The sequence below is a fragment of the Harpia harpyja genome, chromosome 5 (assembly GCF_026419915.1).
Source record: "Harpia harpyja isolate bHarHar1 chromosome 5, bHarHar1 primary haplotype, whole genome shotgun sequence".
Taxonomy (NCBI): domain Eukaryota; kingdom Metazoa; phylum Chordata; class Aves; order Accipitriformes; family Accipitridae; genus Harpia; species Harpia harpyja.
In genome coordinates, this window is record NC_068944.1 from 4764060 (window position 1) to 4872678 (window position 108619).

Here is a 108619-nt window from a genome sequence, read left to right on the forward strand (position 1 = left end):
TGCAGTCCTTCAGGCACAGACTGCTCCAGCACGGGCTTTACCACAGAGTCCCGGCCATCTTGGGGGGCATCTGCTCCCCTCCGTGGGCTGGGGGGGACAGCCTGCCATCTCACCACGGGCTGCGGGGGCATCCCCTCCTCCTTCCCTGACCCCCACACCTGCAGAGGGGTTCCTCTCACACCCCACTCCCCTCACTCACTGCAGGTTCCCCTTAAACCTGTTCCCCACAGGTGTTACCACTCTCACTGACGGGCTCAGCCTGGGCCAGGGGCGGGTCCCACCTGGAGCTGTGGAAGCTTCTAGAAGCTCCTCACAGGAGCCGGCCCTGCAGCCCCTCCCCTGCTACCAACACCCCACCACACAAACCCAAAACACTTGGCACCTACACAAAATTGGGGCAACACTCTTTTGGTTTAGGACTAAAAGCTTGGGTCCTTGCCCTAAAAGCATGTTTCTGATGGAGACCAGCAGGGAATAACTCTTTTCTTATAAAGCAGCCGAAACAAAGAGAGTTGCATCCAGCCCGTTTTTACCCAACTGTCAAGTGTTTGAACACCTGCCTGAGAGGGTTCAATACTCTTTTCTGCCTCCAGAGACTAAAACATTACTCTTTCCTCTCACTGCTTCCTCCATCCAGAGCTAGGAAGGCAGTTTCCTTTTTCAGCTGAAGCTGTTCTGTTGCACACCAAGTATTTAAATAGCAATTAAAACAGCGTTGAGCAGCAGCCTCGATATAAAAACAAGCTCGCTTACTTTGTATGAAGTTGCTACTAGAGCAGCAGCAAGGAATCGGTATCCTCTTCCACACTGGCTGCTCTCAGGAAGAAAAGCAAGCTGAACTTGCATCCCCGATGAACGTTTAAGCCACCAGGCTAATTTACAAGGGGAAAAAAAAATCCCGTATATAATGCTGAAATTGGCTGTGCTTTAGAATACAATAGCAGTTGCTTCTCTGTTGGGCCAACAGCCCAAATTCAGACATGCAGAGTAGGACTACTGAGAGTACGTGCACTTAACAGAAGCGGAGGAGCAACACCCAGTTACAGGTTTGGGAGAGCTCCAGTGCACATCTGTTCCTGAGCTGCTCAGCTCTGCCAAGCCGACGGGCCTCTAGCCTCATCCAAGGACAGATTTTAGGGAACACGGTAATAAAAACAGTAGTCCTGCAAAGTTCAGCTGCCTCGAGGATTAAAATGAACTCAATAGTTCAGCATAGCGATTGTGATATTGGGCATATAGATCCCAATTCCTTTTCCAGATCTGACCTTTAGCCTGCGCCTCCATTTTGTGTCTCTGCGTGACCGTACGCCGACACACAAATAGCAGCTTCTCCTGCTCGTCAGTATCTCATACTTGTTGGCAAACAAAAGCAAAGGAAAAGAGGAACGAAACCCAAAAGATAATCAACACCATCAGCGGTCAGAATGAGAGCCCCAAGCTTCAAGCATCTGACAGAGCCTGAGGAAACGCTACCGCAGCAGCGCTGCCAGAATTGTCAGCAGAGCCGCGGTTACTTTTCAGCCTTTCAGCAAGGAAAAGGCAGCCGCAAACGCAATCTGCAGTGGGCAACAAAGGATATTCAAAAACCCCACAGACCCCACGAGGGTGCCCCTTGTGCCAAAAGACAAATCCGGAGGAGACCCAGGAGGGGGATGTCCACATTTAATGGCTGTGTGGAGGAGGTGGCCGTCACCACGCTTGGGTTTGCCTCCGCTGATTTTAAAAAATAATTAAAAAAAAAAAAGGCAGTATTACACAAAGCTGGAAAGGCTTTAGTAAAAAAAAAAAATTTTGATTGGCTATTAGGAGAAATTTCTTTACTGAAACTGTTGTCAGGCATTGGAACAGGCTGCCCAGGGAAGTGGTGGAGCCGCCATCCCTGGAGGTGTTCAAAAAACGCGTAGATGTGGCACTTCAGGACACGGTGTAGTGGGCATGGTGGTGTTGGGTTGACGGTTAGACTCGACGATCTTAAAGGCCTTTTCCAACCTAAACGATTCTGTGATTCTATGAAAATAATCTGAAGTGAGAGCTCATTAACTAGCCAATTAGTTCAGGCAGTGCAAGCAGCCGGGGGAGCCGGGGAGCGGCCAACTCCTTCGCCCCCTGTAACAGGTCTACCCAAATCATCTTACCACAAATCCACATTATCCGCAGGAGAGGTAACATCCCAAAGTCTGTTTCGGATGAAACAGCCTTGGTGGTAGCAGCTACACATAGATGTAGCAGACGCATGATGTATCCTGTATATAGGTAGAGCACGTAGGAAAAGCGTGCTCCACACCAAAATCCCTGATCCCTTCTGCCACTGCGCCAATGGCTTCCTCCCTCTTCAACGCAAAGCGCATGGGGTGGGATTTTTCAAAATCACTTAGTACGCTGTTTTGACTCTGATGTTACTGAAGTACCCGATTAAACTCCCACCGTTTGTAGTGAAAGCACAGCTATATCAATACTGTTTATCCCACCTGGCATTTCCCACTACCTCATTTTATCTGTGAATAATAAACAATTACCAACAGTCTCCCACTTCTCAGTAGGCTGAGATCTGCTCTTGCCAAGTTACCCAAACATCCTCATCTGGAAAGAAGTAAAAGAAAAAGAACTGTCTGGCAGTAGGAATATCCATCTTTTTCCACAAAGGACTCCATGCATCAGCAAAAATGTTCCACTGTTTGTTTTTTTTTTTTATAAAATACTTGGATTATGAGGAAAAAAATGGTTTTAAAGATAAAAATTAGTCATGAGCAAACACTACATGAAAAGGGTCAGTCTCTTAACAAAAACAGCACCAATGCCTCAGTATCGCTTAACTCTGCCTGATGAAGAGGCTGCAGCCAGCAACAGTTTACCCAGTTCCTCTTCTGAACTGGATTTCATAGGGAGAAAAAAACCAAAGCCAACAAAAAAACAGGCAGTGCCAGTGGGACTTTCCTATACTTTTATCAACTTGGCAAAGCTACAAGGTCATTCTCGTGCACCCAAGAGCATTATGGATTAGATTGCTCCTTCACTGAAGAGCAATTAATACTTGGAGGATCGGTGGACACTACATGTCATTCCAGAAAATGTACTGACTCTGGAAGAAAACGAAGCAGCACCTAAGCAATCGAGAAAACTTGACAGAATTTTCCAGCACCACAAGCAACAAACATTACTGTTAAGAGAGATCAAGGCAAGGCATCTTTTTTTTAAAAACAAGACAAAAAAAGCAGAATGTTTTTTCACTCAACATCACAGATATCTATTTGAAAAACATAAAAGTCAACAAGCTAACGTCAAAGCAAAGCCACACAGAGCTGAAAAATTTATGTGGCTTCAGCATGACTCATGGACCCATTTCCAACTCCTAAACCCCTAGTAAAATCACTTTTTGCAACCACCATTTTTGTGTTATAATAAAAAGATAGATTAAAGGACAAAGATCAGTAGAATGCAATGAACTATCACGAAATTTCAGGTGCTGATCTCGCAGCTGCCAAGACAACAGGCCTTGCTTATCTTTGCAGACAGCTACAGATGCTTTAAGTACATGAGGAGGTTTAACTGAATGAAACTATCTCTATTTTAAGCATGCACGGAATTCTGTGACAAAGGGGTTGTTCTAGCCCCTATTTTCCATCCTACACAACAGAGGCCATAGGATTTTTTCATTCAGAAACTCAGTTGTCCTGGACAGTGTAATGAATGATTTTAAATCCTCGAGGATGATTAATACCTTCATCAGTGAGATTTTTCCATTGGTTAATTAGTCGTAAAACATGTGCCTTAAGTCTAGTCCAAATTTGTTTAGAATCAGCTTCCAGCCATCTGATATTTTTACCTTCTTGAAAGGAGGATCCTTTGATTTTTAAATTTGCTTTTCCTTAGAGTTTGATCAGTCCACCATCAATAACCCCTTTCTTGGCTAAACCCCAAAGACTGAGTTTCTTTAATCTCTCATTAGAAGGAAAATCTGCCAGGCCTGAATCACCCTTTTCTCTTGTTTCAGAACTTTTTCTACTGTCCAACATCCTTTCCAATGCATGAGCCTCAGGACTAGCCCAATTATTTTCTCAGTTCTCCTATTAAAGTCATAGACATATACCTGGTGCTATCTTTTTTACACATCCAAGGATCATATTTGTTTTAACCATCATCCAACGCCAAGAATTTTCATCCTGTCAGATGTCTAAGCTGAACCATAAATGCTCTAAGGAGGCATTGGCTTCCAAATTATAATCCGCATAACAGATACATAATTCTGAATGCATCACCTTACATTTGGCTCTATTAATGTATACGTTGTTACAATGAGACCAGTTTGACAGGTAACCAGGATTTCTCAGAAGGAATTTCTACCTGTCATTGCAAATACTGAGAGTTACTACATTTAACCTTCAAATAATTACAATTTTTCTTCCTATCTTGATATACATCAACAATATTGTGATAGACCAAGAACAGTTTCTCCACAGGAACCTACTGCAATTCTTTCTAGAACAAGTAGTCTCATTTATGCTTTCTACAGTCACTTGACTAGTTTATAATCCATCTATAGTTTTCGTGTGTGTTACCAATTTTTTAACCTTGATGCTATTTTGACATGGTGTTTGTCAGCTCTCACAGGAGTCTACCAGGTCAACAAAATTCTTCACGGTCAATCAAAATGGAAGTATTTCCTTAGGCAAGACTTGCCATGTGCATGACTGCCCAGAAGACAGGAATCCCCCTTTATGAAAGCATCATTTCGGTTTAACCAAAGAATTATTTTTCATATTTTATTTAATTTATATGAATATTCAGAGCACTTCTACTTTGAAAGGAGGACATAACTGTAGAAATAAGCTGCTGTATCTAGGAAGAAGTGAGTGTCTTTGCTTTGTAGCCATGGATATGGCGGATTTTTCCCAGCTGGGAGAACTTAACCTCAAAATCATTTTCTTCAAATATTTATTCCTGAGAGATAAAGAGAGTAATGACATTTGAAAGTGCACAGGCAAATCTGATGTTCTCGTACAGGTACTGAAAAATTTCCTTTTAGCTACTTAATAACTACCAGTGCACGGTAGTTCATTCTGACCAGAGAACTAAATCTATTGGAAGTTTTTGTCACCACAGGACATTCATTTGCTCTCTTAAGAGAGCAGAAGTGCTCTGAAGGCAAGCTTTTTAATGCTTGTAAACCAGTGGTGATGGCAAGCAGAGAGTTCAAATTAATTGCCATCTCCGTAGTTTTATTAGGAACACATAGCCATAAGGCTGACAATTTCTCAGATAAATATGGCTAGGAAAACATATAGGACTTCATCAATTTGGAATAATTGGCAATACTCCAAAGAGAAAATCAAATATATTTCATCCTTGAGACAAAAAAAATCTTTCGTTTAAGTCTCCACAAAGAAATTGGCTTTACAGTGTACAGGCAGCTTATGGTTTGTCAGGATGTACTGAAAAATGGGAGTAGACTAATCACTGCTAGAACGATTGCAATAGTATAGCAATGACAATCTAGCTACAATTATCTACTAACTGTATTTCATAAAGCAAAAAAATAACTTATTACATGTCAGTTACAGACCACTGAGAAGCATACAAGAAAGTATTTGACATTCCCAGTGTGTAAGCTTCTGAATTCCCCTGCCACTGTCTCAGTTCTTGAAAGTCTACAGCAAAACCAGCATTTGATAAAAGCCAATAGCCTTGCTCTTCACAGAACAGAATTTCTTTGAAAAATTCTGTAGATTATTAACTTAAAGAAAAAAAAAAATCTAAAGCATATCTGACATTGCTGCTTCCTGAGGGGGATATATACTGGTTATAGGCTTTACTCAGACATCTGAACAGGAAGCTGTGATTTTTTACCTGGTTGAACTGAAATGAGTAGAACTGAATGGTCTTGACCAAGAAAAAGTTCCGGAACACCTCAGGGAAAGATGACTTTTTTAGGACCTTTCTTTGACAGGGATCTAAGCAACTATTTCCTTTGATAAAAATCAGATCTAGATTCCCTTTCTGAATTGTACAGACTGTTTTTTTGAAACGCATCACATTTAAGCAAACTCTTATAACAGAAGCCCATACCACATAGTCCTCTTGGAGCATCGTACTGTTCTCACTGCAAGACCGATATCCTCATTGTCACAAAATACTGTAGCAAACTCCCAACCAGCGAACATAAAATAATGACGTTACCCTTTAATTATCAATCAATATTATTCAACTCTTTTGTCCTATTTTTGGAGATCCACAGACTTGTAACCTGTATGTGGACACTGTTTGGGAACTGCTATGCCTTGACACCCTCTGGACACGCGTTATCTTGACATCTAGCCTATAAAGCCTTCCTGTCATCAGTCCAATGCCAAAATCCCTGGGATGGTTCTGGCTGGCAGAGCTGCCATCTCCTAACTTTGCATCATTAATTTGCATTCTGAAGCCACTGAGGCTAGGTCTTTTCTTGAAAATCCCCCTAGTTAGATAAACCTACCTGGATAAAGTCTTCCTTAAATAGTAATTATAAACATATACGTCATTACAACTCATTGACTGTGGCATCTTAGAAAAGATTTATTATTTAAACTGTAATGGGTCAGTTGTTACCTCTGTTGGTAAAACAGAGGTAGAAGAGAATTACATGGAAATACGTCTTTTCCACGGTGCTGCTTGTTAATCTGGCGATCATGAACCTGTTTGTACCATTAGTTACTCATTAATTCCTAAATCTCTGTATCAAATGCTCTTAGCCTTTCAATCCACAATCCCAGACTGGGGGCAGCAAGTTTAACTCACCAGCATAAGGGTGAATGCCCCAAGAAACTGCTGAAGTTCAAACAAGCCAAATTTTCCAAAGTATGCCTTTTCTAAACAAGCCCAATTACATTCACAGCCCTGACAATGAAGAGAAATTTTTTACTTCTGAAAACAGAAACACAGACTAAGATGCAAAATTTGTAACCTAACCTCTCTCCAGGTCTTAGAGCGATCACAGTGTGTAGTCAGCAACAGCAGCACTTTAAAAAAGATGTGGTCAATAGGGTCATGCAAAGGTTTTAAATCAAACATTTTTCTCCCATTAAAAAAAAAAAAAAAAAAAAAAAGGCCTTAAGTCAGGCCAGCCAAGGTTATATGTGAGTTTCTCTAAAACTTCAGACAGCTTCAGCTGAAAGATACTTATCAACAAATTATGAAAGCACCAAAGGTTCTTAAAGTTTTATCACAATGGTCTTTTCTCTGCTGTTCATCTTAAGTAAACAAAAGCAGTTTTTTGCCCACGATAATTTTGGGTTTATTTTTTATTAATAAAAAAGATTAGATTCTGGTAAGAAAGGCAAAGTCAAAGCAAAGAGCCTGTTTTTGTTATCTAAGGCATAAGGATTTGATTCCACCTGTGAACCAAGAATGCAAGTCTGTGCATTGTTCTAGGTCTACAAGAAAAAAAAACAAACAAAAATCACAAACAAAACCCACCCCACACAGCTGTTGGTACACACTTGGACTCCAGCTTTCACCTGCACGCATTGCAAGTACCTTCAGTGTTTAAAACCAAGTTATACTGAAGGGAAGAGGAACTAGCTGAGGGAGTGGATGGAGATTTTTATAGCTATTACTACAACAACGGTGTAGAAACAGTGGAAGAGTCTAGTGTACTTCATTTTGGTTGTGAATTAACAGGGGACTGATGCAGTATTCCTGCCAGGCAGACCATTAGCTCTACTGCGTGTGGTCACGAACACAGTTTTGGATGGGGTGACAGCGAGGGCAGTGTCTCCGTTAGCAACTTTCAATAATTGTTGCTGCTTCCAGGCATTTCCAGATACACAGCCTGCTCTCGGTGCTACTCATGTGTATTCTCTGCTTCCTGCTGCGCTTTGTGACTGTGCTCCTATCCTACACACCTACGCTCAAGCTTATTCTAGTCTTAGCACTGGGGGACCTGGCAGAAATTAATATAAAAATAAGGAGCCTAAAAGACCAGTGAGGGACTTTGGGAAACAAATAAAAGTTATGTTATTCCTTTGCTTCATGGCTCCCATCCTCTCTTTTTCTCCGCTCTTCTGTGCCCCAAGGCAGCAGAAACCCGTGCAACACATTACAAAACAGGGCTCTGGAGGACCTAGAACAGCTGGGGCTTTGTTTGCTTGAGACAGATCATTTAAGCCCTACATGAAGCTATGCGCTCCACTACAGCCACCAAATCAGTAACCCTTATGGCAGGTTCTAAGTTTGAGAAATACACCCCTCTTCAGTCGAGCAGAGCCATGAATTAGCTGTTTCCTGCCATTACGCACCTGCAAAATGCATTTCTTGTGTCTTCCTTAAAGCAACTTGCAGCCACCAACTTGACCAAAATGCTTGCAAGCGTGCATGCTCAGAACTTCAGGGAACTGGATCCTCAAAGAAGTCGTCAGGGTCCACCACAGCACAAATAATGGCAGCATTAATACTGTAATTTTAAAGATTACCTCATATAAAGAAAAAAAAAAGGAACTACTTGCTATGATGTGAAACATGAACTTCCTTGTGAAAAGTCATCAGCATGGAGTAGTTTCTGATTTGGGACAGTAGAAGAAAGCTATTAATTGTTTGATACAAAGCTATGTGAAAGGATTTAAGCATCCTTCAGTCAAAGGTAAGAATAAACTTAATGTTTCATGTGGAAGCTCAATTCTTTTTACATTTGCTATGTTAGGATTACATTATGTATTTCAGCTGCAGCATGAAATTTTATATGGCAGCATGAGATACCATGTTGGTGTTTTTCTGAACTTTCATTCTTCATACTATTTTCTTTGTTATCATTCATTGTGTGTTTGGATTTATGTCAACTAGACATACTTGAATGTCTAAGGTATTTTTTTTCTTAAAATGCCAATTGCTATTTTTATGAGTAGTAAAGCCAAAAGACTGCAATTGCCTTGTGAACAAGGGACTTTAAAGTTCATGAGATTAAAAAAAAAAAAAAAATTAAAAAATCCTACCAACTATTACTTTTCAGTGCAGTTTAATTAAAAAGCAAAACTTAAGTGTATCACTACAGTCTTCTGAAGCAGTAAGAATAAAAACAGTTGAAAGGAATCTTTGGAAAATTTACCAGTGTTCGGTGAAAGTTTCGATCTGATTTTTCAAATGGAAGGCATTTGCTCTGTCTATTCACTGTCTAGGAAGATACTCCAACCTTACAAAGCAAACATCTTCACAGCTAATTGTCCAGACCTGAAGTTTCATAAAACTGTCTCTTACCATCATCAATCTACTCAAAATAAATGCACCTGAACTATATGCCTTGAGTGTACATACACATAAACATCCATGGAGAGTGCATTTTGATATAGGCAGACATGGCGTTGCATACAGCAGTCGTTTGCTTTGGCCTCACTAAACAGGGAGAGGAAATATTCAAAAATAGATTAGAAACCAACCTAAGAGAAAATTTTGTTCCAATTTATAAAACATAAAACAACAATTATTTCAGAATGGATGAAAAAATGCAATATATGGTAAAGGCTACTCTTCCAGCTCTAGTTCCCACCAGTCCCCAAAACCCGACAGATTTCTCTTCCAAGTAGCAACCACCTACTTGCCAGAGATATCTTCTCACATTTTAATTAAATGCTAAGAGCTGAAACCATCTGATGGAGGGGCTTTTACCACCCCTTCCCAAGCAATTTTTTTTAATGCTGAACAAATTGCAACAAGCAGAACTGAGGAGGGAATGGAGAAGGTGTAAGGCCTTCAGAGGCTTGCATGTATTCAGTACATGTCCTCCTCAAAAGCGACAGCGGCATTGTAACAAACACTGCAGCCCTGAGTAGGCAAAGCTCTGTTCTGAGGTTGAAAGACAGTCTTTTTTTTCTTTTTTAAAAAAAGGCCATCAGTATGTGAAAGAAATTAATCTCCAAGGCAATCTACTAGAATATAAATTACTGTACCAGAAGATCTTTGCTTAGATTAACAAGCCAATTGAATTCTCCAAAGAATAAATTTTTAGTTTGGAAGTGATGATGACTTCTTACAAAGAAACAATTATCTCTTTTAAATTAAATGTCTGGTCAAGCTCAAAATACATCAGTAACATATTTCTTTCAGCACATTTTTTGCCAACGTATCTGCCTGATAACTCATATTCTCTACCCTCCCACCCCCAAAATATTACTGAACAATATTGGACACATACCTCCTGAACTACTTTGAAGGAACAGTTGAGACTGAGCAATTAGGCTGCTTCACTGGTGCTACATCATTATAAAGCTTTATCTGCTATGAGTGCTGAACAGAACTACTTATTTTCACTTAATAAAAACAAACACTGTATCTGCACATTAAAACCACTAAAAAAAACCCAAATGAGAGCTAAGGAGCTCTCACAGAAGTGCATGTGCTTTGGGCTGCCCAATTACAGGCATGTGTCTTGGTTCCAACTTTAAAGGAATTCTGAGCATCTTGGAAGACTTGCCCCTATTTTCAAAAAAATCATTATGATGTTACTAGCATCAATTGCTAAAACCCCCCACCTTGTACGCACTAAACTAAACACGGTTTGATCCCTTCAGCGAACTAAAGAGCTATTAGCTAAAATTGACTGTGCTGTATGAATTACTTCAAGTCAATGAGTCTGGTCACAGAACAGTGAGAGGGATGGGAAGTGGAACATCAGCCATACCTCTTTTCAAAAGGTGTGAGCAGTCATGCAGGGAGGATTTGATCACTTTTGCTTTACAGTCAACAGAATGATCTAAAACTATGCTTAGACACTAAACTACCATTTCCATTTCAGAGGGTAAGCCATAATGGAAGTAACTTGAATCACCTACAGCTGCTGAACGTAAGCTTCTGTAGTGTCCGGACGCGCGGCTGTGTTACTGCAGGCAGCGTAGCCAGTTGCCAGGTGTCAGCTGAACCACAGTTACCGTCGAGGCACGTCCTTCCTTACCCTGTGGAAAATGTGAAACAAAAAGAGAGAAGTACGGCTTCTCTCAGTGAAATGAAGTTATGCTCAGGGACTGCAGATCCACTGTCGTTCGTCTCCAGCAAACCTGTTATTTCATCAGATTAACTTTGTGGCTCATTCCAAAGATTCCATCATCCAAATCAAACTCAGTTTTCTTTACATTAACAGCATTTTATTTCAAAATATATTAACCATTCTGTGTTTACAAAGGACTGCAGTGTGAATACAATATTAAGTTAAAAGCTTCTTAATCCTGCTACAAAAAAACTTTTTTATTAGGAAGAGGACTGGTGCATACAATCAAAATTATTTAGTTCAAATACCTCTGCAGTCTACATGAGTACTTCTCAATCTTAACTCACACATTTTGTTCTGCCACAGATGGACACAGGGGTTATATTTTCAATATTATACATGCAAAACCAGGTACTGTACCAAAACCAACTATGGTAACATTAGTTTAGAACATAGTTGCTTTCTGAAGATGTATCACATGTACATTTACAGACAACATTTGCATCAACAGACAATAGAAGTTATTGCTCCAAATCCCCACTGGTTCTGGGTAGGAATGCACGCTTTAGAACAACCCGCGCTCTGTAATGCAAAAGATCTGCTGTAAGGTTTGAGTAGCATCTAACCAGTCTTAGGACCTGATGTCAAAAGTTTCTTTGGATTTGGTTTGGTGAAATTTACTAAAGGGAAAAAGCTTTAAAACCGTCATGCTGAAAACTCTTCAGGTATATACACGGATGCTAGAGCACTCACTCTGCCTTCATTACCTTGCAAATGCATCCTGCTGCAAGCAAATACACCCTGGTTCTAACTCAAACCTAGCTTTGGTATCGCCACATAGTGCTATATTCAAAGAATAATCTCTAATTCAGTGCAACATGAATTATGTTTGTCCAAGTCCATCCATGTGCAGAGCACATCAAGGATGCATTTACTCACCAATTAGCAATTCCTTCCTGAATTGGACATACTATTTCAGTATGGACATTCAAAGCGTGCCCTTCGGGTCCTGGAATCGATCCCAAAAAGAGGATGAAGCAATACTCTCATGTACTAAACCAGATTCAAAACAAGATACCAGACAAAGCATGGAAGAGGTTAAGAGACTAGGGAACTGAAGACGTATTTCATGACCTGTTAATTTTGGCAGCTCTTTAGTAGATGTATGCAAATACTTCCAGGAACAATAATCTCTTAGCAATGTACTACTAGATGGAAGAACAGCTTTTCCCAACTTTTTATTACAACAAAACAGTTCTAGCCACCCTACCAGTATTTGCTCGGCTCCTCCCCAACCTTTATCAAGTAAACATTAATTCTAGAAAATGTTGCTTGTTTTCACTATATACAGGCACTATTTTGTTCTTAGGTATCTTAAAAAAAAAGATAGGACAAAATGTCAGTAAAAGTCTGAATAGGACAGACACTGCTCGTATTTATATAATGCTGCATATCAATACATATACATTTACAAACCCTGTGTAGAATCCCTGAATATGCTCATCACTTCTGGCATTGTTTCTGGTTTCGAAATACCAAGTTCATTTTCCACATTGCAATTTTTTTTTTTTTTTTAATTTCCATTTTTATCACTTAAAAGCAATTTTGGAGAATTTTACCATAAAGCATTAAGGTATTTTACTAAAAGTGACAGATAAACAGTATCAGGTTAAAGGTCAAGCCTCCCTAACGTTTGTTAAGAGTTTTAGGCAATTCCAGTTTTGTAGAAATAGAAATAAGAAAGGAATTGCCGAAGTATGCTTCACCACAAAGCATAAGAAATAATAAGAAACCCTTTGAAATACAAGCTGAGATAGAGTTTATAAAGATGATGCATCCATGGATTTAAGAGATGCCAGCTGTCACTCAATAAAGATTACTTAATTGGGAAATCAATTTTCTCTTGTAAAATTGCAAATTTCAAGGCAAACTACTGCATCCCTAGAAGAAGAATGCTACCTCCATTGTGAAACATAATGAATACTAACTCCAATCCCAACAGCTTTCAGCACCTTCTGAAGGAAGTTGTAGCTGTTTCCAGAGGTAGTATCCATAAAGTTGGCACTATCGGCAGTGATAAACTTAAGCCAATACAATATAAACACAATGTTTGAATAAAGGCAATGTGGGAGCATCTTCTACCACTGATGCAAAGCTATAGAGTCTCAGTAGAGCAATGGTATTTTCCCATCCTTAGTTTATCAGGTCCATAGGAAAGGCAGCACTCTGCAGTATTCTGTCACCAGTACTAGGGATTAGCAGCACAGCAATTCTGCTGCTGCTTTTACTGGGGAACAATTTTATCCAGTTTTGTATTTTCAGGCTTTCTGGAAAACGATGTTTAACACTGCAGCCATATACCTATTTCAGAAGTTACACCAATACCCACAATGTGTAATACTGGAGACAGCATCCAATCTTCCTTACACAATGCTTTTTTTCTTCTTTTGTTTAATTACAGAGATTATGGGTTTCCTAATCCAATAATCACTGACAAAATACACATAAGTATATCTTTCTCCCCAAAGTCTTGAAGAGAAGCCACACAGTCCTTGAAATCAGACAAGCCTAAATGTACACTAGATGAGCTGCGAATACATACCATTGAGCATGGAAATAATCTGACTGCTGTCTCCATTATTAGATACGTGGGTATCAACTTAATTTCTGAAAAATGTATATCATATGTATGACTATAATGTTAAACTTTAAAAAAAAAAAGCAATCTTTCAAAATAAGTCATTACTGCTCCCAACTGGTCACAGCATCTGTGTGCTGAAAGTCACCATATTGTAGTAAGGCTGGCAAAATGAATGTGTGCCAGATTCTTGCCCATTGCAGTTTGTTGCTTCATGTATTAAATTAAGCCAGTATTTACAGTGACCTGAAGCTAACACGCTGGGCTGTAAACTAGCACACGTTCACTTCTGCTAGCTCTGCTACAGCACAGTAATGCTCAGCTAAGGTACAGGAAGGGGAGGAATGGCTAACTTAGTTCAAGAAACAGTTACCACTAGCCCTTTGGCACTATACTTACTTAAAACAAGCTTGATTTGCTAGAAGAGAATGATAAAACCCAGCACAGTTGTATTTTACTATACCATGAGACCATATTGTTATGGTTTACTACAAGCATTCCTTTCTGAATTCCAAATTGTTTTTGTTCAAATTGAATACTAAATGTACTAAACACAAGTAAATACCTGCTCCTGGAATGATTGTTTACAGTAAAGCTAAAGGCCATCAACTTCTCGCATATAAGCATTATGAAAAAGATGGTCTCTTCCAAGAAAACTTAATGCCGCTAAAGAAACAGGCGTGTGAGGAATTTCCCCCCCCCCTTTTTTTTTTTTGAAACCCACAAGCCATCTAAAAGCTTATCCCACTTATCCCAGAGAGCTGCTGCTTGCTTATGCAGATGAGGCAATATAACCAGGAACTGGTACATTACAATGACCAGAAGGCAAAATGACCAGTTTGATTATTTTCACATTAATGTGAGAGTGATCTAAACTAAACTGCTCTTAAAGAGGCTGTCCCTTTTCAGAAAAGAAGATAGATTTTTAAATATGCAAGGACAAGTTCTTATATTTCTACTGGTAATCAGACACTAAAGATAAACCCTAAATAATCAAGGTACGCTTTTTCATAATGTGGTGTTTTGTTTTGTTTTTCTAAACATGGCAAAATGCAGTGAATATTTCATATTCTAAGAAGTTATTATTGGAGGTTTTGTTTCTTCTTTTCTTTTTGGCAGTATACTGTTACTGTACCACCACGGAACCATACAATTGGTTCCTCAGTCAGGCATGGCACATAGCATGAGCTCCTTAAACTACATTTACTAAGAAAGACTGTACCATGGAGGGTTCTTCATAGCAAGTCCTAGATGAATTTGAAACAGGAAGCATCAATATGAAGCCTCATTTCAAAGGAGGACAAACTAACAAGACTACATCAGATATGAATTCTCTCCACAAAACTATTTTTCTTCATGTTGGGAAAGGAACATTTCAAAATAGCAACAGATCTTCTCAGCTGATTTGACTGATTTGCCATTATTGAAGATAACTGTGTCTGAAATACCATTGTAATCTTCACAGCAGAGGTCTAAGGGGGTTGGGTAAAGGGAGAAGAGGAAAACTTAAAAACAAATAAAAGAATGCTTTAGAATGACTCTTTAAAATGACTTTGTTGAGTACCATAGGAATCTGAAAGATTGTCTCAGAAATAACTGGGATAGCAAATGTGGTCAACAGAAACACCTTGACCAGTGAGCAAAGAGGAGCAATGGAAAACTGGAAATACATTAAAGATGTGTACTTCTTGCTAGTAATCTTCTTCAAATGCTCTCTACAAGAAGCTATAATGAGAACACAACATTTCAGTGCAAAACTGTGAACTAAAAAAAAGTAATATAATAAAGAAGTTTCCCAAGTATCATGGTGGTCTCATTCAAGCTGGTTAGAATGTTTCAGGAATACTTGGGGACAGCCTCAGGTTCTTTGCTGTCCTCCACCCCAGCCAGCAACAATTATAAAGTGTTGCATTAAAGATTTGATGCGAGCCACAAAACCAAGGAAATAAAAGTACAGGACAGTTAATTCAAGCAATACATCCTTCTTATTCAGTTAGTTGGAATTGATGTGTAAGTCTTTCAGAATTTAAAATATTAAATGGGTTGTTTCTGTATTTCAATGAACTTGAGTCAAACCACTAAATTAAGCCTGAGTCTGTCCTCCAAACACATACCTGCGAGTTTGAAAGTGTAAAACCAGCATCCTTGAAACCCCTCATTTAAGCATAAAATTTCATCTGTAAAATTGCAGCAGCTAATTTTGAGAATCTGAGGAGTAGGCTATTTGTGTCTTAATAGGCAGCCTGTTTATTGCAAACCTATAGCAGGACTTTTTTGCTTAGTATCAGACTACCTTCCAATCACTTTCTATGGCAATGTATTTTTAGAAACAATATAAAAATACATGCAATACTGGGAAAATAAGAGCCTTCCACATCTATCAGCACTTCTGCAACTTGAGTAAAACAAACAAAAATCGATGTTACCGAGAGCTGTTTGTACACAAATCTTAGATATCCTTATCGCTAGATAAGAACAGATTTTTGTTGCAACAGTTGCATTACCGTCAACAATAAATGCAAGGCATGCCTGTATTTTGTATAACTCATTATCAAACTCTGAAATAAATTCAAGAGAAGTTACTAGAAACTGAAAGGTGGTTCTTTGGTTACGCACGTGCATCTGCTACTTTGTACCCAGGGCCTCACCGTATTTGTGGAAAAGCTGTTCAAGTATGAAATTTCTACCAAAAATCCCGCTTCCTATTTATAAAAAGGATCCATTTATAAAGATCCATTGTGTCAAAATATTTCAACAGTCAATACAAAAGGCCTTAAATGTCACCAAACTTGCAATTAAAGCAAAATTACATATGGAAGAAAAACACTAGAGGAGTTTGATGCTGTGACCTAGGCAACACACCATTTCAGGCATTTAAGAACTCTGTTTATTATTAAGATATATCTTAATTTATAAGATATATTTTATAATTTATTAAGATATTTCGCCAGAGGCTTACAGGGGAAAAAAACCCAAACTAAACCAAACCAAACCAAAATCCATGCTCTCTCCCCTTCCTCTTTGGAAATAACCTTAAATTTGTTTGAAAAGTTAATTGAACTCAGCCACAGCATTTGAAAACCAACACTGAACAACCCCCATTCAACTTCTTCCTATTACTGGAAGTAGACATGACAATCATACATTACCTCTGCCTGAAAACGCTTAAGGCCTTTGATTAAATTTAGTTGACAAGATGACTCCACTGGGATGGCGGGTAAACAGCAAAATACTATCACATTTCACTGCAAACGAGGGCAAGATTTAAACAAGTCCTCCTATTTCAATAGGAGGAAAACCCACATTTAACAAGTTGCATGTTTACTAATTTCAGGAAGATACTAGAAATACCAGTCTCCAACAACATTAAATTTCAGTGCATATAAGACAGTAATATTTAAGTGTTATTATGAGTTACAGATGATGGTCAAAGCCTCTAAAGAAATACTTTGAGGAGCAGCAAATGAGTATATTCTACTTTCATTTAACAACGAGTGGTTTACACCTTTTTTCCCACCAGATTAACTGAGAATAAATATTTTGGAATTAGCTTTCTTTAAAGTTACTACAATTTAATAACACAAATAACCCAATAAATAAAAGCCAAGTTAGTTATTTCAGCAGATAAGATAATGACTCCAGTGGATATAGCTGTCCTCTTCACTATTCTTTTTATGAAGACAGAAGGTCTTCAACAAGGCAGTTGAACTGTGTGTTAGTATGCAAAGCCATGGGAAGTAGACATTCTCTCTTGAAGAGGCAAAGTGCACAATAATGTAAGGCCAGCAGATGTTCGAGAAGTGGTTTCTCCTAAAGCCTAAGCTATGCTTCCCTGTGAGCTGCCCCTAGGCACAGCTGGAAGGGGACAGAAGGCCATGGCTGTTGTGAACTCAAGACAGAAGACAGATTCTCTCATGTTGAACAGGTGCGGCACAGCACCTTCATCACTCTGCAGCCATTTTCATCTCCTCAGGACTCTCTCTAGATGACCTGGGGGTGGGGTTGGGGGAGAGAAAAAAAAAGTAAGACTCCAATCTGTTGAGTGATTACAAATATCTAGTTTCCTACACGTTAAACAGGAAACAAACACGCATGCAGGTTTTCGTGCGTGCTGTGGGAAGCTCTATCTACAGCATAAACGGAAAGTTTTGAAACATAACATCTACAAGTCAGAGACTACAGACAGGTCCAATTAGTGGTTTTTCTCCTAAGTTACCCATATGAAGGATGACAACATTATTCATGTGAATGAAGCAAAGGATTATTTCTGACAAGCACAGAATCCTCTTTAAGATATATGTGTGATGAGCTAACCTATGTAATTCAACAAGACAGTAGAGACATTAAAGTGGCTACTGTCATTAATAACTTCACAATGATTTCCAACTCTAATTAAGTATTCAATTAGGAGTTTATTCATCCCATTCCTTAACCGTACAGTTTAAAGATACGTTTCTATATTCCACGTTCACTAACTTCAATAAAGAGATTAATCAAGATCACACTTTTAATGGAATAATGGCATATAATGTTACCTCATTTTTTAAATTCAGGTATGTTTATTTATATTTTGCAGTACTGTACAGTAACACACAACAATGCAATATTTGCAGGCAGGCCTCTTATTAAGGACAATGAACACTGACTATTAGGTATCCGTGAATAACAGTCCAGAAAAAAGGATGTTCAATCATCTCCAAGCACAACGGCAACATATAAATTATAGGATGCAAAGGTATTATCGGTGAATTTTCTAAAAGAGCCTTCTGTAAGAAGCTGAGAGACATTAAACAAACATTTCAAGTTTTCAAGTTCCAGTGAGTATTTTACTTTACCATAATTTTTATTTCTAGAATACTGGATAGTTGAATCCTCTCCAAAAACTTCAATACGCATGCAGGTGTGCATGCACACTCATATATAAACGTCATACACACATTCTCTATAACTATGCATACATACACTTATCCATGTAAAAACATTATGCATACATGTAAGACACTTACAACTTACCGGTAAATCTGTAATGGCCACGCTGCTTGCGATGGAGTGGGCACTGAATTTGTTGGGCTCACCAACATGGCACTATATATGTTGGAAGCAACCACAAGTATACAAAGTAGAATTGGTCCTATGATGGCTCCTTCCAGTCCCAGGTAATATGCTCCACCAGCTACCGCAAGCCCTGTCAGGTAAGGATGACCACCTCTGGAATTATGGCACAAGCAGAATAAAATAAAATTAAGAACAACAAACAACAATACTATCAATTATAAAATGTGAATTATTAATCATTAAGTTTTATTAAGCTTAGAAAATGACATAGCTAGCTATCGATACCCATATTTACACTATAAACTGCTGTTTGAATGACTGCACGTATTCTGCACTGTATTTGCACAACAGATGAAACAATGTATTGTAGCATATAACGCTGGTAATATCCACAATGGAGTAGCTACTTTCTAGACATCTGCTGAAGAATGTCTGAAGGACTTAATGGCAAAAACATTTCTGTTTTGAAAATGGAAAGATGATTGATTACAAAGACTGTTCATGCTTTATGGTCAAGAACTGTTAAATTTTAAGACAACTAGCAATATGTACTATGAGTGCCCCTGAGCAAAGACATTAATTTACACAATGATAGCAACTTGCATTGCATCTTTCAGAGAACAGTCAGCATATATTCTTTGAATAAATAGTCATGTCTTCTCATTTTGTTATAAAGCAACCCCTCAGACTGAGTGTTTGTTATCATTAGCTTTTAATGTTTTCAGATGAAAAACAAAACCAGTTTTTTATGAACATATTAATATTTCTGGAAAGTTGGGGCCAGTGGAGCTTTTGATAAGAGCTATTATGGCAGCAAGTAAGCCATGCCGTTTTTCTTTTCTGTGTTTCAGTTCAGGTGCACAACATGAATCCTATCAACAGCATTTACACAAAACCTGCTCATCATGCTTAATCTTTATAGCTAAAATAATGATGGTAATATGGAATTATATAAGAAAAGCTAGAGTTGAAACTGAGCACCCAATTTTGAGGAAGCTGCTCTAAATTCTGAGTGGAATGGAGTGAAAATACCAGCTAGTCAGTTTAGAGCTCCAACAGCTTCTGCCAGGTTTCTACTATGGTCCTGACTTCCACCCAACTCCCACATTGGCAGTCTTTGCCTTTATCACAACTGTGTGCAGAATGAGACCATGAAACATGACCTATTACATCATACACACCTCAGTCATGTCTTACCTAGATCACACTTAACCCACTGGTAGGGCCAGATTGTTTTTCTGAGGGGACAGATTTGACCTTAAAGTTTTATGTTTCTCCAACAGTAGACACATGATTCATTTCTAAACCTCTGAAAAGTTCAAATGGTTTTTTTCCAGCATCTGCATCAGTTTAAACGTTCTTCTGGCTAGTTTGCTAAATTAAACAACAGATCACCTGATGAAATAGGACTACAGTCTGCATTTAATGCATTTGGCTAACCCTGCATAACCTACTTATAGCTATTTCAAATAGATTTAATCTAATCTGCAAGACAGAATGATGCTTACTGTTCTATTTAATGGGAAGAATACAATTTTGCTCCACTGTCAGAAAATCTATTCCTGCCACATATATTTTCTGGACAATAAACAGAGCCTCCATCCCCTACAGTCAGAAAAATGTATTCTAATAAGTGGAAGACTTATTGGCTGGTTAAATAGCTACTAGCCTTGAATTTACCCATGATTTATTGCTGTAACAAAACAACAAAAACAAGTAATCTGATTATACTTCACCTGTTAACTTTAATTCATGCAAAATAATTAATGCCACAGTCCATGAAAATTATTATTAATATTGCGCATATTATCATTAGGTTCTCTCTGTTCAGTGTAATTATATTTGGTGAACAAAAATATTAATTTCTAACTTAACACAGAACTGAAACACTTAATGTCCTTATTCTACATTAACTCTACTATAATAAACATCAGCACAAATGAGGGACTAGTACCAGCATGTAACTAAGTCTGGACCGTGAAGTCCTCAATTTAAAGAGTTTACTAGGATTGTTTCTGATGATCAAGACTGAAGCAGTAACTAGAAGAGTGCAGCTTTTTATCTATATTGTACATGGTTGTGAACATGTCTTGCGCATATGAAACTTGACAGTTCACGTCTTTGCCAGCTCTGTTAAACAGCGCTGCTTTGTCTTCTAGTCTGAATTGCATAAAGGGATTCACTAGATATTTCAGCAGCAGAAAATGTCAGTGGACATTTCATTGCACTCAGATACAACTGCAAACGTTGACTTTGTCTTCATAGTCTGAGTTTGTTTCTCTATGTACAAACTCAAAGCTGAAACCAGGAGACATTTCAAGTCAAGAGAGGCAGCCAAACACCTAGCAAGATTTTTCAAGAAATCTCTGCCTGCCTCCCACAACACAGCATTGGCTACTGTCTCAGTAGAAGCCTATCTCCAGTTTTGCAGTTTCATCTGTCTCAACATATTTAAAGATCAATCCATAATCAATAGATTTTTACACTGGGGTACGGTGACACAACACAAAGGCTGGCTTCAAAAAAATCCTCAAATTCTCACAATCCATTCTGAAAAATTAAAGTATTTTTTTCAGGTCCCTAACTAGCTCATGGATTTCTTGTTTGTTCTGCAGCATCATCTGGCATTAGGTGATGTAAAGGAAAATGCGACACATCTTTAGTCAATGATTAGATAAATCACAAAGGTACTCTTAGAATTACTTTACCAACTGAAACAGTTGATTTTGCTGACTTTGAGAATGAGTTCAAGACCTCTGGAGCGACCAAGTTCACAGAAAAGAGGGCTGGGAAAGTAAAGGCACTTAGGCCAGTAAGACTTCTTACTATGAGGTGATACCACTACACCTGTTCCTGTGCTTGAAGATACTGTTCCGCATGCTTCCGAAAAGTAAGTTTAATTAAAGGCGTCAATGATCATTAAGGATTTTTACAATACTACCTTTAAAAAGTCTTTAATGTACTTACCCTGATATATCTGAATAAATTGCTGTATCTACAAAATAGGTTGGCAAGAGGTGAAAAACCAAGAGCAAAATGGCTTTGCATCCTTGTCCTTGCACAAGCCACAAATCTAGAACTGCAGGGATGGCTGCCCAGTATGTCCCCAGAAATGGCACTGCTCCAAGGATTGCTGCTAATGCTAGAGCACACAAAAGCAGAGGTGAGAAAAAGACCAGAGAAACATATTTCACAAACACATTTACAGTTAAATTCTGACACTTTTGCCACACCAGTAGTCCCACTTCTATCAACTCTTGTAAATAAGACACTGAAGAAGTGCCACATAAGGCTCTTGGTGTTTTATAGCTGTGCTTTAGGAAAAAAAGAAAATTACGCTATTCCCCATACAGAAAAGCTTCACCAACTGTCACTCATAAGGAGTTACTTCCAAAAGAGACCAATTCAGAAAAATTTAAAGTTATACCGATCATGCACATTTCAAACTTTTACATAACTACAAATTAGCCACTGTGTGCAAGAAAGTATACAAGCAAAAGTCTCATTGTAACTTACTGGATCTCCTGCAGTCAACCGTAATAATGTAGGTAGTACTGTGAGAAACCAGGCGAATACAAAATCCACGACTTACGTACTTCTGTCTGCACGTGTGCGCACACAGGTGTACACCCTTCTGATTATACAAATACCTGCTGTAATCTAAAGTGATGCAGTACTGCTGTCATTTTAATGCAACAGGAACGACCATAATACAAAAAATAATTAAGGTTTTTTTCTCTTTCTTGGTCTCATTAACTAGAAAGCAAAAACTTTTAAGATTTTGCATGTAGCTGAAAGAAAAAGAACAATTACCTTCTAAGTAGGTCTAATGATTCCCAATTCCTTTGGGAATCCCAATATCCTTAAGATAGGCGTACTTTAGAATACATTCTATTATATCTATTATATTATTATATCTATTCTATTATCCATTTTCTATTATATTGGGTTTTGTTGTTTTATAGCTTCCCCTTTTGTTCCCTCATACACGAATGTACAACATTTTTTTAATTACTGTTATTATTATTATTATATTTAGGGAAAGAGAGGCAAAAAAGGAACAGGGGAGAAGATTTTTTTCAGTGAAAACTGTTCAGCCATTTCCAAAGCTACAATTAGAGAAAGCCAGAGGCTGGTAATACAGTCAGGCAACAGTACTGAGAATAAGAAGCATGCCTCTATCGTGCCTTTTCATGATACCAAATCCTCCTGCATTTAAGCATCTTGGAAAATCAGCATCTGTCAACTATGGAAGAAACAAAAGCCATGGCAGGCAGAATGAAGTTAAAACCTGGAAAGACTTGGACTGAATAGAAGGGAGAAAGAATTACAACCAGCAAAAGAAAAAGACAGGAGAAGTAAAAATAGCTGGCAGGGGATATGTTGTGAAAACAGAAAAAGGGAAGGCTCAGAGGTAAGGCAGCAATCAGGGACTTCACCCTACCCACGGCCATTCTCTAAAAATAACTTCAAGACTAATCTTATCAGCAACATTTAATCCTACTGATCTTGTACAATAGATAATTATGTAACATTATCTACAAATAGATTCTAATTGTTCAAATTCTTACCAGATGGTATGAAGACTATGTTAATCCCAAATATAGTGTGAGTCAGCCAAGTGTAGAGTCCATAGAACCCAGCCATTTTGAGGGAAGCATCAAATACACCTCTAAAACAATCAAAGAAATTCTGTTAAATTTTATTGGCAATAGGATTCTGGGAACTATAAAGATATACACAAGCTGCTTTGAAAAACTGCAAAGCCATTAGTGCCACAAATAACATAACTCAAAACCTAACACTGAACCCTTTATGCATTTGCTCCCTATGAAAAGAATAAGCATCCATCACATCTGTCATTTAAGGCATTTAGACACAAAAACCCCAGACTGTTCTTTACTGTACAATGGGTTCCAGGGACAAACTCCTTGAAAGAAACTGCTCAAGCGTCAGACCACATCCTCCATCAAAAATAACCTTTTATCTGTGAGAAGCAGTACCATTCTACATATGAACTACTTTTTCTTTGCCCTTTTCCACTTCTACCTGTTCGCTCGTTTATCTGCTTACATTTCTATACCTGCTCATTCTCATCGGATTAAAACCACTGGTCTGTGAAGTGAAATAGGCTGCTTAAACTCTTACTTTCCTACATACTTACATGGCTCTCCAGATGAAAATAATTGACCACCTCATATTCACTACTGGATTTTAGCCTCAATACCTTAATATTCCTAGCTTTTACGTTGCTTACTAGGTTACATTACTAAAAATCAAATAGAAAGTCTGGTAATCTAATTCATTCCTGCTGAATCTACATCCAACATGCTGGCCACAAAACAAAGTTCTCCTCTCTTAAGTATGACCACAGCTTCATGAGACAGTAAACAGGCAGCTAAGTACTGTATCAGTTTTACAGCACTAGTGCACTTAGACATGTGGAATATCCTATAACTGAACTGAAAACCTGTGCCTTAGGACTACAGTCACAAAAATTATACTCTAAAACTGGTATGTCTCACTATTGATTATGCCAGTTTTTCACCCTTATTTGAGAAAGGCGTGAAGTTTCCCGAAACCACTATTTTAGCTTGGATCTAGGTAACCAAACTATCCCTGAGTTCCTCTCCTCAGACCAGTCCTAACAGTTACATCACTGCAGAAGTGGTGGCACACGCACCCTCTCAGCAAAGTTTGCTAATGTTAACTTCCCATTCTACATTTCATGCTTTTAATTACACTGCTTGTGTCTTTGCAGTTTTGGGAACTCTGGCAGGAGGGCAGAGAGGACAGGAAGACATGCAACAGAAATCATGGAGTCAGATGCTTAGTGGAAAGGTTTTCATTGCACTTTGAAGAACACATTCTGCACAGAAAACGGCCCTTTCTGGAACTAAAGCCTCTAAGAGCACAGTTTTTTTCCTCTGTTGAGTCAGTAAAGCCTCCTAGAAAAGAAATCTTCTCTGCTATTAAACACCTAAGTAGAATCTTCTCTTCTGGACTACTAGCAAGCATTCCAAGACTCCCAGTTTTTGCTTCTTTGGGGACTATCCTCATTATTATTTCCATGGGCAGTTTGCATATTTTTGCCCTCCTTTACCACATAAAGGCACACATAGATTCCCAAATGACTGCTGAATCAAAATTATCTTATTTTAAATTCACCCACTGGAAGTTATGAGTGCCTAATAAATCTCACACATCAACACTGTTGATCAAAATGTGAGATCTCTTAACAGATTAACTAGGAACAGTTGTCAGCCATCTCCCCCCAAAAAAGAGGGAAAGGGAAAACATGGAAAAAAGCAAGCTTTAAAGAATGACCTGAAATAACAAATCCAACCTTTGACAGACAAATATTATGTGCTGCGTGAAGAAGGGGAAGAAATATTTACGAATACGTGGTGGCCTCGGTGAAAAGAACCTGAATACTCTGCAGTTTATCTAAACTTCTATAATACTAAAATGGGAAATCACAGACCAAAATATATAGAATCTACAGATTTTGAAGAGTGAAACACTCACCTGTATTTTAGTTATAAGAAAAGTAAGCTTCTGGCATAAAAAAAAAAAATGGCGAGGAGGAGAGAAGACCCCCAAAACCAAAGCCACAGTAAGAATGCTAAATGTGAGCTTGCATTAAAAACTCGAGATGTTTTCATACTTTAGCTACTCAAAAGTCTTAATTTTCTGCATTTTCTGTGACATTTAATTCATCTCTGCTCTTTCTGAGAATATCAAAGGAGCACAATATTTTTGTTACAAGAACCTGTTTATTAATTGAAACTGATTCTGTCAACCATCAAGTATAAAAATCATATAAAAAAGGAGGGAAAAATAGTCAATCTATCAACATTTTAAGGACACCTTACAGAAACAGAGGGCTAAATACCACTTTAATCCATACATGCAAGTTATCTGTGGTTAGATTTTAAGAACTTAGAACATGAACAATTACAACTGGGTCCTTCACAATGGAAGCCTCTGGGCTGCTGGAGAGATGAAGTGCTATCTGTATGGCAACGATCATGAGGGTGTGACAAAAAAACCCCATCACTTTTCCTGGTTGCACTGAAGATACATTTGTTCCCACTAAACCCTTACGCTTTTGTCAAACCAACTTCCTCAGCCTTGTTGGTCTCTTAAATCTTTGACCTGTCCCATAGAAAACCCTTTGCACTATAAAGAAGGTATCTCACAATTTCTGAAACTCTTCCCTGGTGACACAAAGTTTTCAACTTTTTTTAATGCTATTTGCCACAGGTCCTTCCAAAACAAAACCAAAAAGCCCCAACATATCCAGAACAATTTGTTAAAAGGAAGCATTAAATCTGAATATTTAATAGCATCTATGAGAACCCAGATTTCAACATGCTATAATTAAATCTTCAAGTAAATCTTTTTCCTATCAATCAAACAGGAACTGTGGCAAAAATACATCTCAGTTGTCAAAAATATTTTAAAACTTTCCTGGAAATATCTCCTTATTTTTCCCATAAAGATGTTTTCTGTACTGTAGTAAAATTAACAAGGCATTAACAACTTCTGTAAGTATGCCCAAAAACTACATTTCAGTATACAGGAGGTGAGGCCAGCCTCTGGCTTAAGGCAGGTATCTGAAGTATCAACTGTACTTGAAATTAAAATATCCATCTACAACTACAGGAAAGACTCACTTTTTAAACAAGCAGGCACTTTAGATTTTCCCACAGAGACTACAAAGGAAGGGAAGACAGTCTTATTATGGCAACCAAAGGAAAGACAACCACCCAGAAAAATGATTCCAACAGCTAGAATTAATTGCTGTAAATTTAACTATGTTAGGGTATAAGTGTAGAACTGCTTCTCATTCATAAGAAAGCATCCAAAACTGCCATTCTAATTTACGCAGTTTTAGCATTTCAGTTCAGACAAGCATAACTGTTATCCTCAGATTAATTTTATTCAAATTTAAATTCAAGTTCTGCCATGCGTTTTGCTGCTGTAGTCATGCAGCTTGTGAGAAAATTTTACAGTTAAGTCCACTACTCATTACAGATGCACTAGTAGAATAACAGAAAAGTTAATCATGGACCAACAGGTATGTCCTGGTCTGATGTCATTCTGCAAGTTGATATATAATATATTTCAATAGCAAAATAGTATACACCCCTAAAAGACTGTAAAACAGTACAGCATCTCTCTAGCTTCTTGCATCTAGCACACACAACTAATAAGCTGAAAGAAGGCATCACACAGTGCTGAGAAGCTGTGAGGTGCCAGTGGTCAAGCAGGAAGCAAGAGGAGGTTGCACCTAATCTCATTCTCCTCCGCTCCTGCTCCTTCGTGTCTGCCTCAACTAGTCAGAAAAAAGCACAGAGGATCCTACTTTGTGGCAAGTGTGGCCCAGGAGAACTCTAAAGTCTCTGAAGACTCATGTTTGTTACTTCTGTCAGAAAAAACAAGAATCATATCTTAAAGTCTCTAGAAATTCATATCCATTTGACTTCATGGTTAAGGCAGCTAAAAAAATAATGCTGAAAACACTAGCCAGAATCTTCATCAACAGTATGCTTCAGCTACTCTGCATCTGTGATACCAGATCTTAAAGATGATGTGGTATGCTAGTGCAAACGCTGAATAAATTTATTACCATCTGTAAAATGAAGACCTTCCTGGTGAAATTATGACAGTAAATTAATTTCATCTCTTAATAGGTTATTGGCATACATACAGTTTCCTTTTACATACACAAGAGTAACTGTATGTTTCAGAAATCAGAAAATCCAATTGCTGCTCATGTCTCACTTTTGGCACTTTTGTATCTGGATGAACCACTTTACCTGCAAGAGCTTTCATCTGCAAATGTGTAATTTATGAGCACTTCGCGGCAATTTGGTGTAAGGCATACTTAGACATACATATTCCATTTTACTGAGCTTTGAAAAGCATGTAAAATTAAAAAACAAAAAGAAACCAGAGGACATGGGTCTTACTTCACATGATTCAGATTAAAAATGAAGAAACTTCTGTCAAATTGTCAAATGTTTCTGCATAGCTGGCCTAAGTATTTTTTTTGGTGAAAGTTCTTTCTACTTAACTGAAAAGCTAGGGAATTTGCTTGTAGATTTCACAAGGGAAAGTGCTACCTTTTCATTTTATGGGTTTTGTGGGGTTTAGTGGATTTTTTTTTTTTCTTTTTTACTGATTTGCCATAAAAAGTCTACAGCTTCCCCTTTGCTTCTATTGAAGTTTACATTAAATGTATGTCTACCTGAATTCAGGTTCACTTCACAGAGCCTGCAGGTAAGGTCTGTTCACCATTAGCGACACAGTAGAATTTCAAGAATTTCAACCTAACACTACAACAACCCCAGTTGAAAGGAAAGAGGCAGAAAAGTGAAGACTCCTGGGATGCAGAACATACTTCAAGCTTCAACTCAGAGCATCCATTTTTTGACCTCAGAGTTAATTTGATTTTCTAGATCTCTCTGTCCCCAGAGCACTGGAGGAAAGAAGAGCATATGGGCTGAAATGATGAGAATTGGAGTTTCCAGAAAGATTAGACTAAGTATCTAGTAAGTTCAGAAGAGAGATTTACTGGTTACTATACTAAATTTATAACGAAGCCATATTGACCCTGGCCACTGAATGGGTGTAAGAGTAAAAACTAGACAAAAGTGATATTTGTCTTTGGAAACATTTGCAAGAATTAGCATTTCCCTAAATACTTTACAAACCACTTTATAAGCCGTACAGTGGTTTACAATCCAATTAAAATGCAAGTTTGAAAACAGGAACAGCCTAAGCCAAAAATACTACTAGAAAAAGACAATGTCACTCTTTCATCATCTTCTTTACATCACTGATGTTTGGTATTTTCCCATATTCTCTAAGTAGACATTACAAGGACTGTAATACATCTTTGTTGCAAAATCTTCCTGTATACAGAGCTGACTAATTCAAAAATGACACTTTAAGAAACTCCAGCTACTCAATTTCTTTGAGAATACAACCTTTACATCTTGAAAGTAGAAGGTTCAAGGTATAAAAGCAAATGCAATGCATTCCAACCTTCACAGCAGGTTCACAATTTATTTCAAATCAGGTTAACTCAGAATTGCAAGAAGAGCCCTCCCATTCCCCTGTTCTCAAGCATTTATTTCTGCCCCATCCTTCCTCTGTCCACCTGCCAGCATATTCTCTTTTACATGCCACAACAGTTTGTACAATGAATTGAGCTAATACTTATTTTTTTCTGGGTTAGTTTTAACTAACTAGCTCAGCTCTCTACTCCCCATCCAACTCATAGGGCAGTAGCATAAATAGCTGCGTTCACACCAGGAAAGAAGCCAGCATTCTCGCAGCTGGAGGGCAGGAACTCTTCTTTGCACAGTGTTGTCTTATCCCAGTTGAAACTAACAGCCGCTGTCACCGTAACTTCAAAGCCAAGTAACTCATTTTCTTCCTTCTGACACCACCAAGATCTGTTGCAAAAGCCAAGCTACCAGTGACAACCAAAGGACAGCTATTATCTTAAAAAGGACTGAAGTATTCTTCTACAATGATCCCCCAAATTTCAAGTGATCACCGGGAGAACACTGAAGAATGAAATGACTCAAAGAAGTCCTTTTGCAAAAAAACTCTTAAGCTGTTCTTTGACTTCTTTTAAGGGTTTTGTTCTTTTAGGAATAAAAAAGACCCTCACCATTTTTCAGCTTCAAATTACACATGAAAATAAGCAAAGAGCACTAAGATACATTCCAGCTATGAACAAAGCAGAAGTGGCAGTTAAGTGTTTCTTGACAGAATAAGATCATCTCAGGAGCAATATAAATATGCAAACGCTTTTCAGAGACAACTCCATGACAAGATTTCAACAGTTTTGCTGTTGAAATTACTTTCTCCTTGGGAATGATACAATTGAACAAAGAGATGTAACAGCTCCAACATATGGAGGCTAGTAATGACACTAATCACATAAAGTGGTATTGTCTAGAACAAAGCACAGGTCCTTGAAATGGTGTAACACGCAAATATTGCACCTCTCAAGGCAGGACAAGGCTCCAGTGACTGCATCAAAACTTCAGACTTTTAAACAGTGGTAACTAGTCCGAAGGACACAGCAGCAAACAGACTTTCTTCTCTAACAGAGAAGTGGCTATATGCTCTGAAGAAGAACAATTAACATTTAGTCCAACCTCCAAGAAATTCTAGATCTGATTATTTTTTTGCAATACTTTTGTATTCATAATAGTCATTAAAAAATAATTACAAATATTTTGGCCTGTTTTAGTCACATATACCACATAAACTCAGAATTATTCTTCCGAGAAGCACATTTGAGAGCATTAGTTATTTCTGAATCAACTATTTCTAACATTTCCAGATTTTTATCACGAGCAGACCACAATGCTTACTAAGTGCAATACCTAACTATTCTTAATATGGATCATGGAACGTAACATATAAAAAGGCAAACTAGTTCAGACTAAAGGTCTGTCTAGCCAGCATCCCATCTCCAGTAGAGGCCAGAAGCAGATGCTCAGGGAACAAAACAGTACAAACTTAGTTAACAATCCCCCTGAACATTTTTCCAGCCTCTATTTCCACCTCAGGGAATATCGTGAACCTCATGCAGACTGTCTATTTAGTAATCCTCAATTAATATCTATTCTTAGCCCTGTCTAATCCTGCAAGTTGCTGCAGCTCCAACATTCTTTGGCAAGACCTTCCCCATGTCTACTGCCTGTCGCATGAACCAACACATCTTTCTTATTTTTTGAAACTGCCTGCTTGCTTTTTGATGATCCCAAGATTTTATGTTGGAAGAGACCATGAGCCGTCCAACCAAGGCATCCTTTCCACGCTGGCTCTGACTCTGCAAACCTCAATTGTGCAACGTCCTTTTTCCAGGCTGGAGAGTCCTAACCAGCTCAGTCACTCCTCATACAGAAAATGATGTATACGTTCATTCCTCTAATCAGTCTTGTTGCCCTCCTAGTTTTCTGAGATGCAGGAACCAGAATGGCACACTAATTCAGGGTATAGGCAAACCACAGACTCATACAATGGCAGTAATATTCTGTGGTTCTGTTGTCTATGTCTGTTGTAACAAATCTAAATGATTGATATGCCTGGCAGATGTCTTTAAGTATTACCAAGCACTGAGCTAGCATGCCTACCTGAAAATACAGCTCTCAAGTGGTAACAGTCAGCACAGAGGGCATCAGTTTATGTGTCAAGTTAGGACTGGTTTTCACCTGCATGCATCACTTTCATCTACACTACATTTCATCAGTCATTTTATTCCCCAGACACTGCTGTCTTCTAACTGAGTTTGTATACAATCCTGCTGCAATTCCACTATCAGTCCTCATCCTTACTAGCCCAAATAGTTTTGCAGCATCAGTGAGGTGTCCCTCTCTACTTCTTTTCCAGGACAATTATGAATAGATGGGATAGTAGAAGTCCCTACCTCAACACTGTTATTTACTCCTGCCCTGTGTTTCATACCTTTTTGACTGATTATTTATCCATGCAGAAACCTTCTCTATTATCTCATCACTACTTAATTTCCTTGAAAGTCTTTGGAAAGAGATGCTGTAAAAAGCCTTTACGAAACTTCAGTAGAACATAGCAGCCAGATCAACTTATTAATGGTCTTGCTTGCTGACCACTTCAAAAAACATGAAGAGTAAGCCAGAACTTCTCTCTGTGAAAACTCGATTGATTCTTTGCAACTAAATCATACTCACGAGGTGCTGGTATGTCCTTAACTTTAGTTCCTACTAAGCTGCACAGTACTGATGTCCAGCTTACATGTCTGTACTTCCTGGGTTCCCTGGAACTTTCTTTTTTAATTATTATTTTGCCCTTGAGTTTTCTTTGGTGAGTTAGTATCATCCACTCTCAGCAATTTGCTATTGCTCATTTTGTCTGTTCCTTCTACAGCCTCTTCCACAATTACTAATTTCTGAGAGATTCTGCTGCAGCTCGCCCATAAGAAGGGTTTTACAATGTGACTCCCTCCACTTACCTGCATAGCAATGAACAACACAGCATCAATTTACCTCCCCCCTGCAACAGCCTGCAGCAGCCTTGCTGTTGCTGAGTACTCCTTGTCATCCCCCAGCCCCGCCCCGAGTGCTTCTTGCTTCTGCTGCATATGAAAAATGGTATTTTGGTTTAATAGAATTTTGTGGAGCTTTGAGTAAATGAATCTAACTCCCCCCCACCCCCCTGCTTTAGGCCTATTTCTATCTGCTAAAGTTTATGATCCTTTTGTTTTCTTCATTTAGCTAAAACTTCAGCTTTTTAAAGGATAGTTTATAATTTCCTTGGCCTTTGTTACTTTGCTGTTCAGCTATGCAGTCAGTCTTCCCTTTAGCCTTACTCAAGCCTTTCTTAGCTGTTAGCATGCACTGGCACTGTACAATGAGCATTTATTATTCTGCACACCACTTGTAAGGATGTAATTCTTTTAGATCCCCATTTTAGCTTGAAAAGTTCATCAATGAGAGCAACAGCTAGCTGGATTCAATAAAGCTCGAGATCCATTGCAGTCTTATATTAAGAAACTCCCAGTCTGTTTAGAATATTACCATTATAAAATTATGAATCACAAGCATAGAGAAGAGGGTATTTTGATTGCTTATGCTGGTGGAGAGAATAAATAAGGGATAGACCTTATAATTCAACCTAATAAGACAAAAAGCAAAAAGGTAAAGCTGTGATGTTAAATCTCTGAAATGTTAGGAAATCCTGAAGTTTTATATCAGCCTTCATGCTGTCTTCTTACATTTCAATAAATCTGTATTTTAAATAGCAGAAATCTAACCAAGGTTATAATAATATACACTGCAACCTTAAATACACACATAAAGAATTATTAGATATGCAAGCATAAAATCCTGCAATATGTTACACTAAAAATAATTCTCAATAGTATCCCTTTATTCTTAGAAATGCCTAATAGAAGATGTCTTCCTTATACATTTAATAACTATTTCACCAACCCTTGTCTCTCCATCCCTCCCAGTTAGCTACTAGGCCTGCCTTAGAAGCAAAGAGAAAAACTAATTGGCTGACCTGAATTCCAGATGCAAGTTAAGTGTCAGTGTTTTTACTGATACAGCCTATGTCACATACCAACTAAACTTTCATTCAAATAAAGATCGTAAGTTCTGACATAAAAATAACTGTTCAAAAAAGTTGGTGTTGTAGAAAAAGCAGCGTATATACATAATTGCATAAGTGCAATAACTAATTGAAGGACTAGTATCTAAGATGTAATGTAGTTACATTATTCTTAAAGACTGTGTGCAAACTTGCTTATGTGCTTAAATGTGTGCACACACACAAACAACCCACATCTATGTGTTTACAGATACCTTCAGCGTTAAACAAACTGGATAGTCACAGAATTGCAAACAATAAAAATGCACTAAGAGAAATTGCTGTTAGAACATATAGAATTTGCCATCTGGAATATGAAAGAATGGCAGCAAATTGGCACTGCCTGATATAAAACACGGAAGCCCTCAGTAACCTGTCAATGTGTTTGAAAATACACTATACCAGTCTGCATGGTGTAAAGAAGAGAACTGTTTGTTTCAGCATCAGATGATGCCCTTAAATAATCTCATGAATTAGGGATACTAAACTGTAAAATTCCTACAGGCTTTGTGACATACTTGACCCAAATTATGTGTGTACAATAATGAACATCTTTTCATAGTTTCAGGTAAGTTTGGAAAAGGAGTACATGAGCAAATAAATTATTTTCTGAAATTTTATTTGAGTATCTGTTTGTATTATTCTTCGAATAACTTTTTAAAATCATGTGTACGTAAAGCAATATACAGAAAGCTGTGTTTAATAAGAACAAGAATTTTTGATATAAAAGAAAAAAGAAACAGAGGTAAAGACAAATCCCTTTTTTTTGCATATGAGAGAATATTTCAGACTAAAATAGTGGTATGAGTGAGTCACATGGTTATTGCTACTAAAACAATCAGCCGATAAATACTACTATCTATCCCACTAGGATAATAAGGTTACAGTTACTGTCTGTTTGGTTCCGTGAACGTACTGAAACATTGCAGCATCTCGTCTAGATTTATAGACTACATTCTACTTTTTTTTCAGGAACTCAACTGAAGCTTTCCTTTCTTCCATGTAATTTAAAAAAAAAAAAAAAATGTACCTGTTATTCCCAGTTTTAGACTAGAAAATTATTTCATTAAGACAGAATCATTTTCAACTCTATTCCCATCTTGTAACATACACCAGAAGGAGAGCTTGTAACGTTTCAGTGAGGTACTGTTAAATGCATTCCTGTGACAAAAGAGATTTCTGCTAGAGATACTCCTGCTACTAAAGAACTTATATTGCATGCAAAAATTCAGTCAAAACATAATCAGTTAACAGTTGTCTTTGAAAAATTAATCTGAAAAACATTATTAATGTTGCAGTAAAATAAACATTTTGCTTTTTCTAAGCATTAGCTTAACATGCTGGAAGATTATTGTTTTCTGTGGGAATTGTATCACCATCTCATTTTCTCCATCATTACTGCCAGGATGCCACAGCAAACGAGCTACATGTTTAAATAGCTGAGATTTTTTGGTTTGTTTGTTTGTTTGCATGGTAGCTCATTTCAGATCTCTTTAAATGTTAATAAATAAAAGTTGAAAAATCAGTAAGAACCTATTTCAGCCATCAAGGCACTATAGGTTTTCTTCATATCAAATCTCTCTTTGACTTTCTGGCAAATTTCAGTTGGGGATATGATTACTATTTCCTCTTTAGAAACACCTAATATTTTAAGTAACTTTTATATAACCAATGAAAAATCTGATCAAATTTGAGGTGTACGTGGCAAATGAAGAAAATGAAACAAATAATGATAACCGTTCTCAAATTGAAAACAAACAGTACTCATCTTCCTGGCATTACAGAACAAACGTCCACTAACACGTTTCAAGGCATCACTCAAAATACTGATCTGGGTTTAAGACCATTTCACAATGTAATTAGGCCCCACCAAAATCGAAAGCTGCAGTAACTTTAAGCCACAGCCATACCCGTGTGCATGCACTCATGTGAAAGTATCGCACACACTAAATTGCACTGAGGCCGTGACAACATGCAACTTAGTAATGTGCAATATCTCCACCAGAGCAAGCAGAATGGGAGCTTCAGGGAAGAAGGGTATGGTGCATTCAGGAAGAGAACGACATGCTGCTCAGGGAAAGGAAAATGGTTCAGGCAAAGGTGTGCATGCTACTACTTTGGAGACCTGTGAATTGGAGAATTACTGCTTCATCCATTCGGGGGGGCGGGGGGGGGGGTGGAATCCAGACAAGAGCACCACCTCCCTATTTAAGGGGTAAAGGACATAATTTTCCTACTTACGCAGTGAGGTAGGTGACTTAAAAACTGACTTGATTTTACAGAACCTTTCTGAACAAAGAAAATCTCACACCGATATGTGCAGATCATTTCCCCCTGACCCTCAAAATACTACTTCATTAATATAATTATAATTACAATGAAAAATTTCACTAATACTGAAAACTAAAATTATCTAAATACACTAAACTGGTCCAAGTGGTTCTCACGTTTCTAAAGCAAGTCATCTTCCTAACCCTGACTGAGTGCGCTGCCAAAAGAATTCCTGCAGCTCAACCTACTCTGGCATAACTCTTCTGCCACAGTTGCCAGTTCCCTCTCTACTCCCCTTTCTCCACTGGTTCCCGTAGCTGATTTTCAGTAGTTTCAGTGAAAGAAAATCGTGTATTTACTATATTCACAGGCTACTAAACACCACTGCCAGTCAAGGAAGACTCTTGCACACGATGAAGGTGCAATACTACCTTCACATTTCATCACATTTTTGTGCTGATCCCCACTTATGTAATATGGAAAACGGCAAAAAATAAGAATTAAAGAAGAAAAAAAAGGACAGAATGCCAGAAGGGACAAAAGGCAAAGGGCAAATGAAGCATTTATCAAGAAGAAGAAATAGTAATGAAGTATTGCCACACCAATAAAGTTAAAACTGGAGTGAGAAAGACCTGAGATTGATTGCAAACCAAAGAAAAGAGAAACCGATGAACCAACTGGGCACGAAAGACCAAAACTATGAGAGAACAGAAGCTATTTTGCTACTGAGACATTAGCAGTATTCAGGATTATTACCAGTTTCCTGAATTTTTATTTCCCGCCTCATTTACAGGCAATGACACGGGAAATTCCAGCATGGAATTTGGCACTGTGAATTTTGAATTAGTTGCTTTATTTGAAGTAGCACCAGAACTTCATACATCAGTCAGAAAACCCTGTGGTCATACATGCCTTTGGTAGTGATCTTCCTCCCAGACTTTTTACTGCTTTTTACAGAAACATCAAGCAAATATTGATCTTTCCTCTCCCTCCGCAGATTAAATGCTGCCTTCCCCAAAATGCAAATGATCAGAAGGAGCAAAGGCAGTATATGGCAACAAAGCACATACAAGTGCTTACTCTAATCATCAAAGTTACTCAAAACTGGGAAAACTGATTTATGAATAGTTTGCAAAACTGTATTTGTTCTAAAGTCCAAACACTGTCGGTCCCCTTCTGGAGGATTGCTTGGAGACTGGCTGCGACAACTGGGACAACTCCATCAAAGGGAGATACCTGGCACAAAGGCAAATGCCAAGCTTACAAAGAGAATCACATTTGCAACACGGGGAAAGACCAAACCACCAGGAGGCTATCCCTTGTGTTTCTCTTTCCCTCCTTGTCCTGGGAGAAGCCTAGAAAGACTGAATTATGATCCTAGGCTTAGAAGGTCCCCACTGAGCAATGGTGCTTCTTGTGCCCCTCCCTCTCCTCTCGGTGTCTAAACTCTTAGAAAAGCTGCCCAACTACCACCCAGGCCCGTACTTCAGACGATCCCTAGCATCAGCCCCACCACCGACCTGAGGCACACCGACCCTAGCAGCTGCCCCGCGCGTGGGATTTGTCCTGCCGAGCACGAGGCAGCGGTCCTCACGCCATACGGGAGTTCCCTCCTCCTCTCCGCGCCTCAGCCGTCTGGATGCCGTGGTCATGGGCCTTGCTAAGGTCAGGGTAAAGGGCAATCACTGCTCTCCCCTTGTCCCGCTACGACAGTCACCTCCTCAAAGCAAGGCTCATGTTGGTCCCATGGGGAAGTTTCATCCCATGGCTTGTAGCAGGTAACTCTTGGATTCCCTTCAAATTCTTTAAAACTCCTGCTTTGTCATCACAGCTGTATCTTTTTTTTTTTTCCCCACTACTGAAGTGCAAGTTTAACATCTGTGGTATTGTGACAGAAACAGATTCAACACTTGGCTCAAAATAGGCTGGAAAGCAGTTCTTACCTCAATACAGCTCATAAATCAATCCCTATGAACAGAGATCTGTCACTGTCTTTGCAATCTCGTCACCAAGGGAGTTCAAAAAATATTTGTAAGATCTATAGCTACTTATAGTCCAGACAATAAAAATCACAACACAGCTCTGATGAGAGAAACTGTAATGGGAAAAGGTCTTGGTTTGATTCCGTGCTTGTTGGATAACAGTTTCAAGTTAAGGGATTTCTTGAGCTACAGAAACCATTCGCTGACTGCCCTCCTCCTTTCCCCCTTCCTCTTCTCACAAATAAATGGCAAAGGACCCAAAGGAACAGACTTCCTTGATTGTATCCAAGTTCCCTAGTACTTTTTACAAACATATTTATAAGTAAAAGAGCAACAGAAGTGACTGACAACATGGAAGAAGAGTATTTTCACGTCATTTGGTCCATGAGCAACAGTGATGTAACTAACTGCATGTCTTGCCAGAAGGATCCCTACCCTCTGACAGGACTAGTCAGATGCACTCTTAGCTTTGTGCATGTGCTATGTCCTGCTGAAGAGTGATGGGAGCTGGAACACAGCTGGTGACTTTCAATATTTATAACCTGATCTTTCTACACTTTTGGTCAACTTGAGTGCACATTTTGAGGCTGAATTCAAATTGTGTAATGCTGTCACAGTCTAATGATGAAAGAGACTACAGAAGTTTCATTAGTTGATAATTCATGATACAAATGGAGCCTCTTCCTCCCATCTTACCACCAAGCATTAACATCCATTTTGCATGCCTTTTATAGATGAGGTGAACAAGCCATTTTCACATTTCTACCCCCCTAGCAACAACTCATCGTCAAAAACAAAGGACAGCTGCTACTTTGTCATGAAAGAAATGGTTTGCACTGGCAATTGTTTTTCATATGGCAACAAATCGGGCATGCATAAACTCATGGGAATTTGTTACTATAATCTTCATATTTACATACTGAAGATCACAGTAAGTATTGAGTGGAATGCAAGCTAATCTAGAAGCATTATGATAAATGCTTAGGTACAACCGAGCAAGAGAGAGAAACTTCTGAAAAATCTCAGAAAAAGCATTCCAAAGAATTCAAATAAGGCACCAAGTACAGGCTACTCCAAACAAACAAATATGAATGACTGATTCAGGCTACCTTAGTGAACACACAGACTAAGTTCCCTCGCGTATGACAAACAGCTTCACATTCCACATTCTCCCGGCACTGGCTTTTGCAGTTACTGATGCATGGTGGCTCTTTCCTTCTCATTTTCCTGTGGCTTCTCTAACATTATTTTCTTTCTTTCCACCATTCTAAACTCTGTCAAATATCTTGGGTCACCTGTGTGACAGACCTATAAACTTAAAATTGCATTTAATACAATCCTCCTTGCAGAGTATCCATGTCCAGAGAAGCCATATCCTGGCTTTTGACACTGTTCCCCTCTACCAAGGGCTAAAGAGAACAATTTGTGAGACAAGTTTCAGTTTCTAAATCTGCTCACATTCTTCAGAAGAGACAGAACTGAGATATTAACCACATGATCAATGAAAACTCAATAGCAGTCACTCAAGAGAAGGGCTATTAGCTTTTTGGCAGAATTCCAAATTTGTTGCTGGATTGCCCCTTCATTTCAAATGACTATAGCAGTTATCGTTGTTGTTCAAGATCTTACACAGCATGATATAACCTTCTTATTGTTAAAATGTACCCAGAAACAGCTTAATTCCAATAACAGATAACAACGCTCACTTGTAAAGTACACCTAAGAACAATGGCAAACATTCGGCAATGAGTCTGGAAAGCAGTTTTAATACATCTCCGGTTTAAAGTCTATTCATGTTTTGTATATATGTGCAGGATGACACAGAAAGCAGTGGTGTAAGAGACAATGGCTGTATAGAATTTAGCATGGAGTCTGTTGACTTTGCCCAGTCCATCAACTTTTTTGAAAAAGCGAGCTATGACTTAAACACCTTATTTAAAATCCATTTATCACATTACCAACATGTTAGTGTTTCAAGCTGCTAACAGGTGAAAGCTGACAGTTTCAGTCATCTGTGATGAATGAAATACATTACTGTACCACCCCAAAAATTGCTTTATTGTGAGATCTCAGTGAACCATATTTAAAAACACAAAAAATCCTCCTTCAATTACTGTAGTGGTTTAGAGGTGAAACATAAGAATGGTAATTAAGCATGAAACACTGTGGATGCACTCTGGAGATGCAGTACAGTAGTGTTTTAAGTGGGATAAGGAGAGCTCTCCCCTGTTGTTCCCTTTGGTGTAATTTGGTTCATGGAGATCATGAACTAGATTTCTCTCAGATGAAAATGAACTGGAAAATGCACGCCAGGAGCATATATAATACACTCCAGCTGCAAATGGGTACTTAGTCCCCAAGATTAGACTAAAAATAGTTCAAACTAAATAACTCTGAAATGTGTACAGCACAGATGTCAGGTCCTCCATTTCAACTGTTTTGCTGTATGAATCTGCTACTACTGAGCTGCGCCAGCTGTTAATGCCAACATAGCTGCAAACACACTGCTTCCCGATACGTTAGGGATGTCACGTGCGTATCAGTTTTATAAAATACTAGTATTCACTACAGACCTCTGAAATTTTTTTTAGGCAAGTCCACTCAAATTGCTCTTTTAACAATCAAGTGGGAAAAGTCATCAATGCTAGGTTCTTGAAAATCTGTGAGATTTGCAACTCGTCTTTCAAACATGAGCTGTTGCAATTGCTAAGTATTTGTAGTTGAACATCAAATTTAAAAAAGAATTTTCCAGAAAGGGCAAGAAATCAACAACATACCTTATTGCTTCCTCCACCGATTGGCCGACTATATTTGAGGAGGGACCTGGCTGAGACAAAGGTGTCAGGCTTATCACCCACTTCACTGGCTTGTAGTACTCATCACTGGAACTCAATAGGTAGAACAGCGTGGTCAGAAAAATCACCTGCAAACCAAATTCGAGTTTTAAATTAGAAGGCAATAAATACTTTCCAGAACTACAGCATGCAGCTATGCTTCAGGTATTGAACTTCATTGGAAAGGCACAAAATACTATTCCACAAGCTTGGATTTAGAGAAACACACAGAGCTACAAGAATAATTTTCTCTCCTCCTCCACAAAGAACTTAACAGTTATACCTAAACATTATAAAACTTCTAGCCCTGTTCAGCCTCTTCCCAAAGTCACATCTAGATCAAACAACTAGAATGTTGTTGATCCAGATCAACAACATTCTAGTTGTTGGGTTTTTTTCCCCAGCATGTTTAGCAGATCAAAGAATTACTGAATAGTAATATCTATTCTTAAAAAAAACCCAAACAACCCACCACCAAAACACCACTAAATAAATCTGAGTTGTCTCAAGAGTCATTATGCAGCTGGATATCAGATATGAATTAAACAAAAACTCACAAACAGAAAATTTATAATATTTATTAGGCTGGCAATCCTGATTCATTACTCCTGTGAGTTTGAAGATGAGTCTCAGCAGAAGTGATGGCAGTTCCACTGTTTCAGTTTAAAGACAAAAAAAATACAATCAAATCATATTAACTTCCTGTACACTGCAGTCCACTATGTTTTCCTTATTTTCCCGTCAGTGGGCTCAGCAACTTCTTGGGCTAAGCCTACATCACAGAAATGTGTCCATCCACATCTTAATCTTTTGATAAGCCAAACAGCCTGACCTCCACGAGTCTCTTACGTTCAAGCATTTTATCCAGTCTGCAGACACCTCATGCCCTTTTCCTGCATTCTCTCTGAACACGCTCAGAGAAAAAAAACACAGACAGCACATTACCAGTACCATTACCAGTCTCAAGAATGACATCCATTTGTCGCTGTTCCTAATTCCTTTCCACTCAGTGAAATGTTACTACTACTTCCCCCGACCCTCCCAGCCTTTAACTTGAAAGTCACACTCAGCTGTTCACCTACTGTGACCCCTTTCCAAAATATCGTATATAGGTTTAGGCTGTATTCCATCCTTCCAGGTGTGCAACTTCTGCCTTGGGTGATAAACCAACCTATCTACTAAAACAATTCATTACATCAGCACATTTAAACAGTATACTGCTAACATTCATTTTGAGATCATAAAAACAAACACACACACACACACACAACCAAATCCCCCAAACCCCAACCCTGAATTAGGCCTTGGTTTAACAGGAAATAATCCAGTGCCAGTAGCAACATCAGCTATGTTTTGTTACAATCTCAAATGAGTAAATCTTAACGCTTGAATCAGATTTTAGCATCCTGTGTAATGCTGCAACTATGGTTATTTTCTCCTTGATAGGGCCTGCCATTTCTCCAAAGCTACTGTAGTATTTCCTAATTTTGCTACAAAACTCCCTATACTGAAACAGGCATCCAGGTGGTGTTTTGTCTTCCTTCCACTGGGATCTGGCTACAGATCCTTCTTGCAGTGCAGTTTTCAACACAGATAGCAGCATATTGCTCTAAGTACAATCTCCACTCATCCTGACACTCTCCAAAAGCAAAGTGAAAAACAGCTCCACTGGATCTTGTTTTATTAGGACTGCCTCAGTTAACTTCTGAAGATGTTGCCTCTTGAAAAGAATACAGCAGCCAGGGAACGAGCTAATGAACTGCCGCAAACAGGCAAAGCTTGATTCCCTGTGGTATGAGAAACATACAGGGCTGACTTGAGACAGGCTATGAATAAGAGCTTAGGGATTAGTTCAAGTGGCAACATGCACAGCACCTGTACCGACTTGAAAAGCTGTTCTTCCCCAGTGTTCACAGAAGAAACTTGCTTTCTTAGGTAGTAACAGCGCACCAACATACACATACCTATCTGAACTGTAGAAGCCAAAGTGACAGCTGAGGATGAACAGCAATGGAATAAAATGATGTTAAACTGAACTACAAGCTAGGAAAAAATACAAACCTAACTCCTTCTGTTAAGACAAGATGCATGTAACCACAGCACCATACAAAATCAACTGAATTTTAGATTACCTGCATTTTGAGAAATGAACATATTTGCTTTAGCTCAATAGGTACGGAAATGTAGAAAGAAGCAGTAGTCACAGAATATAATAATTTATCATCAAGTGGCTTGCTGACTCTTCAAACAAGTCGAATAGCTTCAACAGTACATTCAGCAGGAAAAAGATATGTCCTACCCCGTATCAACTGGAGTCTGAAAGTTTTCAGACCTCTTTTACAGGGTATCTGAGACTTCAGATATTACCTAAACTGTTTCCTAAGCAACAATTCAAGATCCTGCTGATGACTATGAGGAGGAATTCACCAAAGATAAAATAGTAAGATCTCTCCGTTGTTAAACAATTGATGGATTACTATTTCTTGCAGTAGAATTTGTTCTGTAGCCCAAAATGTTGAATACTCTGACTGGGGATAGACTGAATTCAAGGAGAAAGCTACAAGTAAACACTCTATACTAAAATGGTAATTCAGCATTTCCATATATATCAAGAAAATACATGACTTAATTGCTTGTGCATCAGGTCCATAGACTTGGGAAATATTTTTGTATCTGCCTTTCATACTCAATTTTCTGCCCAAAAGCTTTGGTCTTGGGTTCTTTTTTTTTTTTTTTTCTTTTTTTCTTTTTTTACAGCATCAAAAAATTTGTGTGTTCCCCACAGGACCGTGGATACCCATCAGCCAAATGGAGCTTTTCTCTTCTGATCTTTGTAACAGAGTATGAGCAGAGTGTGCATATATACACGCACACACAAAGGCATACATATACATCCATGTGCATGTGCGTGCGGATAGGATCTTGTATTCAGAAGTGAAATAGAAGTGGCACTCTTGTAACTAATGATGAGTTTTCAAACGTCTGTTGAGGATCTGAATACAGTCTTACTGGATCGTGGACGGATATGCTGCACAGATTACTTCCTACTGAATGTTTTGATGGAAGATGTATTTTTCGAAATGGAGGTTCTGAACAAAGTGTCTACTATTTCTGTTCTAAAGTGCAATATTTTAAACCATTTATCAAAATAAAACTCACTATTTAAATTTTTATTCAAGATGACTAAAACTGGACTGAAATGTAATCAGTTGAAAAGCTAACCACTTCAGGAACTGTCTTGTTGGAAAATTTAAATTAGTTTGTGCTACTTCAAACTAGTAAAAACTCTTCTGTAGCAACTAAGAATCCTGCAAAATGAAAAAAAAATAAGAGTACAGTTAAAGTGCTTTCTTTTAAACACAGCTCTACCTAGACATAATTTAAAAGAATTCCTTCTGTTTCACATTTAGGAAAAAAAAAAAAACCAACCAAACCAAACCTCCCTCAGTAGCCCATTAAATATACCTTTTGTCAAAACACAGACATGGCATTTTCAAGAGTCAGCTTTTTCAGCTGACACTACTGGCTGCACCGTAGCAACACACAAAATGTGCTCAAATGCTGCCTACCTAGCTTCAGGGTTCAGTCCATTCAAAATGTAAAAAATCCATTCCAAAACTGCATTAAAAAAAGGGAGATGGGGAAAGGATATTGGGCCGGGTAGCAGTCAAAGATGCAGCAACTAAACTAAAACAATCAAAAACTCTGAAACTATTTGCCCTCACATTCAAAACGAACTTTATACAAAAGCTCTTTCTCCTTACTGGAGAACAGTGAGTTTTTTCCAGGAAACCATGAACTTCTTAATTCAAGACCTTCCAAAAGAGAGCAAAAAAACAGCTCATGCTGAAATCTCAGCTTAAAGAAAAACTAAATTATTAAAGATATCCACCCCTGGAAAGTAAATTATTGAAAAAAACCTTGCTACAGCAAAAAATGTAAGTATGCCTTGAGACCCCAGAAGAACAAGAACCATTAAGGTCACACTTCTGGTCTCCTCCTCCTCACCTGGAAGGTATTTTTCTTTAGCTCTGAAGGAAGGAACATGAATAGCAGGTAAATCTAACAATGACATAATACCAAATGGGATTCAGTAACAATGCACATCACAAAAGTTAAGAAAGCTGCAGTGATTTATCCTAGGGTCACATCTGGATTTTTTCTGCTTATTGCATTAAGCTGTTGCGGGAGGGAAAGACAAAAAGAAAAGGCACAAGAAAAATTAAGAAGCAGTTATATTATTTCTACATGAACTCCATGACAGTTCATTAAGTTATCCTAAAAAGTACTTTAAGGTTCAACTAAATTCTCACAACAACTAGCATTTTCATTTACTTACTGCCCCAAATAATGGACTGTATTAATCTTTATTTAGTGCAGGCTATTTACTGAATATCCTAGATTTAAGTCCTTTCTCTTTCAGTCATAAGCTGTTAACAAACCCAAACTAAACCCTACTAAAACAAGTTCCATTAATTTATCTTTTTGTGTTTTAAGAAAATCTGTTTAGTTTTTATAGCAAGAACCTTTGCGAAAGACTTTCATAAAGATGAGAAACCATGCCTCTGAATAGACACAACAGCCTATGAAACGTACAGTGCAAACAAGACTAAGTTATAGCAGTCTCCCACAGTGTTTAACAGCATTAGTAACTACTCTCCAGTACGCATGCAAATTTTAAATGCCTTCAAAAGAGGTAGTTCATACAGTTACAAGAACATCAACACTTAACACAACTTTTTCTGTGCATAGAAATGGAGGCGAGTATATCCCTTTACCTTGGTGTATTTGAAGTACAGTTAATAGGACAAAGTTGTTCAGGGATTGTTTTGCCTTATTTCTTAAAAGTTGAAGTATTTCTAATTTATCAGTTCTGCTGTTTGCATTTCAAAGGCTACCATTATCAAGAATCTACAGAAAGAACCGATATGTGTATTAAAACAAATCTTTCCTATAGATGTAAGATCACTAGGAGTGCAAAAATGGAAGCTCATGGTCAAATCCAAGAAACCAAGAGTGCAGGACTGATGTGTTTTGGTTGGGAAAGCCTTATATGACCGTTTTAAGCTAACGTGTTCAACCCACAACAGAAGTGGAGGAAATAGAGTAGCCTTTAGGGCATCTAAGCTTTAAAAGTTTCCAACACAGCAATATCCCAACTAGCTCTGCTAAACCAGCTGATTGCACAGGGCCCCAGCAAGTGGCAGGACCCTTCTGACAGACAAAAAGGCAGGATCACGCATCACAGCAACAGCATGTAATGAACTTGGTATAGGCCATTGGGCATCTGGAGCTAAATTTTGTGTGTGAGCAATGAGTGCGTTGAAATTATCTGCAATTATTATCCAAACTTGTCGGTTTTAAGTATGCTAACTTCTCAGATGCTGTTTTCAATGTGTCATCATGGGTGAATTGTGGACTAAGGAGAAGAAATGAAATATTCCCACGCAATCTTTTCTTTACTAACTGAAAGATAACTAGAGAACAACAAAATTAAGTGGCAGTGATTTTCTTCAGTTCAAGACAGCCATTCAATTAAGTCTTATTGTGATCTTAAATACTGAAAAGAATCCACATTGGTGCCTTGAAATGGCATTATTTCAATTTTGCAGCTTTGACTACAAAGACCTCCCTCCTGAGCAAGCATCGACGAAGGCAATGAAGTTAAACTGGCAAAACGGTTTGTTTTCTAACAAATGTTTTTGAATCCTGAACTAGAAGTGAGGACACGGATTTCAGTCAAGCTTCCAAGATCAGTATCTGTTTAGTTAAACCAGGAAAAAGTCCCAGGCTAGTGTTTTAGGAGATTTTTACTTTAAGTAACACCTGTCATAGCAAATGAGAAGAAAGAAGTTACCTCTCATTATAAATTACTCCACACAGCTGTGACATTTACAAACAAAAGAAACTATAAACATCTAGCTCACATAATACACTAAAAAGTAATACATCTGCTAAAGAAAACACCTTTAATAAAAAGGTTTCAGAGACTACTACTCAGTGTGGGCAATAACATTATTAAGAATGAACTTTGTGTAGAAAGTGTTCTGTGAAGAACTCACATAGGTTAAATAAAAAAAACAGAACCACCCCCTCACACAGATTTGTTGAAGACACTTCATTAAAAGAGGGAATATAAGGTAATCCTTGTGAAATAAATACTTTGGCTGACATTTCCCTGTAACAATTTTACCTCTCTTCAGAGAGCATTGGCTTGTTTAAAGATATCCTTATGAGGACATGCCATAAGATTTCAGCAGTTATATATAACAACACAAGTTACAGCTCAGTATCTTCAAGGCCAGAAACAGAAGTTTTCCATGAATAGAATGATAAGAAGACTGCCAGCTCCTTAATGTGGAAGTTACACAAATCTTGCCCTTTGCCTAGAATACACCCCGAACAAGAGATTTGGAAGTTGCAAAATCTTAAGGAATTTTGGTATTAGATAAGATTGGATGATGTTTTCAATGCTTTAGGTTTGATTTTTCTTTGTTACAAATGTGCAATTAGGTTCCTTCAGCAAAACAGACCATGTAAACTGATGACATGCTACTTACCACTGAAAGCACAAAATTGAGAAGAGCTGTCCCACTATGGAAAAGGATTGTCACTAATGTTGTAACTGTAGTAAACAACAGGCTCACATTGCGACTCATCACTATCCACAGAGACTCCAGGATCTGGAACAGGAGGGGGAAGAGAAGACAGTCAGGCACCTGATAGTATTAGCTAGGACAGAGAACTGCTTACAGTGATTCATCTCCATCAAGCCACACAAAGACGACATTTCTAAAAAAAAAAATCATCTTCCCTCACTCCAGAATTACAGCACATAATGTCAAGTGAAAACATCTACTTTACCAAAGACAAGTTTCTAGGTAGATGGTTACAAGGTTTTAGAATTTTTCTCCCAGTGCTCAAAATTATTTCACCATGCTAAACTGCAAAAAATCTAGATGCGGTGACACTTGTTTATTGCAATTAACATCACCATCAGTTGAAAGCAGATCTTGTCTTGGGAGACAAAACTCATCTTTTCAAAAGCAGAAATGCTAAAACACAAAGAAGAAGGAGTAACACCACAAGGTAGAAATAAATCTGAAGACAGCTTCAAATCAAATAATAAAATTACTAGTTTAATAAATTTGTTCTAAAAATGTTTTTATGGTAATGAGATACAATTTTTATAATGTCTGCAGACAACTACACAAGTTGTGATTTCGAGGAGGGATGCACCAGTTAGTCAAGCAGTTGTGGAAAATAAATCAAACAATGCTAGACCATCTATTGAATTTTGTACTGGCTTGGGGAACTGACTGCTGATTAGTTACAGACAGTAAAGAGTAGTTTTGAGACATGCCTTTAAACACAAAATACCCATGACAGACAAATTAGTTTATGTACGGATGCAGACACATCAATCTAAATAAGGCAGCAACTTCATGAGACATTAAGGACATAAAGGCATGGCATGGCGCATGGAGGCATCCTAAACACAATGCACAGTAGTTTCATAACAAATATTTCATTCAGAAGGAATACACTAAGACTGTATTAGTGAAAGTGATTCAAACATATAAAAGAAGCAAGGTTACAAACAAAAAGCCATACCTTCTTTCAGACTAACTAATATAACTGGAAAAAAATGTAAAAGCTCTGACACAAAAGCCCTTCTCCAGGTTCAAAGCTGTAAGTGAAGACTTCAATACTAGCAACAGTTACTCTTGGTTTAATGAGTATCTTAATCAATTAGACTGAATTAAAACAAAAAAAAGCCAAAACCCCAAAACAACAACAAAACAACCCCAACAGCAGCTGGCTTTTGCAGAGCAGACAAAGGAGTGTGAGCCATGTGATTGCCTCTCCTTCGGAACTGAGTGAAAGATATGGAAGATAATTTATTAAGCATAAACTTGGGAGGGAATAAGTGCTGGGGAAGTGACAGGGAATTACAACACATAGTAAAACCAGAAAGATCTGCTTAGTTCATGCTTCTTGCTATTTAATGAGAATTATGAATTTTAAGGCTCATCTTTTGAACAGGTTTTATTAGTCTCTCTTGAGAATTCAAGTGAGGTTAGAAGTGAAGAGGATATTCTGCTGAAAAACGTTCTTCCACTGGTACTTGTCCCCTTCCTTCTTCTATGGATTAAGAATTCATTCTGGGGGTGCAGCAGTGGTATAACTTCATGCAGCCGCCAGGCAACTTTATTAAATGTACATTACACTATGAGAACTGTAAACACAGAGCACAGTGATTTTTGAGGGAATTGTTTGTGGCTAAAGCAGAGGCCTTTCAGTTGGTAGTCAGTAAAAATAGTACTGCCATTGCTAGTAACAGGCTGTAAGTCGTATGCTAACTGTGCAAGGTTCCAGTCCCAGATGTTTAAGTCTGTTACTAGAACTTGGTGTGTGAACAGGAGCTTGGTGCCACAGGTCTCCTGTTACGTTGTGGAGTTCAATCACACAACAGCAGCAAAGGCCTTGAAAATAGAGACGCAGGTTGAAGACAAGGGCCCCCGAAACACAAGCAGTTCATTGAGGAAGAAGGCAATGGAAAACGTACAATCTTAAGAGCTAGCAAAAGACTGCGTTTGCTTTAAGAAAATGAGGTAGCAACTAAGGAAGGGGAAAAAAAAAAAATAAAACCAAACAGGCAAGCAACAGGACAAGTCACCTGCCATGTCTTGGAAAAGTAATGCCTCTCCAAATATCACACAGCATATAGTCCACGGCAGAGGTCAAGGGGTGGAAGTTGTCCGGAAAAAGAAACACCTTATAAAATGACAAGCTCCTTAATTTAAGGGAAGAAGATGTCCATTTCAGGTCCAGCGTCACCAGATGGTATTCTAAACTCACAGCTCATGTAGGACATGATTGTTAAGGACTGACCACTTTGAATACGTAATGATAACAATTAGTAGATTGTAAAACAAACCATTAGCATGAAGTGTGCTGTTAAAGAAAGCTGGTCTAGTAAAGTTTTCAAGATTAAAACTAGCCTGATTTATCAGTCTTCTAAATACTGATCACAGCAATCATTAATCCCCTCCCTAGCACACCATCACTTGCAACACATCAGCTGAGCTGATATTGGCGAGTGGTTCACAAGGACAGGGGCTTATTCCATCTGCTACAAGACAGTGTACATCTAGTGGGGGCTGGGAAAGTTTCCTTCAAAACAGTATGTTCCTCCAGTATAGGTTGTATTTGTTTAACACCTTCCCTAGAAGCTTTAGCCTAAGGAGCTGATAACCAGGAGTATACAACTGCAGTTAGTTTGAAGGCTGTTATCAGGTGGTTCAATCATTATCAGGAATGGTTCTCCTAGAAGAACATCCTTGTTAGGTAGAGTCACTGGTTGGAACTGTTGTACTAGTTATCCCTAGCATTTGCTTTAGAGTAAGTGCAGATAGTGCCTTTTGTTCAGCTTCAGTATCTTACGAAAGCAAGTGCATCTTTTAGGACCCATCTCCAGCTACAGAGTAAGTTCCTCGTTATGCATATGTACCATTAAAATTTCAAGACACATGCTTCTCATTGCTAGGATGAGAAAACAGACATAGCAGACATTAATCACTACTGAATACAGTCTCAGAAAGTGCTCAAATACTTCACTAACAGTCACAAAATCAAAATACCTGCACCTAAGAAGAGTTCATGATGCTGTTTGATTCCCAGGGCATACTGCAGCTGAGTTAATGAGCTCAGTTACTATGCATAAACAATTTCTAACACCTTGCCAGCTGAGTTCTCTAAAACACAACTGTCAACATTTATGCAATAATGACACTTTTAATATTACTGTTACTCAATAACTGAAAAAACACACCTCCTTCCCCAAAACTCTGCTTTGTAAGTAGCCTTAAGAGATCAGGGTTTAAAAGAGCTACGAAGCTGTACAGAATTCAAGACTCCCTTATGCATCACACCGTGATGTGCCACCGTCAGCATCAGTTGCTGTGCCTTTCCAATCTGTAACAGGCAAGAAATCAAAATTGCACTTAATGTTCTTAGCCATCTAAGGTGTCCTATCGGCCACTTAAACTGGCCAATACTTGAAAGCAAGGTTTAAAAGGAATTTGATCAAAACAAGTTATTTGCTGAGAACTTCAAGTCAACAAACTTCTGGAAGCCAGGTAAATTCATGTACCTAATTTGATTATAGAGATCATTAACAGATTTATAAAGGGAATAAAACTGGACACAAAGAGGGATTAGGAAAAAATCTGTCCTTCTGTATACTTTTAATTTTTTTTCTACGTCAGAAAGATGTATCATCCTGACAACTCAAAAATGACAGCCACAGAACAAGTCAGTAAACCTTTAAGGTAAAAGGCAAACAATGGACTTTGTGAAGAACAACACAGTATGCACAAGATCAAAGGCTTCCTGCTCCAGTTAAAAGCTGATTTCCAAACAAATGTTTACCCATAAAGTCCTGGGATAACCCTTTAGGGCTCAACAGCTTATTTTTGAAAAAACATCTTTGCTTGACCTTTACATGAAACAGAGACAAAACCGCAACAGAAAAAGGACCATGCTCCAGCATCATGTCTTTGACTTTCTGATTGTAAAGAAATCAACTCCTCCTCTAAAAATATGCATCATGTTGAATTTCACCTACCCTGAAAAAACCAACACCCATTATGAAGAGAACACAAAACCTCTGAATGCTTACCTTACCAGGAAAAAAAAAAAAAAAAAAAAGTATGGTAATTGAATTATTACTGAAGAGTGGACTGTATTAGCTATAAACTTAGGAGATTACTTGAAGAAATTCTCAGGGCCAGAGAAAACATTAGGATATGTGGTAACTCAGTGAAAGTATTTGAGAAAGTGACTTGATTTGGCACACACAGATCAGCCACGTTAGAGGCACGGATAGAGAAACCTAACTGAGCTGAAGCTCGCTGTGTACGTCTTAATGGAAGGTCTTTCGTCTTCCTGTCTGGGAAATCTCTGAATGAGATACTGGCTGCTGGTGGAATGATGAATATTCTTGTGCAAGAGGCAAAAAGATCAATTTAAGGAGACATTACTAATGACTCATATACCATCAAGGGAGTTCTGAGTGATCATTCACAGATTTAGGCAGCAGGAATTTACTTTTCAAGGTTTCAAGCCTTCAAGAAATGGAGGAAAAAGGTATGAATGGAAAAGCAAGTGAATGGGGAAGGAATGAGGCTTTTTTATTTTTCAGAAATTAAATCCTAATAGTCCAGCTATATATTGCTTATTTCATTCACCTGGAAAACTACCTTAGAATAGACCATGGGGTGCAAAATTCGAGGCATAAGTGAGGATCCACTCCAGTTCTCTCCCCAAACTAAGAACAGGATGAAGTAAACCCCACTTCAGAAACACATCACTGTATAAACTGGTTTAGAACACTACTGCTTCTAAAGAATACCAGAAAAATCTGAAGCTGAAAGGCAGCAGTGCTGCTAACACCAAAGCTTTTAGAAAAAAGCAAACTGATGATCTGGAAGAGCTTATCTTCATATTAAATCTTCAGGCAATTTACATGTTTATATCGTGAATTACTTTAAAATAATTAAGGTCTGTCTACATCAAACTAGAGCTAAGCGTAACTGCTATAATGAACAGCACATTTTGAGGAGGGTACAGAAGTCTTCTGTGCTTTATCTAATATTCAAAGTACTGAATCGATGCATATTGTTACAAATTAAATGAATGACAGTAATTCCCCAGCACAGCTATACCAGGGATTTAATTATATGCTTTCAACTCTAATATGAAAGTTTCTTCCACTACGGGAAAAGCCTGAAGTGAAACACTTGCATCTGTCATCTTTTAACATTTTTCTTACAGCAAATGCTCCTTCTCTTACTAAAGAGGATGAACAATTCCTATGATTTCCATCAATGGAAAAGAGCTTATCTGCTTGTGATTGCAATATGACACTGTCAAACAGCTGTATTTTCAGAGAATACAGTCATCTGTACTATTCTGAAATATTTCAGAAAGCCAAGGGGCCAGCAAGGCAGTTATTCTATGGTAAACACTAGCCTCAATCTATGCGTAAGTACTTATTATGTGCAAGTAGTGTAATCTTAGTTTACTCTTTTCCAAAGGTAGAGGAAATCTCACTATAGCTGCATATCCACACACACTTCTTTACAGTTATTTCATCGTCTTTAAATGTTTTGTGTTTTAAAAAAATCTCAAAGCAGTTTGGGACTGCACTGTGTCTTGCTATATCCTTACCTGTATGTTAGCATTGATTTCAAGTCTCCAAATGCAGAAACATCCTGCAGTTTGAATTATAGCTAACCTATTTAAATCCCCCCACCAATCCACCCCAAAATCCCCACCACACACAACACACTCAACCAAAAAAAAAAAAATCCCACCCAAAGTCCCACAACCCCCCCCCCAAAAGTCAAAAAATCCCCAAACCAAACACAAACAAAATCCACCCAAAATGAAAAAGGAACCCCCAAAACCAACACCCCTCAAAAGCACGCACTTAATTTAAAATATTGATCCTTCCCAATTCAGTATGCCATTCTAATAACTCATGGTTCCTCTTCAAAATACCAAGAGAAAGATTTTCATGCTCTGATAAAAACATAAATCCCGAATACAGTAAGCTTCCATTGTATCCTAGGGTAGGTAAGCAACTTGCTTAGAAACACCGAACTTAAGTCAAAACTATTCTTATTTTCATCATCTCCCAAGTTTTAATGACCTAAACAAGCACAGTAATCAGACTTTCATCAATTTAAAATTTGAAATATCAGTGAGTAATGTTTATGCAATGCATTGTGGATGAGCAAGCCAGCAAAGAAAATGCTGCCCAGTAAGGATGTGAAATCAGGATTTAGAGCTATATACTGTGCTGACTGGTTTACAGTCTGTCATTAAGGATGTGAGTGTATGGAGAAAAAGGACAGGTGTTTCCCAACAGCTGATGAGTAATGAGTTCATGGAAATAAACAGGAAAGCAAGTCAACTGCTGGCACTTTTTTTCCCTGAACTTCTAAACCAGATTTTAGAAGTAAAGCAAAGCATGCTAGCTAGATGTAAATTTTAATATTAATGTATTTCAGTCTTCAATATTTATTCTCTTTATACTATTTCCTGCATTATTCTAGTCTATTTAGATTACTGAAGCACACTTATCATCATGGTTTCTGAGCACTGTGCAGCAATGCTGTAAATGACATGGCTAGCACCTATCGTGTAGTTTCTCCTCCTTCTCTCCCTCTTGCCTAGAAGGAAACTCCATATTGATTTTAAATGATTATGTGTTATGCATTTTTGTAACTCTGCCTCAAGCATGCACGGTCAACTTTCAGAAAGTATTAAGCAAATTTCACTATTAACTGCAAAAAGGTTCACTGCAATAAAAAGCTTCTCTCAACTTTTTTCTTGACTCACATCTTCTGTGATAGAAACTGTAACCACTTAAGCAGCAGTTGAGGGAGGACAGAAAAAGCACACAGGCCCACCAGTCAAACCAAGAACTGCCTCCAGGCAAATACTAGCTTTAATTGTATCCACACTTTAATTGTATCCAGAGAAACATTATGTTGCGAGTTAGGTGTAAATAGTATTCTTCCAAAATGGATAAATAGTAATCTGAAGATACTTCTCATTTGTAACAGCTCAAGTCAAAGATGAACTGTATCAGGGATTGACTCTGTATAAAAAATGTTAAGTCTGAAATGCTTAATAGAGAAATGTAGTTGCTTCAGTTTGGATTGCTTTCAATGCTTTTTCTTTTTCTCCTCATGAGGTGAAAGGTCCAGTGCATTAATTGAGGAATTCACACAGTGTAAAATATTAATTTCATTCTCCACAGAACTTTCATAAAAGAAGAGAGAAATAAGCTGCTTTCAACCCAATGAATAATAATTTGAGGGAAAAAAAGTAAGACTACAAAAAAAATATTTTGTTTTCACAACCTCTTGGTCAATAGTTTCCTCAATTATAACCTAGACAAATCGGTCTCTTTTTAAAAAAGACAAAACTACATAATATAAAGCATTTAAAACCAGCTTGCAGGTGACACAGGTAACCCTACAGTAACAATCTCTCTCAGGAAGAAGTCTGGGAAGCTAGTATTAATGAAGATGCTGAAATCAGGAGGGCTTCTTCATCATAACCACTTCTGTTTGTAGTGTGGTTATATCCTAAGTAGGCTTACAATAATTGCCTAGGTAATTAATTGTAAGTAACACTGTTTCCATAATTTTCCATGTACTTGAATCCATAACCTTAGTGGTAGCCCTAGGAGGAATTCTTATCAGTTAAAAATGAGACCAATTTGGTAATAAGGGCAAACAATACATACCGAAAGAAATGTTTCAATGTTATCATGAACAAATGATGCGACATCTTGCCAGTCCAGAATATCACCAAGCCAGCTGTTTTGACGGTTTATGTGCCATTTGTGTCCTTTGTGTCTTCCAGAGTGTGTTACATTCTTAAAGAGAGACAAAGACGTAAAGAAAACAGATATTTGAATAACTTACAGATATGAGAAAGCCAAAGACTAACATTTTCTTAATAAGGAACAGAGCCGACATGCATCTAAATACTTAGAGCTGCTTTAATTGGCATCCTCAAAAAATACCTGGAAGTACTCTGTACACTGGAAAAATTAAAAACTGACAGAAAAATCATAGTTAATTATCCCATGTAATTACAGTTCAGTATATTGTACTGATTCACCTCAGTTAAACATTAGCTTTACAGCTTCACTGATACAATGGTATCCATCTTGCTTTTTATGAAAGCACACAAGAAAGAAGGAATATTTTAGTTACTGCCTACATAATTTACTGTTTGCAACATACAACTTCTCCCAGGTACAACCCACAAATGAAAATACAAGCAGAAACCAAAACAAGTAGTTTTCTCACAGTCAGCGTCTACTTCTGCACTGGCAACGTTCAGTCACGCAAAAGCTAAAAGCTAAACTAGAAGCATGGAGGATTTCTTCCGACTACACAGCTTTGTAACTGCAACACAGCGAGACAACAGGAAATGGCCATAACCACAACAACTAATTCCTTAAGTGGCTTCACCCTAATTATGAGGTTGCCTATTGTCCAGCTGAATCACACCCGATTACTGTCTGGCATGAGACTATTTGACTCAGTATGGGACTGCGACAACTGTTTCAGAGAAGGATGCCAAAATCCCACTGCAAGCAAGTCCGAGCAAACCCGTTGACTACAACAGACCTCATCCTAATCTTTAATAGCAAAAGACTTCTCAAGCTCTCGAACTCTGATGTTTATATAAGTGTCCCACTACTTCTGTTAGAATTTTAACCTTACCAGCCTGCATTCAAAATGACAGTATCTTTTTTGGCATACATGGCAAGTAGTATTCCACGTGTAGCCCCTGCACTGATTTATCTAGGAGCATTACATTTTCTGCTTATTACCAATTCTCCCTAGATGCATTGTTACACTTTACAATGCACAATTAGCAACATTCTTTAACAATCCACAGCAACACAGAAATCTTTTTTCTGAGCTGGCAGTTTATTTAGAGCAGAAACATGAGTGGTCAAAAATCTCCCTCCAATAGGCCTTCTGTATTTGCAAACTGTATCAAGAACCGATTTTCTGTTCATCTAGTTCTTTTTTCAAAGACAGCTCTCACCATTAACTAGCAGAATCTGGCATCATTTGCAAATTTTGTAACATTGTTATTCATACACATCAAGTTCATTGTTATTCAGCAACTATACTGTTGTAGCACCTAAGGCCTCAGGTGTTGATAAATAAGGGATTCGAAGAAATTGTCAACTGGTTCCTCTTCAACAAATTCACTAGATCTTAGAAACAAAACAAATCCCCACACCTGAACGGACTAGGAAGAGGAGATTCTTGCCCTTGAAAAAGACACCTTGATTGCAGTGTTACGCCATCATCTTCCAAGTGGTTTATATTCTGCCACTATTTTACTTCATTGAGTACATAGACACAATGGTGACCGATCTATCGCAACATCTCTAGAACCTTTTAAAATACACACCGTTTGCTACCTACTGATCTTCTCAAAAAGTAGCAGTTAATGCTTGAACCCACATTTCGCCAGCAATTCTTCCTCAACTCTACAGCTTTCATGAAAGAGTCATCACCTGAGCCTGGGTTCTTCAGTCACCTACAGATTGCTTGAAAGCTGTATTGAGTTAGAGATGGTACAGATGTCCTCCATGCTGCACTATCATCTAGTTTACCAGTTTTCAGATATACTAAAAGGACCACACAAGGCTATTGTAATATTACAGAAGGAAATAGCCAGGTGGAAAGCACTCAGATGAGACATCTACATGAAGATGGAGTGTGACAGAAGGGGCAAGATTAGAAATAGACTCTGGAGGAGTTACCTGCAGCCCGCAGATAACCAGCTGCAGCCCAGCATGCCAATGGTAACATAGGGTGTCTAGTATGCAAACAGCAGTCAGAGGAACAGACTTCAAGATTGTAGACAGCAACCACCAGCGTGTTCCTGAAGCTCTTTCTGCCATTTTGATTGCTAGGAAAGCTGTTTCTTACCCTACCAGAAGAGCATCTACAAGAAAGAAGCCTCATAGCATTCCCTCAAATAACAGCTGCAGGAAAGAAATCACATAACGCAAAGAACACAGACATAACCTGTGCTGCATACTGCAGCAACAAAAGTACTCCTACCCCACATGTAGTGACACAGAGCTCTACTGAACCATACAGTGCTACGGACCACCTGACACACAGCCTATATTAGTAAAAGCAACACGTTTATCACTATAACTGTATCAAAAGTGGCACATTTCTTGGTCAAGCATTTAACACTGAATACTCCCAAGTGCTTAAGTCCAGCCAAAATCTATTTTAGATACAGCTTTAATTTCTCCTCAGTGGTCCCATATTCCTCAACAGCATCATGTTATCTCTCCACATGCTCTTCTACAGCGTTATCTTGTCAGAAAGAGAAACTGATGCTTTCCCCTTCTATTTTGACTACTATACTGAAACTCTTAAACTTCTTTTAATACAGAGATCTTCTTGGAACTTTAGAGGTATTTTAAAAACAACTGTATAAAGACAGTGTTCGTATACTATAATAGCAATTATTTAAATATACAGAAGTATTTCAGGGGTATGACTTCTGGATTTTGAGACTTCCATTGCTCCACAGCTAATGAATTGCTTTTTCCTTTAAAAGGCAAACAGCATCAGCAGCATGAAAAACTCTTACGAACTTTTCAAGGTTCACTGTGCAGAACCCATTATACGAAGGCTAGTACAGTTGGCAAAAATGCATCATAAGAAACTTAGGGAAAGGACAATTTCTTTCACAAAATTTCAAAATTAAAGTTACAAAAATCATGCAGAATACCAGTTTGCTTTTCCTAACCCCTCAAGATCACAAAAATTCAACAGAAAGCTCTAAACTATGAAATACTAAATATAAAAAGTGAGCAAAGTGTAAATTAAACGGCATACATAACAACACACATAACTACTTAAGTGAAGGACATAGCTCTGGCTGTACTCAACCTGTGACTGTAGAATGATCTATCTTACACACTTGAAATTTTTACCAACTTTTCATTATTATGACCCTTACTCAGCATTCCAACTTTTTGCCAATCTCTTTCTCAGAAATGCATACTTGGCATAATTATCTCAAAGCACTAAGTGATAGTTTCTATAAATAAAATTTAAACAAGTTACCCACCTTCACAAACCAAGAATGATAAAGCCTGTCCCAGAGCTCTAGCACTTGTTTTTCAATCACAGCGGTGTTATTCACTTTTTCTCCTAAAATCTTATGGAGCTAAAACATACAGAAATCTTTTATTATACAGGACAGAATAAAGCTGGCATCTACTGACGAACTCCAAGATAGATGAATCACATAAGATTGTCAGTAAAGGCATGGCTCAAACCCAAATGATTAGAAATGCCGAGTATCAGTATGGAATACGCACTTCAGACAACACAGTTCACAACATGAAGATTTTGTCTGTAAAAAACCCAACATTCTGCTGCACTAAGCTGAGGACTTCTTTCTGCACTGAAAAACCAATGCTGTCTCTAAAATGCTTAATCCAAAATCCTTCATCATCTTGAGAGTAAATGTTTCAAATAATTTGAGATGTGTGCTAGATATCAAAATGTATAAATAAGAATCTTGGCAAATTCTCCTGAAGAAAGTTAATTTAAATAAATAAAAAAAATCCAACCTACCACACCCAGCCCACATAAAATCAGAGTACTGGTGGGGAAAAAATAAAGTCTACATTGCCTACATCTGGACAGCTAAAGCCAGATGAAAAAAAAATTACTCATCTTTATTTGATGCATTTTCACCAGCAATCTCATTAAAATGATGACAGATTTTTCAGCTCTTAAAAATAAATATTCCTCTGAGCAGAAAAGACTACTGAAGTCACTCCCACCCTGCCTTCAACTCACAAACTACAGAGTGGAAAGAATAGATCTGTCAACAAAATGGTTAACCACACAGAAAAGAATCACTGACAAAAATATTTTTATTTCTTTTTACTTTTATGAAATAGAACAAATGAAAACATTAAAAAAGGTGGGAGAGCTCACTCTTACCTTATGTGTAATCCATTCTCGGCCATATTGGTACACATTATTAGCTGCTGAATTGAGTGCCTTCTGAAAAACCTGGGCTTCTGGCAGCCAGCTAGTTTTTTTTAAACAAGGAAAACAAAGTTAACTGCTACTTATTTTACCCATTTCATTACACCCAAAACACATTACAAATTAACATTATGGAACAACAACAAACAGTTAAGGTTAAATACATATAAACTTAATACAACTAGAATATTTCCTTCTACATATCAAGGAACAGACTTTCTCATAAGCAAAGCACAATTAAATCTAGGGCACATCATTGCATTTGGAATTCTCCAAGGTTCCTGAAACCTTAGTTAAATTGGTATCTCAACTTTTTCAAAAGAGATCTGCTCTTCAATCTGTATGCATGCTATTCACACTACATTCTTAGAAATTTTCCTAGTGTTCTGGTTTTTTGAAAATACTACATGAAGCAGTCTCATCTAGCTGCAAAGACAACCTTCTGAATTATGAGCTGAATGTAAATTGTTAACGTAGTTTCCCTGAAAAAGTGACCAGATGAAGCAACAGGCTTGGGCACCAGTTATTTCTAAGTCCCCACTAAACTACCTGCTCAGGAATTTCTTCAGGGATTCATGTCACCTTCAAGCTATGGACCTACAGAGTTGCCAGCAATTCAACACTTGTGAATACAGGGCACACATTCTCTGCTTTGACTTTCTTTCTACATCTTGATTCAATGGCACATGTTGGAGCCCTTCCAAAACAAGAAAGTATTCAGGAAATAAAACTGCTGCATTTGTTCACCTGACCGAAGATCAACACGGAAGCTTTTCTGTCTGTATAACCCTTCAGAAATGTTCTGCAGTGGAATTCCAAGACATTTCAGTCACTCACCTCTAAACATAATGTGAGCATCAAGCTCTGAAAGCTGGTGAAGCTAGATGGATTTGGCAAGAGGTATACTTACTCCTAATGAATTAAAAGATAGTGTTTTGGATGCCTCAAATTTGGATGCAAACACTGGAAGTAAAAATTTTAGCTAAAATTCTGCTAATTACTCAACTAGTACTCCAGTACTTTCATTATGTGAATAAGCTTCTGACAGTCACATTTCCATTTTCATTAGTCCTATTTATTTCCATCTTATGGCAAAATGGAAAGGCCAAACAACACAAGAGATGCCATGAAGAAATATACAAACACATTTTAAAGTGCTTTCTGTTCTCTTGATTGTGATTACTTAAGCATTGCTAAAGCACATATTACTATAACATTTATTAACGGTATCATTTTAGTTCTGTTTTTGAAAATTTCTCTCACTCTTATAATACTGCACGCACTTTATTTCAATCCTGTTAAACCATCATCACTTTTGTTTAAAAATTGCCCTTGAAAGAAGTCAACCATTCTTGTCCAGGAGACAATTCTTTTTTTTCTGGTAAGTGCCTGGACTCACCTTTACTCAATGTCTGTTTAGCCGAAGCAGAATGAAAGCAAACTGGAACATCCTCCCCTCAAAATCATACTCTTCAGTCTTACCTATTCCCCCTCTGCTGTTCATGCAACCACTTCTTTGCTCACCAGTTTGCCCTTGTTTTTCTCTATATGCATTTCTCTCAAAATCTTCTCTCTCCCTTAATATTTGTCTTGGTGTTTGCTTTAATCGTTACATAGACTGTATCTTACAAATTTCCCACTGCATACACAATACACTTCTGCTCTTAATAGGAACAGCCCTTCCCAACTGATTCATACCCCAACTCTCCCCATCCACCATTCTTTCTACCCTCAAACTCTTCTTCAGTTCACTCCAAAAACATTTTCATCAACTCCTATTGTCTCAAAGGCATTCTGCAGCCAGCTCTCCATGTTGAAAAAAATAATTTAGCTCTCATCTCACAACCTTCTACAGAGAGCATTCTTTGCCATTACTTTTCTTTTGCAGGTAAAAGGGAAAAGAATATTGACCTCTTTATTCTCTGCACTATACGAGTTTTTCCTCCAAAACTGTAACTAGAGCAGTTTATACAGCTGTCCTTCTCCACCAATGTCCAATCAGTCCTCAAATGAGATACCAGATTGACAGTCCTCCAGAGTAATGCATAAATACTACTGCTACCTGAGAGTTTAGCTTTTACATCTGCCTGCAACAGTCACTCCCATTTCTGTTCACCTATTTTTTTTTTTAAATTAAAAACTACGCATAAGAGCACCTGGAAGCTTGTTCATCCACCCTATACTATTCGCTTAACTTCAGCATTCTTACTTTGCCCATTCTGGGTGACTGGCTACTGTCTCATTGATCAAGCTGCTTGTGACTTGAATCATGTGAACACTCTCTTGATGTACCTAAATTAAATATAGAGAGAGGAAACGTTATGCAATGCAAACTAGAACTCTTCCTATATATGACAGAGAAGCTTTTTTTGGGGGGGTGAGGGGGTGGCTGGGTGACCAGTTTGTAAATTTAAAGAATAATTCTTCCAACGCAAACAACCCATTATGAAGAACAAAAGTGCCATTAACTCAAAAAAGCAGTCCATACAATAATCATCAGTCTGTTTGACAATTTTGGTCACACACTGTGTGACTGGTAATAGCAAATGGAAATTTAAACCTTATCTCACCAGTGGAAAAAAATTTAACAATACAGCAGTGCTGTCAAGGGAAGTACTAAAATACAAACCACAGTTTCAGATACACCTTTTTAAGCCAAGGATCAAAGAAGTGTAAAAATTAATGAATGCTCAGCTCTAACATGACCAACCATGCTATGAAGTGCCGCACCAAATTAATTCTTCACTAAGACTGATAAAAGACACCTTTTATAAATATCTTAATGTTCCTTTTACAAATATAAGGAAGCTTTAGGCAGGAATGTTTGCACAACTTTTAAAGCTTTGAATTTTAAGTACTCAATATTACATAAACCTACATTTTAGAAAAAGGAGATTGACATCAGAACCCATCGATTTTTGTTCCGTAACTGTATTCAAGTCAAACATTCAATCTCCATTGACCGTTTCAAGTATGAACACAGCTCCATAAAAAAAAAAAAAAAAAAAAAAAAAAGAAAAATAGTACATGAGTGACCTCTTCTGGTGAGCAAAAAAAACCCCAGCCACAAACCAAAAATCAATTTTAGAGAACATCTGATCATGAATCTCAACACATTTAAACTCAGAACAGGATACCATGAGGTTATTACAGGCAATTACACAAACAAATTGACAAATACACCTTAAGCATTTTGCAAATATGTTTCTCATGCAAGGTAAATTAAAAAGAAAAAATTCTAAGTGGCTCTACTGTTGACAAGAAAAGTGTTAACAGGATGCAAACCAAATCTGTTCCTGTAATATATAAGCTAGTAATTCTTTTACTGGAATAAATTTCGTATTTCCAAACGTCTATATATTCGTTTTCTCATATGTAAATAAACATATAAATGCAATATATAGATTATTATATATTAGAAGTCTTGGAATGGTAACAAGTTCAACTACAGAGCATTTAGTTGCTTAATTTTTCAAAAAATTCTTTAAGCTACACAATTTTGCATAAATATCAGCAACTTTCATTCAGCATTTAAAATGAGCTCTATGATTACATTCCTTAGCACACTGTACCTTTGCAGTAAGGAGCAGGGCTAGCAGAAGGGTTCCTATCACTAGCAAAAATATTATGAAAATGCTGATTATTTTATCTAGCATTTTCTCCAACCACACGATCATCTGTACAGAAAAAAGAAAAAAAAAATCATAGCATATAAATCAATCTTTAATGAAAGCAATGCTATATACTATATGACAGTATTGTTAGCTTTATTTACAATCACAGTGCAAAATCAGGCTCTAATCAAACAGCATTTATGCCCAAGCTTGGAGATGAACAATTAACAAGCGATGTTAGCATGATTAAGGTCATGGTATGACATGTGATTTTGCAAACAACATTGACACATTACCACGAGACACAGCAAGCTCTCTGCAAAGCGAGCAGTAATTCAACATTTACTTACTAGACCTAAAGAAGCTAGCATTCATGTCGGCTATGAACCTAGAAATTTGTCTTTGTTTCTTGTCCTCCAGCAACTTGGAATCTTACAGATGCTATCTGCACAGGACTTGGAAGCTATCAAGGTATACTGTAAAGTACAACCATGACTTTCAAACTTCAATAGCTAGTAACCATCTAAATGACAAATGAGGTGTTTCTGCAAGTAACCAAATTTTTTCAAGCTGCTCATCACCTTCTGAACTGACTGGGCCTGGAGGTTTTCTACATTATTGAACATCAGGCCAATTATTCAGCACTGACTATTTCTATCCACTTCCAATGTCGAAAGGATGCTCAGCATTAAACATGCATCAGCTAAACCTACTGATACAGGAAACAGGCACGTATGTTGTTCTGTCAGTTTATGGAAAGGCCTATTCTACATATGTCCACAAACAAATAGTGATACCAATTAGGATTAGAGAAATTCTGATAATGTCATTCCAAACAGTAAAACTGCTCAGCCACGCGACTATGCAGAGTGCTCTAGAACAGTGCAAGCTGAGCTTCGTCTCATACACAAATTGACTGTTTACATAAAAAACTGTGAAAGCCAATGCAAGTAAGACCAAATACATTTTTCTAGCTTCCATGGTTCAAATACCAAGGCTATTTCTACTCCATCTGGCATTACTGCAGGAAAAAGCAGCAGCAGAAGGCCAGCTGTAAAATTTGTGCTTTAAGAAAACTGAGGTCAAAGCCAATATGCAGTAAATGAAAGTATTTCCAAGTGAGTACAAGTTATATATTCAGTGACTAGGCTGGTAACTTTTTAGTTAGAGATCTTACAAAACTACTAATATGCCTGCTGATGGTTTACATTAGTTCTTTCTTCATTATTTCTCCTATCCCTACACGTGAAACTGGGCTTGGAACAACTAAATTCTACAGACTGCTGTGTGATGATTGAATTGGTTAACGCTGAAGTTATAACTCCTATTTGAAAAAAAAAGTAAGGATTTTTTTTGGTGCTTATCCTGTAACATCTGAGCAGTTCATGTACATTAAGCAATCATTTTTAAACTTCAAGTTCTTTTACAACCAGCTCCTTGTTTGATCTATATTAACGCAAGGATTGTATTCAGCATCTTAGGACTGTTGTTCAAAATGATGAAGAAAAGTAGAAGAAAGCAAAACCCTTTTAAAAGAAACAAGGTGTTGAGCCAGCAAGTTTTGTAACAAAATCTGCACGATACTATGACCTGCAGAAAGGAATTCAGAGAACCTGAAGGAATCTGCAAAATGTTTTGTCTTAGATATTTTTAACATTTTTTAGCACTGCTGAAATATTTCCGCCATCAGAAATGCCTTGCCAAGTGCTAGAGGGAGGTTACCTGCCTGCCTGCAGCTTTCTGAAAAACTCTGAGTAGCCTCTACCTGGGGCTGTTACCTCTTTGGAAATAAGAATGCAAACAGGATTTGCTGTGCTCTTCCAAGCCTCAAATACATCTACGGATTATGCAAGAGAAGCAAGAAATAAAAGTCCCTGTTTTAAAGGTCAGAAATAAAAAATATCACTGAAAAACACTGGATGGCCAGGGGATGGAAATTTTATAGCATGGGCTTCAAAATAAAGCTATTAAAAATTAAAGCTGCCCTTGTTATTTCTTAGTTAACAAAGTTCAAACTAATTGCTATTTACTTTCTAACTTAGAGATAAAAGAAATCCGCCAGCTAGTCTTACATATAGCACCTTAATCAGACTCACTGAATCCAAGAAATTGGAGGTACTGTCAGAGATTTTTAAAAATGCTAGCCTCAATGACTATGTGAGTGGTATCCAATAGATGAAATCTCAGTGCAGCTGAAGCTGGACGCTTTAGATGTTTCACCATGCTAGCAACCACTGGAAGATCAAGCTCCAAAAGATCAGGATGAGGACTCTCTCTGAACTGGAACATGACGAACAGGGGATCTTTTCTTGACACTCCTTACTGTGGGTTAGAGTATGCCTACACTGCCATTGAGATGCAGCTGCGGCACATGTAAAGCCTGAATTACCCTTAATCTAGTTAGTAAAGTAATGGCAGCACTGATGTTGTACCAGTACAGGCAGCAGCCTCAGCCACACAAGCCCACCTTGTGTTTATTTACTTGGGCAGGTAGCCCAAACAAGCTAGATGAAAGCCAGCTCTGTATGCCTACAGGTACTGCAATTACATCTCTCACCACAGTCTTAAGGAGATCCAAGTTATACAACTGGTACACAGACATATCACAGGAGAAGACTGAATTGGATTGAGTATTGTAGAAGTAAAAGCAGATGCACAGCATTCATGTAGGGCTATATTTACTCCTTCTCCTTTAATTTGCTTGCTATTAAACCTCCCTTCCTTTCTCTACGTTTACCCACAATACCTCCTTAGGAAGCACTCACCTTTGCACACTCATGCTAGATAACGCATAGGTGCTATGTTACTGCAGGTAAACTAGACTGTTAAATCCCTGTGTGCTTGTACTTACCACTGCATCAGGTCCAGACTTCATTCTTACCCCAACCCTGTCAGACCTCCCTTTACAACCTTCCTGTAAACCACTGGCATGCACGCAAAGACAAACATATATTGACTAAACACTAGTCATTAGCCAGAGATCATAAAGTTTTCAATTCAGTTCCAAGCTTCTAATTTAAAGTTAGTCAACAGCAGGAAGCTGATGCTGCCACAACATACAAAATTACGCAACAAAAGGAAAGCCAGGCTCCTAAGCTACAGAAGGTCACACTTTCAAACCCAAACTGAAATGTTACTGATTTGTGATAGACTGTCCACAAAAAACTATCCTTAATTGTCACAGCTTTGAAGGGAAAGGTATCAATTTTTTAAACTTTTTTTTTTAATTAAGGTCCCTGTAAAAAAAAGTTTTTAAGATGAGATGCATTCTGTTAAAATGCTTCTCAATAATTTGCAAGTACTCCCTGCTTTCAACTTTTGGGTGATGATACAAACCACATTACAGCCAGCTGTAGCAGAACTACAGTTCATGCTTAACAATTGGGAATCCTACTATCTAGACAGGTTCTCCATATTATGCAATATAATACATCATCCATGAATTCATATTTTCATGTTTCACACTGCATAGCTATCAGAACACTAGTTTTTCTAGTATGTTTTATTACTGCATTGCCCACAGAGTGAAGCATGCCTGGACATCTACTTCTTTTTCAATTAAATCTACATAAAATTACCAAAAGAACTATTTTTTTTTTTTCTTTAAACAGCTTCACTATCTATCACGATTTTTTCCAAGACATTTCTTAGACTTGTTGACATTTCCCTTTCATTCAGTTAATATCTGAGGCTATCATTTTATTAATATCATCTGATAAGAATAAGGGGAAGCCTGTAATCAGGAGACATCTCAGGGTTATGTTGAAATGAGGCAGATGAGAAGTTAGAAAAGACAGAGAATGGGCTATATGAGGTCTCAAGTCTACTTACACCAGTGTCCCACCAACGGCAACTGCAGAATTTAGCAATTCTTTCTAAAGACTCCTGCCATAGACAACGTTATAAAGAACAAATCATGCTAGCCCAACTGAACCTATTCTGTATTTTGGGCTATATACCATGTTAAACTATGTGATTATATACTATTCTTGTTTGCCCCCCCCCGCCCCCCCCCCCCCCAAAATTCAAGCAGCTCTGACAGACGCTCTCAGAACAGGAAGAAAAAAATAAGGTTTATCACTAGCAGCCATAATCAACCATCATTTCAAACTCTGCCATCTCTAGGTGGTGTATTTTTAGTTTCTTGGTGGATTATTAGAAATTTATCTTGGTGTTCTCACAAGTACTTCCCTTCAAAGACAGGCAAAAAAGAGAAAGGTGCAAAGGAAGCAACCTTTTAACTGCATCCAGTGTTCTATATTACAAATCTCCTCCTTTGCCTCTGGTAGAGTATGATTTTTTTTTTTTAAATGTAGTTATTAAAAACAAACAAACAAAAAAAAACCCCAAAACAACAAAACAAACCCACAAGAACCTGATACAGTTTGCACAGTATTTTTTTGCCTTTTTTTTTTTTCATCTTGATTATATTATTACAGCTTGCTCATGCACAGAAGTCAGCATTGCATGTAACACTATAGGACTTTCAGGATCTCTTCCTGTGAAACTATAAAGTAAAACAGTATTTTTCAAAAGTAGCTCCAAGGAACTAAAAAAAAAAACACCTCTGTTAAACTATATCCACAGGGTTTTGCCCAATAATGCAAATCTCTAAACTAAAAATAAAATCCAGACATTTTAGCGTTCAAGGCAATTACAGTGAAATTATTTTTGCAACCTATCAATATTAAGGAAAAAATTGATCTACATACATGAATTTTCAAACAAGCAAATGACAAACTCAGAGCCAGAAAAAAAGTAGTTGAGACTAAACTTTGACCTATGGCTCACTGAACTCAGCTCTTCACCTTAAGTGTGCTAACAAACCAATACCTAATCAAAAACTTTTTATGAAGGGTTATGCTTGCACATATTTACTACTTATAAGTCACTCAAATAACAGAAATGTTTCAAGGTCACGAAATAAAAACGTAATTTTAAAACATCCAAACTATGTTCGAGGACAAAAGTACATTCAAAAATTCCCCTCTTAGTGGACAATTATAACTGAATCATAAAGCAAGCAACTCTACCCCCTTGTTCAGAAACACAGAAAGCCCCCCATCATATGACCCTGAGTTCACTGATTAAATACTGAAGATCAAACTTTCTAACTTCATTATAGGTGCTCAGCCTGGACTACTACTACACGCAGCATTATTCCCCATCTGCCATCCACAGCAGATACCAGCTGTGCAGCCCCATTTCATTGTTTACAAGAACCTTTTAGAGAGTTGTGCCAGTGCCCCCGTGGCCTCCACGCTCTACTCTGTTCTGCTTGTTTTCAACAGCATCCAGAACGACAGTATTTTAGGTGTCTTTCACAACATGCAAGGCAGACCTATAGTTTCTACTGTAATAGCTACTGAATGGAAAGGATGGGTTGTTGTTTATAAAACCATAGTAACCATTCTGACTCTCCCACTAATACTGAAGCGGTACGTGAGGATAAAAGTTGCTGCTGGAAGCATAACCCATTTCCAGATATAGTATTTGATTTTTTTCTATTTCACTTAATTACTTGGTTTTCATATATTTTATCACACACTAGATTTTCACCTTTAAAACTCAGAGGTCCTGCAGAAGTACACATGCTACAGGCATCCCTCTCCAGCTCTGCGCCTGTCTGAAGCAATGACACTGCCAAAGTCCCAGAGAGATACCACTGCACTGAGGAGTTGTCCAGATTTCAGTCACACAAGGCAAAACACAGACTGAATCAGTTTTAACTTCTCGAGATAACAGCTCCCCAAAGAACAATAGTTAACTCTAGTTGACTAAGATGAACCAAGGGAACTGAGGAGTACATTTCTTATAAAACACATCACACACTTCTAAAAGCCACACACATACACGCAAAATGAGTATTTTAGCTATACCAACTGCTTTAATTATATTTTGTAGATTTTTTTACTAGCCCTCACTTCCCTTAAGACTGTCGCTAGATTCAGCAGTTCTGAGATCGTGAGTATTCTCATTTCTCTCCTGCTGCACCAAATACCACTGAGTATACAGGCCAGTTTGACACTTCCAAAGTAAAAGATTAACAGCACTGACTGAAGCCAGTCAATGCGCTGTTTGCAAGTGCTTACATTCATAGCTTTACAACTGCGCTTCACCCTTACCACTCCCATGTTAATTCAGTTAACTAATGCCTTCTCTGAGCAGAGAACAGCTCTCCAGTCCGCGAGAGAACTGGTGGTGTTATGCATACAAGTGGGGACCAGGTAGAGATCAACTGTTCTTAAATAAAAGTGCCACTAAATCAAACTACCCTTGAAAGGCTAATGCAATATTCTGCTGTACAAAACATTTAACTATGTGCATTCATTTTAGTAGAAGACAAGAGATCAGGTAGAATTATATGACCTTCAGTAGCTTATATTAAGAGCTGGAAAAAAGACACTTGGGAGAGAAAACTAAGAAGCAAGGCATGTTAAGGAGTGTTCATGCTGCGAAAAAAAAACCCCAACAAACCTCCCCAAAACCACAGAATCCATTAGTTGGAATCACAATTTTTCTGTTTGTTTACCTTCTTATTAAGCCAGTGCCACAGCTTGTCAGTGGCAGGGGGAAATGGAAGAAAAGGGAAAAAAAAGACAAGAACACAGTGGAAAATTATTGAAAAATGCAGTAACAGAGAAGGAAAAAAGCAACAAAAGGCAGGCAAAGTCATCCACAGAATGAAAATGAAACTGTTCCAGACACAAAGGTAAATTGCAATAGGAAGAAGAGATCATAACAACTTCTAATGCAAAAATCTAGATTTTACTATTAACATGCACTTTTTGAAACAAAGAGGGATATAGCAAATAAGAACAACTTTAATGATATTAACAGAGCTATCAGCATAATCTGGGCAATTCCAGTTTAATTATACTGAGAGCTAACATCTCAGATTTTAGGGCAGGACTTCTAAAAGTACTCTGAGAAGGGCACTTTACTGAAACACCAAAACTTAACATGAGATTCTTGTTTATTGCATTAATACTCCCATTCAGGCAGTTTCCTATGTATTTCAAAACACTCCTATTACATCAACTACTGTTAAACAAATTTTGTATCTTTTTTTAGTACCACATTCATATTAAAACAGTCACATTCAATGGCACATCAAATACGTAATTAAATCTGATACACATACAACAGCAAATTGTAGATCAAATAAATGTATGGATTTCATATAATTTCATTGGTTGTGCAGAAGGTTCTTTGCACTTCTCAACAGTCAATTTCTCCTTTTGTACTACAGTGATTTTTCCTTACTAATTCTCAATACTGCTCAAGTACACCCATTTCAGGACCTAGTTTATGTAGGACTATACTCTTAATTCTAGCCATTAGTAATCAGTTAGCAGCATAATCACAACAGTGAAAAGCTTTAACGTTAAGATTCATCTATGTTAGAGGTTAAGATTAAGCAGGTGAAGTTTGTTTCTCCCTGAAAACAAGATCATTGAATGCTCAATAAATCCAGTGTTTTCACCAGTTGCCAGAAATTATATTAGCTCCCAATGAAAACAAAATGTAAGAATACTTCAAATTAAAAAAATCTCAGAATGTTAATTAAGTTACATCAGAAGCAAGAAGCAGATTTACAAAGAAACATGAACATCACGAAACATGAAAATAAAATACATCACAAAGCACCCACTTTTACTAGCTTTTACTACTCATGGAAAGAATCACAGTAATGGAAAGCAATGACAAAACTTCAAAAGCCTCAAACTGACACCGTAGAATTTATTTCTATTTTACCTCTTCACCTATGGAATAATTTATCAGTGAAAAAAGGTAAAGTTGTTTACTGATTCAACAACATACTTCTGCCTTTGACTTTACTTCTGCATATTAAAACCCACTATACATTAGGTTCATTTTGGAAAAAACGTAGATCTCATGACTGTATTTCTCCACTTTGCAACTCCAATACAACAAAAGCTAGAGCTCTATTGTTAGCCTGAAATTTTAGCAGAATGTGAAAGGAAGTCTTTGGTATTTTTCTGTAATTTCAGCCTCCTGAAATTGGATGATATATTTAATAACTAGGAAATAACAATCATTTTTTTATAAATGTTTAAGACAATACCTGGGAGGCTCTATCTGCCTACTATCTTACCAATACTGATGTTCCAGTAGTTCTACAACTGTAATCAATCCACATTTAAAAACAGACTACAGCTTATTTCTAATCTTCAAGTAATCCACAATTAATAAGGCAACAGCCACTTTTCCAGTATTTTACTGGAAAACTATTTATGCAAGATCTTACATGTCTATGGAAGTATTTCCTACAATAATATATGGACTGGTAGAGGTTCTGCCTGTTTTCTGTGCTCGCTTTAACTACGTGCTGAACTTGGCACCAGAAGAGCCAAACCTTGACTTTACCCAAAGTCCAAACAATCTATTACAGGCCTCCATACACAAAATTCTAGGACATTATACTGAGAAAAAGCATGTAATAACTCCATGATTCACTGAAGTCTACCAGAAAGCATGCATGCAAAGTACTAGCACTTTCTAACTAATAAGTCTAGCGCATGCAGTTGAGCAACTGCCTTGTGCTGAACTCCCTCACAAACTCTAACCAAAATAAAACTAGTCACCATATTAAAAGACAAAAGTTTTCTTAATAAAAAAAAAAAAAAAATTATCAGTGAAGCAAATTACTAGTTCTTGACTGCTGGTAAGAACATGCATGATACCATACCTATTAAGTTTTAAGATGACTTGATGGATGACAACAGAAACCTCCCTAATCTTCCCTCCAGGAAGTCTCTCATATCTGAACTGCTGTATCTGTTGGCTCCATGGGGCAAATGCACAACCAGGGACTAAAGAATACACTAGGAACATCTTATTTCCATAGTCCATATTTAAAGCAGGCCTGCACATACAGGCACAGCTTGACCTGCTGTTTCTGAAGAAAACGAAAAGCAATGCCCTACTTTCTTTCCTCTTCATCAGAACTTCTCTTCAGTTCAAATTTGTCTGCATTTCCAGGATAACAAGAGGTTGATGAGCAGTGGAAAAGTAGAAGAGCAGTTCTGTTCTTACTGCTTTTATTTAAGAAACAGACATAATCAGTAAAGCTCAAAGATTTGCATGCATGAGCAGTGCTCTCTCATAATTTCTCACAATAGGTTATTTTCCAAACCATCTACACTAGCCTCCTAAACTCTGTTTGGGAGAAAAAGACATGCCACTCGTCTTCCTCATCCTCACTACCTTTTATTCAAAACTGGAACTATTTCCTAATCAGGCATAGCACTTTAGAAAGACCAAGTAGTACCCCTAGATATTTGTGTGAAACAGACCTTGTCAATGGCTTCTTGTACCTACCTAAGAGCCCCAATACATCCTGATGCTGAGATTCAGCCTCCAAATAATTCAGCATACAAAACCCAAAACGAAACCAAATGAAACAAACAAAAATCACTAAGCAGCTTCAGCTCCCAGGAAAAGAAAGTACAAATAAAATATTTAAAAAGTAAACATCTCATTGCAAAGGAAATGATCCTTCAATCTTGGTTTCTCACATACACACAGAAAAGGTATGCTGTAACAATTCACTCTGGGAGTTTCTATTTTGTGTTTGCATATTTTTACTTCCTCTTCAACAGTGCCTACTGAAGCCAAAATGTTTGGTAATCCAACTTAAATGTAGCTCATCCATCCTTTCTAAAAAAACTTGCAAGGATGTCAATTTCATTCCTCTCCTTTCCCTGTCTCCACAAAAAATACAATTGCCAATATCCTATGGCATTGCTTCCCAAGTTCTGAGAGATGCATCCATGATCCTACAATGCACAGAATAAGCACATCCAGTAGAACTTCAAAGATATGAAAGCATTAGTGTGATAAGCATTGGAAGGCCACATATAATTCCAGCCACCCGTGATAAAGCCAGGTGAACTGTAATTAGAATAGCCACAAACAAGGACAACAGAATCATGCAGAGTATCAAATGTCCTTCTTATAATGGCTAGAAGAGCTTGAATTGCTTTAATACACACAGCACAGACTCAGAAGGAATATGACTGCCATCTAAAAAATGGTGGGGAGAGGGGAGATGGAGGAATGAGTTGCGCCAACACTGTTCTTTTGCCTCAACAAGAACAACATGTATATAAACTGACCTTCAATACATTTAAGCTGAAGAGTGGGAAGTTCTGCTGCACATTACGACAAAAGCCCTACCTTCTTTAAGGAGAAAAGACTTAGTGGAATCAGGAAGGATACTATATCATATAGTTACGCAATACAAGGATACTAAACTTGGCAACTCATGAAATACAATACATACAATATTGCGTCTAGAGAGTCTTCTTACTTACAGAACAAAAGGTTTTAATGAAAAGCTTTGTATAATGTAAGCTTTTATGCTAAGACGTTAATACTTTCCACTACCTTTGGAAAACCCATTTATCTTGTTCATAATTGTATTCTGAAAGGCTCTTCCTTTTTCAGATTCTTCCTCAATGAATCCTGTGAAACCGTTACTTATTTCCTACAGCCATTTTAATGCTTTTGTTGACCTTTTGACGTCCATTTACCCATTAGATCTGGCTTAAGCTCTTCCTTTTCCTGTAGGAATTCAGAGCTATAAACTGCAGACAGATCTGCCAAGGTACAGATGCTCTGACAAGCATACTTACAGGGTTCAGCTTTTCAGTTACAGAAACTCTAAGGTAACAGCTTTTTCTGAAGCAGAGAATACTTCAACAACACAGTTACAGAAAGCACATTCTTACACACTGGCATAGATTATTTTGTTTGTAATAGCTATCAGGTTAAGTCAAAACTTACAATTCTGAATGGAGGAGCCTTCATAAATTTTATGGAGCTTTCCAACTCTGCAATTTGCAATGCAAATGTGGGCACATTTTGAGTGGGGGAGAAGGGAGGGAGGCACAGAAGCCTTATTCTGTGGCACTTCCCAAATACCTTATCTCATATATTTCTTCTCTAACAGAGGGCAGCCTCCCTTATGTACCACCACGCCACTGTGTTCAACAACTATACTTCCACACAGTATAAACAAATGTGTTCAAACTAGCTCAGGCCCTACTTAGAGAGTACAACAGGTTGCTTTTTAAATTAAGTTTTCTCAACAGAAGTAGGAATGTCTCAACCTTCAGATTAAAGCTCATTAACTTCAAAATCTTTGTAATCAGGTGACTGAATCACAAGAAGTTTGCCTTACTCAGAGAAGGAATCTTCTGAAGCTAACTCAACATTTAAAAAGTGACTTCTGTCAAGCTTTGCATGTAATCGTTTAACGAAGTTTAAATGTGTACTTAAGTGTGAATAGTGACAGAAGAGACATGGTTTAAAATACACCATAAAACAGATAGAGTTTTACATGAGAGACATGTCCATTAGTGACAGACATTTATTTTAGAATTAAAGCATCTCAGCATACAGTGAACAGAGAATAAAACAAACTTTCAGGTTTCTTAAGGAAATAAGTAGGAATACCTTACTGTCAAGCTTTAGCATGACTCTTCCGAGCCCTCTGATGGGCCTTGGAGCAAGAGCTTCCTGACGTTCCTTCACAAAATTTTCAACAAGTTGCCACCAACTTTTGCAATGGTTTGCCACAAAGTTCAAAACTCCAAAATGAACCACGAGTTTTTTAAGTGCCCAAACTGTAACCACAAGAAGGAAATCAAGTGTTAAAGACTTCAGAGGAGCACCACAAGACTACACGTCTATTCCATTCTGAAAGACCTACGAAAAAGAAAGAAAAAGATCCTTGAGTTTTATTTCCCATTAGAAACTCCTTTCAGGACTTTCAAGCGGTTTTAGTACTAATCTCCTCATCTGCTTTACAGCCGTGCTCATATGGAATTTAGATCACAGCAGAAGAAAGGTGCCTGCGTACTGCTCGATTATGCAGCTAACAGACTTGAGCAAGGCCTGGGATAAGCAGGTGCCATTCCATGATTCCAGTACAGTGGATTTATCACATCTTCACACACACACCCCCCACTCCAGACAACTACACATAAAATACTACATTCAGAACTTAACAGCATGTTACACATAAAAGAAAATTTTCAGCCTCAATTCTTCGGTTTTAGGCCTTCAATACCATTAAAGCTGTATCTTTCCTTTAAGGACTGACAGCAGATCATGCATAATTTCACAGTAAAGAAGTGTTCATTTGAACCTTCAACTGAAATATAACTACTGATTAATTTTGCTTTTAAACATCAAAAACACTATTTTCAGATCAGCCTTTTATCTTGGCTTGAAGATGATCACACAAAGCTTCACAAAAATCCATACTGATCTTCAAAAACAGACAACAGAAGAACTATTTACAACTTTTTTTCCCAAAAAAAGCAGCATTTTGCTACCACAAACAGCTTTTCTTTAACACTGCTAACATATATCCACTGTAAAATAAAGAGCTTCTTAACAACACTAGAAATGTCTAGCATTACAGTTACAGAACTAAAACCTCATGTCCATTTACTTGCCATGAAATAAAGCCCAGAGACTTTTGCATAGGGCTTATTGTTCCAATCCTGCAATGGCACTGCTCTCCCTCACTGAGTATACATGCCAAACTTGTGAATCATCACAATCAGGAATGTAAAAGCAAAAAAGCATGATACATATGAAACTTTCCTTTGAAACTAATAGACCTTTAATAGTCATGAAATATTTGCCATATTCCTTTTTTATTCAACAAAATGTTACACCACTCAAATTTCCTATCTTATCACTGAAAAAAAGAAAAGCGAGTTGTCTTCCAAAGCCACTAGCAAATTTAACATCAGAACAGAGGAGTTAATTAATTCATGCTATAAACAAAGATTTGTATTACAACTGACTTTACTGGAGTATTGATGCAAACATACCAGTCACAAACACATCATTACAAGAAACATCAACTTAAAGGATCATAATTATTATACGTAGCAGTAACAGACCAGGAGATCTCGCAACCCAGTCCTGCCATGAACTACTGATACACAAATCTCTAAACAAAACTATACTGCATCCCCATACTGAAAACTATGGTTCTAAAGGAAAACAAAACGAAACTATTAGCAACAGAAACACATAATTCTCCTAATTTCTCCCGAATTTTTTTAAACCAGAATTCAGTAACAGTGAACGTCACGTGTAGATCAAAAACTAGTCAGTGTTAAAAATTCTATTTACACAGTAAAATAACTTTCTGTGAAAACACTAGCAGCACTCCTCTAATTATATCGTATTCCTCTAATTATATCGTATTTCTAGCAACATTTGATACTGAATTCCCCATCATTACATTCGTGTGTACTTTTAATAAAGCTTTTTCATATTATGAAGGATATTCTCCAAACTAGATTCATTACTTACTGCCATACATCAACACCACAATAATTCCCTCGTCCTCAAAAATTCACATCATGCTTCTACTTGGAGATATGCAAAATGACATATATAGCTGAAAAGGTTAACTTTTAATATCCACAGGGCACTTCTCAAAGTTCCAGAAGAGCCTACTGTCTGTAAGCCACTCGTGTAATAGTTTACATTCTTGTTCGTGGAAACCTCAACTCAACAATTTGCTGACATTTGGTTTACTTACCCTCTGGCACCACCATGTGGCAAACATGGGATTTATTCTCTTGAAGAAACAGAATGATCTCAGAATCTTCCTACTAAAGATAATGTGGCAAACATATACAAAAAAGGAGAAAATACAGTGCGAATGCCAGCACCTAACTTGCAGGTTCAAGCTTTGTATGATGAAATGCAACTCATGGTCAATACACAAACTGCTGCTCAGCAAAACATTGCAAGTTTGCATTTTACAAGGTGAACAACATACCTGAAATGGCATTCTAACCTTCTGCTATTATTTAAAAATAACTGTTTAAATATTATCTTCTAAAATAACTGAGTGTGCACTCATTGCAAAGGTGATGCCAGGAGGTGCTGCAGTCAATCACATGGCTGTAATTTTATTAGGTTAAGAAGAGGCAAGAGAGAAAAAGCTAAAGGAGGGCTGTTATTAGAAAGATATGAGCAGGAGAAAGGCTGCATAATAAGAAATTCCAAACATCTCCAGGAAGCAGAAAGCGACCTGAAGACAAAAATAGAACTAAAAAACCAAAAGATGCAACAGAACAAGTAAGGAAGTAAATGAAAGATCTTAAAAAGACAATAACAGGATTCCCAAGCTCACATCACTTAACAAAATGCTACAAGTGTTCCACAACCTGGCTTATTGCTTAGCTTTCGAATTCAAAAGCCATTTTTTCATCTTTTCATTTTATGGTATAATCACAGTATAGTTTTTCCACCCTCTGCATTAAACAATTTTAAAAGAGCACCGCATTCCACCAAAGTACAAATGCATTCAAGGAAAAATGTTAATGCTACCAACAAACTTCTCATAATCTAAATGCTTCTTCGTGTAAGTCCTGTCTACCACCATAAGGAACTCTGGTGAAATTAACACCTTCCTATTTAAAGTTTTAGGGGTGGGGTTTTTTGTTTGGTTTTTGTTGTTTGTTTGGGTTTTTTAAACATACTAGAAGCATTTGCCTTAAGGTCTCAGAAGTGCTTAAAGTTGCAAGAAAACTTGCTTTATAAGTCTTCCTATTTTCCACTACTCAGTATTTTTAATACCATCTCTCTTTTAACAATCCAGGTTCATTGACCTTCTGACACTTAACGTGATCCACTGTTCTAAATTTGGCTCTGTTCATCATTATACTGCCTTTTCATAATATTTTTGTGGTGATCTAGTTATATTCAGTTATATGCCCAGAAAAAGTACTTAATGGCCCCGTGTCACTGCTAAGGCAACAGGTCACAAATATTCTCAAAATTGATTTCTATTTTGGCATGAGTTTATTGTTCAGGTAGTTTTAGACCTAGTCACTGGCAGCAGGAGTATTCATCCATTTCAGTTATAGATGTGCACTTTAATCCAGATTTGTCTGGCTCAAGCTTAAAACCAGTCGTTGTCTGCCTAACTGCAAAACTATTGCACCCATTTTTCCTCCCACCTGAGCAGGTGTTTCTAAACAAGTGGTTAAGTCATTCCTTCACTTTTCTCTTCAATAAATTAAGCCACATAAGCTCTGCTTCTCGTAAGTGTAAAATTTATTTTCTAATCCCTTTATCATTTTTATGATGCATTTATGAGCCACATCCAACCTGCCATCACCATTTCCCATGATGCCCACACACCCAAACTGGGCAGTTTCTTCCACAGCAACTACACTGGGATGAAAAAAAATCAAACCCCTGTCTCCTTTTACCCTGTATTCAGCCACTTATATGACTAATAATCGCATTACCCCTTAGCTGCTGCTACAGCGTCACAGCCAAACATGCAGCTGTTCCTTTTGCTGTGCCTCTCAGCGTTCAGAGCCCCTCGAACCTGTAGGCATGGCCCCACAGTCATGACTTCCACATGCACAACTGGACGGTTTATAAAGGCTTTGCATATCGGGTGTAAATGGCAAGGTTTTGGTAGCAGGGTGGCCGCTGGGGTGGCCTCCATGGGGAAAGACCACGGGCTGCCCTTTGCCAGACAGAGTCAGTTCCAGCTGGCTCCACAGCGGACCCACCACAGGCCAAAGCTGACCCCTTAAGGCACGGGGGTGGTACCTCTGTGAAAATATACTGAAGAAAGGGCAGAAAACACTATAGAGGGAGAAGAGGAGGGAACACTGAGAGAACAACTGAACAGAAAGGAAGATGGAACGGAGGGATAAACAGAGGGAATAAAAATGCCAGGGGAGAAGTGGTGCTCCATGGTGGAGCAGGAGTACCATTCAGGGTGACCACAGCCTGTGGAGAACCCACGCCAGAGCAGTTACACCTCTTGACGGGACTGTGGCCTAGGGATGAGGAGATGCCTGAGCCGGTACCTCCCCAAAGGGACTGCAGCTCATGGATGAGCCCACACTGGAAAAGAGGAAAAGAGCGAGTGGCTCCGTGGGTACTTGGCCACTAGCTGGGGCCAATCCACCACACTTGGTAAAAGGGAAAATAGCTACCTTTAAGTGTTAGATACACGAAAAAATGCTGACAATTTGTGTTTTAACTGAAGTTCAGAGAAAACCCAAGCAAATTAGGAAACTCACTTTGCTTACAGGAGGGGAACGGGAAAAAATGCCTTCAGATTCTTAGGAGTTCATGCGTATTTCCAGACTTCCCATCTTCCCTATTCACCCCCCCAAAAGAGTATTGGAAAAAGTGGCACTCAGTTTTAAAACAACCTCTTTAGATAGCTAGCATAACTACTCCATTCTTGCTTGATATACAAGAGAACAGACGCATGTAGATGTGAAGTAACAAAGCTAATTAACCTCAGAGCTAAAATTAGAATCAAATTTATCTTGCGACTTGTCCACAGAGCTTAGCAACCCATTTTTAATGGGAGTTAAAAGCTAGCATGAGCTGTACTTCAGTACTGAATAACAGCCAAAATATTCTCTGTCTATAGGTGCAAAAACATGAAAGACAAGACATCAAGAGGAAGAAAAACAAAGTACTCTAAACCAAAAGTATTCTTACAATGAAAGGTATGGCACTAAACTATTCCAGGTAACTACTATAGTCAACAGGCAAAGCAATTTTACAGAGTTGTCCACTACATGATAACGGACAGTGCACATCAATCTGCCGATTTGAAGCCACAATTCATCACGAACATTATTATGTTATTGATGTTCTTAAGAAAAAAATCTTGAAAAAGTTTTAATTTAAAACTCACACAAGCCTGCAAGCCTTCCCTTCTATTTTATTTAACACAAAGCCTAAGGCTATCCAAAGTCATCATTTAACATGTATTTCTAATAACTGGAATATTACCTGCAAAAGGCACTGGCAATAGCTGCACAATCCAGAAATTTAGCCAGATCTGGACAATGACAATGGCCCACACTAGTGCAACAAAGTAAATATCACTAGTTTTCTTTTTTCTAAGAAAAGATCCAATCTCAGGTCTTTGTCTGCTCCCAGAAGAGGATGAAGAGGAGGAGAAAGATGATGAAGCATGTGGAGACTGATCACCTTCTGTTGCTCCTAAAACAAATGCAAACAAAGAGGTGGAAATTATCACATTAACGTTCACCACAACAGAATATGCTCCCTAGTCCCAAATTAACCTTTTTTTTGTTGGGTTTTGCTTGGTTGGTTTTTTTGTTTGTTTTTTTTTTTAATTTCTCTAAAAGACAGAGACAGCCTTGGCACTGATCTGAATTTTGAAAAGATAGAACAGGGCTGTGTAAGCTCTCCCACACCATGCAACACCATGCCAAGCAGTGCCAGGAGGAGAGAAGAAAAGATGCTACGGCCTCTAAGAGGCCTTCTGTCACTGCAGGTAAGTTACAAGCCAAATATATTTTACCAAATAACCATAAAACCCTGAAAAACACAAAGTGTAATTAACTTCTAAAAAAAAAAAAATCTAAAGTCTTAAAAGAAATCTTTGATTTCTCTTAAGTACTCAAAAAGAAGTCTTAGATTTGCTCAAAGCTCTTTTAAACAAAACAAAAAACCACAGCATACATTGAAGAGGAAGCTTGTATCTTAAAAGTTTCTTACTACACTTTTTCTGTTCCTGAACACTCACATTACAAACATAGCACTCACACTGTGATCCTAAATTACTTGCTTGTGTAACATATTGTAACAAGAGCAAACATAAATCAGGGGGTAACAAACATTGTCATTCTCTCATTCTAAGTTAGTCAACATGAAATTCAATTTAAAAATGTGAACTGATGTGTTAAAGGCACTTACAAATAAACAGTAAATAGTCATTTCAGGCAAAAATATGTCCAAATTAAAATTCTTGTATAGAGAACATAGTCATTTATTTTATTTACTAATTCAACTTTTTAGTTGGTACATCTGCCTAGTATCAGACTAGTATGGATGACACCAAATCCATTTTCAGTCACTGTTATGCAGTAGAATGTCTTCCTGAGAACACCAGTATTAACTTTTACTGAGGCCTCATGCTGATAGCAAAATGCACACACTTCCCACACACCATTACTTGAGAAAAATTTGCAGCCATGGTAGAAGAATGCACACACAAGAAAACCTGAAAAGTTACTCTATGCTGAAGAATAAAAAGCAGTATGTTATGCTGGTGCATACTGCAGCAGGTAAGCAATGAACACAACTCCCTTCACTGGACTTGTGTCACATAAGCACCAATCACTTTCTTCCCACGAAGAAAAACTGCTGTAAAAACTGTATTACAATATACTACAATGCGTATCGGTCAAACAACTCATGTTCCACACATGCAGTTTTAGCTGCAATGTGTCACTAAAGCCATTCTTAGCCTGAAGCATGACAGCTAGAATGTACGAAAAGACAAGACAGATTTGTCATACGTGTACAGTAGTGGTAAGTGACAAATTCTGCAGCCTCACACACTGGATGAACGGTCGTCTTTTGCTGTAGAAATCTGCACTGGTGTTCTACAAGTAAGGGGAACTATTTTTAGAGCTTATAAACACTTCCCCACCACACTAATACAATAAGGCAGATCTATTGATTCTCCCAACTGATAGACACTGGGACAATGAGAGAAACATCAGCTGGTTGCTGGTAACCTATTTGGTGGAACTTCAGAACATTCCCAAAGGAATTACAGCATGCAAACTGAAAGAAGGAACTCTGCAAGCAGCTAAACACAGCCAAAGCTTCTGGTGGAGTGCTTCTTGGCAAATCAGTTCATGGCTCAAAGGGATGAAGGCCAGCCCCATCATACACAAACTACACTTCAGAGAAAAAGACACAAGTTAATTTTCCATAAGTGGAGAGAAAGTTACCTGTGAACAGAAGCTTTCCTAAAAAGACAAAGTGTTTTTGTCATAAGAAAGAGAGGGTCCATCATTCCCCTGTACTTCTCAGTCTATTTTTAATGAAGCAGAAGAGCACTAATAGAAACAAATGGATCCAGCTTTGGATGCACTAAAGGAACACAAATTTCAAAGCACTATATCCATAATTGAGAATTCTCCCCTATCAATTCAATTTACTCAACACTTTTCTTTTTGCTTTTTTTGCTCCAAAATTAATATAATAAACATAAGTAGTAACATGACAAGCAGCAGAAACTCAAGTATTTATTAAAGGGAAGGAAGTGCTAGAAGTCAAAATAGAAAAACCAAAGGCATTTAATATGCTGAAGTCTATGCTTCAAGATAAAATTATCTGACACTTTTTGCCCCCAAAGCCCTTAGTAGAGTCACTTTTATGAAAGAAAAAAGAATATTCCTTCTTTTGGTAATGAAAAATTTGATCAACATATTTTTGCAATGAAGAAAACCTTAATTAAATAACAGCAATAGTAACGTTAAGAGTAGTACAAATTAGACTGCCTCATTCTCTTACAGTTTTCCTATTAACTTAAGCAGACTGTACATAGAATGCAAAGCACAGATGGGAAAGAGCTGACAGGGAAAAAAAAGAATAATAATAAAAAAAAACAAAACAGGGAAAAAAAAATTAAAACCCCTAGGGGATTCCAAGATGAGAAAGCTTTTTCACAATGCAGTTCCGCACCACTTTAAGCCAAACTAAATTGGCATTGCCAACGACCCACTATTCTCCCCATGCCAAAAAACACACAGACTCCTTAGCATCAGAACTGCCATTCAGATGACTGTAGCATAAGTCAGTTCACGAAGCTGATCCACTCAAAAAACCCACCAAACTTTGCAAATGAAAAAAAAATTACATTTTGTTGGCAAGATATGCTCTGCAAACCAAGGCATGAGTGCCTTGTCAACACAAATAGGAAAAAAAGGACTATCAGAATAAAAGACTATCGGAATACTGATTTAGAGCAACTTCAAGTTCTGTAAAACCCCTCCTAGTGTGCTTCATGATATTTTTAGAGATGAAATGTGAAAAACACCTTTCTGTCTTCCAACTAATGAACGTATCACAGTCTTTCCCAACTGGTTAAACATAATATCCAGTAAAGAATTCTAGCAAAATCAGAATGTACGGTATTTATTTGAATACAATAAAAACAACAAAAAAGTCAGTTTTCCAGGCTGTCTTAAGACATGTTCTTTTCTTTACACAATAAGTTCTCTGTCAAGTCAACTTCTTGCTGCCATAGTGTTTTGAATTATTCTCCTCCCATTCCTTAAATAAAAGGGAAAGGAATAGCAGCATACAGAAAGGCAAGTATCTGTATCTCTATGGAGCAGGGTATCAGAATAAAATCTTCCGTTAGATGAAACAGTGATTTTATTATCGTTAATGAAAAAGTATTTCAGAACAACAGGATGAAGGTACCCCTTCATGAATAACCACATTTTTCTGTAATTTCAAAAGATTTTTTTTTTTTTTTTTAAGAAAACAAAGAAGGGGGGAGGGAGGATAAGAGGCATGACTACATTTAAGGATTTCGGTATCTATCATACTCAAAGCCAACACGACAATAGAATCTTGCCTACAAGGCAGCTAACAAAATACTGCAGTGGTATTTGCTGCTTAAGTTGCGGACTTCTCATTTGCTGCATACTCTAGAAATTCTTGGGGCACCAGGAAGGACAACAAGTCAGACCACCTTCACTGCTATCACTAAATTCCTCACCCCAAAACTAAATACTGGTATTCAACAACAAAATAAGGAAAAACATGAGTGGTCAGAAAAAACTGTAAAATCAATACAGCTTATTTCCCCTTCTGTTGTTTTCATGAACAAATTTAAGCATAAGGAGAACAGTAAAAACATGAAGCATTGATTGTTCTATAATTGATTTAATACAGTATAAGCATTGTTATTGATACTAGCAATTAATCAACCTTGACAACCACTGACATATTTAGACTAGATGTGAGGAAGATCTCCTCCTGCAGTCTGCTATCCACCTGGCTGAAGATGCGAAAACTTGCAAAATCTTAAACTTCTCATAAAATAGATGCGTGTTACATTACAAGTTGCAAAGCAAGATAACAGAACATCTAAAAATCACTGGAGAGGAAAAACAAAAGAGTTGCAGTTTCTTAACCCTGCAGGTAAAACCTGTTGCTATACAAGAATAATGTTTCATCACCATTCACACAGAAGATCCAAACCAAAGATGACCAAAAGGATGCTTAACACATGTCACAGACTATAATGCTAACTCCCAACAGATTGTTGGAAAATTATCTGAACTACTGTTAGGAGTCAACAGGAAACTCCATATTTGTTCTTTTCCTGCTGTGAAGGAAAACAACAGAATTTGCAAGACAAAAAAAGTCTGGTTAACTGTCTCAAGAAAATAAGTCAAAAAACATTCACTATAAAAAGACATCTTTATAAAACCGCTGTAGGTGGGGTTTTTTTGGCCATGAGAGGTTACAACTTGAAAACAGAAAAAAAAACCCCTGTCTTAAAGAAAAGAAAAAAATTAAAACTGTTGTGCAAGTGAAAAAAAAACCCACAACCAACAAACAAGAACACAACCGCTTACATAGCACATTTGTGGGAGACTGTTGCTTGACTGCGTGTTCAAAAATCCAGCTAAAAAAAATAATCTCATTTCCAAAGTTAAAGATTAGAGACAGCAATACAAGAGAACTGTTACAATGATGCTCCATTCTCAAATTTCAGGACATATGTCCATAGGGTTCTATATTTATTTTGATGATAATCATGTAAAACGTAGAAACAAAGATAAGAAAAGAGTAAGCTGTCTAAAGCTGCCCTTTTTATATTTAAAATTAAGCATTTTTTCAAGTACAGCCTACACTGACATATTTAAAATTAGGAAGTGTTTACATTTCATCAAAAGATTTCTGAAGAGCTTGTTCTACAGCATTTCACCTAGTGGCTGAAATAACTTTTTAGTTTCATGAATGGTAACCTGTAGACAGAAGGTTTTATTGCCACATGCTCAAAGCATTCTCTCCTGCACAATCACTATGTTTCCTCCTCTGAAGCACGATTTACACATTACAGACAATATTAAGAACATACTATCTTGAAGAAGACAACTCTTAGATACAGCCAATTTCAAAATGAAGTTTTGGAAGTTCACATTCTGTCAAGTTGAATGACCTGTTTTGTCTGCTTGCAGGAAATGGATGAAACCTTTCCATTTCCAGAGATGTCCGTAATAGCTTATTTTTCTAGTATCGCATTCCATCAAAGGCCTACCTGGAAAAATGATGGTAAAGTTCAAAACCAGTGATGGACATCTAAACACCTTCTTTGCAACTCTTTCAAGCCATTACTTACAGATTTCTAGTTGTGTTATTGTAAGTGAAAGTATCGTGACTCAAGCTACAAAGTGAAGTAAACTCACTACAGGAAAAGACTTTGAGCATGCCATAGTTAAACAGAGAACAAGGGGGTTTTTGTCACTGTGATGTATACAAAAATTATTCCAGTCTATCTGTACCTGGTCCAGAAATCCAGTTTTACCTCATAACTGCCAACAAATCAAAAGAAGGCTAGGGAAAATAAAAAAATTAATAATAAAGAATAGAAGAAAGCCATGCCCTCATTCTGGGGAAAAAAAAAATTATTCTAGTCAGGCTATCTAAACGTACAGAAAGCCACGCAAACTATAATTTAAAAGACAGCTTTTATATTATTGTCTTGTTAACATTTTTAAAAACAGATAAACCTGTTTCACGAGGTAAGTATAAATGTGATATTTTGGACAGAATGAAGAGGATAGGGACTATTTTGAAATTTGTTCTTAATTCCCTCCAATTTCATGCCTTTAAAGCAAATTCAAATGTTTTCTTACAGAGTATTCAGTCACCTGAGGGTTGTGAGGAACGTTCATTATTGGACTCATCTTCTGTCATTGAAATTGCCATGGCAATTGTTGAAGCAGCAATGGAAATCATCTGACCAGGAAGCTCTGCCCCTGTAAAATACATATGTGGATGTAAATAAAGAAAAGCTTAAGTCTTAAAATGTTTTATTTGTTACTTGATAGCCACGGATGTTGTCAAGCCACAGAAATTATATGGATAGACACTGTTAGTTTTTAGTATGTATTATATGTAGTCAATACGATCAAACAGGAACAAGTGCTATTAATTTTAGTATTACAATACACCTGGAGCCAAAACACAAAACCAGTTATTTGCTTAGCATTTTCCTTGCTAATGAACTGTCACTGACCAAGTCACTCGCAGCTGCTGGCAGTTTGATTAATCTAAAAATCTCTATACCAGATAATCAATTTTACTAACCAAGATTATGACGACTTTCAAGAAAACTAAACCAGCAAGACAGGAAAAAAGTTTCCCCAAATAATCATACAGCTAGTACTAGAAAAGAACACCTGACATTTGATTTTGTGCAAAATTGACTCGCAACAGGCAGAACCGATTTTTCTCAAAGTCTGAACACAAACCATAGTTTTAAGAAACTGGTATTTTAAAAATTAATGACTTGCTGGATGGATTTGTCTCGGTTTCTCTCATGCTGAGCATTATAGGGGCTACTAAACCCACAATGCTCATTTCTTTCAAAATTAGCCTCTGATTTCAAATTTCCTGGGCTTGCTTTATGCTTGAAACTACACACAGGTTTCTGTAAACTTAAGCAATCGGGCTTGACAACGAGAGTCACTACTTTGCTATGGAAAACAAACATCAGTCCATTGCAAAGATCTTCTGTAAAGAATCAAAGATGCACTTCAGTGTGCGTAAACCACTTTGAAACAAACATACTAAAAATCTTAGGGTAAATTCTTGCAATCCATCTGGTATTGAATTTAGAGTAATATGGTCCAGATTCTTTCACTTGACTTTACAGAACTTTTGCCTCCAACAATAAAAGAAATAGCGACTGATTTCTTACCAGAAGACTCCTTTCCATTCTGCTGTTCATGCAACATGCCTACAGTCATCAGAACAACTATAACCAGAAACACAGGAATCCTCCAGGAACCTGCCACGGAAGCTGAAAGATACAGGGGTTTTTTTACAAGAAAAATTACGCCATTAATAAACTCTACATTTAGCAAAACCAAGAAAGGCACCACATCAACCAAGAACAATCTGGGCAGAAACTAATTAGTGTCATAAAGCAAATAAATTTTCTACATTCATGGAAAGAAGAATAGAAAAAACGGGTGAACCAGTTTCTCAATGAATAAACCAAATTGTTACCATTCCTAACTTCAATGACTTTAAACTATGCTGATATATTCTTTAGAGAACAATTTTTAAAACAACATGCAAAATTACATGAAAATACACACAAAATAAAAACATTTTAGAAATCAGAGGCAAATTAAGTTCCCCCCCAAAATCTGTATTTATGTTAGATCTCCAGAGAGTAGTGGCATCAAGCAGTGCCTTCTTGGGCTTTGGCTTTTCAGCTAGTACTTCCAACAAATATAAGACTGTCAAAATGTAAGCAAATGCAAAGCCATTATGTGTAGCTTAAAACCTCAGGAAAGTGTCCCCACATGGTCAGAGCAACCCTTGAAACCTGCTGCTAAAGCAAAGTAAATCATTAAGTATGCTGTGAAACCTTCCATCATGATAGTCTTCTATTATTTGCATGATACTTCCAGCATAAACTCTGATATGGTAATATAATCTGATGTTATATTAAATATGTAAAATAATTTTAATACTAATAGATTACTATAATCTTACATTTGTATTAACAGATTATACAGACTAGTGGGAAATTTATTTGGTATTGTTGATATATCGACATGCTTGTTGACTACTGAGAGAAATTTTTTTTGTTTTACTTCTATTACATGCATTTTACAGCCTCAGCCTTGGTTAATGGCAGGCTCTCAAGAAAACAATAATATTAAAAATTATCACAAGTGAAAAATCTAAATCCACCCACATGTGACCCCAGTCCTTCCCCACTATCAGGGAGTCAGTATCAGGTCTGGAGCCAAATAAGGGAAAACCATGGGAAGTACAAACTGAGCAGGAGGAGTGGAAGACAAATGTTGCTCAGCATCTTGATGCCTTCCCATTTCCTACTCCAACTCTCTCTCCTGGCCACATGCAGCCAGAATTTCTGAGCAGAGAAATCAGCCTGCATCTCGGCTAAGACTCCATTATAAAGACTTATCAGAAGAGGAAGCAAGTAGCTTTGTTTGCAAGACAACAGAATCCCAGCCGACGCATTAGAATAGTAACTTCTTGTTACTCACCTAAGTGAAAGAGCAGCATAATCCAGACAGGGACAGAGATTGCTTTTAAGTAACGTTCAGTGCTTATATTCCACTTGAATGAAACCATCAGCAGGTAACCAACTACCAACGTCCATATCTTTAAGAAAAAGATACACACAGGTGTGTATACATACACAAGGACAAATATTTTGATGTGTGCTTATACACACAAACACGCACCCCTAACTGCCATATCAAGAGAACTGAAGTCAGGTTCCAACCCTTTGAGAAGCCTACATTTCCGAACTGTCAGTCAATTACAGGAGTTTTTGCTCCATATAAGAGAAGCGTAAAGTTTGTGTGAAGTGTAAGGGAAGGCTAGACATGCCTTTGGTCTGCCTTCAGTATGGTTCTAATGTGAGGCAGTATACGTGCTTTGCTGGACGCAAACCCTGAGGGAAGATGGTTTTGCACCGGAGACCAAACAATTACTCTGGAACCGCTACTGAAAAGGTGAGAACCTAAATGAAATGCAGCCACCAGCGGAGCTACAGGGAGACAGAGCCAGCAGAGCACCACACATTCCAGCACAGAGCAGCTTGCCAGCTCCCGTGTCCCAGTCCCAAGAGACAAAGGGGGCTTTATGCCAAAGACAGCCATTAGAAAGCACAACAAAACCTGCCGCTCCTCAGCAGTGTTGGTCCACAAAACAGTCATGCCTTTAAATGACTTGTGACACGTAATTTGGCCAAATGTGGACTCAAGACAAACGTCTAAAATCAACAGAACCCTTAGATATTAAGACTAAAGTTATAAACAAACAAAAAAAATCTGATCTGAAATGCATAGCAGCACTCTTTTAACAGCATAGGTTCATAACAAATTCACAAGGCGTATTACAGCACAACTGTAATTGCAAGACACAACTCAGCATGAAGATGCTATCCTACTCCCTAACATCAGCCACATAACATCTTTGTATGATAGATGTTCCAGCATCAAGCCAACTTTCTCTTTAGCTTTTAAATTTAATGATAAATTACAAATAGGAGACTCAGTAAATTCAATATATTAAACTTTCTGATTAAAAATATGCCACAAGTAGGAGGCTAACAGGTCATAAGCCTATGTTTAACAGCCAACAAAGCAAAACATGTTGCATTGCTTTTAGCCATGCACGTAGCTGAACTAAAAGCCAGCATTTCAGGGTTTAGGTATTCAATAATTTTTTGTGTTGCAAGTTACAATAATTCATCAATTCTCATTTCTAAAAGCTTAGCAAATGACCCAAGTAAAAGTATTTCTTCTTTCAATTGAATAGAAAGAAATAGCTTATTTTAAAATAAACAAGTCATCTTGTTTCGGACATCAAACAATAACAATCCAAAAGCCCTGTAAAAAAACTTGTCAACTGACTGGTGCAAAAGGTTTAATTTCAGTGACACCATGGAGTAATAGTTCTTTATCAGTTAATGTTATGGCCAAGCACTTCCCTACGCTGCAAGAAATAATAATGCACGGGAACTAGGGTAGCCTACTTCCCTAAGTTGGGTAAGCCTACTTCCAACAATTGATAGCTGAAAGCAACTGACAAAACAAATTAACTTAAACTGACAGAGACTAGGATTTCAACCCATACTAACTTGGCAACAGCCTAATTTTTTTTTTCCCCCTTAACCCTTTAAAGGCATGTTATATAACCTTTCCCACTTTTTCTAAATGGTCTCCAAAGGTTTTGGCTACAAGAGTGTGAGAATATTACTAGCCTCTTTACTATTACATGTCCATCTCAACAACTGAAATCATAGAAATGAAGAATAAAAGATACTGCCTACTTTCATTAAAATTAAGCTACTGTCATTATTGCACTAAAACTAGAATGGATGCAAGTTCCATGCTAAGCCAAAATGCCTATAAATTTGATTTATGAGAGTATACAGCTAACCAGCTAACTAATATACACACTTCAGATACTGCAGAATGTCTTAGCTACCATAAACTATTTATCAAGCTGAAGTCAGCTGCAGATGCCTAACTTTCACCATGTACTCTGAGACTTTAAATGCCTGTTCAATCACAATTAATATTTACAGACATGCACAACTCCCATATATCACAGTTTTAGGATGGTTTAAGCCTGTAAGCTTTCCTTCTTCCTTCCCTCACTTATCTTCATTGTCCGAACAGAGAGCAAGGACCTCATTTCTCACATCTCCTTTGCATTTTGTAGCACCCCTCACAAACTGAACAAAATGTTGTTTTGCCTTCAGACATACAAAGTAAAACAGCCTGCTTCCTTGAATAAACTACTATAGGACTGCAGCGTAACTTCTTGGATTTCAGCACCCACTTTCGGGTTACATTGGTAATTTTAAAAGGCCAGATTTAGACAAGCCTAGGCAAGTCTGAAGGGCTTCAGTTCTCTTTAAATTGCCAACTGGAGGCAAAATTACACCATACAAAGATGCAGCTTTTATGTTAAGTTCAAGCACCTGCTTCAGTGTTTTGATTTTTCTTTTAAATTTCAGTGTCAGAAAGTCTAGGATCCATCCGCATGACCATATCACCAATGTTACTGAAAGTCTGTTCACAGTTCCAGTTAAAGTTGAGAGAATTCGAAAATCTGAGACGCTCTTGGCTTTGGCATAATTTTTTTATAACAAACTCTTTCTTACTACTCAACTCTTGACAACATTTATATTGAAGAGTAAAATTCTTTATTTACACAGTTCACTCCCTTTTTTCCTATCAGCAATTAATCTCTAAGGGAAAGGTTTTACAGATGCTCATTTAATAGCTCACTGCTACTGAAAGCGGCAGTTCATTCTCTCCCACTGCCAGTCAGGCAGTCCCACCTCTTCTGCACACTAGCTTCAACGTTCAGCCAGCCAGCTCAAGCTCCCTAAGCTGACAAAAAACTATCCGGAAAAAAACCCACAAGTTTATAATCTAATTCAGTTATAGCTAAACAGGCTCACAGAGGTAAGACAGGCACCGACAACAGGGCAACTGAAGCGTATGTCAGAAGTGGGATAAGCAAGAACAGCTCCTCATTGGCAGCAAAGCTCTCGGAACGACTCAGCCTTCCTTGGAATGTTGCCCCAACAACTCAACATCCAGCAGGGAACACATTTCCTACCTGCTTCATGTAAGCCACCCCCCAGGAAACACAACAGTGAAGACTGAGTAGAATAACGAACAGTTACTTCTTTTGATATATGCTCTGCCAACCTTCCAAAAGTTTTCAGTTTTTAACAAGTCAGGACCTATCAAATGGCATGTTTGAACTCCTTCATTCTGTAGTTGTAGCTCTACCCTCTCCCCTTGCCATTTCAAAGTGCTGTGGGTTTTTTCCAGGCTGCTCTTTTCCACTTGGAAATCATATGGCAAAGTTTTTTGGGGGTTGGTTTGGTCTGTGCTTTTTTTTTTTTAATTGAGATATTTAAAGCTATTTGATGAAACTATGGATCCAATTCAAACAGTTTCCCATTTTCCAGCTTCTTTCAGGATTATGACCAAAAAACAAGTCCTAACTATCTCACCACTTCCCTTTGACATTTAAAAATAAAATTTTCATTTGGAAATAGAGATTTTCATTAGTTTTTCTTAAAATAGTAAATGCTTAAAAACATTGACCAAACATTCACATGGCACTTTTGCAAACTTAAAACAGTGCTGCACTGAGTGAAGCTGGTTGAAGAAGTGATTTTTAACAGCAGTGCATTATTTCTACATCTTCCTCCTCAGTGGCAATGCAGACTGGCAAAGGAAAATGAACCTACCGCAAAAGCTGAGCAGAATACTGTTGGACTTGAAAAATGAAGCGACACAAGGCATTAAATGCATCACTAAAAGCCAAACTGTGTTTGCTAGCATGAACATCACAGTGTTTTCTCTATCTGTCTGTTCATTTGAAAATGGTTTTCTAAACAATAAAAAAGATAATGAGGCGGCAAGTGAGGAATTAAGAAAATGTCATTTTGATTCCAGTTTTCAGAACCAAAATTAATTTCAGGAGGCTTTACTGTATATTCCACAGTACACAAGAGGAAATGTACCACAATGTACAGAGTTTGGCAGAATGAAGAAAGTATAACTGCCCTTCATTTAGCATGGGGACAGTCTTTGTCAAACAGATACAAAACCAAAAAAGCCCCAAACCAACTAATCACACATATAATACTACTGGCCACCTCAAAGCAAACTCAACCACCTTTTCCCTTCACTAAGGAAGGCATCATTTACCTAAGCAGGTAAATAGCATCCTGATTTTTTTTCCCCTAAGTGAACACAAGTAAGCATAAACCTGACAGACTGGGTTATTCCTTGTCCTAAGCCCAAAGGACTAGAACAGCATACCAGTTCCGTTTCTTCTAGAACCCCGAAGTGTGACATATATCCACGTAGATATGTTTGGCGTTGACACACAGACTGCTAAACCACGTGAAACAGAAGCCTGGCGTTTAGCAAGACTACCCCTTTTTGAAGGGACAAAATTATGAACTTATAACTAGAATCCTGGGGCAGGGGGGAACTGACCATCAAAGTCAACACTGCCGTACATGGGTTAGAAGTATTTTCAATGTGTCCTGCAACATTTCCTACGCTATGAATTTAAGGAAATCCTTTATATCCAAGATATACAGACGACTGCAGGTATGGATGTTGAAAATGCTCCTCCTTTAGTTCACTTTTCCTGTCTTAACACAAAAGTTATTTATGAGAAACTCCACTAAGAGAAACACTAGTCAGAAATCAAACTTTTCAGGATTCACTTGTGAAAAGAGCTTTTTCAGAGCACATCAAATTCCCTGCAGACAGAGCACCACTCCTCTGACATGCTTCACGATGACACTTTCACAAGAGATGGCTCCTCAAGGTACGCAACTTCTTCACCTTCTTTATTAGAGAAAGCACAGTTAAAATTTTGCTGGACAGTTCCGTAGCAAGCATTCCTTTCAGAGGTGGTAGAAAAAGAAGTATCATTGTGTTCAAATAGTACATATAAATACCACCCCCCCCCCAACTTTACATAGCATATATCATCAGGCTCAAGGCTAGTGTCAGCTTAGTGCCTGGCGCTGCAGTTCATGCACATAAATCTAAACAAGCTCACAAGCCTTTTCAAGAAAGATATCCCACAGCAGGTTCTCCCGAAACTGAGGGTGGGTGTGGAAGGGAAAAACAAAGGTGGAAAAGAAAACACTATCAACATCTCAGTCTTTCCCTGCCCTCCCCATCCTGTTTTTAAACAGGCCACATGTGGTCTCTACACAGTTAATCTCTACCAAGTTGTGAAAACAAACCCAAAACTGTGGTTTTGGCAAGATGTGTTTACAGTCAGTACCTGGCTGCGTGATTTATGAGTCATGATACCAAATAATGAAAGGATTATTATAAACAGCAGAAAGAATACTTAAGGACTTTTTCGGGGGGGGGGGGGTATGCTGGGCAGGTTTTAAAAGCCTGCTCTAAGAAGAAAGGGAAGGGGGGGGGGGGGGGAAAAATCAACCCCCAAAAAACAACCCTATCTGAAACACTCGAAAACTAGGAATTATACGCAACTCAAAAATTAGAACTGTATTTTTCTCATTTATAGTTATTCCAACATTATAGTCAACCTTAACCCTTTCCTTTGCTAGAAGAGAAATTGCCCCATCTTGACAAAATCTAGATGCTTTTTTGCCTCCACGGGTGATATTCAACAGCACTGTGGAAGCCAAGCATCTTGGAACCTGTGACCCAAAACATTTGCCAAGAAGCACATTCGAGAATTTCAGTCTGCAAGGGTTACCTTAGAGGCTGCTGACATCTAGTGCCAACACAAATGGAGGTTTCCCTGGTGAATGCTTTTGATAGCTTCCCTGACAGGGAGCAGCAGACAGTCGACCGGCCAAAACAGACACCACCTACTTTGACAATATTGCAATGCGGTGGTCATAGCAAATGGTGTTTCCAGATTTGCCCAGCACTGTAGAGAGGAAAGGGTTGATTAGGTCCTCTAACTGCATGGGAACCACTAGAACAAAATAAGTTGCACCTAGTACAGTCAGAGATATAAAAATACACTGACACACATACATATGAGTACACAGTTTTGACCCTGACCAATAACTTGTGGCAAACCAAGGAAGAAAGACTGGCCATGGGAGAAAGATTTTGACAGCCCTGTAACCAAGTTCACTCCAGAGAATTCTGCCAATTATGATTATATCATATTTAATTTACTAAGATGAACTTCAGAGTCAATGTAGAACAGCTGTACAATTCATTTCATCTGCCCGGATCTACAGAGTAACTGTTTTCTAAATAAATATGAGCATTTGAACCCTGCTGGAAAAAAAAAAACAACAAAAAAACAACCAATAGCGGGCATTTCCCGTATATTACTGTAAGTGTGAAATGCCAGGCTAAAGTAGTTTGAACTCTTGCCATGAAGCAAAAGAATTTCTCATACCTTAGATACAGTGCTGGATACCAACATAATTCCTACAAAACTAGGATGACAAGGCAGTCCAAGTCCAAGTCCAATCAGTCTTCAGAAGGTATGCTAACTGCATAGGTAACCATGCTGAAATTGCCATAGCATATAAATGTGTAAAGGTTATATTCAGTCTGCTATGAGACAAACTCCTCTCCTTTTCAAGAAAAAAAAAAAAAAAAAAAAAGACAGAGAAAAACATTCCCCTTCCCTATTACATGTAACTGAAGTTCATGTAGAGTCTATGTCCTCTACATAAGACTTCTGCAAACAACCCACAGAGAAGGCTCGAGTCAGAGCAAGGAACTCATCTGGAATTTATAACCAGCTCCTAGCTTTCAGGTCCAGCAGCCTACTACATTTTTTGAGCAAGCTTCTTCAAAGATGATGCAGGAACTGTAGAGCACGAAGGGAAAGAAAAGGAGATGGTGGGAACGAGATGCTTGTAGTCTAGCCTAAGATCTTGGACTCGGTCTTCAAATGCAGTGTTTTGCAATCACCTATCAAACAGTGCTACCATGGAAAGTATCTATGATTCCTAATTCAAATTGCAGGTGTGACTTAAGAACCACAGACAAGAATACAGCCAATTCCAAATCTTCACTCATCAGCACTATGAATGGCTTTCCCAGATTGGAGGACAACAGTGACAACAGTACAAGAAAGCTCTGTAACATACTGGTGCCAAGATACAGTTTACTACGTCATTATCACATACAATTGCTGCATTTGGAGAACATATTTTTCTGGAACCGAAGAGAATTTCTGTCAGTGTATCACAGCCTAGTAGATACCATGAAACCGCCTTTAGTTAGAGAACATCAAATTGGTATCCCAAAAACCCATAGCTGTTCTCAGTCAAATTCTAATGATAGGCATCTTCTCACTTCTCTAGCACAACAGAGGGAATCAGAAAGGGAGAAGACAACCATGCATGTCCTTATTCCCTGTAAGCAGCAGGGCCATCCAGATGGGGCAAAGCTCCAAATGAGAATAAATACACTGTAAACCTTTGCAGCCTAAGACAGAATTGTTGGTGGCTGGAGCACAGACACAAGATGAAACCTACCATAAACAAATGTACTATGCTAGTCAGTTACTGGTCTCGCACTTAAAACAAGCCATGCTCGCTCATCTCTCTTATGCTTTTAATAAATGATTTATGTATCATATTCTTGGCAAGACAGTATTCCTTGCTGTCTAAGTGGAAAATTTACTTATTTTATGTTAATTAGGTTATTCCGTATCAAAATATTTCAAAACACAGAAGTCTAGATTGGCTTAGTGGACTGCTAAAAGAAACAGTGCAAGAAATGAAATTACCATTACTTTTGCTTATCACATAGAGTATCTACAAACAAAAATGGTTGTAATCTTCATGCAAGACAACATACAGAAGGAACCATGGAGGATTCAGATCCCAGAGAAGAACAGTACAATGGAGAAAACTGACTCGTAATATCCAAAATTCCCGTGCAGCTAACAAGCAGACGGTACATGTGTAAACAGATTCCTACAATATAACGTGGCAATTAAACGGCTTTAAAATGCTTAACTGAAGTTAAAGCAGATACTACGAACTGATCCAGCTCAAGGCTCCTCAGCAGCATGGATAAAATTAAGTTATCCTGCTACAGGATATCCTCTGAGATAATACAAATCAGATAGCAGCAAAATTCAAGAAACTGGAATAGGAAAACACTGTAAAGTGTATAGATGATGCCAGGCTGAGTTGAGGTTACTTACAAAGGGAAGCCCCAGAGTTTTCTCACATAGGGCCCCAGAAAAAGACACAGGCAACTTGCATAGAAAGCTACGGCAACTGGTTTGCTTAAGGAAGTCCATGGTCAGTTATTTTGACATGAACCCAAAATCTTCCCAAGGAACTCAAGTCAGAAGAGTCCTGGGAGCTTACTACCTTTTGGCCAGTTAAAATCTTACAGCACTTCAATGAACACCAGTGTCATATCAGAAACACCGGTGCAAAACAAAGCATCAGAGACTGCTAAACAAAATTGCACTGAGCACTCACAGACATCCAGCAGTGCATTATGACCATAGTTATGAGGTTATATCGGTGCAACTTCCCTCAGTACCCTTATACTTACCCAGTGTAAGTACAGCTTAAATAACTAAGTTTGATAAAGGACCGGACTTAGCCAAGTCGGTTAATGTAGCAATATCGCCGATTTGTTAAAAATAAAATGGGTAGGCCAGTGCAAAGGGAAGTCTTAAGCTTATCAGGTAAATCATATGGCAACTAATCAAAACTTCCCATCAATATCAAGCCATGCTTACGTTCTCCACTGCTCAGTTGAAGGTAAAGATGGTTGTATCTTGCCTTTTTATAAAAATAGAGCAACTGTCTCTATCTACTCAGTCTTAATTATACTTCTGAGGACAAAACAGACCAGAAACACATCTCCCCTGATGTTTTCCAGCATATGACAACACTTCAGAATAGAAAGCCCAGAAAATCTCTTCTTCCAACGTTCACCTTCAAGAGACAAAACATATTCTCCAGTCCATCCTATTCACACTAGAAATAGCTCAAATATCCTTCATCAGTACATTCAGGAGAACTATGACTTTTTTGTTTCTGGTGTGTACCTCCAAAGCTGTGTTTGAGATAGCAGCATGCACTGGCTCCACCAAAGGAATAAAATTTGTATTCAAAAAACACGTGTAATTCAAAATCAGAAGCCTGGACAAGCTTGGTGGCTTGTTTTCTTTCTTGACAGTTTCTCTCTCTTGCCCACATAAGATCAGTTTTAGGTAGTTCCTCAGTTTTATCTCCACGTATATGCCCATTAAACCAACTGTGGATGTCATTTTCCACCCAAGGTGGCGGTGGGGGGCATGGTTGTTTTGTTTGTTTAAAAAACTAGAGCAGCCTAAAAAAAGTCTTTGACACTAGGCAATCTGAGCATGCCAATCGTACATCAGTATCTAATAAGTACAAGTTACTGATCTTCTGTGCTTCCACATACCCATTTACTTGAGATTATGTAGTATTTCTTGCATTTTCAATTATAACTAACAAAGTGAAATTGAGTTCTGCCAGAGGTTTTAACTAGTCTACCTACTGAAAACACAGGAAAAAGTAGTCTCCCAGAATCTTTATTACCATAAGAGAAATTTGTAAGTTAAACCGACAGCTTTACTTTTTACTGTTTGAACTGCCTTTGCACCGTATGATACTTTAAGAAGGAAAAAAAAAGAAAAAACCAGCACACTGAGAAACACGCCTTAAGACGCCTTTCCCCCCCAAGTCACTTGCAGAGCTGAAGTGCTATTTCACAACCCTGAGGACACATCTCACAGCTCAGAGCCGATATTTGCCCAAGACCTCACCTGAATTACCTTTGACTTCACAGCACCTCAAAACTGGGGCGTGGACACGAAACACCGCCAGAGAAAACCCATCTGCTTCTGCTGCACCCCCTGGATGATCCAGAGCACCTCCCCACGCAGCAGATGATAACTCGGGACCTTTTCCGAAGCTATTTTACACACGGTTTTATAGCGAAGGCAAGGTTCGCCCTCCACCACCGCCGCGATGCCCTGACAGCCGGCGGTTTGCCCCGGCGCCCCCCCCCCCCCCGAGCAGTGCCCTGCTCCCCGCCACAGCCCGGTGCTGTGAGGAGAATGAACCGCCGCGCCCTTCAGCGTGGCGGCGGGGAAGAAAGAAGCGAAAACAGCAAAAGGCGACTTCAAACAGGCGATTTTTCGATTTTAAACGGCTGCCTCCACAGAGCAACCCCCCTCCCTCCCCTCCGCCGCCCCGCAACAAGTGAGATGGCGGCCGGCGCCGCGCCTCAGCCCGCGCTCCCCAACCGCCCTTCCCGCCCGAGGCGGGCACTCACCCACTGGCTGCTGAAGTAATCCAGCCCCTGGCAGATGAGGCAGGCGGCTTGGGCCAGCAGCACCTGCACGCCCAGGGAGCTGCCCAGGCAGTGGAGCCCGTAGAGCAGCGGTCCCCCGGCTCCCAGCAGCAGCAGGAGCCGCCGCCGCCGCAGCACCTGCTCCCCCAGCGCCTCCACCCCGTAGTTGGCGAAGCAGATGGGGAGGAGGAGGGCGGCCAGCAGGACGGGCGTGCGGGAGCGGTGCAGGCGGCCGAGCCAGCGGCGGCCCAGCGCCGTCAGGGAGCTCTTGAAGGGGTGCAGGAAGGTGCCGCAGAGCACGGCCCAGAGCAGCGGCCGCAGGAAGGCCTCCAAGATGAAGTAAACCAGGACGGCGGCGCCGCAGCACAGCCCCGCGAAGAGCAGCGCTCCCGTGTTGTAGAAGGCCTGCTTGATCGGCTTCTCCAGCCGCGGCAGCGACATCCCCGCCGCCCCGCCCGGGCCGCCCAGCGGCAGCCTCGGCACGGCCGCCGCCGCGCCCTCCGCCCCGGCGGCACCCGCGCTGGAGGAGCCGCCCGGCCGCCGCTTCTGCGCCGGCGAGCCCGGAGGGACCTCGGCGGGAGCCGCCGGGGGCTCTCCGCTGTCAGCCATAGCGCCCGCCCTCTCCCGCCCAGCGCCGGGCAACGGCCGCCGCTGACAGGAGCCGACGCGCAGCTGCCGCCGACCGCCGCCGCCTCAGGCGAGGAGGTAGGCGGCCGGGGCTGCTGGGGGCTGTAGTACCGCCGAGCGGCTCCGGGCACGGCCGTACGCCCGGCCCGGCGGGGAAGGGTGCTGGGAAATGTAGTTCTGCGGCGAGGAGAGCCGGCGGCCGGGCTCCTCCCCGCGGCGTGTGTGTGTGTGTGTGTGTGGTGGAGGCCCCTTTATCCCGCGTGGGTTACCGCCGAGGCTTCCCAGCGCCTTCGTTACTTTTCCTGAAGGCGGCTGCCAAGGGCTGGAGCTTGAAAGAGCCCGGCAGCTCGCTCCGCACGGCCTCATCCCCACCCCAGCAGCGCAGACCTTGTTGCGGCTCCGTTAAAGGCCCTCCCGTCCCTCCCGCGGCTTTCGTCTCTGGAAACGGGAAATATTCGGAAATTTGCAGCGTCATTGCGCGGTGGAGAGCGAGACCAGTGAGACCAGGCGGAGAATTTGGTCTTGTCTGAACACGCTCTGGCATCAAACTGTTCAACGAGGAAGCATCCGCGCTTTTACTGGGCATTAGGCCCACTGAAAAAGTAGTTGCTCTGTGTGGTTTTTTTTAGACCTGGCATTTGTGACCTTATGTTGCATCAAATGTTTCTTGCAAATAATCTAGGGAGGAGCTAATTTCCTGCATCTGGCATAGGCTAGACCTCGGTGTCTTTGCACGAGGGCAACGGCTAACATTTTACAGGTGCCCTAAATGCCTCTATAATAAATACGCTCCATCTGAGCAAGTTTTGTGAGGGCTGGAATCCGCAACATTTGAGCTAGCTCAGTGCTGCCACTGTGCTACTCAAACAGTTGTCCTTTCACGGCTTAACACAGCCCCTGAGTAGGTACTAAAGCTGTTGGTAATGCTGCCATAGACCCCGCAGAGGGATCTTCCTCTTTCTTCTGAAAGAGAGATGCAGCATATCCTCTACAACATATTACAGAGATTGCATACCTCTGAACACATAAAAAGCGCATAGATAATGGAATTTGATTTTTTTTTCCTCTTCCTTTTTAGGATTTACACACAAGTTTAACATCATGTAACTTCATGGTAGATTTGTGTCTGCCAGGACTTCGGTGGAGCGTTTCTTGCACGATGCAGATGTCTAAAAGCTGAAATTACCCTGAGCACAACTGTTTTTAACTTGCAAAACAGGAATACAACCGTTCATAGCACAACTTTTAAAAAGGCAGAGCAATCCAAAGGCAACAGACTGTTGGTGAGACCTATCCCTATCATCATCCCAAGAAGGAAAGGTAAAGGTTTTTCCACACACTTCCTGTAACCGTGTTGCATCCTACGGCTGTAGGTGGGACTGGGCCCAGACAGTTTCCTAGAGCTTTTGCACTGCAGTCCTGACTTGTCCATGCTGCAAAGCCTTTCCTGCCAGTTACACACACATTCATGCTTACAAAGGTCTCTCTTGGCTCCTGCAGCACCTTGTTTTCCTTTGCTGAACAGATCGCGTGCAGGTTCGACAGAGTGCTTTAATTTCGTGCAGTGGAGGCATTTATAGACCTACAGGTATCTCATTTGATCCTGATGGTGATGAGGCATTACAAGCAGTTGTCCACGAGAGAAGCTTTTATTGCACCTTAAAACGATACTGTCACTTACTGCTCTTTGATCAGATAGATCTGCTTCCTGGCAGGGTGTTGAAATAGGTAACAAGCATGCATCGCTATCTGAACCTTTTCTCTTCAGTTCCTGCAGAGAGGAGGAAGCATGCCAAAAAAGAGACTCTAATGGCTCATTATAATACATTTATTGTATTAAAGTTCAATTAGCAAGTGTCAATTAAGATTTACACAGGGGGGAGTTGAGAGTACAAATACTCCTGTTAGATAAAGAGAGATGCCAGCAAATCAAATCTTCATAGGCACATCCTTATTCCTTTGATTTTTCTTAACAGACTCAGGCAGTCACGTTCTTCAGGAATAGAAATTAATGTCACCTCTTTGACTTGAGTGAAGCTATAAATACTGATTTACATAAACTGAAGATTTGGTCCCTACTGTAGAAAACCTTTCCTTTCCAGTTCTGTGTTTCACTATTCATTATGAACAACTTGGTCCCTACTGTAGAAAACCTTTCCTTTCCAGTTCTGTGTTTCGCTATTCATTATGAACAACTTGGTCCCTACTGTAGAAAACCTTTCCTTTCCAGTTCTGTGTTTCACTATTCATTATAAACAACTAAACATACCAGAAATAAAATTAAAAACAACAACAACAACAAGCACCCAAACCCCAAACAACAAACCCACAATGCAGTAAAGATTTCTAACTCCTGTATTACCACAACATGAACACTTAAGAACAGGGACATGACCATAAACATCAGAAAACAATCTCTGAGGTAACAGCTGAGGGAGGATGCGTGATCTTCACAAGACACACCTCAAGATCTGAAAACTTAATTCCACAACAGATCTCAAATGGCGACTGCAGCCTTAACAGCTGGTTTTGTTAAGACTTGAAAAGTTATGTGATTTTAGATTAGACACCCATTTAGGTATAAATTGCACTGATAAATTGTGGTTTAGGCATTTTTATGGCCATAGATAAATAGTGCACCTCAGGGTCCTATACTACCAGAAATTCTCCAACAGTCCCTTTGGATGTAGTTTTGCTACCAGTAATTCTTCAAGGGTGAAGAGGGCAGCAAAGGAATGCTTTTGTGTCAATGTAGAAAACGTGTGTGTGCCTAAAAGTACACATGTGCTAAGTATTGACAGTCCTCGGTGCTCTCCTATGTGGAGGGAAATATAAAATGCGGCATAACTAGTAAGAGAGGAGCTCGTAACTGCTGTCTGCTGCTGCACTAGCACCTGTGATTTTGTGCACTGAACTGAAGCTGTTTGAGTCCTCTTCAAAAGCTCCCAGACACCCCTAGTTCTTATTCACTCGATGTGCAGTCAACACAGCCCAAAGCTGTCTTACATGTGACACCAAAATACTGGGTACTGAGGTGGCCAGGAAGCAGAGGAGACAGACAACGCTGGCAACAACAAGTTCATCATGATTTACACCCAAAATAACCACAGGAAACTACGAAACAACTCAGTAACGAAGCCACAAGGTGTCAGCACTGGCCTGTGTATTTAGAAAATAACTCTCTACCCCTGCTTGAGAAACTTCTTGTTTGGTTGTTTTAACCTGTGTTACTGAACATTTGTGAACGTTCCGTTGAGGTTAATCTCACTTCATTAATTCACCTCAATTTAATATCCTCTTCAGATGAATGAAAAATACTCAACGTAAACTACTATAGTTTCAACAGTAGCAGGACCAAATTAAAAAAGATGTAATCTTTAAAGTTTATCATTAAGATATAAACTTTAGGTCATCAGCACATACCTTTCTATTTGGGGCTAAAGAAAAAAAATAATCTTTTATGCAGATCAACTGCTAAGATGAGATGACTCCAAATTAAGTGTCATTTACAAAATAGTGGTAAAAAGAGAAGGAAAACCAGCTCTTGGGAACACTGGCTCTGTTTGTACCCAGTGATTACAGCAGTGACTGACTTTACTGCAGAAACAACTTTGTTCAATATCTCAGTTAAAGTATATGGTATTATCAGCAGCGCTATACTTGAATGATTCTCATAGACAACTATTAATTTTGTGCAGTTCAGAAGCAGAATGAAATGCATGGTCGTAAGGCAGAGCAGTCAACAGCACCAAACACAAAGATGTTCACTCAGTGGACCAGCATGCAAAACACAGCACCAGTAAGACCTTGGGGTGAACAAAATCCAGAGCACTATCTCGCAGGGTTTAGCCCACATGGCAGCTGCGCACGTGGAACATGAGCTGGATATACAGAGATCTCAGTAACAGAAGATTATTTTGGCTTAGTCGGGCTTGTGACAAAACGCCTTACCAATCTGTCAAATGTTACGTGGCACAAGACAAACGGAATATATTTTAAGACCCTCTGTTGAGTCTGTTTGAGGCCTCTATTGATCATGATCACTTGGATATAGTGCACAAGTAGCTGACACACACAAGATGCGACCTTTCTTGCAGCCTGCAACTACAGGGTAGCAATACTACAAACACAAAAAACAGAGCACACAGTGTAAAAGCAATACGTTTCTTGGTGCCTTGAGCCAACTCTTCCTCTCAGTCCACCAGCAAGGAGCTAAAATACCTGCTCAAACCTGAGAGATCTCAGAAGTTGAAGCACCCCTGCTTGAGAGACTTCTACAGCTGCTTTCGCTCACCGAGTATCATGGGACTTCCTCCTCTCTGTTGCCAATCTCTAATATAAATTCATTTTCTTCTTTTCTGTAAAAGGCTCTTCTGACTGCTTCAGGAGCTGCTCTGCCTGGCCAAGCAATAGGGCAGCGATGACAGTAGATAAAGAACACCCAAATTTGTAATATTGGCAGCTTGATTATAGTTGCATCAAATAGGTCACAAAAAACACAGCATAGAGGTCACCACAGGAACCTCTACATGCTACTTACTACATGACAATTGGGTTAATACTTTGTTAACACACAGATTATTAGATTTATTTACAGCTTCACTGTGATTCTGACGGTGAAATAAAAAAAAAAAATAATCCCCCACATCTGTTAATTCACTGCTGTGACCAGCCTCACTGACTTAAACAGAATTACTCAGGGTAATAAATTCAAGCCCATGGCACAGGAAGGAATTGTTAACACAAGGCAACAACAGAGACTTCTTTAGCCTCAGAGACACCTTTTTTTTCCCTTTTATAAAGGCCATACCACACATTTTCTTAGACTAAAAAGGCATTTATTGTAACAGGTTTATAAATATTGTTGTCTGTCACTGTCAAATATCTAACAAGGCTCACTTGAACACCGACATTTAGTATAAAACAGATGTTACAAACCAGTATTTTAGGGCATGCACTGATTGTAAAGGAGACCCGTAGGTCACCATAATTTCATTATGTATTCATTCAGTGTTATTTTTCTGAAAAGACTAGTGCATAAATACAAAGAAGTTTGATGATTACTTCTGGACTACAAAACCCCAGTCCTGTGCTCCTACCCGACCAAATGCTCATTGACTTCACGTGGATGCTGGGTATTGGCATACAGAATGGAGCCTAGCATAAAGAATGCAGAACACCACTTAACACTATAGTTACAAGTTGCTTATTTGTATGTTTTATCTATGTATTAGCCTTGAGAACGCTGAACAAAGTCAAAAGGTAGAGATGACATTTCAGGTTCAACCATTACATTTCATGTAATACAAAACAAGTAGCAAGAATTAACATAGTTACGACAGCTTACTTGCAAAGAGGTTAAAGCAAGCTAGACCTCAGGATATATTAATCAGAAAAAACAAGGCATACCAGGCATCTCTTTTAACCTAAAAAGAACTCATGATACTTCAAATATGCTAACAAAATGTATCTGTCTAAAAGGCTGGGGACGTGACACACAAATATCAGGCTCCCACCATTTCATTTTTCTAATGAGTTAATAGGTTTGGAATTTCATCTTTGAGACTCTGTGTCAAGACTTGAATGATACTTCCAGCTTTAGAGAAAATCTGTTGTGGTAGTTTTTTCTATTTCAGTGTTTATCACTGGTTTCATATCACCAACTGTGCAAAACTGAAAAAGAAATCATTGCTTTATATGTGAGCAGTCCAATATTTCAGACGCAGATATCGTATTTGGGGCTTAAATAAGATTTTTTTCCTTCTAGATTTAAATATGGCATCTGTGCTTCTGTTCCTATTATCCTAATACTCTATATGACAGTATTTTCTTGACTTATTGAACTTATCCTCCAGTTTGGAAAAAAATTGAAAATAACACTGTAAGAAGACTAACGTGAGGCTAATTTTTGTACCGAAGAAGGTGACAGAAGGTTAGTATATAAACACTGCAAACATAATACCCTAGCAGGTAACATCTTGGGTTTCTATATGTTCTGGATCATTCTGCCTATCAAAAATCAGCTAGGAGTCACGGAACATGTAGGATTCTGTGTTTTCTCTTCTTTTGTCCCGAAAGGAGAGTCTAGCCTTTTGTTTTTAAACTCTCTTGTATAATTCTCAGACTTACACACACACACACAAATACCTTCAGCAAAATTGCATTGCCTAAATATTAATTCTGGGAAGAATATTTTTCATTAATCTAAACTTTGCAGATCACTATTGTAAAAATTCGGCATGAATATTTTTATTCCTTGGCACACAACTTAAGTGAATTGTTCCCTTATTTAGTCTTCTACTAACACCTTCTTATGAAATTGAACTCAGTGATGTCAAGCTTAAGAGAGAGATGTGAAACTATATTGGGCAACACGCTGCAATCACTATTTGCCATAAAATGTTCACTGCCCTGAGTAGGCATTGGAGCCATAAAGATTTGCAGCTGCTTGGCACTTTTGAAAAATCCAATTCTTTAAAAATGTAAACATGAATTTAAGTAAGTATCACTTAGAAACAGCTCAGAAAAGTACTGCTACCAGCTAATTCTGTAACACTCTAGTCTATAAAGTGCACAACACCTTTACAGAGAGTTTCTTAAGAGCACCATATAAAAGTTCACCTTGTAAGGACATCCCTAAATAGCCTCTCATTGCAGATCAAAACGAGCCTATACGGAGCAGCAGCTATTCTAAAACAGGGGCCATGAAGTCCTGCACGTATTCCAACCTCACATCGGTTTGCAAGAACATTCCTACTTAGATAAGAAACACGGAAGTAGGACAAAAGCCACAGTTGTGAATGACTGTGAAACTGCGGCAGGGGGCAGTTCAGATGGGACATTAGGAAAAGGTTCTTCACTGAGAGGGTGGTCGATCACTGGAGCAGGCTCCCCAGGGAAGCAGTCATGGCACCAAGCCTGTCAGAGTTCAAGGAGCATCTGGATGACGCTCTTAGTCATATGGTTTAGTTTTAGGTAGTCCTGCATGGAGCAGAGAGTTGGACTCAGTGATCCTTATGGGTCCCTTCCTACTTCAGATATTCTATGAATACAATTCCATCTACTTAGCAACCCAAGGAAAAAAAAAAAAAAATCTGCCCCTTTCCGTACAGCAGATTCATTGCTATTGCCAACTCAAATCACAGATTTTCAAAGCAAGTAATGTCTTTTCAGCCTGCTTTTTCACACTTACCAGCTCCACAAGCTGCATACGTCCTTCTTGACATTTAGAAATTACACCAGTTTTGCCTCACTATCTGAGCCCAAATTAGATAAGTTAAATAACCAAGTTCAAGCATACATAATTTTAGCAAACCCACTGTAAATATAAAAAAAAAAAATAAAATGGAAGTTACATAAGTGATTATTTCGTACTAATAAAACAAGTTTAGAAAAGGAAGGTTTACCTAGATCTTACTCTGTATCTGCAAAAATCAGATACCTCAACATGTAAATTGCACAGAAGTAACTAGATACGAAATAAAGATGTGGTGAAAAGTTGACATACTGCCAATAAATATAAATTCTTTTGTTTTGATTAGTTTTTGTACTCAGGAAAGTGAGATTTTCTTTAAAACCTTCCAGTTAGATCCATATCTGTGCTGGGCAGGCTGTGGGAGAGCTGCATTAGGCCCTAACACATCGCTACAGAAATACCGATAATGAAATTTTAATTAGGGAAATAGACAATGTACAATGAAAGCTATTAAGAAAAGATGTAGAGCCTCCATCTTTTGATACTCCAACTGCTGCGGCAGTAGTTTGTAAAATGGCCAGTGAGCAGGTACGTGCGCAGCAGCCGACTGTCATTACTGTCTACAGGGTCTTGACAGGTTTTTGTACCTCCAAAGGAAAGATCAAGCCTCTAGCTCTTACCTTGGAGTTTCATGGGAGTACACATCTTGAGGCACAGTCTGACCTTGTGCTCACGTGAGCCCTTATGCAGCTAGGACCTGCATAAAAGCTAAATTCTCATTAAAGTCAGACTCTGTTCCTTCTATTCACATCAAATCATACTTGCTTGTGATGAAAAGCGCCAGACGTGTTCTGCCACATGTAAACTCGTGCAAAAATAGGAAGTATGCCAAAACCATTAGTCATTCCTTGTCCTTCAGCCTTACTACCAGTCTCTCCACTCTTCTATCCCAAACTGTTTGAGGTCACTGATGCCTCACTGTGTAGCATCCAAGCAGACTGCTTTGCCCGTTCATTACACTTTATTGAAACAGAGGATGCCAATTCATGCAGGTTATGCATGTACACAGCTCCATGAAGCACTGAAACAACCATAATATTTAAATGTGTTTCCACTTCTATCATAAATCTAAGGCTCTATATGAAGTTATACTTCGTATAAAATACTAGGACTCTCACAATAGACATCTCTGAAAATAAGTGATTGTAGACCCTTTTGTAATTCTGTGAAATACACATTTCCTTCTCCTAAAGCTATTACCAAATACTTCTCTTTGGGGAAATATTTGAAGATTTTTTAAAAAAAAAAAAAAAAAAAAGGCAGGGGAAGTACACCTGCTACCTGACATCATTCTGTCAAACCAAGAAGTCACAAAATGCAATTTAAATGCTGATAAAAGTTATGAAGTTTGTTTACAAGCTTTAATTCTGTCTCTAGAGTACAGCATGGTGCAAACTTCCAGTGGACACTGAAAGAATCAGAAAGACCAGACAGAAGGTCTATTCCCTAAAAGGAGAATAATTTCCTTCTTTATAAATGTCTGATGCACTGGATGGATGGGAAAGTAAGGAGAAGACAGACAAAAAAATAGGGAGACCTGTATCTTCCCTTAAACTTATAGCAGTCATTTACTTACAGATAACTGGAGTATCATCAATGACACAGATTTCGAACCTGGATAATCATGAAGACAGCTGCGTGTCAGTCCTCCTTACCCACTAACTCCTCTTCACAGCTGGGCTAAGACTTCTCAGGATCACCTCCCTAAATAGCGTAAGGCATCCGTGGAAACAGCGACAGGACATAGGCTACTGACAAGGAGCATGGTACTTTTCTGAGAAAGACTAGACATAAAACACTCACAGTAAGAACACCATCCACAGTTTGGCAAAAGAAGATACACATATTTAAGGGATTTGGTGATGTACACCATGCTCCAGTCATTCTCTTAATCCCTACATTGAAGACTGGAAAAGTCAGTGCCAAACACAGCTTTGACAACTTTTAACCCAATGTGGGGGTTCCTCAGATTAGGGAGGCCACAAGTGTTTATTTTCTTGCTATCCAAGTATTGCAGAACCAATCAAGAAGGACAGGAAGGCCACAGAGGGATTTCAATTTTTTCTCATCAATATGTTCTTTTTCAAAACCAGAGTATTTCCCTTATAGTAATAGAATTCTGAAGAAAGCATCACCCTGTATCCAATGACATTATCAAGTCAGCTAGGCTTTTTGGGGGAGGAATCAATTAGCATTTAGGAGTATCTCACATATACATAAAAATAGTTATTTGATTCCAGCGAAGAAAAAAATGACTTTCTGAAAGTCTGTCCTCTCCACTTCTCTTTCTCTCTTTCCTGTCCTACTTATTATTAATGTCATTTCAGGCCTAGCTTATTATTTGTAGCAGGGTAGCAGTCAGACACTACAGTCCAAAAAAAGGGTCCCTTTGCGATAAGCACTGTCACAAATATAAGCAGCTGATTTCTCTTTCAACTAACTTATAAAATTTAGGTATAAAACATGGACAGAGCAAGCAGAGGGCGATAATATGGTTAACGTAACAAGCAATGGTCGCAAGTGAATTTTGTTCTGCATGGAAAGAACATATTCAAGGATGTTAATTAATGCCTTATGGTCTTTGTCAGTCCTATCTTCCTAACTAATAATCAGAGTTGAATTTCCAAAGGACACCATACTCTAAACATGCACTTTCTAAACTCTGTGCCTCTGTATTAGGTCATCCTGCAGCAGGTAATTCTCAAAAGAAAAGCACTTTGGAAAGGTATTCTTTAACAGCTGCTTGCTAGTAGTCACCATAAAGAAACTAAGAGTAATTTGATTTGGAGAAAGAAGTGTCTGCCTCCTTTTCCAAAGGAGACATTTTCCTCTACTTTGTGTTGGTACCTGTTAATTAGAAAAATCCAAAAACTGTTTGAAATGCCATAATCACTTAAAACTTACTTTGAAGAAAGTTACTTTGTAGTAACTTCGTGTAACAGGGATCAATCCTGCTTTTCAACATTAAAAAAACCAAAACAAACCATATGAAAACCAAAATGCTTTCCATGACAAGTTACTACACCTGCTCAAATGTTAAGACTTACCAAGTATTATACAAAGTTAAACACCACCGAGGTAAAGCCTTTTCATTTCTCTAATGGCCTTTTTCTTCTCATA

At 38.4% G+C, this 108619-nt stretch overlaps 1 protein-coding gene and 1 long non-coding RNA gene across 3 annotated transcripts; both read right to left on the minus strand.

Annotated features, from left to right (window-relative positions):
• Positions 1-11076: 11076 nt before the first annotated feature.
• Positions 11077-98263, minus strand: TMEM245 (transmembrane protein 245). 2 transcript variants are annotated; one of them, XM_052787582.1, is made up of 18 exons: positions 97600-98263; positions 87292-87409; positions 85965-86066; positions 84913-85020; positions 78989-79201; positions 73631-73800; positions 68679-68702; positions 62105-62209; positions 60742-60824; positions 58485-58575; positions 57598-57696; positions 54212-54343; positions 46446-46568; positions 39829-39974; positions 23210-23310; positions 21606-21780; positions 18597-18791; positions 11077-17573 (listed from the first exon to the last, which is right to left on the minus strand). In XM_052787582.1, exons 1-18 carry the CDS (start codon positions 98224-98226, stop codon positions 17528-17530), a joined length of 2658 nt encoding a protein of 885 aa, XP_052643542.1. In that variant the 5' UTR covers positions 98227-98263; the 3' UTR covers positions 11077-17527. The 2 variants fall into 2 exon arrangements, with proteins under 2 accessions (XP_052643542.1, XP_052643543.1); XM_052787583.1 differs by lacking the exon at positions 68679-68702.
• A 1795-nt stretch (positions 98264-100058) lies between these two features.
• LOC128142225 (uncharacterized) lies at positions 100059-107958 on the minus strand. Its single transcript, XR_008235315.1, has 2 exons — positions 100462-107958; positions 100059-100333 (listed from the first exon to the last, which is right to left on the minus strand). It is a non-coding gene; the product is annotated as an uncharacterized LOC128142225 (long non-coding RNA).
• Positions 107959-108619: the final 661 nt, after the last annotated feature.

Bases quoted from the DNA above. Each gene is read 5' to 3' on its own strand.
- TMEM245 (XM_052787582.1), bottom strand. From the start codon at position 98,226: ATGGCTGACAGCGGAGAGCCCCCGGCGGCTCCCGCCGAGGTCCCTCCG. The intron at 54,344-57,597 runs GTGGGTAACTTG...TCTCTCTTTAAG, and splicing joins ATCATTCTTGGTTTGTGAAG to AATGTAACACACTCTGGAAG. The intron at 21,781-23,209 runs GTAAGAATTTGA...TGTGTGCTCTAG, and splicing joins CATAGTCTTCATACCATCTG to CATTAGCAGCAATCCTTGGA.